Raw genomic sequence first — 144,179 nt, 5'->3', positions numbered from 1 at the left:
TAAACTGCTCTCACTGAAATGTGTAATGTAACATAATCTGTTCGTCTTCTTTTCATACGCGAAACTGTTCGCACTGAATGGAGTACGGCAGCTCAGCGCTTGTCTCTAACGAGTGAGGTTCCTGCTTCAATCCACAACGAAGTAAGTTCATGTTTCCTCCTATCATTTTTCATCATCGTTTCAAGGGGACGTTAAACTCAACATTTCCTGAAACTAATACAAAAAATCGAACTCGGAACCATTACATAGTAATCAACAAACTGAACTTCTCAATGGAGTATGGTAACTCAGCTCTTATATCTGATGTTTGAGGTCTCTGCTTCAAGCCGCAAGCAAGTAAGTTTATGATGTTTTCTCATTTCTCATCATCGTTTCAAGTGGGACGTTAAATTTTTCTAACACTAGCACCAAGAATCAAACTCGGGACCATTGCATAGTAATCAACACACGTGTACGGTCGCTTAGCGATTGTCTCTACTGTATGAGGTCCCTGCTTCAATCCTCAGTCAAGGAAGTTCATGTTTTCCCTGTTTCGGTCTATCACCATCGTTTTCGCGGAAACATTAAATTAACTTCAACATTTCCAAGAATCGAACTCGGGACGATTGCAAGGTATCCATGTTCACCCCTGAAGCGGAACAAAATGGATCACAAAGTGCTTATCAAATTTAATGGAATAATTTTAAATATGGCTCCATATAACGTAATAATGCTCCAAAGGGAACGATAACTCCCAAAAAGTAAATCATTGTACTCTATTATACAACGAAAATGTCTCGTGAAAGATAATAGGATAAGTTAAAAACGTCCAAATTTTAATATTTTTATACTCATCAAAGAGTACGAGGTGCGATACTCTCCTCCCTCCCCCAACTCCTGATGTAAATCAATGTGATCTTATGTGTCCTGAGTGATCCCTGCCCCTGAGTTAACCTAAGCAAAACTTTCAATAGGTAATGCAATCCCGGGCCAAAACATCTCTAATTCATTCGCTATGGTCCATGTGGGGGGTCCTAAAAGTGAAATAGGGTCACCCCGACGTCAAACAATCACATTACCTCAATCCAAATACCTCTACTTCATTCGCACCAGTAAGGAAGGTGGTGGCTCAATGGTAGAGCGTTCACCTCTGCTGTATGTGATCCATGGTTCAAACACGGCGAAAGTAATTTGTGGTGGATAACATTATGCTCCAGTTTCCTCCCACACTTTCATTCCTTTCTCATCGTCACCGTCTCCTTTAGCCTAATCGTGGGACGTAAAACTAAAGATTTTTCATTTGCACCAGTGTTAGTCCATCTCATCAAAGGGATAACAATCCGAACCGCATGAGCTCCTTCCGGGAATCGAACCCTGGTCTCTCACGTTAAAGGCGCATATGCTAACCGGTTAGCCACAAAGGAACTCCAAAGTTTTCGAGTTTCATATTAATACTAATTTATACTATTACTGGGGTCTACTAATTCATAATGTAATAGGTCATCAAGAAAGAAAATCAAACCTTGTTTTGGTAATTTTATACCCATAAAAGGGAACGAAACAAGCCATCATAAGCTCCAAGCTAAAAATCACAGTTCAGTGACGTCAAACGAACATATTAGCTCAAACCAACTACCTCTAATTCATTCATACCAGTAGAGGTGCGGTGGCTCAGTGGTAGAACGTTCACTTCTGCTGTATGGGCCTTTAGCCTAACAGGCATAATCGTGGGACGTAAAACTAAAGATTTCATTTGCACCCGTGTTAGTCCATCTCATCAAAGATATAACAATCTCCAAATTTTATGCCATAAAAGGGAACGAAAGCATTCGTAAACCTGTATTATTTCATAACGTAATGAATCATCAAGATCATATTTTTAGTAATTTAAAGAATCATCATGACCTCTGATCCAATACTCCCAATTCAATGACGTCATAGCCTGGCCAAGGTACCTCTGATTCATTCGTACCGTCGTGCATGGCCCCTGAATAAGCATAAGCAAAATTTCAATAGGTGACGTAATCCCGGGCCAAAGCATCCCTAATTCATTCACTATGGTGCATGGGGACCCAAATTGGATTATTAAGAGTTAGGCAGAGTGCCGCGATTACTACTATGGGTCACAGTGTATGGACATCAAACACGTGCGAAAGTGGGTGAGAGATTTCAAGGACGGAGGTACAGACATCCACGATGAACAGATTTCTGGTCGGCCTTCGGTTACGGCCGAAACAATTGCAAAATTGGAATAAGCAGTTCTTGAAAGATTTGCACGTGGCAGTGCGCGAGTTGTGCGAACTGATCCCTGAAGTCAGTAAGAATACGATGTAAGAATACGATTCACGTGATTTTGACCGAACATTTGCATTATCACAATGTGTGTGAGAAGTTGGTCCCCAAAGCACTCACCGAAGACCATAAAGGCAACGTATTGAAGCGGCCCGCGGATTCCTGGAGCGCTATGCAGAAAAGGGCGAGGAATTTTTGGAGTCAATTGTCACGGGCGACGAAAACTGGGTGCACTACCCGACACCTGAAACGAAGGAAAACTCGCGTTAGTGGCGGCATTTGAATTCGCCGAAGCGGCGAAAGTTTAAACAAACGGTGTCTGTCGGCAAAGTGATTGTCAGTGTGTTCTGGGACAGAAAAGTGTTTTGTTGTAAGAGTTTATGCCTACCGGCACAGCAATAAACCCTGATCGCTACTATGAGACTTTAAAGAAAACGGCATCATGCAATTCAAGTAGGGGGAATGCTGACTAGGGGAGTGTGTTTTCATCACGACAATGCTCGTCGCCACACTACCCTCCTCCTATCCATGCAACAGCCGTTCTCCTGGCCCAATTCGGATGGGACATCCTCCCTCATCCCCCTAAAGCCCAGACTTAGCACCTACTGATTTTCATCTGTTTCCTGAGTTCAAGGTACACCTGGGTGGAATGCATTTACAAATCGACGAGGAGTTGAAAAACAAGGTCCAGTGCTACCTGGGCAAAGTGGTGGGAGAGTTCTATGACAATAATATATAAAAAATGTCACAGCGCATGCAAAATGCATCGATCGCAACGGTGATTACGTCGAAAAATAGCTGAAAGTCCAGGAGACGCCTTGGATATATATATAATTTTATTGTCATGTTTAGGGTTGCCGTCGAGAAAGCATTTGGGCTTTTATGTTCCGAAAAAGTGTCGTGTCTTGTCGCAGAGAGTGTATCTGTTTCTATTGAAAGGGTCTTATGTGTCATACCGTACTTCGTCACGAATTTTTTTCTTGTCTTGCCTCGTAGGCAAGTCTAGCCATGCTATTTTCCTTATTTGTTTGTGCAATACAATATAATGCTCCTTTCCAACTATGTGGTTGAATGAGATGTCGACCAACAGTTTAACGTGGGATTCGAACCTCATGAGTTCCTACCAAATACCAAACTTGGGTCCATCAGATCAAAGATGGAAGCAGTAAGAGTTTAGTCGTGATGTCATCTACAGATTGACGCAGGAAATGATATGTCCTATTAATTATTGCCCACGAGAAGAGACAGACTCAAGTCTTGTCTCGATACGCAACTCTAATCCTATTTGTTTCTTGATAACAAAGTATTTTTAAACCTAAAGGGCAATAGAGTGGCTGAAAGGACATTACTTGGTTCTAATTTGTTCTGGTGCAGTGCATTACCTAGACAGAGCTTCCTTGTAGACGCGTAAGTTCTGTGAAATGAACATTCAAGTTATCAGTTGTTCTAATGAGTAGGGAGGGATGTGATGCTACAGGAGACACGTATTGGGTCTCCACTCGAAAACAAGTGGAGACACTCTATGATGTATTCGAGATGAAACGAGATAAATCTCGTCTCAAATGCCTCAAAAAACCTGAATCAAAGCCTAATTTTTAAAATTATTGAGAAAAAAAAGTATTCGCTCAGAAAGAGCTATCTATCTTAAAACCAAGTATTATTAATTATACTACGTACAGATAGTGACGTACAGACATGTTTTATAGGGATGCGCTCGAGTCGAGACATGTCTCGAATCTCGACTCGACTCGACTCGAATTCGAGTCGAGATTCGAGTCGAGACACACTTTGTAAAATTCGAGACGAGTCGAGACAAACGTATTTCTCGACTCGAATTTTCGAGTCGAGACACGAGTCGAGTCGAGACGGCTCTTAAAAATCTCGACTCGACTCGAATGTCTCGAAAATCTTTCTATAATTTTTAATATTATTTTGAAGAAAGTATTCACTCAGAAACAGCCTTGAAAAAAAAAATTCCGGCTTTTATTCCTTCAGAAAGGTACAGAACGCATAAAATTAATAGTTAATCTTTAAAGATCAAGATTTAATTTTCAGCTCAATTCAGTTAATTAGAACTAGTAGTTAATGTCCTTGTATTTGGTTGTACTGCAAATATAATGATAATAATAATAATAATTGATTATCTAGTTTGTATAAAACCATTATCCGTAGTTTAAATCTAGTTTGTATAAAACTATTGCGATAAATGAGCAGTTGGTTGTCTATAGTAATTTAGCATAGTTATAATTATTGTGTTTTCGTTCCCATGAATGCAATAGGGTTACGTAACTTCTGGATTATTCGCTTGCCCAATTATTCTGAGGCTTTAATATGTTGCAGCATATCACGAGCTACGGATAACACTGGTATACAAATTTTGATCAAGGTTGTGCTTATGTTGGTCTTTCGTCGGTTTCTTAATGATTTGAACCCGCTGAACACGAGTATGACAGTTACTTTCCCGTAATGTCAAAATTTGTAATGCTATAAGCATATTAGATTTTACTCAAACAGTAATATATTATACAATTGTGTCTTATAGGAACATGGAATTACAAACATAACACATTTTGGACATCAACTTTCTGGGTAACAAAAATCTACATAACAATACATAAATACTAAAATATATGAATATTACATTTCTTATAAAAATTATATGCAAAAGTTCTTGAGGTTGGAGGAAAGTGTTCATCAAGTACTGGAATTCCGTAGTCAAAAGTGAAAGTTAGTGGTTCTTTTTCTTTTGTGGGAAACGTTCACTTCGTCATTTACTAACCCCCAAATATAATCACCCATCATTGCACAGTCCCACCCTTCTTGGTATCTGCTTTCCATTACCTCAATGCCCTTATGGAAACGTTCCCCTGCTCTTCGCTAACATCTCCTTAATTATCCCTAAAGAAATCCAAGTACGAATGTAGCATATGTAATTTTAAAGACATTCTACATCCCAATGCTCGATATTGATCAATGAGTGTCTTAACTTGGTGTTCAAACGCTTCACTTCGGTTATGCACAAGAAATCCCGTCACCAATTTATGAAAGGCCCCACAAGCGTTTCTTTCCAACTCCGTCATTTTTTGTTTAAGTGGACCACTATTAAGCATGACATGAATCTGAGGCCCTGTGAAAATGCCAGCCAGAACTTTTGCCTCTGATAAAGCTGGAAACATTTGTTTGATACATTGTAGGGCAGGTGAATTGCGACCAGAGCTTTCACAAATTGTTTTGCCAATCCCAGCTTAATATGTAATGTTGGCATGAGAATCTTCTCCCTGGGCACTAATGCTTCATTTATCACATTATGTGTTCCTGGAATAAGCTCCGTTCTTTCAGGCCACGTGGTTTGATCATAATGCTGGTTAGTTGTCCGACTGTCCCACAGACATAGAAAGCAGGAATATTTAGTATAACCACTTTGCAACCCAAGAAGAAAACCAATAATTTCGAAATCCCCACACACGTCCCATTGATGTTCCTTATATTTTGTTTTCTCCAAAATCAGCTTCACACTTGAATAACTGTATTTAATCAATTTACAATTCTGCTATGTATCTTTAGGATCTATATTCTCTGTTTCGTACTCCGAACAATTATCTTTAATAACAAATGCGATACCACCTAGCGAGTATCGAAGTAAAAGGACGCAAATTACTCTGCATAAATCAGTATACGAGAAAAATAAAACATGCTTATATCATTGAAAATATTGACACTACATAAAAATAAGTGCCAGATTCGTGTTCAGAGGGTCAAAATACATAAAAATTCATCAAGAAATAATAATAAGCAAAATTTTGTATACCAGTGTAATATATAATGTAACATTTGTTGTAAATCACATATTATGATACGAGACTATTTTACATAGTATATCTTATCTAATATAAATAAAATAAAGAGTTTGCTTGTGTGTTTGTCTGTCTGTCTGTGTGCGACCTGGGGACCAGACGAGTGGACCGAGAGTTCCCAAAATTTGGTCACGGGTACCTTAGTCCAGGCCCCAGTTCAAGACGAAGCGTTTTTTTAAATTTCGAACCAGGGGGGTCTCGGGGGGGGCGTTTACTGGGACTGACCTGGGGACCAGACAAGTTGACCGAGAGTTACCAAATTTTGGTCACGGATACCTTGGTCCAGGTCCCAGTCTAAGGCGAAGCGTTTTTTCAAAATTGGAACCAGGGGGTCTCAGGGGGGCGTTTAGCGAGACATGTAGTAAAAGTAATCCAAATTGATCGACATTAGTGTCAAATCCATAGTTTTCACGGTCGCTGAGATCAATGGTGACACTTCCATCAGCGATGACTTGCAAATTCAGCTACTACTGTATGCGGGCCGGGTGTCAGCGGGTGAGGAGCCCATATTGATTGATACTAGTGTCAAATCCATAGTTTTCGCGGTCACTGAAATGAATGGTGATACTTCCACAGGTGTTGACTTCCAAATACAGCCCCCATGCGAAGAATGGGTATATTAAGCTAGTATTACAATAAATGGACTGCTTGGATGCCAAGAACTAGTACAGATAAGTACCATTCACTTCTATGAATAGGTATTTTTTAAAAGGATTTTTGTAAACACTAAGTTATAAAACAATGAACTACATACAGTAGTTATGGTTTTGGTTCCCAACATAAAAGAAATATGGATTGTTCATGAGATATTGAACTTCAACTTTCACTCCTGGAAAATTTCAATTTTGAAGTTAGGCCACTTGGCATCAAAGCAGTTCACTGTAAGATAAATACATTCCGCACATTAGTAACATAGATGTTCAGGGGCCTTCGATTTCCATCCTCTCAAATGAAAGCTGAACGATTGCTTGATACATGCTGACTATATAGGAGAAATAGTGTATTAAGTTTTCGAGCTTTGGTGTGTATCCGTATTTACACTCTGATATAACTTTAAGTTCACACTCAAATCGAGCTAATTGTTTAATGCATTTCGAAAGCTTTTGTTTTTATGCAGCTCATTAAGGAAAATCTATTTCATAATCGTAACATTTATGTACTAAGAAACTATGAACGTAAAGTGGACTCGACCTAGCCCCGTGGCCGCTGTGACTCAGTGGCACAGCTCTCACCCTTGGTGTGTGAGGACTCTAATTCTGTGTGTATGTGTGTGAACTCCGCGGCTAGTGTACGCGTCTTTGCCGTGGAAGACTCGGGTTTAATTCCCGGCGCGAGCTCATGTAGTTCGGATTCCACGTTAATCAGTAGGTCTACATTTCATATATCCTCGCTGCTGAAAGAGACGGTAAAGTCAAAATTAACTCAACAATATATATGTGTGTGTGCTTATGTGAATTTCCTCGTGGCTGTATGGTTAACACATACGCCTTGATCGCGGGAGACTCTGGTTCGATTTACGGTGGAAGCTCATGAAGTTGTTTCCGGTATCCCACTTTAAACTGTAGATCCATGCCTCATATAACCATAGATATAATATATATGCCTTTGATACACTTATTTTCCGACTTGGAAGCCATCGAAAATTTCCGGACACAGAGTCCCGTAGACCGAAAATGAGAAACATGGGTACAGAGTAAAACAGCCATAGAAATTTAAGCTTTTTAGGCTAACTTAATCCTTACATATAATGCAACTAGCTTGGCCAAGTTATAATGGAGGAAATGCTATCATTGCAACACTCTGAGAATAGAAAATGTTCGTCATGTATTACTATTCCCCCCTCTCCTGCAGAATGAAAACCCTGACTAAAACTCAATATATATATATAAAACTATTTTGTGTAATGTAACAAACAGTGGCGGATAGTATTCATGTTTCCTTGCAGAGGTCCTTACGAGGGTTCACTTCCATCTTCCTCTCCCCAAGAACTAAAATAAATTAAAAAATTGCTATTACTTGTTAATCTTGTACAAAGGACGCAATTAAAGTCCCAGTGTAACACCCCTTCACATTTAGATTTTTCCCCTGGAAGAAAACCAGTTATTATTGTTTCTTGATTTCTCAGTCTCACCTACATAAACCTACGAATAGAATTACAGGATAGGACATGTTTAGAGTGCTTGCACGTGACATCTAACTATATTTCTCATCAAATGTGTCACAGATGAAAATTTCCGTTTGTACTGCCTCTATTTTCTGGTACATATGTTTCATTTGTGTTACGTTGCTAAAATTCGTTAGGAAACAAGTACAGACTGCGCCTGTGTGCCTGACAAAACCTAAATGTACTGGATAATTATTTCTTCACTTTCTTCCAGAAAAAAAAGTAACCCATCTCATGTCGGCTAACAAAAGGAGGTAGCGGACCAAAGATAGCCGTTGTTTACCTAAGGTCGTTACACAGCAGGGGTTTCATTCAGTCAGAGGGAAAAAAGAAAATAATTTAAGGTTTCTACATTTGTTTTGAACTGCAATATACTTCTTCCTTTTATTTAAGAACCATTTCCTTCTCATTTGTCTGCATCAGAAAAAAAATGCAAAAAAATCACTAGAATGTGCCTATTTACCCAAAGTACGTACTAGATCACTAGTTCAATAGTAAAATCACTAAATCTAGTACGAAATCATAAATGTGGCATCCCTCGGTTGGAGCGAAAGTAATGGTTGGAGTAAAAACTAGTCCGTATTTCTACTGTGTTCTGTTGTTGAATTCACAGAAATGTTCAAAAATAAATTCAAGAAGTAAAACACGATTCTACAAAAGACTGTTTACTTGCTCACTGGTTTTCGTATTGTGAACTGAAACTCAAGTGCGCAGTCATGTTGAATACTTCTGTCCCTTTCTACTTTACAACTTGAGGTGGGATGAGGGTCAGGATAGATCTAGTGATATACCGCTAAAGGAAGTGCTTCAGTACAGAGTCGGAAGCTGTATGTATTGTTTATACTACTTACAACGTTACCCCCCACATAAAATATAAATTCACCCTTTCTCCCTTCCCTTTTTCGAATACAATGAACCGACTCTTTTGCTGAAGAACGATGCTAAAAGAAAATTGAAACATCTGTGTCTAAACTTTCTTTGAAGCGCAGTCTTTTGTATTTGTAAGGTTTTGCGAGTGTTTTCGAGATAGCCAAATCTTTTACCATGGACTCCTGCTGCGAACTGACCGTGAGTAAACACCCGATCTCGCTGTGCTCAATTTCTCTCGCACACGTGAAATGTGTTTGTTGTTTCCAAAACAAATAGGAAGTTACCTTGTGCTTTTGCATTTCTGTACGCACACAGGTACCATTGTTGTTTTAATGATCAGAAGAAATATCAAAATCATCCGATATATATGATACGAAACAGCTAACAGAGGGAGGCAAAGATAAAAGTAGGCCTATACCAAGTTTTCCGCGTGGTACCATTATGGAGAATAAATATTTGATAAAGTCACGTAGATGCGCTTAAACCTATTCCATCTGTCCTTATAACTTTTCTGGTCTCATCAATTTCTCAGGAGAATACGTACAACATATGTCCAAATTCCATATATTCTCTTTCTAAACTAATGAGTAAACTCATTAAGAACACCAACTGATATCAATAAACAGGAAAGAAAACAATACTTTATACTTCTATCATTTGGTACACATCTCTATGAAGCACAGCTTGTTTCTTTTCGAAATAGCTCCTTCGTGTCACAGCTGTGGTTAGTTTTGTTTTATGTTAGGATGAAAGAGAGAAATGCAACATTTGCTTCGCGGTGAAGTTATATATATTATTAAGATGAGCGGTGATAAGCGAGGTTTAACAAAGAGTGCCTTTTGGATGCACAATTTAACGGGTAGTTGCAGTCCGTGTTGAAAATCGAACCAAAGCTATGTAAGACATGTTATGACAAATCCAAAAGGTGTGTGGTATTGGTGCAGTACCAGTTTTTCACGTTTTTCAAAATGTTCCAAAACCCAAAGAATAATCTTTAATTTCTGATGTTTTAGTCGTCACAAATTACAATTTTATAATGTAGTCAATGTTTATAATTACTGGGCAGTTGGGCGTTTAAACTAATGACATCATAATAAAGTCAAAACCATAATTTTGAGTTGAATTGATTCTGAGTTTAACGTCCCGTTCAGCAGCGAGGCTATGTGAGACGTGGACCTACTGATTAACGTGGAATCTGAACCACATGAACTCCCACCGGGAATCAAGCCCAGGTTTCCCACGCTAAAGGCAAGTATGCTAACCGTTAGCCACGAAGGAGCTCCACCATAATTTTACTGGGCGATAAGAAATATGTCGCCAATGCTTTTACAATAAATAAAATTTTATAAGTATTAAAGAATAGTGGTAAGAGATTTTATAATAGCTCTTTTATTTATGAAATATGAGTATTTTGAAAAAAAAAACAACTAAAGAATATGTTGGCGGAGCCACAAAAGACTCGTAAAAAAACTTTTTTATAAATACATACGCATCTTACTCACCTTTTATAATTGCCATGCTTACGTTCTCCATAAAAACAGAAATTCTCTTTTAGTGATACTTTACACAAGATCATGAAGTGGGTTCAAATTTAATTAAAGGCAAAATACAATACAATAATCCACAAATATTGCCTCAAGTGAGTTTAAAGATTTCTAAACACTAGTGCGAAACCGGGCTCTGCCGTTGCGATCGATTTACAGGTCTTGAGACGAAAGTAAGAAGGGACTTACGCACACAGTAAGTGAAAACAATTAATATGCCTGTAACTTTCCCCCAAATGGGTGTATCTTAAAACTAACCTCACCATTATTTTTCTAATTAAATTCTAGCCCGAAATTATGTATCATATTACCCTATTCCCATTTGGAAAACTTGACCTTAATTCAAAATGGTGGATTTCAAGATGGCTGCCATCAAGGTCATATCTACCATACGACTTCCCCCCAGGACTTATATGTATCCACATGGTTTTTCTTCACTTTTCTTCATTAACGCTCCGTTTACAAAGGGTAGTAAGGTACATCTGTAGTAATCTCTAATAACCACATCACAACTCTTAAAAGTTATTAAAAAAAAATAGAAAACATGCACCATGGCAAAAATTTGTCATCACAAGTAATGATGCATACATGCCTTCTATCAGCAAAAATAGTTTCATTGAAATTGGAGCCGGACATTTGAGTGATGTCCCTTGTGGGATGTGATTGAACGTGATGTCAGAGCACATCGTCCCCCTTCCCGGAATTTACGGGAATTAGGTGACCTCAGTGAGCACATATGGTGCCAGCTCTCTCCAGCGACCTATCAAGGATCATTGCGTGTATGCCAAGACGTGTCGCCGTTTTTATCCATGCCAAAAGTCGACATACTGACAATTAGGTAGGTAGTCATGATGGTCTGGCTGATGTGTGCGTATATTTTACCTCGTACATTTTGTCTCGACTCGAATTTCGAGACGTCTCGACTCGAATTCGAGTCGAGTCGAGACAGAGACTGTCGAGTCGAGACACGAGTCGAGACAGAAACATATTTTCGAGTCGAGACACGAGTCGAGACAACATTTTCTCGAGACGAGTCGAGACAGGGTTAAATCTCGACTCGACTCGACTCGAATGCATCCCTAATGTTTTATGAGATACATGTATTATGATACACGTTTAACTATTATTATTATTATTATTATTATTATTATTATTATTATCATCGGTATGAAGTTGAGTATGTGAACACACCTGTGAAGAAATTTTGTGTACGCTGCTGGTGTACCTTATAATATGCACGTACATAGACAACAAACTTCGCTTTCAGGAGATACTGAAGCGTCGAGATCTATTAGTTGGTTGGTTTGGAGTTTAATGCCCCTTTTAGCAAAAACGTTATATGAGGTTGATGTTTGGACCTACAGCTTAACGAAGAATCCAAGCCACATGAGCTTTCACCGTGAATCTAATCCGGGGTGTATTCTAACCATATAGCCATGATCGTAGCTCTGTGTCGACACATAGAGTGTACTATATCCTATACATCAAGTGTATTGATTGTGTAAGATAATGACAAGTACTTGCGATATTATAAAAAGCTAAGTTCCATCGAATTAATTTCTATAAAATAATTTGAAATTAGCTTCTTTGTAGCAACTCAACTTGTGTATTCGAACCTTGGGTGCTTATCAGCCCCTTTTCAGTTTTTAATAGTTCAGAAATGAAAGAATGATATTATAATTTTTTGTGTAATTTTCTAGAGGACACAAAATACTACATACAAGGGAAATTATCCAACTCCTCTACGAGTATCGCATTGAAACGCGCACAAGTGGAATGGCATGTTGAAAGATGAAACTCTGATTATTCCGGCAATTCGCAACGTCATCGAACAGGAAATATAATGATTTTACCCCATAGCCCCTCCAAGTTATGTACTCCGGTCATACATGCCTTGGGTGGGATATGAATCTGATATACTGGAACTTGTTTACGAACGAAGACAAATGTTGCAAACTCAAGATGATAACAGTCGATTGTGATTGTGATCTCTGGTATGTGATTGATGCGAATCGATGCCAAACGGAACACGATACGCGATCGTAAGTTCCAAACGAAAACGTTTACCCGGAGGAGAAAACGGACACACAATTTGTGAATTTTACACCCTTAATAGCAGTGTTAGAGGACAATCAACAAGGACCAAAGTCCTTCGTTACTGAACGGGCTGAACAATATATTTGTTGTATTCTTCCTCTTCTCATTATTATTATTATTATTACTCATCATACAACTAATATTAATAATACTATTCATACTACTGCTATTACTACTACTTCTATTTAAATAATAATAATAATAATAATAATAATAATAATAATAATAATAATAATAATAATAATAATAATAATAATAATAATAATAATAATAATAGGAAGCCAATTTTGCTTTGTGGTTTCAGCGCGTCCGTTTTCTCCACCGGGTAAACGTGTTCGTTTACAACTTACGATCTTGTATCGTGTTCAATTTGACATCGATTCGCATCAATGACGTACTAGAGATCCCAATCACCACCGACTGTTATCATCTTGAGTTTGTAACATTTGTCTTTGTTCGAAAACAAGTTCCACTGTATCAGATTTATATCCCATCCAGAGTACATAACTTGCAGGGGCTATGGGGAAAAATCATTATATTTCCTGTTCGATGACGTTGCGAATCGAATCGTCCGAGTAATCATGTTTTCATCTTTCAACGTCCTTCCACCTGTTACTATTTTAATGTGATACTCATCGAGGAGTTGGATAGCTTGCCTTGTTAGTAAAATAACCCACTGAGAAAAAAAACGTAAGTTGCATGCGTAAATCCTCTGGTTTTTGGACTTAATGTACAACCTTGTGTAACAGCCTGCAGAAAACATATAACTGAAAAGGTATATTTTATACGTACTTCCTTGTACAGTCACGAACATTAATAAATGGAGGTTGGAGCCATAAGAAATAATGGTTTCAGCCTCCATTTATTAATGTTCGTGACTGTACAAGTGATGCGAATAAACGTACGAAAGAAAGAACTGTACATAGGCGATCAGGATGTAACACACACATGAACGTATATAACATACAGCTGAATTACGTTACAAACGTATAGGTATGTAATATACGGAAGACTGTTAGAATCAAAAGGGCAGTATATAAGTAGCATATGGATAACCTATGCTCCGTAAATATTTCGTATACAGTATTTGTACGATATACCGCTGTTCGGATAACGGATTTTTCTCAATGCAGTATTTTCAGATGGTCTTCGTACTTGTTTAATTCGTCATCTAAACCAATGAAATCATAGTTAAATTGAATACTTATTTTATAAATTTATTTTTTATTTGTTTACTATTTAAAATGAGAAATATATCAACAACATTAAGTGACATTTTCTAAGTAGGCTACTAAATAATTACGTAGATAACTTTTAGGATTCATTTCTTACTTTTGCAATATTTTGAAAAGTTCGGTTGCAACCGATGAGGACCCAAATATCACAAGTTTCGAGCCATGAAAAAAATGTTGACCTCAAATTTGGACAGTCCAAAAGGGCGAGAAAATGTGTCGTCAACTGCCCGTTCATCATCATTGTCTTGTCCAACTGACAGATGTCTTCGTCAAAACTTATTATATTCCCTTCATGTTGATAAAAACGTTCCAAATTTCCCATTAAAAAAAAATGTCTCGATTTAAGCGAATTTCGAGATGGAACTCCTCGAAACGGGAGTTTTTTTTTTTTTTTTTGAGACTAAACAACATTTTCTAAAGATGAGACGAGACATGGAAAATTATGAACATTCGTTATCTCACTCATTGTGTATACAATGAAGCCTCCGAGTATCATTACATCCCTTGGTTTCCAAGATTGGAAGTGTAAATTAGAAAATTAATACTGACCCACGTAGAAGGGTAAATGCGTCTAACAGAATCATGGAAGTGCATCAATCAAACAAATGAAACAGTTCCCTAAATCTACTATCGAAAAAGAAGTGAAAAACTTAACTTGGCATACTTCTAATGATCATGGATTATTTTTACATCAATGAATAGAAAAAACCTTAAGTTCACTTAGATTAGTGTTTCACTAAAGTCACAAATATATTTTAAATTAATATGTCTTACAAAGAAAGAGGAGAAAAAGAAAAATATATAAATAAGTAAATAGAGATTACTTTATTGCCTTTTGTACATTATACAATTTTTATATTTTTTTTCTTTTACTGTCAATTCAGCTTCGTGATTCTGTGTTGTTGAAGCTCTGTTGGTCTAATGGCTAGCGTACATGCCTTTGATGCACTTGGTCCAGTATTTGATTTCCAATTTGAAAACATTGAAACTTGAACGCATTACAATGGCTCGGGGATCCGCATCTCATATAGCCCCGATGATGACAGGTGACGCTAAACTTCAACAAACAAACAAACAAACCTATCTTGTTGAAATACTACTATTTATTTTTTTAACTTATTTTTCATATAGTATTATATGTTAATCGCTTCTTGTAAAATTTCACTTAAGCAACACAAACTCTTACATAACACGATTACGGTAAAGAAAAAATAAACGTCTGAATCTCCAAGGAAGATAAGGTTGCAGTAGGCGATATGACTTCGCAGGGACGGGAAAAATTCCCACGCGACGCGACAACTTTCGCTTCTGTAACAGTAAAGATAATGTTAAGAAACAGGTTTATTACATTTTTTTTTTTCTTTCTTCAGTTACGTGAATTACCTTTTTTTTTAAAAAAAAAAATTCATTTTAAAAATCTTTAAATAAAAAAAATGTCAGGATAATAGTGGGATGGATATAAAGGGACCAACATAGTCTACGACTTATGACATGGTAATGTTCTAAATTACTAAGAAAGTAAATGAGACACCACACGGAAACATTACAGCATCATTTAATCTTTCCTGCAATTTTTCTATGTCCAAGTTGGGTCATAAATGAGTCTTAACAAAGTGAATTGATATTACTTAAATGATACATTGCACTAAACATGAAGAAAAATTTTGAGTTATTAATTTTATAGAATCAAATATAACTGTGTAATTAAATAATAGACCATAATAATAATAATAATAATAATAATAATAATAATAATAATAATAATAATAATAATAATAATAATAATAATAATAATAATAATAATAATAATAAAATTCTATATACTGTAAAAGAGAAGTCCTGACTAACTGATCAACGCCCTGGCCAAACTAGAGACTTAAAATTCGGATATTGCTACTAAGTAAAGATTTTTAGAAATTCGACGAGGAAGGTGGAAAATAGCAGTGTTAATCATTATATTAAAATGTTTCTATCTCGGAATCTCTGAAAGTTAGAGATATGAAATCTGATATGTCTGCTTTTCATTTAAAATAATAAGGCGCGTGTTTCAGCGATTTTGTCTTACGTTTGACTCACAAGTAACACTTCCCAAGTATAACGCTCCCATTTTGATAAAATTTGGCAAGTAGAAACTACAAATGAAATAAACGAACACGTGTTTTTTTTTTTTTTTATTATTTTCCACGGGAAAACGATTTTAGGGGGCAAAAATCCCTACCCAAAATTTCGAAAGTTGACGCTCGAAAGGCAAAAACAAGTGAACCGAAGTCAACGAAATTGTACATACATATTGTAGACGTAAAATGAGGGAGTACATGTTTTGTATTTACCTGGAAAAAACGGCTACGTGGTGCACGGACCACCCCAAAACTATGATCACGAAATATCAAAAGTGCTAATAACAGTATGTCAGATGTGTGTAAAGGATATGAAGAATTGCAACAAACCATTGTGTAGGCACAATAGGCAAAAAATAACGAATATGTTTTTTTTTTATTTTCTGCGGAAAAACGGTTTTAGGGGGCAAAAGCCCCCACCAAGTATTTTGGAATTTGACGCCCGAAAGACAAAAACAAGTGGACAAAATTGAACGAAATTGTGCACAGATATTGTAGAGCCAAAATGAGGGAATATGTTTTTCTTGTTTTTCTGAAAAAAAAAAAAAACGGTTAGATGGGGCACGGACTCTTTCCAAACCTGTAATGACGAAATATCAAAAGTGCTGGTAACAGTATGTCAGATGTGTGTAAAGGATATGAAGAATTGCAACGAAACTCCCATATTAAGTTGAGGGCTTTCCCATATCTCCCATATTAAGTTAGGAGCCAATGAGAGGGCAGATAGGGAGATGAATTGTGTATATATACTTGAGTAGTTTTTTGCACACCCTAATCCTATACTACTATACGATTTTTTTGGTTTTGGCAATCTCCTAAATTTAAGGGGGTGGTCCTAGGTACTCCTGCCAAAATTTAGGTGGTGGACTAAGGTACTCCTGCCAAAATATAGAGGGTACCCCTAGGTCATTTACCCCGAACAGGGACCTTGACCTTTGACCTCTCAAATTTTTTTGCTGACTCGGCGAGATATAAACCATCCCATACTACTATGGGTCCCATACACTAATATATTGAAAGATGCTAACTAGACTAGCGTATAACATTTTATGGTTACGTCGGAAAAGTTCAGTAACGTATGCTTGCCTTTAGACGTAAAGTTAAAATGGTGTACGAAAATTGCTTTAACTTCAAGCTTATTATTATTATTATTATTATTATTATTATTATTATTATTATTATTATTATTATTATTATTATTATTATTATTATTATTATTATTATTATTATTGAAAAATTGAAATATTACAAGTAGCAGTGTGCTCATAAGAGGTGTTTCGTGGTTTAACTCCCTACCTTGAGCAAGACATTATGGAAAAATAATAAATTTACTACATAAATATATATAGGCCTATGTAAAAATTACGCATGTTCTGAAAGAATATGAAATTGAGTGATTGAACCCCCCTTCACGAAATTCTGTGTACGCTACTGACAAACAGTATGGTGTTACTGTTATGAGTAGCGTGTCACCGTTAGAAGTGAATAAATAATATGTTGCTAGACTATAAAAACTATCATAATATTATTATTAGAAATAAATGACGCGCTGTTTAAGACAATAAAAATTAGTTTTCTCAAAAATTAAGCATGATGATTTACCTTAACCCTTAAGAGATCCGGGGTTTTTGGGCTATTTTTTAGACTTTCAGTCAAGCAGCTACTGCATCATCACTATTTATCCTAGGATCATGGTTCATACCTCATTCTCTTCAGAATAGAACTGCCTTTCAGGCGGTATGACTCACGTGTCTCCATCATGTATCTAAGGCGGGAAAATGAGGAAAAACGGTTTTTTTTGGGTCTAAATGTCCTTTTTTCAACTTTTAGCCCCCCTGGACCCCCTGTTTTAACGCAGAGATCTGAAAAAAAATCTGGTAAATAGTACTCTGTGAGCTGAATGTTTATGCACAATTCCAATTTTCCAGGTGCAAAAGTAAGCCCGCCAAAAAAAATATACCGACAATGTCCCATATTCCCGTATACAGAGGGAAATTTTTAAACATTCTCTGAGACATCTCTAATTACCCTAGGGTCATGTTTCGCCCATCATTCTCTTCAGAATAGAACTGCCTTTCAGGCGGTACCATTCACTTGTCCCCATTATGTATCTAAGGCGGGAAAATCCCGTGAAAGGAATTTGTTGGTAAAAATTTCCCTTTTTCAACGTTTAGCCCCTCTGTACCCCCCTGTTTTAACGCAGAAATCTGAAAAAAAAATCTGGTAAATACTACTCGGTGGACTGAAAGTTTGTGCACAATTTCAATCTTCTAGGTGCAAAAATAAGCCAGCACAAATATAGTACCGAAAATGTCCAAAATTCCCCTATACAGAAGTATATTTTGATAAAAATTCCCTGACACTTCCCTAATTACCCTAATGTCATGTGTCGCACATCATTCTCTTCAGAATAGAACTGCCTTTCAGGCGGTACCATTCACTTGTCTCCATCATGTATCTAAGGCGGGAAAATGAGGAAAAACGGGATTTTTGGGTAAAAATATCTCTTGTTTCAACTTTTTGACCCTCTGGATCCCCCCCCCCCCTGTTTTAACGCAGAAATCTGAAGAAAAAATCTGGTAAATACTACTCGGTGGACTGCATGTTTGTGCAAAATTTCAATCTTCTACGTGGAAAAATAAGCCCGTCAAAAATACTTTACATAAACCCCCCCCCCCGAAAAGTATTACACGAAAATATAAATTTTAGACTTATGACGTCATCACCTCCTATGTCTCGACACAGGAAGGTGTGAAACCATCCGTAATGTTTTCTGCAATGCCTCTGGACTTGAAAAACAAAAAAAAAAAAAAAAAAAAAACGGACGGAAAAGCTCAAATAGGAGAGTTATAACGCAATGTACCATGAAACACCCCGTATGGTACAAATTGTACCATGAGATCCCCAAAGGTTTAAACACGTATTTTTGTTTAGTCTGATGTGATCTATCATTTGATGTATGTCATATCTTTAGGCATTTTAATCAAACAAATTAAAGTTTAAAAAGAGTCCATCAAAAATTTTAGGCTACATCTCATCGACCATTTGGTATTGAGTAATTGAAAATCTTGACGACAGCACACTTCTGTATTTTCACTCTGAGCAGCAGCAACTTTCAGATTTAAAAAAAAAAAAGTCTTTTCAAATGAGGATTTACATCCAATACATAACTATGTATAATTTCGTTCGGTTTAATGCCATCTATAGATTAGTGCATGCCTCATCTTTGGATATTTTAATTTTGGTTAAATTTAGTATTATTGTAGAATTTATGACAGCGAAAGTTCTTTAATGAAAAAGTAAAATAAGAAAACTGTGCTCATATTGTGTTGTATGTACCCAAAAATGTTAGGAATACGATCGAAATTAAAAGTAATGATCAAACAAATCTGTATTGTCATCATGGTATTGTAGATCAATAAACGCATTATAACTGCAGGTGAAGAATGACTCACAGCAAACAGACGCTTCCTTTGTTGTTTGTTATTTCTCAAACCCCCTTCCTCTTCTATGATAACCTGCTCGGTCTCCCGAGTAGGCACGCAAACAAAAAGGGTGGTAGAACCAGATGACCTTGACGCCAATGTTTTGCTCTGATCTTATCCACCTGGGAAGAAAATAAAAAAATCATAATCGTGTATAAATACGTATAACCTGTGTGCACTGTCTCTGTAGTTTGTACTCTTCAGAGAGTTACCGCGCTCAAGCGGTAAATACGTGCAACTTTCGAAGATCCTGAGTTATGACTTCAAGGACTTACGAAATAGAAGTTTTATTTATTTATTTAACACATAATGAGAGTGGATTGTAATTCTACACCACTCTCCGTTATTTGTTTATTTTTTTTTTTTCCTGTTTTAAATGAGTTCCTTGCAGCATTTGTAGGTTCACTACTAATTTATTCTGCATTCCTTCTATTTTTACGAAGTACCTTAAATGATGTTAATGATCGCGCAAAAGGCAAAGGAAAAAGAAAGAGCATGATCAGTGAGAAAAAAAATATGGTTTTTGACCTCATGATTAAATCTATCACGTTTTTTAGAACAGTAATTTTTATTGGATTTGTGCTTCATTATACAATCCTTTATGGATGCATATTTTGAAACCTTGTAATAGACCCAATGTTCAATATACCACTACTATTTTGTCCACACCCTTAAAAAAAATTGGTTGAAATTAAACACAAATAAAAGCAGTAAAAACACACACACACAATACTTGAATTCATTACCGAATATTTCTGAATGTAACACGAGTTGTTTTTATTTCATACCCAAAAATACAGGTTGATCTTGCTTTCGTGACGTATGATGTGGTTGTTTTCTTTACTAAATAGAATCAAGAGCTTAGGGTACATATTTAACTTTACCCTTTTTCTTACCTACTCCTTTAGCATTGAACGTCTGCAGTTGCAGAGTCTGTGACAAAGACTAAGGGAAGTCAGTATCTGGTTCGATTCTTAGTGTAGTTTTCTTTAGAAAATTCTGAAAATATAACCAGTATGTACTGTAGATGTAATTTACACCAGTTATTTATTTATAATTTATTGTAATCCTTTGATAAAAAAAAAAAAAAAAATGGAGACCGCCTTGGATTCGGAGTCGTCATTTCGGATTCAGAAATATAATACGGTAGTCTACTCCTAGACGAGGAAACTAAGAACTGTGTTTCTAAAAGCATATTTTACGAAAGTTATTTATTTATTTATTTATTTTTGTTTCTGAAAGAAATAGTTGAACATTTTTTTTTTTTTTCCATTGGCGCATCTATTTAGTTTCATTTTACTTGATGGGTATGGGCAACCCGCACAGTATACATATATTGTTCCCCATCACAGTATATCGTCTTCAAGAAAGTCTTGTCAGTGATAGTTCAACACTTTCATGAAACAATAAAAATAAGTACTAAAAAAAAAAAAAAAAATCATTTTTAAAATGCACTTCAAAACGAAGAGAAATTTATTTATATCTCAATATGCATGATAAAGAAAAAATCATAGTCCTTATCCCTTATTGATAAAATGTCACGCTGAAAATATTTATTTGTTAAAAGGTGGAATATTGCCATTCGAAATCTCTGCTGATACACTTGTAGATGTACAGTAGATTTGCTTGGAGAGGAGGGGAAAATCTTCGATGTAAGTACAGTTTGATTTTTTTTTATTAGTATGTTATTATAGTCTTGGTTGAAATATGTACGAGGTGCTACCCAAAATATCCAAAATTATTTTACGGGTTAAAGCAGTAGTGTACGACAATCCACCGCTAGATGTCTCGAGGTACATATATTAGCTACTGCACCACAAAGTTGCGTCATCTTTGGTGAATTTCGTGAGTTGTAGTTGTGTGTGTAAGGACATGTTTCAATGCTTTCGGGATGAGTCAAATGGATGACGTTAAGGAGCAACAGATTTGCATCAAGTTCTGAGTCAAGTTGAAGAAAATTGCAGCCGAAACCCAATGCATGCTGAAAGAGGCATTTGGTGAGAGTGCACTGAGTCAAGCAAGAATGTATGAGTGTTTCAACCGTGTCAAAGAAGGCCGTGAGAAGTGATAATGAAAGTGTGTGATGTGATTCACGAAGACAAAAGAGAGACAATTTACGATGTTTGTAACAGACCTCGACTGTCGTGCGGTACATATCAACGAATTCTATCCGATAAACTGAGTATGAGGCGAATTGCAGCGGTGTTTGTCCCTCGCCTTTTCAGCATCGACCAAAAAAAAAAAAAGATTCAGACGTGCACTGAACTGCAACAAATAGTTCGAGAGTGTCCAAACTTCTCATTCAGAGTCATTACAGGTCTTGGGTCTATGGTTATGACCCGGACACAAAAAAGACACCATCGTCTCCAAGGCCGGAACAAGCTCGACAAGTTCGTAGCAACATCAAGTCGATGCTGGTCATTTTTTTTCGGCATTCGAGGAATTATGCATAAGGAGTTTGTTCTACGTGGTCAGAATGTCAACGGGAAGTTGTACTGTGAGGTTTTGAAGAGACCGAGGGAAGATTTTCAGAGAGCTGTGGCAAACGGTCAGAGCTGTAGCAAACGAAGACTGGTTGCTGCACCATGACAATGCGCCCAGGCACACCTCGCTCATTGTGAGGAAATTCCTGCCCCAAAACAAAATGCCTCACAATGAGCGAGGCATTCTCATCTCACAATCTCTAATTTCACAATAGCTTCATATGAATTAACATAATTGCATTTTGTTTTTAATGCAATTCTTAATATTCTTTCTGTTATATAATGTTTTATATTTTCGTTATGCTATGCGACTAAAGAACCAGTTTTTATGTACTTAAGAAATGTATATGGAATAATTCAGGTTGGGTCAAGGATAGGAAAAGTTGCAAAATGTCAGTTATAATAACAACAGTACATATGTTAACTTACGAAGCTTAAAGCTGAACTTATGTACTTACCTCTTTTGCTAATTTTAACTCGTTATAATTCTAAAGCGTTTGTAACGCTTGGATCGTGTCTAACTGCACTTTTCGTACTAATTTGATGACAGCTAGTCCAACGGAATTGTTTTGAAACATATCCGTTTATGGGGTTATGAGATAATAGACCTCAAAATTGGGATCTTTGAACTGCCGCTTATGCCAACATCTCTCATTATGGCTTTTAACCAATTTGAGAACTAAATCCAATGCGACTACATTGAAACATATTTGTCCATATATCAGAAGAAAAATTACCACAAAGTTACATTTTTTGATTTCAAATAATTTCTGATTAACGATAATTTTACTAAACCCTCTCTCACCTAAAACAACAGTCACTAGTAGGGTAATGAATATACTGAGTGCAATGCAAGGATCAGGAAGCACAAATTGTAATTTCAATTTATAAATTTCATTGAACTCAAGAAATGAAGATCCTTTATTTTCTATTGACTTGATCAGATCCAGAAAACTAGCCGTACACCCTGATTATACATTAGTTCTTCTTTGATATTATCAGTCAGATCTTCAGAATACGTTGTAACTAATTTCTTGATTGCATCATTGCCATCCAACGTGTTTATTCTGAGAATGGCTTCAAAAGTTACACCAATATTTCCAATTTCTTCATCCGAAAATTCATCGGAGATACGATCTTGTGTATAATTGCATCAAAAATCCAGCGCCCGAATCTTCCATAAAACAAAGTTTTCCCTCCCTTTAGTGTCTTTTTAAGTAACATTTAAATTATTCTAAAATTTGGATTTTGTAAGGAAACATAAGTCCAAAATTCTGCCTTACTCCGAGCAAGTTCCATATCATCCGCTCTGCAAAAATGCAACGCCGTTCAGGTTAACATTCAATTGCAGTCGGTGGTGAGAGGGATGCTTTCTTCCGAATGAAATCGAACAAACACGAACATAGCGAGGAAATAGAAGTAGCTGTGCGTTTGGTTTGTTCCTATCAGTGTATTGGGCATAGTAGAATTTAGCACATCATACAGTTCATTTTGTATATGTAATTTTAATTTACTAAGGAATGAACGAATGTGTTCATCCTTTTATATAACGTTGCATGTAATATTGTATCACTTAAAAAAAACTCGGGAAGACAGGTTTCCATACTGCTAGTTAAACAGGTGGAAATAAGACGACAACGGCTCATGTGAGTGATATCTGTTCTAGGTTTACAAATTCAGAACTTTCATTTCGCACAGAAATGAACCAAACAGTGTATGATAGATCAAATGAAATTGTGTCCTTTAGGTTTACTGAATTTTATGATTATGTAGGATTATTTTAAATGGCAGACTTACCCCTCACCTTACAGAATTTAAAACGACAATAAAATCATACCTTAGGCATTTTCAAAGTAGTCACCGTAATTCTACGAAATGGCTAACTGGGTGTTCATTAAGTGACGAATTGCCATATTAGTCATATTTATTTTGTTACTGAAAAGGCGTTTGAAATGTCTTAGAATTCAGTGATCATTTTCTACGTGAATTGTGGGTATCATGATTATATCACTCCAAAAAATATCGATCTGTATTATCTGTATAAGTACTGCGTATAGACATTCGATTACACAAGGTTTGCCTGTCAAGTACATTATCAATATAAAAGCAAAGAAAGATAATATCTCATTAGTGTTAGAGGTTTTCTTTATCAATCCAGAAATAAACATAGAGGACATAGAGAGGGTGGCAAGTCAATGAAGAAGAGCAACTACATTCAACTGCTTAATTTGATTGTAAGATATAATTAGAAAGTAACAAACCATCTTGTGAAAGTAACTACGTTTGCCAGAACTCCCAGTAGATTTTAAAATGACCTAAGCAGCTATGTAGCACAGGAAATGATTAACGAAATTAGGCATGAATTTTTCAGTTCTTTGTTGCAACATTACTTCACAAACTAACAGGTGTAGCAACTTTGAACAGTGTTACAGGTGGAAAAAAAAAATGATTTCCATGATTCATAGATGTTACTGGAAATCGATCAGCCTCACTATGGGCCGAGCATGTAGAAAAATGAAATGAAGTCTTTTCTCAAATATTTAGACCATAAACCTCTTACATGATGTTCATTTTACAATAGTACGCAAGGAGTTCTTTTGACTGCAGATTTCAACTCCTTACATTTATATGGTCTCCAAACATTCAAGAAAATCAATGGTTCAAACTTGGAAAAATAATTAATCAGCCTGTTTACTTCTGCTATCCTATCATAAGACAAACTGCATTGACTTTGTGTATTTTGTAGAGCTTTCATTACTTCAGGTAGTTTTTTTTTCTGCTAAAGGCTTCATTGTCTCAATTTGTATACACATACTCCATTCTATTTCAGAACTGCAATGAAAATTAACCTTGATATGATTTTGAGTTTAGCGTCCCTTTCAGCAGTGAGGCTATATGTGACATGGACCTACAGCTTAACGTAGAATCCGAACCACATGAGCTCCCGCCGGGAATTGAACTCAGGTCTCCCACGTCAAATGCCCGGTGCTCAGAAAATGTATGAAGAGATAGTCCACCAGTGTATTTCAATAATCTCTGTGAGCTTGATGATAATCAAGTAAAAATACAAAAGTCATTAAATTCTTATTTTATTATAAATGCACTAAACTATTCTTGTTACCAAAGTATGTTTAAAAGATCGATAAATTCATATATTTAAATCTAATTTCGTTTAATTATGAAAAATTAAAAGAAAAGATAATTTTTATCACGTCTCTCTTCAAAACTTCTGGATCTCCGACGTTGGGATTTTTCTCTCCCCCCTTTTAGGTGATCTGCACACAAATGACTACCTCGAGTACTATAAAGGTAACCAAGAAAGTTCTCTGTCTTTTTGTAGAGGCCTATGTTCAATTGGCCCTCACACCGTGAGTTGAATGCGAATAGAGATAAGGTAAAAGTCAGGTGGTACAAACGTACTAACTGGTTGTGACAGATCAATTACACCGTGAACTTGCGCAAGGACAGAGTGAAGATAGGACCTCCACAGAACGTTATAAGGGCGTATGTTCTGTACGAGTTCAAACTGGAGTCAAACGCCGCTGCAGCGGGGCGGAAGATATGCCAAGTCTTTGGTGAGGGTGTTGTGACTACGCGGACAGTGTAGCGGTGGTTTAACAAGTTTAAGAATGATGACGAAACTTTCGAAGACGCACCACGTACCGGAAGACCAATACACGTACAAAATGAAGATCTTCAGGCAGCGATTGAGGCGAACAATGGCCAGACATGTGAGGAACTAGGACTACAATTCAGTGTGAGTAAAGAAACCATTCGGGATCACCTCCATCAACTTGGGAAGCACTACAAGTTGGGTCAATGGATCCCACACGATTTGACTCCGGGCCAGATGGCAACGCGAATAGACACCTGTGTTTCTTTGCTGTCTCGTCTGAGGAAGGAGCCATTTCTGGACAGGGTGTTGACATGTGATGAGAAGTGGGTCCTGTACGAAGCTCCACGGCGCCATCATCATTGGTTAGCATCCCATGAACCGGTTCCAAAATAGCCGAAACTAGCACTGCATCAGGAGAAAGTCCTCCTGTGCGTTTGGTGGACTGCTCGCGGCATGGTGCATCGGAAACTGCTATCAGCTGGTCGTAGCATCAATGCAACTGTGTACTGTCAGCAGATGAGCCATGTTCAAGAAAAACTCAAAACTCTGGAGCCAGTACTTCTAAATCTCAAAGGGGTCCTCCTGTTACAGAACAACGCTAAACCCCACGTGGTTATAATGACCCGGACACAATTCTACGCCTTGGATGGGAAACACTATTGCATCCGCCATACTTCCTGGACATTGCACGTTAGATTATCACCTATTCCATTCCTTGGACAATCACGTTAGAGGACGCCAGTGCAAATACCTGGTAGAGGTGCAATCTGCACTTGATACCTTTTTCGCTTCAGGGTTCAACAAATTCTATGGAACCCATGGCCTTCCAGAACGTTGGCAGAAGGTCGTCGATGCTGATGGGAACTATTTTTAATCTTCCAGGTACGTCTTAAGTGACATATTGATGTCCGAGGATTGAAGGTGAAAAAGCGACAGAACTTTCTTGGTTACCTTTATAGAATTCAATTGAACACACTAACGTGGCGTCAACAGCCGATAGATCATTAAACCGATTACGTTCTTGGCATCGTCTGTATGTATTCCATTAATAAATGTAGTGGATTTGATTGTTATAATATAGTATCTGGTAAGCCTTAGCTTATCAGTCAATTTCTCGTCAATCTTCACGATTACAAGATAAGATAAATCAGCAATAGAAATACCCTTACAAGCAACACCAAAATTGAGTTGTGGCAAAGGTCACCTTGGCCAACTTCACATAATCGAATGATCTCTAGTGTGGCCATTGTTTCAGCACGATTAGTCATTATCTCAGAATCATAGCCTAACAGACATTTTTAAAAATTGACAATCAACATGTTGAATATAATTCTGAAACCAAACTTCTGAAGATACTTAAAGAAATTGGGGTCAGCTAGAGAGACTATATAGAATGGAAACAGTCGGAAGCTATATAGAATGGAAATCAACATCGAAAAATCGAATGTCATGAAAATATCCAGTGAAAACGTGCCCTTGTGGGTCAGAGTGGGATAAAGAGAACTTGAAAGATTAAGGAAGAAATAGGTCAAGTGCTATATATATATATATATATATATATATATATATATATATATATATATATATATATATATGGAGCATTGGACTGTCTGATTAAGGGACTTGAACATTACTGAAGTTAGAGAAGAAATATTTAGAGTGCTTCGTAATGTGGTGTTGGAGGAAGATAGAGACCATAAAATGGACAGAGATTAACACACGAAGGTGTTTACAACGATAGGAGATAAGAGGACGGTTTTAACCAGAATCCTTCGTAGGAAGACCAATTGGGTTGGACACATCTTACGAAAAAAAAAGTCTTCTTCATACCACCATAGAAGCAGGCTGGTTTAACCCATATGGAGGCCCAGGGTTAAAAAAAAATGTGACTCCTGTTGACTTCGCCTAATACATTTCTGTGAAAGTAGAGTAGGAAAGTTAAGGAAATATATGTTTAATATTTTTGGTCATTATTAAACCCCAAAGTTAAGTATACACAAAATACACTTAAATTCTTCCTTGAACCTTTATTCTTTACCTGTACCTTTCAGTACTCTGTTCTTTATACAATATTTATCTACAACTATATCAATGCTTTCGTATTTCCTCAAACCATATCTTAAATTAATATCTTCATAACCTAAATCTTCATAATCTCGTTTTACTCTATATCTTGTTTATATTCACATGCTATAAACTACTCTCTCAAATAAAAATATCAGTATGTGCCTCATTTACAAGCACTTTGCGCCTTGTTCAAATATCTAACAATTCTCCCCCCTTTACAAAATCAGAACCTGCACTTTCGATAACCTTTTTTTTCTTCTTTTCCCTTCTACTCATGTCAACCGTACGCTGAATATCATCGTGTATCTTCAACCATGTGAGCAGAGTCCCAATTCTATTCCTTGGCCGCAAGCAATTGCTATCTGAAGTTAACCGCTCCTGAACCTTGGTGCTCCTTGCCATTCCCAAATCACTGTCTCTATTTGCATGAAACATTTTGCAGCTGTCCATGAAATTTTTCGTGCGTTCAACAGATGATTGCGATTTTCTGATCGTTCGCTGAAACGCTTCGAAATCATCAGAATTGTGCTTCTTTTCTTCCATGTCTCTCATCACTTCCTTCTCCTCTTGTTGCACTTTGTTCTCCACCTTCTTCATCTTCTTTAAAGCCGTTGCAGATAAACTTTGCTTTTTCGTATTATGAGGAAGAGATTGGCTCTTGACTTCATAAGGCATGCTCTTGTTGAAGTATTGACATTCTTTCGCAACATCTGATGGCTTGTTGAAGGATTGACATTCTTTCGCAACATCTGATGGCAACTTAGTTACGTTAGGTGAAGTTTTCTTCTTAACTAGTTTTCCATCCAACATCATAGGAGTATTACTTTCTTCTTGGGATATCCCAGTCGCAAACACATCAGTCTTATTATTTGTTTGTTTCAATTGAAACAAGGGATTTAACTTCTTTGAAAAACAAGCTCTTGCGTAATGTCCAATAAACAGACATCGGAAACACCTCCTAGTTTTTGCAGGGCAAACCATATCTATATGTGCTCTACGACATCTTTGACATGATCGGGGAAGTTCACCAATACTCGATTCGTTTGAAGTTTTGATGTTATTATTTCGTCCTAGTGTCATAATTGGCTGATTAAACTGATTCCGGTGTTTTAGGAGAGAAATTTCTTCTTTCAACAACACAATTTGCTTATCGCGCTGTTCTAATTCCAATAAAATCCATCTTTTAATATCTGCATTCACCAAGTGCTGCAATTGTTCCCACCACGATGAGAGCGTAGATTTGCTTGAAATCGACTGCGCCATTATTAAACCCCAAAGTTAAGTATACACAAAATACACTTAAATTCTTCCTTGAACCATTATTCTTTACCTGTACCTTTCAGTACTCTGTTCTTTATACAATATTTATCTACAACTATATCAATGCTTTCGTATTTCCTCAAACCATATCTTAAATTAATATCTTCATAACCTAAATCTTCATAATCTCGTTTTACTCTATATCTTGTTTATATTCACATGCTATAAACTACTCTCTCAAATAAAAATATCAGTATGTGCCTCATTTACAAGCACTTTGCGCCTTGTTCAAATATCTAACAGTCATATTTTATTTTATGACGATGATTGTATCTTCATGATTCCTTTTAGATAGCCAGTTGAGATTTTGATAACACTAGAGGCTTCTGTCCACCTGGAGGCCCGGAGCTATACCCCCTAAGCCCCTCCTTAATCCGGCCTGCATAGAAGGGAAGATGGGAGGAAACTGACGAATAGGGAGAAGAACACAACTGATCGATGATTTGAAAAAATAGAAGAAAGTAAGGAAGTTAAAAGAGGAAACTAAAGATCGAGAAACATGGAAGTCACATTTCTAGGTCCAAACCTAAAATTAAATAAATAAATAAATAAATCATCTCATTAGTCCCAGGATCTTCCAAAAGGCAGAATACATAATAATAATAATAATAATAATAATAATAATAATAATAATAATAATAATAATAATAATAATAATAATAATAATAATAATAATAATAACGCCTTAAAGGTAAGTTAATGGGATTAATTATTGTTTCCTTCATATAGTGGTTTTGCTTGCTTGATTTAGGTATATAAAAGTGCACGTTTTTGGATATTTCGAAGATTGGATAAAAATTCGAGATCTTTTCGTGTCCACTTGGACTTCCAACTAAGAAAGAGTTCGTTGTATAAGAATTTCCATACTCACGTACCGCATATTACCTACTTGTTTGCAGTAATTTATGTTAATCTAATGTAACTATTTTTTTTTTTTTTTTGACAACACACCTTTAATTTGACACAATCAGGTCTTATATTTTCCTATTAGATACATAATCTATTATAACTATTAATAAATAATTGAATTACTACCACAACAACAACAAAAAGTGAAATTGTCATTGAACGAAAGGTCAATCATCTACTTTCTCTGATAAAAAGAAAGTAAAAAAAAAAAAAAAAAAAAAAACCCGCAGTGTCTTGTAATCGATGACTGAATGCGGATGTTTCTAAACTGTCATGCGAACAAATTTATTGTGTGTTCATTCCATTGTCTGACGAAAGAGATATCATTACCACTACTAATACAGATGCGTGCCGTAATTAAATCATCGTCTAAACGCTTTTCAGCTTTACTTTCGCTCGCTATCGCTTGTCATCTACGTATAAGCTTAGCTGTAGAGAGTGGCCACTGGACTGAGTATTTACAGCTACATGAAAGAACTTCTACTGTTGTTAGTTAATTATAAAATATATATGGAAGCAGCGACGACGTTAGCTTCAATTTCTTGGGTGGACGGGCAGAAAATGTTTTGGGAAGATGGTATTTTGAAATGCTTTTTTTTTAATTTATAGTGCTTCAACCATGTCCTCGAATCTTACATTATTATTATTATTATTATTATTATTATTATTATTATTATTATTATTATTATTATTATTATTATTATTATTATTATTTAATTTATTGTATCTCATTTCGCGATGTCATATAATGATGAAAACTTGCACAGCGACGTACTGTAAGTCAGGTGACAATACAATATTCCATTGTTACTTTTATAATTTCTGTTGTCTACGAACTACATATCCTTTTCAGTTATGCAGTAAGAGTGCTCTGGAGTTGGTATGTATAGTATAACATCCAGGGATCTTTGTAAATTAGTTTTGAAATTGTGAAGGTACTATAGATTGAATGTACGCACATATTATAACAGAAAGTTAATAATAATAATAATAATAATAATAATAATAATAATAATAATAATAATAATAATAATAATAATAATAATAATAATAATAATAATAGGCGTAAATATAATTACCGTATTTACTCGCATAATTTTCGCACTTTTTTAGACGAAAAAAGTTGTTTTGAAACAAGATTGCGTAAATTATGCGGAAAAAAAAATTAGCCACATCAGTGAACATCACCTAATTTTTTCCCCAGTCAAAATAACACGAAAATATCGGTACACATTTTCTTTGTAGCAAGAATTGACAACAAACAACTAATTATAAATTTGTAGAAAAATAACATTTAAAAATTGATTAAGAAGTCGTGTGGCTTCTTACCTTAGAAATCACTGTCAAATCCTCACGTGCGCAAATTACGCGAGGAAAATAAAATATACAGGAAATGCCCTTCAAAATTGGGATGCGAAAATTATGCGAGGGCGAAAATTACGCGCGTATTTACGGTAATATGTACGTACAAAAAGGATATTTTTGTGGGTACAATGATAAAATGGGTTTAAGACCACAAAACTACGGACGTGATTGTTATAATGGGTTATAGCAAATCACTTAAAGCTCCTACTGCTCTTTTAGTATAAGGCTGGTTGCACATTGACCAGAAGAAAGTCAGCCAAGCCAAGGTAGAGGGAAGCATGAGATGTAGAGAAAGGCCTAAGTGTATTTGACAATGTGTCTCAATCACAATGCTGAATATGTCTTTGTGTAATCAGCTCGAGTGAATATATCGTAAAACAGATCTAATTTGTAATTTCTAAAAGGAAAACAAAATAAATCAGAAAAGAGTAAAAAGGAAATAATCAAGAAACGCGATTATTCTAAATTTAATTTTCCATTGCATAGAAACATTTACTTTTCGTGTCTCATGCAATTAGCTTTCAATCGTTCAACATTAGCCGGAAGCAAACATGCAGATAGAGCAGAAAATAGAAAAAAAAAAAAAAACATACAATGAAACTGCAGACATAAGATGGAAATACACTGAAGAGAACGTTCTCATCACAAGCAATTGATTTGCTGAGATAGGGACGCCAGATCCTTCGAACAACGCCAAGCGAAGTTACAAATAGAAGCAACAACTTGTAACACTAATCTTTTTATCACGAAAAATCAACCGCGCAACATCTCTGTGTGCGAGATACTCCGATTTGGCTTACTTTGTTACTAAAGCATATACGAATATGAAGAAGAAAATACCCAAAATGAGAAAAGGACTGTCATAGACTTTTAGGGTATTTTAGAACCTTAGGAGACACCCTCGTGGTCCTCCCAAAAGAGGGAAAATTGCCGAAAACTTCGCCCATACAGAAAAGAAGGAAGAGATGGTTGCCTTGCAGTCAACGATGCTGGAGTCCAGATTCCTAATTGGTCGTCGCCCAGAGTTGATCTCCAAGCAATTTAGATGCTTAATGGACTAAAGACCTTCCCACCTCAATTTTCGGACTAAGACAAGTGACACTTAACAACCTTCAGGAACTGTGTATTAGTGAAGTGCTAGTGTGAGTGTTAATACAGACTACAACAAACTGGAATGGATGGCACTAAATCCGTAAGTAGTACTCATTTATTGGCAAATCCGAGTCAGTTGCAGTTTCTATTACATATACTCTCCATTCTGCTCTCATATCTGAATGTTTCCTTTTAGGCTGTGTTGTTTCCAATCCAACACCAACCCAAAATTTTATCGGGAATTAAATTTCAAATTAGACTCGTTTTAAGAAACAAAGGCACTCGCATTAAAGCCTCACACATTGCCTTTGCTGTGAATGAATGTTTCCTTTATATTCGCACATTTCCTCCTCGAAAACTGTGTACCTTTCATCAGGGGTGCCCACAAGGGGGGGCTATGACGCAAACTGCGTCATTGAAATATTTGGGGGGGGGGTTAAAATCTATATAAATATGGTTGATGAGGGGGGTAAAATTAATCGAAAAGAAGATTTTTTCATGGGAGAACACCTACGGATAGACAATTGGGGGGGGTGCGTCATAGACATAAGGGGGGGGTGGGCACCACTGCCTTTCATTCACCCAAAATGCTCTCCCTAATAATATAAAAATGAAGATACGTTCTAGGTTGCAGGTACGGAAACCTCATCTAGACAAGAACGTTCAATGTGCGCTGTGCCCTGAGACGAGGTAAGACTCAGGAGCATATGCACACAACGATATTGTACAAGGTTTTGTTTAGATATGGGCAAAACCGGTTTTTATAAAAACCGGAAACCAGTTTTTAGAAAAACCGGCATTGGTTTCGGTTTTCTGAATAGTGAGAGATACAGACACTAACTTTAATCAAGCATCCCATTAAAATAAATACAAAAAGGAGTTTCAAATCGGTCTGCAACATTCTCGCAGTACCTCTACCAACTATAATTGTTCTTGCCTAACTGCAGAGCATTTCAACCTGTTTTAGTTTGATGTTTAGGTACTTAGTTTTCATTATATTCGGAATCGAATCGATTATGTCCAGTGATGCTAATTTTAGCCTATTTTTGGCTAAATCTAGCCTATTTGGAGAGGCATGTAGCCATACAAATCTGCAAAATGCTTATAGCCTTAAATGTAGTTTATTTTATGAAACTTTTGCCACTTTTGGCTTTTTTATTAGCCATTAATTCTAAAAATATTTTTTTCTTTGAAAATAAAGTGTAATTTTTAAAAATTAGCCTATTTATGTTTATATGTTATCGTATTAATTGATTTCTCTAGACAGAGGGTGTTTTATTACGCCAGAAACACTTGTTTTTCATTCTTCTCTCTCCCAACCCACAGATATACAATTACGTAACAGTACTTATCGACTCAGAAAGAATTTTAATGTCGCTCCCGTAACAGCCCCGTTTGCTACTTTTTAATTATTCTAATTGTGGTATTTCATTGCAAGAATGAAACTTTTCTAACACAAATGTGCTAAACTCTTTCCAGCTTTAGAACAAAGTAGACATAATCAAAGCGAAATGTATTACTCCGCGGCTCACACGTGCTTCGGCAGTCAGAGACGTGAACAGCAAGATCGTCTGCTAGCTTACTGTCGTCGCATAATTTCCACAATGTTAAGGCTATAGTTGGTTGGTAAATAATTAACGCACTGATACTATATTGGAAATATGTATTTTCTTAAATCCTTATATAAACGAGCTTACCGCTGTTCCTGTGTCCTCTTTTGTGTTTTATAACACGAGACGAAAATGGATTATTGTCACATATCGTCGCCACGAAACTCTGCATTCTGCTATAATTTTAAATGAGTGGGGTAGACGCGCGAACGCATAAGCGCGCCATAGACGCACGCACTTGCATTACCAACATGTATGAAAGGTTTCTTTCATCAAGCATCTTGAAAGAATTTTTTGCCCACACACGTACCAACGTGCTGTCCAACATACTGAAAGTAGTTGGAGAAATGTGGAGGACGAGGAAACGCGTGCTTTTTCTTTCTGCAACTGCACGACCTTGGCATGCGACGGAGGAGAGACTCACGTGATTTCTTCCGCTGTCGTGATTGGCGGACCAAAATATAAAACAGCCACCTTGCATGAACGAGCCCATACACGGTAAACATGCACGCAGAACGGCTAAAACATCAAACATGTTTTCAGAAGATTTTGAAAACTTTTAACATGAATGAACGAGGCCATACACGATCAACTTGCCTGTGGTTTTATCATTTTTCATACAAGTCGGGCTGTTTCTTCAGGCATGTGTTTACGTGTATGGGCTGCTATACGCATGCGCAGTAAATACTATATGTCCAAATACGCGTGAGGTTGAAATAAAGCTACATCTGTTGTTAAATATTATATATATTGCGTTTATTATCACAAAATGCAGGATAAATTCAGATATATTTATTTGAAATTATTATTTTAGTAGGGATTATATTGTGGTAGGATACTAGTGCAGTGAGTCCAACAACCAATCACTGGTCATCGACCCACTGGTAGTCAGGTGGGTTTGTTTACATCTACTTTTTTCTAAGGTTGGAAAGAGTATAGTAAACTGTTCGGTTTTTCAAGCCACAAAGATTGTTTTTGTTTATTGAAGGAAACAAATAGGATATCTAATTAGCTTCAAAACTCTGAATGCAATCATGATAATTCATGTGTGTGTACTGAGAAATAAGAAGTGTTTGTAAGGACTATGACCTGCCGAAAGAAGTAGACTACTACTTAAAATTGGGACAATGGCAGTCTACAAAAACGCAACCAATCCACAATCCAATGATGGTGCAACCAGTTCCAAGCGCCTCGGCTAGCTGCGACGTCATCGATGATGACCTATTTCAATTCAACTGACACTATGGCTGTTGACTTTCACGAACCAGATAAGTTGTTGATGGACTTTATTGTAATTTAAAGTCATGTATGTTCCTTGTTAGTGTTCAGCGAATGAAGTTCAACATTTCAAACTCACTTATAATCCTACACACAAAAAAGGGGTTTAAAATTTACATTGTAGGTTATAGGTTAGCACTTAAAAATGTAGCAACTTTTTTGCGTAAAAAAGCTTATTTCTGAAGGCATCTAGCCTATTTTCGGGTCAGAGGTTGTTGGCAACACTGATTATGTCGATGATATATTCAATAATATATGTATTTAAAAGCAGCAGGTATTATAAAATCAAACTATATTGCAAAAACTGTCTTTCATATTACGAATATACTTTTTTCCCAATTTCCCTCCAAAACCCGGTTTTCCCGTTTCCCCCGGGAATTTTCTCACGCTTCAAAATTCCGGAGAAGCTTACAATACTATCCATTACCTTGCCCAGTATGTCCTCAGGAATGCTGACACACGCGTCAATAATCCTGTGTTGAATTACCATCCCTGACCTTGGTTGGTAGCATTAGCATATACAACGAATTTTACGTAGCCCCTCAGAAGAAATCCAATGGAATGAGGTTTGAGGAAAGCGGTGGCTATTCCACAGTTCCTCGCCGGCCTATCCATCTCTGTGGGAATTCTCATCGAGGTACTCACGAGCAGATAATACAAAATGAGCTGGTGCCGCGTCATGTTGACAGAACAAAGGGAAAGAGCCATTCTCTAATGTGACGCCCGGCAAGATCTCCTCCTCAAGCATGTTACGGTTGGTAATTGCATTTAAATTGCCCTCTATGAAGAATGGGTCCACCACATGGATACCCTACACACCGCACCGCATCATCACTTTGTCAGAGCCAACGACAAAAGAATCACCGTACCAGTGTGGATTGTTGTCACACCAATATCGGTGATTTTGCTTGTTCACCTCGCCCCCCCCCCCCACACACATACAAAAGCCTCGTTCGAGAACAGTACGTCATATGAGAATCGAGGATTCTGTATGATTTGTTCCGCAACCCACTCACAGAATTCGACTCGGCGGTCTGGATCATCCTCGGTTAGATGTTGGAATAGCTGTATCTTATATGGGTGCCACTTATGCACAGGTACGATTCGCAGGATGGACGTAGGGATACACCACATTCTTGGGCTAGGCGACAGGTACTGCGGGTGGGACTTTTCGGGAATGATGCCAACACAGCAGTGGATATAAGTTCATTCGTCTCTTTGTGAGGCCTGTCTGATTTTGGTTTGTTTTCCACCGACCGGTTTCATTAAATTTCGCTATAACTTTTCACCCTGCACTATGGAAAATGGGCTTCTGTTCTCGGTGACGAGCGTTGAAATCGTCTGCAATCTGTCTGCTACTGCGCTCTCCCGAGATCAACACGATCTCTATCTGCTCATCCCTTGTTAGTTCCATTCCATGTTACGCCACCTGAAACAAAAGAAAATCGATTACAACTTTGCAACAGTTGGTCGTAGAGCCAGAAACATTTTACTACTGGATTCCTGAAAAAAAAAAGTCAGTCTTATTTGATGTATCACACGATAAGGTTCCTATTTTAAAAAGTTCCCGCCATTTTAAGATGGAGTCCGATGGTGCCATGTCTCAAAAGATTTCCTCCTCATCTGTTACCATCACTTTCCCCCCTTTTTTCCAATTCTGAATGGTTTGGATTTTATTTGGGCGTTTCCACACTTTAGGACCACCCTATATATCTGTTTGTGCTAATTGCAATAACTAACTAACTCTATGGTTTATGGAACGCGGAGGTTCAATGCCGCGTTCACAAAAGCTCTCCACTGACTTCTATCCTTAGCCAACTAGAACAGTTTCTACTTTGTATTCCTATCTCTGCTAGATCCATCTTATTATTGTCCTCCCAACTGCGCCTAGGTCTTCCTAATGGTCGTTTTCCGATAGGTCTTCCAGACTTTGAAAGCGTTTCTAATTTCTTCCATTCTAGCTACATGACCTGCCCACCTAAGCCTCCTAGACTTGATGATCCTAACAATGTTTGGTAAACCGTATAAATTACGTAGTTTCTCGTTATTAAGTTTCCGCCATTCCCCATTCCCGTTCCCCTTGGGTCCGAATATTCGTCTCAGGATCTTGTTCTCAAATACTTTCAGTCTATGTTCTTCTCTCAGAGTAAACGACCATGTTTCACAACCATATAGAACAACAGGCATGATTATCGTTTTATATATTTTAAGCTTCAAATTCCTCGACAGAATTCGCAACAACAAGAGATTTTGAACTGAATAATAACATGAATTCCCCGCTTTTAGTCAACATTTAATTTCTTCGTGAATATGATTTTCATCTGTTAATATTGATCCTAGATATTTCAAAGTATCCACTTTATCAAAAGTATTATTTAATATTTTAACGCATCTATACTTTGCTGTATTACGGTCCCGACCCACTTCCATGTATTTAGTTTTCTCTGCATTTACTTCTAAACCCATGTCCCTGCAAGCGTTTAATAAGATCTCTGCATTTCCTTCTATTGTTCTCTGTTATCCCCTATTAAATTTACATCAGCATATGCGATAACCTGGCGAATACCGTTCAATTCTAGGCCCTGAATGCTATCTTTGATTTTCCTTATAGCATATTCCAGAACGAAGTTGAATAATAATGGCGACAACGCATCTCCTTGTTTCAGGCCATTTTCGACGTGAAAGCTCGTGGACAAAAATTTTCCTAGCCAGACTTTACTTTGGGATTCATTTAAACATATCTTAATTAATCTAATTAGCTTTCTCGGTATTCCAAGCAGAGATGGAGTGGGTCAAGTGGCTCGTGGGTCAACAGTATGTGACCCACTGTGACCCACCACCCTCCATGACCCACTGTGACCCACCACCCACCGTGACCCACTGCGACCCACCACCCACCATGACCCACTGCGACCCACCGACTCAGTATGATCTGCCGACCCACTCTGCTCACTGCATTGTAGACAGTATCTTCTGAGGACTGGTAAATTTGTCTTCGTTTTACTTTCAAGACCTTCATTTCCCTTCCTTTTCCATTTGTTTCTGTTTACTTACCTGAGGTGAGTATATCTAACCAAGTGAAAAAATGAACTTCAGGCACTTTTGGATATTGATATTTTTAATTGTAATAATAGCAATAGGACTTATACTATCTTTGAGTTTTATGTCCCACGGTTATGCCGGTTAGGCTAAAGGAGACGGTGATTATGAGAAATGAATGAAAATGGTGGAATGAAGAGTGGGAGGAAACGGGAGAACCCCGAGGAAACCCACACACACGGTGTTTGTCCACCACAAAGTTCACTTGGCGGGGGCTGGGATCGAACCCGGAACCCCACGCACCAGAACTTATACTACTACTTGGCTTTCGAGATCTGTGAGTTTTTAGAGGAGCTAACTACTGGAAATTTTCCTTTATGAGGGGGAGGGTGCACTTTCTATATATGGAAAATTGGTAGTGAGTTGGTTTGTAAAAATGATCGTAAACGATCGATGTTATTTAAGAAAAAAAATCAGAAACAAAAAATACAGTGCTTGGCTTCATATATCCATTGCTTTCTACTATAATAATCGCTGAAGCTTATGTTTATTATATGGAGCGCTTACAGCACAGGACAATCAACCCATAAAGTTGTGACAAAAATAGCCATAAAATGTGTACTGTGAGCTTAATTACACAGAAATTTTAAGTTTGGATTGTACGCATAATTATATGGAAAATTTTACACTTTTTCGCCTTTACGTTGGTTTACTTACCTTGATTTGGAACTTTCAAATTTCATCCTTTTTTCTACTGAAAAGTATCGATAATTCAACAAGGAAATAATTATACTATGATAATTTAATTGAAATTCCTCGTAATTTGGCACATGGCAAACAACAGTGCGGTAATTGAAGGGGAAGAAGGAGGGAAATTCCCATTCACCTCTGAACACTTTCTAGAACCTCATTCCCTTTCGCTTTCTAGAGAGGGGAGGGAACTTGGTAATGGCATCAAACCTTCATGTGCAATTACAAAAATTAAATTTATAAACAAATAAGAAATCATCAGTTTATCAGGCTTTAATTGGTAATTTATTTACAAGATTCCCTATCGAAGGCGTGGTGGATGAAGTTTCTGTTCTCCATGAGTCGACATTGCCAACTGACATGATCGATGTGGAAAAGATGTTGTATTGATGGAGAGATGATACTTCTTGCTGAGTATTTCAAAACTAACCAAGAAAAATCGTTATCAGACTTAAGTCTAACAAGCAGAATGTCGATGAGGAATTGCAGAAATCGGGTAGAAGTATCATCAATTTCCATGACAGAGTACGAACGGGGATTTCCCCTTATGAATTTACAGACGACTGATATTAGAAATAGACTAAGTGCTCAAACATTGTCTAACTTGTTGTTCATCAATGTTAATGGCCCACCGCTAGACAAGCTCAAAGTAGACGAGCTAGTTATTTCTTGGCTGAAGGATGGACATTACTCCGCTGCGGATGATTTACCACGAAAAAGTTCTGGAGGCCAACAGGAAATATACCCTATTTCAGATTTGTTTTAAGGTGGAAAATTACGAGTTATGGAAAATGTATACTTGTATTACTAATGGCTTATTTGTGATATTCAATTTTGTACCTAATTTTTAATAAGTCTCTTCTTTGCTTTAGGTAAACTATTTTGAATAAATATTCATAATAATTGCAATTATGCATATTTGTAACTTAAATTTAACGTGGTGTTTTAGTGATTACATAAATTACAATTATGAACATACTTTATGGAGATGCTCTCACATAGGGTACCCGAGCACCTTTATACACTATGAAAAACTTATTTTTCAAGTCTTTTGTGAGAAAAATACTGTGAACTGAGAAACCATAACCTTTTCCATATTGTACAGGGGTATTTTCCTGCGAATAAAAGTTTCTTTTGGAATGCGTTCAGAAATTAACACTTGCAAGAATACTCTCTCGTAAGATATACTTGTACTAAGAGAGTATTCTTGCAAGTGTTAATTTCTGAACGCATTCCAAAAGAAACGGAAAAGGTTATGGTTTCTCAGTTCACAGTATTTTTCTCACAAAAGTCTTGAAAAATCAGTTTTTCATAGTGTATAAAGGTGCTCGGGCACCCTATGTGAGAGCATCTCCATAAAGTATGTTCATAATTGTAATTTGTGTAATCACTAAAACACAACGTTAAATTTAAGTTACAAATATGCATAATTGCAATTATTATGAATATTTATTCAAAGTAGCTTACCTAAAGCAAAGAAGAGACTTATTAAAAATTAGGTACAAAATTGAAAAATGAGGCACAAACTAATTTCCTCCCACCTTGGACTGTTTCAATTTCCTCACTGACAAACATTTTACCATATTATATCGTAAAGATCAGATCTACCGTTATTGTAACTGAGTGGTGCTTGAGCGACTGACTAGAGATTCAAACTCCGATTAGTGACAATTTCACAGTCTTGTATTATTACAAGTGTAAACGTTTTAGTCAGTACAGAAGAGGCCATGATGGATTTTGGTGAGTCAGAGTAGGTCACAGTGGATAAGAAAGGTTCGTGGTGGGTCAAGTTTTCATTGACCCACGCCAACTCTGAAACGTTGTATAATGTTTCTCTCCTAACCGAGTCGTAAGCTTTTCTAAAATCAATAAATAGTTGAAGTATCGGGGTATTGTATTCCCACTTCTTTTCGAGTATTTGGCGAATGGTAAATATTTGGTCGATAGTTGATCGATTTCGTCTAAATCCGCACTGATAATCTCCAATAATTTCATCTGCGTATGGGGTCAGTCTTGTTAATAGAATATTTGAAAGAATTTTATAGGATGTTGACAAAAGAGAAATGCCTCGATAATTATTACAGTCAGTTTTGTCGCCTTTCTTGTGAATTGGAACAATGCTAATTGCAATAGAGGAATAAAATCAAAGATAGTTTCTGTTCTTCATACGTTGAATCCACATCAAAAAGCCGTTACTCATTTTGCTCTATGGGAATTAATATTAAAACCGGAAATGATTGATGTTTATTACTTCTAATTGCAACAAAAAGGATAAAGTCAAAGTTGAAACATATTCTTGGTACTAACTCTACATAAAAAAAAAAAAAAATCTGCTTGTTGCTATTTCCGTTTTATCCATTATGTGATCAGTAGAGAAACCCACATTATGCTTTTTTTTTTTGTTTAATTATATATATTTTTTTTCAAATTATGCTTTATTATGCTTTATTGTTAATTTCAATCATTGTTTTACATTAATCGTGTGTAATGTATAATATTTCCTGTACATTAAATATTCTAAATATCTTGATCTATTTATTAATATTTTATGCAACCAGTTTCTTTCATATTTAATGAACTTTCTACTTAATGCACTGTAAAGAGATATGCTTTACTCGAGTCACTTTTTTCTATCACCTGTGTGCAACTTAGAGGTGCATATACACAGAAAGGGTAAGTAAAACATGCCGCCAAAAAGTACAGAAAGTGCTCAAGTTTAAGAGGAATACAAATACATCACAATACACCGTGGAGTTCTTGTGTACTGTTCATTGTTGGCGGAAAGTTTTCTTTGCCTTTTCCTTTTTTTCCCCCTCCAAGTCAAAGTATTACACCGAAAAGTTTACAGATGCTTTTCATTGTTGCATTGTTATGTTCTCAATGATTTTGCATTGTAAATATTGTTTTTTAAAAATATTAATACAGTAAAACTTGCAGTTAACGAGAATTTTCCAAGAATTATACTATATATTTTAAATTATGCTTTATGCTTTATTTTCTAAAATTATGCTTTATTATGCTTTTAAAATTAGTTTCTTCTGAACACTTAGACAACCACAACCGTGTTCAAGGTACCAACCATATGTGTAAATTGCTGTTATGCTTTCTATGCTTTTGGGTTGCCCTAGTGATCAGTGTTGTAATCGAATAAACGTAAATTTTCACCACTTCCAGTTTCCACAGATAGATAAAAATTGAGACAAATCTCATACTTGGAGCACTGAATTTGTATCAAAAACAGTTAAAAAAAAAAAAAAAACTCAAAAACAGTTTCTTGGTATCTCTTACAGTTTTTACTCTATGGAAATAAGCACTGAAAGCGGAATTACTAGCAAATTCCAAGCATTTTCGGTTTTGGAATAGTGTTATAGATGGTGATATTATGTTCCCTTGAGATACTGAAATTCGCTTGTCATTGTCTATTAGGGCTACCGTTTATATATATAACGATCAGCCTTAAGGGGGGATGTCTGTGCTTTAGCTGCTTACGAGAAATTTGCCAATCAACACCTTGCTATTGCTAGCAGAAGTTTATTTTTTGGTCCGTAGATGTGTATAGTAGTTCTGTATTAATTCCCCCCCCCCCTGAATCTTGCCTTTTACGCATATGGCATGGGCTCATATTTTAAACACAGTTCTAAAAATGTTTGTACCTTTTTCTTGGAAACTATTGAAGGGATTCGCTTAATTTTTATACCACGCACCCTACACTAGCTAGTAATGCTATCGAACTAGGATTAGTTTTCTAGGTTATACAAAGCTAATAATTGTTTTAAAAAATGGAAGAATTTTATTAATGTGATTTTTTTTTATATTCACCAAACAATAATTGGGAGAAATAAATGAACTATGCTACAATTCTAGTCAGTAAATAGAGGTACATACATATGAGTAAGATTTGTGCAAAATTGGGCTACTTTAGCATTAATAGTTTGTGAGAAAATGGTACATGAATGTCCAAAAGTGCAATTTTGAGACATTAAAAGTTTAAAATTTACAATGGATTTTCATCAATAAGGCAGATCACAACATTCAGAAAGCACTATAACCATATTCTTCGTCTCCGACTGTGTCTTCTTCATCCTTCCTACACCTTCTTTTCCTCATTCTTGATTCCTTGGTAAGCTTCAGGATTGCCAACTCAGGTTTCGTTATACGCTTTCTAACCATATCTCGCAGTAGTTGAAGGTGTATTCACCGCTTAAAATTTCCATCTTTTCCAGAGCACCAGTTCTTGCTTCACGGCCACTATTGAAACACAGAACAGCATCATATACTGCAATTTGTACGATTTTTAAGCCCGCAAATGTAGTTTTTGGGCATCGTTGCTTTATCAGTGCATTGAAACTTTCATTGGGGTTCTGTGTTTCTCCATGGAAACATTTTCCCAAAAGGGCGGGATCTACAAGAGCTCTGCAGATAGGTTTGATAGCATCCATCACTGCAGCATGCAAAGAATGCTTATGTTCATAATGTTCTTCAGTTGCTTGAGATCTCTTATACCCACACCAAAATTTTCCCCTTTGGGACAAAGCATATGCGTTGGTTTCTCGTCAGTTGAATATTTATGAAAGTAAGTTGCCCACATTGTTCTCTTCATCTCCTGTAGGTTGCCAACTTCTTTCCTGATTGCTTTCCCATAATATACACTAGTCCTGGCACACAGGGGTGCCCATCCCCCCCAAAGCTGATGGCGCACTCCCCCCAAAACTAATAATCTCTTCCCTCCTCAAAACTCAAGTCCTCTAAAAACAATTGCCCAGTGTAGCAGTAGTTTTTATAGTACTAGTAATTGTTATTTTTGTTGTTTTTATTTCCTGTAGTAATATTATAGAATGCTTGTAGTAGTAGTAGGGGCAGTAGTAATTATAAAAATGGCATTACTTTTATTAGTAGTCTTGGTAGTGTACAATACTAAATATGTTCTATAAGGATATTGAAGGGTATAAAAACTTCTACACACTGTGTATGGCACAGGTATTCTTTTTTTACAATTAGTAGTATTATTTTTTTCTTTACAAAATATTGATATAATTCCCTTGTACATGAAAAGTAAGACGCAAGTTACAAGTTATTGGAGTTTGATACCAAAAGAAAATGTTATCCTCGAAATTAGCCTACAAAAAGAAGTGATATCCAACAAAAAACATTCCTGTAAAAAAGCCAAGTACGAGTGGCCTTAAAAAGAATTGAAATCACAAAAATAGGCGCCAAGTTCTGGTGGACAACAGTTACAAACACTCACTGGCTCATTTCAAATTTAGATTTGAAACTTGGCTGTTGTCTGTATGGTTACCACTAGCTCACAATTATGTCAAACTACTTTATAATTTTCAACAGACAACATAGGCAAGTTTCAAATCTAAATTTGAAAGTGATTCCTTGAGTGTTTGTAACTGTTGTTCACCAGAACTTGGCGCTCATTTTTGTGATTTCACTTCTTTTTAAGGCCGCTCATACTTATTATTATTATTATTATTATTATTATTATTATTATTATTATTATTATTATTATTATTATTATTATTATTATTATTATTATTATTATTATTATTATTATTATTATTTTACAGGAATGATTTTGTTGGATTAAATTATTACTGGTCGTGGTGGTGACATTAACCTACCCTTGATGTTCTTTATAGAGTAATATTTTTTTTTCTTTGCTCACTCGACAAAGCAAATTTGTCTATAATATCGCTGTTGGGAATGCATTCTAGAATGTCTTTTTCGGAAGAAAGGACAAGCATATCGGAGAGCCATACATCTCCCATGCTGCTTCTTAGTCTATTTTTTACAATCTTTACTTTACTCATAATCCTCTCTGCTGAGCAACTCGTTGCTGGTAATGACAGAAGTATCTGGTATAATACTGTTAGGTATGGAAAACCAGACATATTCAACAAACACCTGTAAGGCCTAATGAATCCTTTCTTCACCCACTGATCCAGACTGATCCAGATATATCCACAAAGCGATAAACAGACCAGCCCATCCTTTCATATAGCAACTTGCGCGGTACTTCATTCATAGAGTTTCTAAGCAGGGGGTAGGGGGATTCATTCTCGAGATTAAAAAAAAAAAAAAAAAAATCGCATCGTGTTCCAATGTTATTCTGACGACAGCAAAATTACTTATTCGACATTAGAGTAAAATTCTTCCCCAATTTTTTTATTCCCCCCAATTTTTTTCTCGATGGCACAACTTGCGCCATTCATTCCTCCTGTGGGCAGCCCTTCTCTGTTAAAACGAACCAACCTTTCCTTTCATACGGCTACTTGCGCGGTACTTCATTCATCGAGTATCGAAGCAGGGAGTACGAGGGTTCACCCCGGAAAATTTTTGAAAATTAGCTTCTCAAAATCGTGTTTTAATGCTATTCCGACAGTAAAATTGCTAGTTCGAAAGTAGAGTAAAATCTCCCCCAAAATTTTTCTCAATGGCGCAGCTTGCGCCATACATCCCCCCTGTGGGCGGCCCTGCTAGCACATATGGTTGACGGATTATTGATTGTCTGACTTTTATGTGATTTATTTATTTATCGTGTTTTTCTTTATTTTGAAAACATACGGGATATAGTGTACTGTACTTAAATCGAAGAATATAATTTTAAAACATAGAGGATATACTTTATTAAATCCAAATATACATTAATTTTCAAAGAAAACTTAGTTCTTGAGTCGTATCAAAAATGAAATGAAATGAAATCTTTGAGTTTTACGTCCCACAGTTATGCCGGTTAGGCTAAAGGAGACGGTGATTATGAGAATTGAATGAAATGGTGGAATGAAGAAAGTGGGAGGAAACGGGAGAACCCCGAGAAAACCCACGCACACGGTGTTTGTCCACGACAAAGTTCACTTGGCGGGAGCAGGGTTGAGTAGTATCACTCACTATGAAACTAATTTTTAACTGTCGCAATGATGATACGCGACGGTGGCATGCTTTATCACGCAACCGAACCTAATCACACAACCGAATCTGCATCCTAATCATCTGGATGATGAATGGTTTTCCCTGGAGGAGCCTGGATATACTGGAGTCAGCCAACAACTGAAACTCAATCCTGTTAGACTGCTAGGGGCGTCGAGTTCTCTCTTTACGGTACATCTTCTACGATGTTCTTCTTCACCTTCATTCCACTACTCAGATGTCAAGCTCAAATGTGTCTGTGGCAATGAACCAACAGAATGGTATTCTCAAGACATGAAGTCAGTCGTACTCCAATAGTGCTATATGCTTACCTCCGACAATCCCTCACCTTCCTAAACTTCGTGGCGAATACCCCTTATCGATGTATCCTCCGTGGTTTTGTTTAATCAAAAAACGATGAGTCTGATGTTCAGTAAACCAGGAAATGTCAAGCTGGGCGGAAAAGAACGCGAAAAGACAAGAAGGAAACTAGTCTCGTTTATTAACAATTTCAAAAGCGAGAATTAACAAATACTTGATTATACAAACTGTTTGGCAATGTACAACATTAATAAAAGTTTTTATTCCGTTGAATTTTTAAAGAGTTCATGATTCTGTTGTGGATAAATGTAATTTAATAAAATAATTGAATTTGGCGAATTAAGTTAAGAGTTTATACAGTCATCTCACAGTCACATCACTGTTACTTCACAGATACTTCACAATAGCATACTTTGGAAGTCTAAAAAGATGACTAGTTTCGCTTATGCCTTTCACAATACTTGCTCGCACACACACACACACACACACACACACACACACACACACACACACACACACACACACACACACACACACACACACACACACACACACAATAATAATAATAATAATAATAATAATAATAATAATAATAATAATAATAATAATAATAATAATAATAATAATAAAATAACGTGTGCCATGTGAATGCAGAACATGGAATATGATAATTTAAATTAAACCAATTTAAAAGTAATCGAAAGTAAATCAAAAGGAAATCAATTTACACTTTATTTCAATAAACTAATATTTCCAACATTTTTGCTACGCTATACCTTGTAACAATCACACTTTGACTCTCGGAACTACTTGTGATTTCATAATCGTTATACAATTCGTTTCACGTCGCTGCGAATATACCCACTACATTAATTGTAACACAAACAGTATAAATACTTACAGTATATTATGGGAGTATGAACAGAGATTTCAATGATGATTAGTCATGTATGTTATTTTACGAAAATTGCCTGCTAACACGACCATTTCTTCGGGGGATTTGAAGACCTTTGTAGTTAATAGATTATGCTTGTTAAAATGGCATATACGTAATAGTACTTCGTAGCCCACTTACATAGCATTTTCGTACGAATGTCAGACACAATAATTAAGGACCTTGAGAAAGAGCAAAGCACTTGACCTCAGTGACTCATCCCATTCGTTGTTTCATTCAACATCCGAGGCTCCACCCAGCTGCCGACTGTTCCATACAGAAACACAAGATCATCTTCGGTCATCAATGTAATACTATAATATTCATACGTTTGCGAATGGAAAATCAATCTTAACAAGGCTATTTTTCAACATTTTAACTAATTGATTTAACTGAACTTTAAAATTAAGGACAAAATTCCTTTCTCTGTGATCAAAATATTTTTTTTTCTTTCTTTCCTCTTTCTGTCTTCTTAATTTACCGGTTTATTGAACTTTATTTGATATTGTTGATTCATACAATCAGAACATTTAGTTTCGACATGTATATTATAGTTCCTCGCACGTAAATTTTTGGAGAAAATATTTCGCGTCTCGACGTGGCTCTCCCGAGACTTTAAAATGTCTCTACTTTTATATTAATTGAGGAAATTATTATTATTATTATTATTATTATTAATAATAATAATAATAATAATAATAATAATAATAATAATAATAATAATAATAATAATAATAATAATAATAATAATAATAATAATAATAATAATAATAATGGAACTTAATTTCTACATTGTTATACAGAGCCTTCAAAATAAAAGGTGCCTCACAACAGCGGCAGGCAGGTAGTAGGCCCCTAATGTGACTGAAAGCACAAAGCAGAAAGTCTAAGCTCGCTTTCTAATTGGTGAAGATCGACTTCTCAAGGTAGCAACAAGTAACCAGAAATCAGCAGGTGGAGAAAAAAAAAACGCACACGCACAATGAAAATTTTATTAAAGTATTCAGACAGTTAACAATTTCTACTTTTTTTTCACTTTGCGTGTATTTAAGTATGTAAAGTATAGGCCTATACATAGGATACATAGTATTCAAGTTGGCTATTTTTGTTTTATATTATGTATTTTATTTTATCTGGATGATTTAAATTGCCTCAGTTTCCTTTTATCAGTTAGGTATGATTCGTTTTTCACTATTGAAAGACTTACATTATTAGAAAAAGAAATCCTGGTACATCCTCACCATCTGAATATCTACATGAAGTGTTCCTACATTTTGCTTTGGAAAGGTGGCAGCCTTAGTTATAAAGACATAATAAATGAAATTCATACAGACCAAAGAATATCCTGAATAAATAATCAACCTTGATCATTTGGAATAAACGAAAAATAAATAAAATAGAACGTATGTAAATGGATAATGAAGGATATCTAGAAATAAATGTATAATAAACCAGTAAATTGGGCATTTTGAAACTCCAGGAGGACACTGACTTATTAAAAACATAATTTGATATACACCTATGTTTAATGTACATTTGTGTATAAAATTTCACTTGACGCACTTTGTGTTATATCCATATAATATGAACAGTAATAAACCAACGGACTTTACAAAGTACTAGAATGGCCTAAAAGAGCCGAATTTTAGTAGTACTGTATATCTGCATGGTAGTTCTTGCCAATATCTCATTACTATATAGCCCTGCTAATATATGTTGAGATGTTCGTAATAAGAACAAGAATATTACGAGTGATCCAAAAAAATGGATCAAAAGATAGAGATCTTGGCCAAGAATTTTAGGAATAATCCCAAAAATACGTAAAAAAAATTGCAGAAAATTGTTGAACGTCTTTCTTTCTCTCTCTCTCTCTTTATATATATATATATATACGGAATAAGGACATTATACTGAGTTAAGTGGTAGTTTGGGTTTGGCTACACTATATGTAGTTCTCCAGATATCAGGCCTACAAGAAATTTTTTTACTGAAATATAATAGATCTTTTGATCCAAAACTGAGAATGCTAATATGAAAAATTAGTTTTTATTTGACTTAGTTTAGATCTTACAGTGAAGCTATGTAAGCTAATGGAGACTATCATGGTAACAGGAATCGAACGAATATCGAAGAAAAAATAACATGCTCACCATTCTATTGCTCAAAATGAACGTATTGTTTTGCGTATTAGTGAATGTATTGTTTTGCGTTTCTGCAATGAGCAAAGCACAAAAATTTCTGACCATATTTACACACAAGGACCTTATGCAGAGTCGTTTTGACGTGTGAATAGCGTCATACTAAAGGCCTGACTACTGCAGGAAACATATGTTAGTCGAACTCTTTAATATGACACTAGTCACGCGTCAGAATGTGTCTGCATAAGGCCCAATGTTTCTTAAATTGCACGCAATAATTCAATAGACGCAATATTTTTTTTTTACAAATATATTGTATCAAGTTGTTTGCGTAAGTGGTAACTACGTGGAAGCATATATTGGGTTTTTTTGTTTTCTACCTCTTTTTAAAAAAAATGTGACGTGAGAGAAGGAAAGAACATCTCAATTTAAAAAAGAAAGAAAATGTGCTGTTTTCTTCTTTTTAAACACTACACAGAAATAAATGTTTGAAAATAACGCATTTATCTGCAAGAAATGAAAAAAAAAAAAATGAACTAGGAATTTATCAGAAAACATATGACAATGCTTTAAAATTACCATGACAATTTGCAGTGTCAAACGATTAGTGCATTACAAGTAGATGTTTCAGTTGATCGATTAGTCAACTGAATTTAATTTAAAAATCAATTTCAGAATGATATTTATTGTTTTCTGTTCAAATATTTCAAATCAACCGTATCAAAAAACCAAATGCAAAATGTTCATCGTATACCTCTACAGGGAAGTAGCTATAATTGACAGTAATGCATTCATTAGTTATCTATTTCATTACTTCTATACTCGTAAAATTACATTGTTAAAATTTGAATAATTTCATATCTTAATATTCGATAAATCAACTACCACTATACTGTACATATACTTTGCCGATAAATTAATCCATTGGAGGTGAAACAATAATTATTCCAATAAACATATATTGGAATATCTTTTTGACTAACGAAAATGCTAATAATTACTCTAAATACTTTAACAATACTTGCATATTACAATATGTAAATATCTTTACATATTTGTCTTTCGATTTTTCCGTCTATCACAGAGAAATTGATTTATCTATGTTTGTAGTCATAGAGTTCATTTAAGTGTTAGTGATAAACCCTAGATTTCCTCTGAGAACAAAATAAGTTAGTAAGTGAACAAAATAAAAAGAAAATTTCAACATTATTTGATGTCTTTTTCTAGATATTAGAAGAAGTCTCGTATATTAGTATATTGTAGAACCCTATTTAGTCATATTTAGTTTTAACATATAGATTTTAATTCTTTATATGATAAATTGATCAGATCTTGATGGCTTTGAGATCTACGTACTTATAGAAATGACTAAGCTGTGACCTTGTATGGAACCCTTCTTTACTCATGATATGAAGTGTATACATACAATAGTTTTTAAAATATCTATTTAACAATGATGGATGGTAGTAGCGTAGGAAACATTCTATTGTTAGAACAACTAGGTACAAGTATTCGATTTCGAAATTACATTGTGTTACGATCAAAAATTACTCATACGTTCACGGTTTAAGATGCTCATAATTTGTGTTTGTTTACAAATTATCAGATATGGTTCATTCACAACATATTGATACTGCTAATCTTTTTGATCATTATCTGAAGGTATGACCATTTTATTTCATTTTTTTTAAAGATAAACCTATTGATTGTAATTTTATTGTGGTAATTTATTTGTTGTAAAATAGAAAAAAAGCATTTTATGTATAAAATACTTGCTGTGTGAAGGTAATGTGTATTTTATTACTATGCGATTAATACGGATGCAGTCAATGTAATATGAAATAACTAACGTAATCAAGCGTAAATACAGCTCAGGTTTGGTGGGGCCCTAAGCTACTGAAGGTAATGGGGCTCTATATGTGTCCAGATGAACGTAGGCACCCTATATACGGAAACGAAGAAACTAGTGATATCTTAGGAAGCAGGATAGCAGAAGGGGTCCCATTACTTACATCATAGGAGCCTACGCACGAAGCACTGTTCCTATATGTAGATTTTATTTTATTTATTGTTTTTATTATATTTTGAAATGACATCCAATTTTTCCTTTAATGTTTTGGGGCCCCCAAGAGCGTAGGACCCTAAGCTATAGCTTGTTTAGCTTATACGTAAATCTGGCCCTGATAATGAGAGACTCTCAACCAAAGAAAGATTGTAATATAATAGACAGATGGTACAGAACATGTAAAACCGTGTATATAAATTGACATAATAGAAAAATAGAAACACAGACACACACCACTTTCCAAGCACCTACAGAAACATAACTTTAACTTTTCAAATCAATGTAAAAATAATGGTCGAGATTATTAGTGTTAATTACGATTAATGGGGTATTTATTTATCTATACATTGTGAGTGCTGTTTCTACGACCCGTTTTACTCCTAAGGATACGTGCTATTTATATATGAGAATATATTACACATACACGCATACTCGCACTCTAATCTCCCCTTCCCTTCTCTCAGTCTTAGTAGCTACACAGAAAAAATTGATGGTGTTAAAACAACTCAATTTCTCCATTAGTGCTAGCGTATCATTCAACATATAGGTAGGCCATCGCTTTTCTAGGGTACCATAAATATCTAGTAACTGACGATGAGAATGTGCATCAGTTATTATTATCGTCATTATTATTAATGCTGTTACCAAAGCTGTATGCAGTATATTTGACAATTATACCAAGTATTGAATAACGTATGATATTTCCTGTAATCCTTCACGAAAATAGCTTTGTGAGCGTATCAATTTTCTGACAGGATTGAAATGAGCAAGTCCTGCCATCTGTTCTTTTGTTTGAATATATATATATATATAGTGGAGGATCCAAAGGGGGGCTATAGTCCCCCCTTGACACTCAGGTATATACTGGATAAAATGGGCTTCAATCCTGCTTTACACTGGATAAAACGGCAAATTATAGTTTAGCCCCTCCCTGTCCTGGCAAAAATATATGTTCTCTTACGTAACAAAACCCTCCCATTTACGGACACTCTCACCGTCAGATATGGACGCGGACAGTCCCTTTTCCCCCAAACGTTTCAATAATCTCTTCATAACGGACATGAATTATTCTCGATTCTGCGATATATTATAATAGACAGAAAAGCCTTTTCCCCACAAGTGTATCTATCATGAGTCTAGACCTGGTGAACTATCAAACAGAACAGCTTTAAGCTGAACTTGAAATTCTTTTTTTCTGCCCGCAATACTGCTTTCTGGTGGAAATCCTAGAAAATTTTCAATAAACAATAACACTCATGCAGAGTCGGTCGAGTGGCCAAGAATTCGTCTTAGCCAAATGGTCTTTCCTTCCCTAACAAATTTAGTCCTTTTCGTTTGGGCCATGTATCTTTGCCGACAATTTTCTAGATAAAATAAACATGGTTTGTTTTACAATAAAATTTTCAATGAGCAATGTTTCCTTTCTTACTTTTTTGGAAAAGCAACATTTTTCTTTTACTTATGATACTGGAACAAGTCTGAGTTAAAGTTTTCCCGGCTTCTCTTTTTACTTTCTCTAACAAGGGAACCTATCCAAGTGTAACTCTGACTTCGAGTCGAGACTATGGCCGTTGGATACCTTGTCCCAAAAGAACATAACACGAAAAGGTATACATCCTCGATCGCAACCGTTGCAAAGATATAAGCGTGAAAAGTTAGAAATTGAACTCCATACTATACATTACAAAGTCAGATTCCGGGTCAGATTTTTCGGAAACGGTCGGGTAAGGAAAGTCAGCGAATACATATCAAATTTGTCTGAGGAGCCCAGCACCTTTTGAATGAAAAATTTGTTCCCGGGGCACTCTCGGGGTCCCAGGTGGGGTCCAACTCAAAATTTGCAAATGGAACCGGGGGTCAAGTAGCATATTGTATGAAAGCTATTGCTAAATAAAAAAAGGTAGAACAAATCTCAACTCTATACGATAACCCTGTGCAAACGGGCAACTGGTCAAAATATCAATACAAAAAATGAAATGAAATGAAATCTTTGAGTTTTACGTCCAACGGTTATGCCAGTTAGGCTAAAGGAGACGGTGATGATGAGTAATGAATTAAATGGTGGAAAGAAGAAAGTGGGAGGAAACAGAAGAACCCCGAGGAAACCCACGGTTTGTCCACCACTAAGTTTACTTGGCGGTGGCTGGGATCGAACCTAGGACCCCAAGCCCCAGAGGTGAACGCTCTACAACTGAGCCACCGCGGCCCCCAAAATGTCAATCAGAAAATCTATGGCCACGCTTTTAAATCCGTTAAGTTGCGACAATAACAAAACAGAAAAACACGTTTGCTTGCTTTTGAGTTTCTTGCTTCATTACAAATTATAGTGAAATATTCTTCTGAATTGAAGCCAGTTGCTAACATTCATCAAGTGTTCAAATTGATATTTTTTTCTGTTCAAGATCACTTGAAACAGTTAGTGAACAATTCCAAGATCACAGAAAGCGTATTCGACATCTTCAGCAATTTATTGAATGTTCTTTTAAATATTTCGAGTGAACTAAACACGAACTGACTGTACAGCAAAAAAGTATCCGAAAATGCGTCGATTTAACTGTCCATGAGATTTGGAGGAACAATTAAGATATTCATTATTCATTTTCTATTTAAATTCTCTAATTGTATCATTGCAAAGTCACTTTTCTCCTTGCAATAAGAAATCACTTTCTGTGAACGATGCTTCATCCTTAAATCTTTGAAAATATTATTAGAGAAGATCAAACATGGTATGTAATGTGGAGAAACAACGACGTTACAAATTACAAATACGTAGAACAAATACACTGATTTCTTCCAAGTTCTATCTTGATTCCTGTAGTGCATTTCGCAATTTTAATTGGTCTAACACTCCTTGTTACGACATGCACTTAGAATGGTCATTCAGCAATCTGAATTGGTAACTATTAAAATAAACGACTAAAGGGCCTGTCTCCTGATCGTTCACTGTGAACGAGTAAACACTAGGAAAAACTTTTTCTAGGTAAAGTCTTGTAACAAATTCGTTTTTCAATTGTACCGCCTTCAGTTCGAGTTCAAAACAGTAGAAGAGGAAAAGTAATGGAGAAAGTAATATAATGGAAATACAATGCCTTATACAGAGTCGTTTTGAAGTCTGATTAACGTCATACTACTGGGTTGACTAAAGGATAGTTATCAAAATTGTATTCAGAGTCTCTGATTAGGACGTATTATTTGCAGCGGCGTAGCGTAAGGGAACGCCTGTATGCCCGGCATCCCCTGTTAATAAGAAAAAAGTACGTATTTCATTATATTTATAAATTGTTTGCTTATAATTATCACGATTATTTCCACTGCAATCTTGTGGATACGCTCTCTCGCTTTACTTTGGCAAGCAGAACCTACGTATGCGCATCACTCAGATGCACATTTTCTGTCTTTCCTCTTGTTGTACGCTACGTTCCTTGGGCATCCGGCCTACTGCAAGCATCGGGGTTTTCGTCTGCTTTCTGTCGAATGCGCATGCCCAACTACTCCCCGCCATCCCTTTGCAACCCAACATTTGCTTTAGATGTAAGCTGGCGTATGCTGAAGTAGGGCCTACTGCCAACTCAATATATTTTGAACTAAGCTGTGGTTTCTGTACAGAACGTACGACCGCTGTCAAGGAAATAGAACAAAACATAAATAGTTAGTTCAACGCCATTATGAAGCATGTCGCTTATGCAAGTGATAGTATAAAAATAGTTATGCTTTAATCGTAATTAAATGCATCGTAATTGTAATAGTAATTAAAGGCAAACTAATAATCTACATCATAAATACATATCATGTCCCAGAATGTAGCCAGATATTCTTTGAGAGGAGGGCCGCGGTGGCTCAGTGGTAGAGCGTTCACCTCTGGTGCTTGGGGTCTCGGGTTCAAACCCTGCTCCCGCCAAGTGAACTTTGTGGTGGGCAAACACCGTGTGCGTGGGTTTTCTCGGGGTTCTCCCGTTTCCTCCCACTTTCTTCATTCCACCATTTCATTCATTACTCATCATCACCATCTCCTTTAGCCTAACCGGCATAACCGTGGGACGTAAAACTCAAAATTTCATTTCATTTCTTTGAGAGGACTCACATACACAAGCATAACTATAATGCATTCTGTAGTAGAATCACGGTCACCGATCCGGTAGGCCACCCTCTGCCTTTCACAAAGTTTATTTGTGCTCTTCCGTATCTGGGTATCTGACAATGAAGTAGATACACAGAAATAGGCCCCCAGAGTTGCTTTAAGTGCTTTCTATTTGTGTCTTCAAATGATATAAACACTCAGACCCATATTCACGAGCGGGCATCTGAGGTCCGGACCCAAGATGACAAATTTCTAGGGGTGACATTAAAAAAAAAAAAAAAAAAAAAGAGAGAGAGAGAGAGAGAGAGATTGAAGTATGGTGTGCGGAGAAAGAACCTGCTCACGAGAAAGAAATAAAGGGAATTATACTGAAAACAATATTTATACAAAAGTGGAGCCAGTTTTTCTCGTCACAATGCTAGTAGCAGAAAAGAAGCTGAGACAATTGCTTATTGGCGTCTAACGTAATCTACGCATTTGCTACTGTATGCCCCACCAGGCGTGCAATTAAGGGAGCCTGGGCCCCTAAATGTTTTGGCCTCCTAATTATTAAGAGTAGTTATTGATAAAAGACAGCCAGAATTGTGACGATTGGACCCCCTAGCATATTTGTGCCTCTCTCCTAAACTTTAATGGCTGGTTGCGGGCCCTAATGAGCAGACTCAGCCTGTTAATCTTCTATTTGTGTTGTGTAATCGTATGGGATGGTTGAAAATTATGCCGTGCTAAATATAAAGCTTCTGCAAGTTGTTTAATGAACATGGCTTTACACTCCTTTCTTGGGATAAATTATTGGCTCACCTCTCCCTGGCTATGCCCTTGCGTTCTGTACTAGATTTATGCTTTTGATTACAACATTGATCGTTGGTGGTCAAGCAAAATTGGCGGTATATATATATATATATATATATATATATATATATATATATATATATATATATATATTGCGTTGTGATTTGAAATAAATATTTGTTTTATTTTTTTACTGTAGTATGAAGAAAATTACATTTGTAACTAAGAGATAAAGCTGTGGAAAGTGTTCGGCTGCTACAAGGTATAGTACCTTACTAACTTTTAGCAAATGATGACTACGATAACAGTACCAGACACAAATTTAATTTATTTTTTGTTAACAACTAACCATATCTCGGTTGACTTAAGAGCAGCGCTGCTCTCTGGAAGGGATATTACCTACCCCAAAGCTTTCCATAAAAACGACAACTAGCAATCAGTCGCAAATATTTCAGTCTTCGTGGTATGATGATAGGTTTTCTTGGCTTTCTGGGTGTTCTGTAGGGAATAAAATGTTCTGTTTCGTCTGCATTATGTTTGGGGCAAAGGAGTCGGAGTGGTGTTCAAACGGTATTTCTGATTTGGGTAATTTCATGAAGAAAGCTCTAAAACACAGTCATCGAAACAACATTTGCTGCATAGTGAATCTTTTCACTTGTTAAGGAAAATACACATTGAACATGCATTGCATTGTATTGTATTATATCAGACAAGTGACTAACTTTGGCATCCCCATTTCGGAATACCACGCTACGCTACTGATTATTTGACGAAGTTAATCACATGTGACTAATTAATCTAGAGCAGAGGCTAATCTTTTAACCACGGTTTAGCGTGCAACACAACATTTCGTATTTTGTATTTCATATATTTTCATTTTTACAGACTACGCGTCTACTCTACTTTTCCGTAGTTGCCACATTTTTTTCTCACCCGATGCATTGGGTTCATATACGTAAATACGTTAATCATCCTCAAAACATAATTTTAGTTGTACTCAAAGTAGACTCTGAATAGGACTGTTCCGATAAGCGAGTAATCGATAACAATTCGATAAAATTTCAAAACCGTTTCATCGATAAAAAATTTTAATTTTATCGAATTATCGAACTTTCGAGACTCCCGAAATGTTTGAGACTCTCGAAATGTTCGAGACTCCCGAAATGTTCGAGACTCTCGAAATGATCGAGACTCCCGAAATGTTCGGGACTCTCGAAGTGTTCGAGGCACTCGAAATGTAAGAAACATTAGACAACTTCGAGACACTCGAACTGTTCGAGAATCTCGAATTGTTTGAAAGCAGCAAATACAGAAATATATCAATATGATCGCATTGGTCGAGTCGCTTGAATATTTAGAAAAGTTCGGTATTATCGGAGTGTTCGAAAGAAACGATGTATTCGAGGTTATCATAGTTATATATAATATGCATTACATATATGCAGAATGTTCATTTTAAAACTTCATTTTAAAACTCAATGTAGTGAAGGAAAAGTTTTTTCCCCACAGATCTATACAAGGTTTAAGCAGTCTGTCAGAAGAGAGAAAGAGGAAGAGAAAACATGCATCACCCGAATGGAATTGGAATCCAAGACAACATTAGTCTACTAATAGTCACTTTGCCGATTGCGCCAATAACGGGGTAGGCACAAAAATAATTTTACATATGATTTCGACAAATACAACTTTGCAATAACTTATCAGATGAAAAAAAGTTGTTTGACTAGTTTGACTGCAAGAAGAAATCATTGGAGAGGTGAAGGAACCGAACTGTTCAACACTTCTTTTGATAATACCCGAAACTTCGATAATACTCGAAATGTCGATAATACCCGAAACTTCCATAATACTCGTCGAAATTTCGATAATACCCGAAACTTGATAATACTCGAAATTTTGGTAATACCCAAAACTTCGATAATACTCGAAATTTCGATAATACCCGAAACTTCGATAATTTCAAATACTCGAACGGTTTCGAGTAACCGATGACAACTCGATAAATTTTCACTCCCGAAGTTCGATAGGTCTTCAGCCTTATCGAACACCCCTAACTCTGAATACCATAACGTGCACCTTCCTTAGTAAAGAGTTAGTGCGCTTACTAACTAGTCTGAGACTAACCCTCGATTAACGAATTCTCTCTGAATACAGCCCACTATGTTAATGTTCACACGATAAAATACTAATTTCTATTTGAGGTTGGATAATAGCATTGAGAATTTAATATATTGCGATTATTTAATACCACAAAAGTATTAATTTGTAAGAAATAGATCTGATTATTTTCGGCATACACAAATCACATATATACAATGATAATTAAGTTTGGAATTACCTGATTTAGCACACGTAATAGCCTAAATAATAAATGCATAACGGTAGTCGAAATTGAAATGACCAGACTTCGCCCTCCCTTAAAAAATTCCTGGCGACGACTGCGCTGGTTTAATGCATAGAGCTAAAATAAATTCAATAGATAAAACAGCAAGTTCTGTACAAAGAAGAATATTTTTCAGATATTGTTTAGTTTTCAGTCAGGAAAGGCTTCCTCACAGCGTGTAATCTAGCATTTGTTGATAAATGGTCAACCTACTTCTATGTCAGAAAGTCGATAGAGCATTTGATATTCTTGACCTGTTTTCCGTCTTAAATTCAAAAGGAACAGCAATTCCAAGAAAATACTGCAGCAGCCTCAAAAGTCTCATTAACATAACCATGTCTTTATCATGTATTGCAGAGAACTTCTTGCAATGATTCATGTAAAGATATTCATAGTTCATTGACTGTCTTTGTTATTTTAATCCTAAGCTGAAATTTTGTTTCATCTACTTCTTTTTCTTAAAATTGTGTAGCTATTTGAGTTGAATATGGGAGAAGTGAAATTAAATTAAGTTTCTAGTCTGTCGTCCCATAGGAGGTGGTGATGAGGCAAATAAAAGAAATGGTGAAATGAAGAAAGTAGAAGGAAACGGGAGAACTCCGAGAAAACCTACTCATATGGTGTTAGCTGAATATGAAAGACTCTAGTTTTCTTTTATACATCTTGTATTCAACCATTGTTAATATGATGTATTAACTGTTCTCCACAATCACCAATTTTGCCTAATTCTTTTGCAATGAAACTTTCAGTGCTTCTTGATATTGTCACACCAAGGGCACCGATTTCTCTGTAAGTTTGGGAGAGGGGCATTCAGATGCAGAAGGCATATATGAGGATTTTAAGACAAATTGAATTCAAATTATGCCAAATATTGTATATTCATAAATAAAGTGCAGGGGCCCACATGAGCTTTGGGGGGGGGGGGCGGACCACCTCGGTCCACCTAGGATCGGCGCCCTTGTATCACACTACCTTGTATGAGGATTTCCAAGGTTATTTCCTGTCTCTTATAACCCAGCCAACAATTGTTTTCGTTCATCAATCATTATTACTTTTTGTAATCCAACCCTCTGCCACTTCAGCACATTTTATTTTTGATAGCCTACGTCATTCTGTCATCTGCCTGATCCACATGACTTTCTGCCTGTCTTTGCGAATGATTCCTAGCATGTCTTCCATACTTTGTGTAGCGTGCAGAAGCGAATATCTGATTTTGTTATCTCAGATACATATGCTATGCAGTGCAGGAAGAAGAGTTTGCATTTTTTTTTTTTTTTTTGCCACTTTGAATTTTTTTCCTTTAACAGAAGACAATTCCAGGCAATGCTAAGTTTGTCAAGGTTCAGGCTTCTTCACACCAATGATAGAAGAGGCCACGAAGTTCATGACCTGTAAGCCGAAAGCAGTCAGACCCGTAATCTACCAGACTCGGAGGAAATGAAACATCATCCTACACATGTAGATTATACAGTATATGAAGCTGCTAATGTAACTGTAACAAGGTTCTCTCCTGGTGCCATGGTAACTTAGTGGTAGAGCGTTCGTACCTAGTGAACACGGTCCCTGATTTAATCATAGACTACGCCAAGTAAGCTTAATTGTGGACAGTGTGCGTCTTTTTTTTTTTTTTTTTTTTTTTTGGTAATCGACTCGTTTACTCTCTCTTTCGTCATTCCACTATTATCGTCTATCTCAGCGTTTCCCAACCTTTTTCAACTTGCGGCACACTAGTGGTGTAACTTGAATTTTCGCGGCACACTTATAGATATTATTATTTGTAAATATAAAATACCGTGGTATTTTTTTCTGTGATTATTGATCTCCTCACAGAGAACAAAACTCGATCACTGGTTTTCCTCTGTGGTAATCATTATGCTTATTTTTCATTGTAATTTAAAAATAGAAAACAATTCCAATGAAATATTGAACTCAGGTTTTCAAATATACGCTTTCTTTTTCGAAAACTGAATCCAACCTTTCACTAAGAGGGAAGATCACTAAATAACGAACGAACAAACTTCTTTTACTTTTGAAACACAAATGCAGGTAAATTTTATGCATGTTTGCTTTGTCGAAAGAATTGAATGATATTTTAAATTTTCAAGATACGAAATAGTCTGCAACAATAAAGGTGCAATAATGGTCATCACAATGATAGCAAATACATTTTTCAACATTAAAAATGTACAGAAAAGTAACACAGTATGAAACTTAAAATTATAGATTCATGGTAGAGGTTCATAGTAATGTGAAATCCTACACATTTTCCCCTACGTTTTGCAATTTGACTGCTTTAGACTTAATCACTTTGTTCCGATTTGCTCGCGGCACACCAGCTGTCCATTCACGGCACACCGATTGGGAAACGTTGGTCTATCTCATCATTACCATCTCCTTTTGCCTTGGTGCATAATCGTTGGCAGACCACTGGAGAATTGTCATGTTTTTCCTATCGTCTCAAATTTGAAAAATTAATTCTCGACTCTCCGAGACAAGAAATGTATCGTCTCATGGGCAACACTACATATAATGCAATTGCCAAGGATCTTATAAAATAGAGGATCTGCCCATATGTATCTTCATCCTATTAAATAAATGAAGCCAAAAAACAACCGAGCATCGGCATGTCTGATTGGCTACTCTCGTTTTCGCCATCGTCTCATTGGCTACTTTCGTTTCCGCCATGTTTGTTGGCTTAAAACCTTGCGATCCTATTGGGCGGAGTGGGCAGAGTAGGAGTGGCGAAACTGTGACGTATGGCTTCAAGATTTTGTTGTAAGGGCAGATCCTCTATTTTATAACATCCTTGGCAATTGCAAACCCATTATGGGAAAAGCAAAGGATATTTAAAACTAGACTTGAAGAAGAAATCTGTAAAAGCACATAATTAAAATTCGAGTTCTGTTCAAAGAGAACAGAAAAATAGTACCCCCCTATATTAATCAGTGGGTTAAATAATAAAGTTTGCCGTGGGTTCTCAACACCAAAGGAAGTATATGTTCAAGGTACTTTGAAAATAGTGCAATAGTATCACACAAATGTATATGATCTTTCTTTTTTTCACATATGTAGTGATCTTTTCGATGGAATATAGTCACTATTTTCCAACTCTTAATCATCAAATCGATTTTCTCTATTAATTCACTGAATGTCTTTCTCGAAGTTAGAAAATAGCTTAGGTCCTCTGTGTTAAAGATCGTATTTCCCCAACCTACGTAGAATATTTTTAATACTTTGGTCTGATTAATAAAGATTCAAATTGTCTATAGGCCTAAACATTTGCATTTATTTAATTCCATCTGTAGATACCAATATCCCTTTTCAAATAGAGGAGGATAACCAGTTCTTTTAAAAAGAATAATGTTCATGACATTAATTTATGCTCATTATACTAGCTCAGCTCTTGAATCAGATGTATCTGACAAGAGTGCAAAAAAGATTTCCCCCGATCTTTATTCTGTGATGACAATAATAATACGAATATTGTAACCCTTATCCGCTGAAGCGTTAGTATACATATCCTTTCTTCCATAAAACAGCACCAAAGGAAACCACACCTCCCATCATACCTTGTCACGCAATCGCACGCAATAGTCTTGTTCTACAGACGCTAACAAACACCTGCGTCCCTCCACAGAGCAGCCAGCCATAGGAAACCTTGCAGTGAGAGATCTCATCTCAAAGAAATGTGGCAAATATTTGTTAACAATTTCAGTTTACTGTTCTTAATTAAGAGTCAAAGTTCTTTGTAGATAATTAAAATATTTATATTGTGAAACTTCGAAAATAACAGAAACTCTCTTATAATTATTGCCCGAGTAACTAACAGGTGTTATACTTAATTCTTTTCTTACAAAAACTATATAATCTTTAGCTTGCACTCAGTGGATCGGAGAACCATTTTCTATGAATACACAAAACTATAAAACTATTATTATTGATAACAAGTAGCATACTACTAGTTAGTCTGTCCATGATAACCTATTAGTTAGATAGCATATTACTGATAACAATCTTCATATATATAAAACTAGCAGCGTTCACCCCGCTTCGCTGCGGTCACCCCGGAACGCAATAAACTTTGTTACTTAGATAATTTTTACTTTTTCGCTTTCAAGTGATATGATAAAAACCATAGTAGATTGCAGTAAATGTTAACATTATATCGCCTGTCATTTATGTTAACCCGCCGAGTGACACGGTCATGCGGGTTGCATATAAATACGTTTATTTTTACCTATGATGAACTAACAAAGGATTTGTACGTTATGGACACTTGAATGGTCAATTATCTCAAGACACTGGTAATTAAAAATTAAAGTGATATGATAAAAACCATCTAGGGTCCAAATCCTAATAACCCCCCAAAAATGAAAGAAATTGGTTCAGCCGTATTAGCGTGATGAGGGAACAAAGGATTTGTGCGTTCTCTTTTATATATAAGACTAGCAGCGTTCACCCCGCTTCGCTGCGGTCACCCCGGAACGCAATAAACTTTGTTACTTAGATAATTTTTACTTTTTCGCTTTCAAGTGATATGATAAAAACCATAGAAGATTGCAGTAAATCTTAACATTATATCGCCTGTCATTTATGTTAACCCGCCCCGCTTCGCTGCGGTCATCCCGGAAGTTTTCGCTTTCAAGTGATATGATAAAAACCATAGTAGATTGCAGTAAATGTTAACATTATATCGCCTGTCATTTATGTTAACCCGCCGAGTGACACGGTCATGCGGGTTGCATATAAATACGTTTATTTTTACCTATGATGAACTAACAAAGGATTTGTACGTTATGGGCACTTGAATGGTCAATTATCTCAAGACACTGGTAATTAAAAATTAGTGATATGATAAAAACCATCTAGGGTCCAAATCCTAATAACCCGCCAAAAATAAAAGAAATTGGTTCAGCCGTATTAGCGTGATGAGGGAACAAAGGATTTGTGCGTTCTCTTTTATATATAAGATTGTATGTGTGTATGTTCCAGCATAACTCTATAACGCTTGGAGTATTTTTACGAAATTTGGTACAGATATTACTTACAGTCTGTAAAACAGTTCCGAAGGTGAGTAAGACTCCTTTAGCACATTTAGGGAGGAATGGAAGGGGATATCATACTAGAAAAGTGATCAAGAATGACTGATATTAGTCATGGTCGAATTCACAGTTTTCGTGGTCACTGAGATGAACAGTGACATACCCGACACCGTTTAAGTCCAAGTTCAGCCCCCATTAGCATCTCTGAGGAAAGAATGGTAACATGCAAAACTAATCGGAAACGATAGATATTAGTGCCGAATTCATAGTTTTCGGTGTTCCTAAGTTGATTGATGACAGTTCCGATGCCTTGTAAGAGCGACTTCATCCTTCAGTTGAAGTAACCTCTTAGCACAACTAGAAGGGTAAAAACGATCGAAACCAACCGATATTAGTGTCGACTCCATAGTTTTCATACTCGCTGAGATGAACAGTGACACTTCCGATAGGTTTAAGTCCAAATTCAGTTCTCATTAGCACCATTGAGGGAGAAATTGTAATACGTCAAAATAATAAAAAATGACCGATATTACTGTCGAATCCATAATTTTCGGTGTTCCTAAGTTGATTAGTGACAGATCCGACGCCCTTCAACTCCAAGTTCAGTCTCTTTTTAAACCAAGACTCCTAGCATCCTTAGGAGGGAGTGGGAAGTAAGGAACGTGAAAAATATGACTATTTTAAAAATTATATTAGTATTGAAACCATAGTTTCTGGTATCTTTGAGACGAATAATGACAGTATCGATGCCGTTTAAGTCCACATTTAGCCCCATTAGCACCCATAGGACGTGGGAAAGGGTAACATAAAAATAATCGTAAATGACCGATATTAGTGTCTAAACCAGCGTTTCCCAACCGGTGTGCCGCGAGGAAATCGAAACAAAATTATTAATTCTATAGCAACCAAATTGCAAGACATAGGGAAAAATGTATGTTTTTGTATTTCACATTACTATGAATTTCTACCATGGAAAAAATTACTGTAATTGTAATATATTATTCTACATCTATTACTGTGTAGCAGACAGTATTTTGGCTCATACACATTTCCACGGTTAGCTGCTATATTACGCTTCGATTGTCATACTAACACCGAGAAATGGAAGCACTTGTACGGTACGCGTCAAGTGGACGTTCGTAGAACACTCATTCGCATCGCACATGAATGACAGGGGTTAAATAGTTTGCGGCTTTATCCAGTGTATACCTGAGCGTCCGGAGGGGGGGGGGCATAGCCCCTATAGCTTCTTGGACCCGCCTCTATATACAGGATAGGTTGTTTCAAAACCTACACATTTGGGAAGTGATTTCCGACACTAAGATAAGACAAAAAATACAGACCAACCTGGGTGCAGAAATCCGTCATTTCGAAGTTATAGGCTGCCGAAAACATGAAAAAATTAACTTTAAAGGTTCATAGCTCCAAAACTATGGGACTTATCGTAGTCGGGTCAGGACTTCACTTAGGAACTAATATGTGCTCTATCCAAAAATACATGTTTCAGAATCCTAAGGTATTCACGCATCAATTTTTATAGAGGGTGTTTGGCTGTGGGCATATAATTTGAAGTGCTCACCAACTACCTCTGTAAAAATTTTGCGGAAGTACCGCAGGATTCTGAAACTTGGATATTTGGATAGGACACATATTAATTCCTAAGTGAAGTCTTGACCCGACTACGATATACCCTATATATATATATATACTGTCTGTGTGTATGCATGTGTATGTATTTATGTATATTATAACATAACTCCGGAACGCCTGGAGCAGTTTCGAAGAAGCTTGGTACACGTATGGTATACATTTCAAAGAAAATTGGACATACAGTATAATCTGAAAAAGACAACAACACACAATTGGAGTAAGAATCTCCAAGGGGTGGGGGTCAGAAGGAGTGAAACGTGAAAATAATCCAAAACAACCGCTATTAGTGATTATTGTGCAATCCATAGCCTTCGGAGTCGCTGAAATGAATAATTAAGCTCACAATGCCGTTTAAGTCCAAGCCTCCATCAGCATAGAGGGAGAAGGGCTAAAAGCATATAGTGTCAAAAATTACTTACGTTAGATTAGGTCGAATTCGTAGCTTTTGGGATCGGGAAAACGGCTCACACCTTTGAAATGACTTATGGAACGTAGTAACCACCTCAAGCTAAGTTAAAAAAAAATTATATCACTTTGATCAGAGGGCATCTAATGCAAACGTAGGATGTTTCAAAGTTTATGCCAAAGTAGAGTATCTTCTATAATACATATCCTAACAGGGAAATTATTCAAATATTTTTCATAAACTTATTCTTCCCGTGCGAGGAACCGGCATTTCAGTTAGGATATTGATTATGTAAAATGAACACAATTTGTGGCTGGCAATACATGTTGTTTATTTCCTTCTATTTCCAATATCTATGGGCAAACTACGGCTCGCGAGCCAGATGCGGCTTCTCTGGCCCGTGACATAATACCTAATCTAACGAATGAAGCCACTGGCTACCAATATTGTTTATAATTGACTTGAAAAAAGGAGGTTCTCGATTTGATCTCTAAGCATGTATGTACACTCATGTCCAAAATTATTGTCGCATATCTATAGGATATGTTGTTGTAGGAGTATAATTTGATAACGAATTCGTCCGGCATTTCTTATGATCTCAGTATCTGTATAATCGCCAAAGACATGTATGTGGTAAATTTCATGTCAAAAGAAACAGTAAATAAGAACAATAAAACGAAAATAAAACTTTTTCGTCCATTTAGCAACATTTTGTTTTACTCATTCTAATTTTCGTATTTATAATTCTTTCCCTATGAAATTTACCACAAATATACATTTCCCGGTTATACACATAGGCCCAGTATCAGTATTAAAAGTACCCTGCAAAATCATTATCAAATTATATTCTTACAGAAAGACAGTTATAGATATGCGACAATCATTTTGGACATGAGTGTACCTAAGTGTTCACAATTATATCGAGAACCAGGTCAAATTTTGTTGTACCTTTCACTATTCGAATAAGGTTCTTGCGTACAAAATATTTGAAAAATTTTCATAATTTATTAATTATTTTTTAAAAAATCAAATAATTCCTGCAGCGCCAGAGGGAAAAACTTGTCCTGCTATAACCAAGAGGTTAAGAACATTTTATCATTGTAGAGTTGTTTTCCATTATAGTAGGCTTATATACATACGAAAAACAAAACAAATATTAGCAATGCAATTTAATCTCGGGAACCATTCGTCATATTTCGAATTTCGATGCGGTTTTCACTGATGGAATGAGCTATTCCGAAGGAGGATCTTCCATATAATAAAAGATTATTTGTAATTTCATTATATTCCATTAATTTTGACAATTATTACAAAAAATATTAAATAATTCCTCAAACAGCTGATAAAACACTGAAATCACAGAATATCGGTTAATGACAATTCAAACAGTAATAATTGTATGGCGTAAATTGCATAGGTACAGGGTAGCTCACGAAAAACGGCCTCTCATGAGGTCGAATGAGTGATTTTGTAAAACGAAATAAATACTATCTGATGGTACAGAAAAACATACACACACATGTCATTAATCGAAAGATCTGTACTCATCAAAATTGCGGAAAATTACAGAAGGTGCTGAAAATATTCTCCTCGTGCATCAGTGCACTTCTGTACACGCCTTAACATGTTATACACTCTATGCATCTCTGCTATATTAATTTTTCGAATTTCACTACGGATATTGTTCTTCAAGTCTTCTAATTTTTTAAAGATCTATTTGAGTACACTTTACCCTTCAAACTGTCCTAAAGATAAAAATCACAAGTAGATAGATCTGGTGATAATGGCAGCCACAATTCTTTACTGTATGTCCTTTCCTATGTAAATTTCTCGTGAATTAGTGAGAATGACGCATAGGAAGTGAGACGGGTTGCTCTATTCTGTTTAAAAAAAAATCACACTTGCGTTCGAAGGGTGTCAATTGTTCATAAAATTCTTCAAAAATGTCAATATACACCTCAATAATTCCTGTTCACTCCAAAAATATGGTGCCACAATCCTACCGGCAGACACAACACACCAGACTCCGATCTTTTCGTCACGGAGAGGCTGTTGATGAATCATGTGAGGATTTTTCACGGACCAATATCTGGTACAAAGAAAACCATGTTTCATCATCATGAAAAACAGCATCCATCAACCCACTCGCAATTTTTTGTAGAAGCCGCGTACTGTAATCGACTGTTTGGCCTTGTCTCCCTCTTTGTGTTCTTGGACGCATGTCATTTTATACTGCTTCATTTGTAGACTGCAAAACACGTTAAAACGTACTGCGCGGAATGTCCACTTCCTGTGATAACTTAAGTGTTGACTTCAGAGGTCTTCTTGACATCCGTATTTCGATATCATTCACCGTACCAGATGTACAAACGGACGTGGTTCGATTCTTTTGGGCGTTTTCAACTTATCCTGTTGTTCGCCACTTTTTCTTCAAACCTTGAATACTGTTCTTTGCAGGAACACCTACACCAGGAAACTTGTCTGCAAAAAAATTCCTGCGTTTCCATAAAGGAACCGGTGAACACAAACGCCTCAAGTATTGCTATCCTCTCTGAAGGGAATACATCTTGCAATCTTCACACACTCGTCAGCACCTATCTTCACGGCTTTATACTGTCGTGGGTTGCAGCAACAATGAGGCCCCTTCCTACCTAATTGCCGCAACACCTGTGGGTCACCACTTTTCGTAAGTCACCCGTTACTTCCTAATCCCGTAAAAAGGAAGTAAAATTTCTGAATCTCTCAATTTCGGCCAAAAGTCTGGAATCTTGCGGGCCGTTAAATAACTTATTTTGAAAAAGTATTGACCGTATTTTTGAAACGCGCTAAAAAGCAGAAAATAAAATCTTTTATAAAATATAGCAATCGAACGTAAAAAGTAGAAAATAATATAAAAAGTGCTAATAAGTAGAAAATTACTTTTAAAAGCGCTAAAATATTATTATTATTATTATCAATAAAAGTTTTTGAAGTCTGTGCAAAGCCAAGGAAATCAATACTTAATAAAATTACTATTAAAAATATATTTTTAAGTAGAAAAAGGTGATAAAATGATACGAATTTAAAAGACAAATAATCAACTTCAGAAACGCACTGAAACGCAAAAAATGGAAACATTTTTTTTAAAGTAACCAATTTCAAAAATGCTCTAAAAAGTAAAAAAAATAATAGAAAACGCAGAAAATAATTAAAAGTGCTAAAAGCTGAAAATTTTATAGATATTATAATATCTATAAAGACAAAGCTTCAAAAAGTTGAATAGATGATAGGATTAATCTGTTCTCTACTTATAAGCGCCCTTTATTATTTTCTGCTTTTAGCTTTCTTTTTGAAGTTTTTATTAATAAATTATATTGGCTCATTTAAAGTATTTTCTTTTTGCTTTAATTCCTTTCTTAAAAGTTTGCCCATCGGTGGTCTAGATCGTTGTCTTTTATTAAAACACAAAGTAAGAAGAAAAAGATTGTAAAAAAGATCTTTATTATTATTATTATTATTATTATTATTATTATTATTATTATTATTATTATTATTATTATTATTATTATTATTATTATTATTATTGCCTAAGTATAACCAGAAAATGAGGATCAAAATAGATCACCTGATGATAGAAATGCAGGTATTCTGTTACGAAAGAAAATAACTAAGGAATAGATACAAATAGAACATAAAGTGCAGATTAGAATAGCTCAAGTGAAAAGACATTCAAAGGGAAAAGTTTCTGATCGCGCCATAGAACTCAAAAAAAGTCTTACATGTATATGGGAAAAGTGTGGCGTTGAATCTAAGAGGAGTGTATACTTTAGGAGAAGAAAATCGAAGAATGGAATCGAAATTTAGCGCTATAGAAGAACGATAAAAAATTAGATAGGTGAATAAGATGTCGAATGGAAGAGTGTTGGAAATGGTAGAAGAAAAAGAGAAGAATACTGAAGACGATTTCGAAAATATATGAATGGATGGTGCGATGATCGGACACTATAAGACAAGGAGGAATAATGTTATTGGTTTGGAGGGAATTACAGAAAAAAAGTACCTAGAGGAAGAACAAGACTGAGATGTACGGATCAAATAATAAATGACATAGAGAATAGAAAACTGCAAGGAAATAAACATTTAGGCTAAGGATAGAGAAGTATGGCGAGCTATGTCGAAACACTAAAGAGATTGGTGACCTAAGAAGAAAATATACTATCATCATCTCCAAAATCTCTACGAAATTCGTCAGACTTAAATCTAACTTCTAACAGGAACCAGCAAATTCTATTGCCGTAAAGTAATGATAATAGTGTTATTAAAAAAAAAAAAAAAACATATCTCTACTACTTTATTGGGAGACCCGGGTTCGATTACCGGCGGGAGCTCATGTGGTTCGGATTCCACGTTAATCAGCAGGCCTCGCTCCTTAACGGGACGTTAAACATAAAATCAACTCAATCTCCTTTATAACTCTATTGCTTTATAAAATAGGATCGAATTTCAGAGAGAGAGAGAAAAAAAGAAAAATACCTAGGTATACTCAAGAAAGGTATTTGGTGTCAGAAATTCTCTTTCTACAAAATCTTAGGTTCACTATAGTAGTGTACTCAGCAAGTTGTAGAGGGAAGCATAGCTTTTTCAGGGAGTCAGGGTTTTCAAATACTAAAAACCTCATAACAGGCAAATCACATTTGAGGGGACCAGGCTTTCATTTGCCCATGCCCCTCTGTTTATACTACATAAAATCTCATTTTAATACGTTTTACATCTCTATAATAAGTCACTGTATTGTACGTTTAGACAAAGACCACTCATGACTTTTATTTTGGGTAGACTCTGCCATACATATTACTATTATGACTTTTACTCTGGTAATAATGTTAAAATGCATTATATGCATTTTATGTATATATGTATTGAGTTCAGTCATTTTCTTTTTCTTTATACGACGAATAATTCTTTAAACTTTGATTTTATAGCACTATGAGTAGCATGGACCATATTTTATAGTACTATGAGTTGCTCTTGTTTCAAAAAATGTTAGAATCTCAGGTAGTGATGGACATTTAAGTGAATTCCATCTGATTGAGCAATTAAGAATTCATACCTGAGAGACCACGACCTCAGTTCGTGCTTTGAATTTTTAACTGTCCAGATGGCATTGATTCGTCCTTGAAGGAATTGATTCTTGTTTCCGCGTTCATATATTTATATTGTGCACGGACAACTATCAACAGATAGAAACTTGTCTGACTACCGATGTTAGAATTTTTCTACTTCACCTGTCTTTACTAGAAACAGCACCATCATTCACTCCTACCTTTATCAGAAGTCACACCTGAGTGATCATTCATTATATTAGGTAATAACAATTGTATACCAATTCTTGAAGTATTATGAGATAGAATGAAAGTTATCTCTTTACAATTTCTTTACAAAGTTATCTTTGAGAACTTAAAGTTTACCATGTTTTTGCTGAAAAATAATGTAGGGCTAACGAAATTTAGAGAGGTTATTTCTTTTATATCAAACGAAAGAAAGAGATTTTCATCAGAATGCAAAATAATCATAACAAAAGTGTGGGGTGAATGGGAGGAGGAGGCAGGAATGTTTTAAAAAGCCCAACACCAGTTAATACAAAACATGACTACTTTGCCGTTATGTTTCATTTTCTTTACAAAGCTGCGATATTTTAATTAATTCTAGCTGTTTTCTGTGTCTTGCAATACCGCTAGTTCAATCATTTATTCATAAGAAATGACTTATGCTATATAAGGAGAGATCCAAAAGAAATAGGACGGAAATCGCGCGGCCGTTCCTAAGTGTAGTAGAGAGTTCTCCCGCTACGTGGCTCTAGTAGAGATTTTCCCTAATCAGTTACCCAAGTGGTGTCTGCGTCTGCGTATGAGGTTAACGTACGATCGTAGTGTTGTTTCTCTCAACTATTCTCTATGGCCAATTTTAAATTTTGAAATTTTCCTTCCTGCTTGAAAAACTGGCAACGAAAGCTTCAACAGGCTTTTAGAAAGGATGCTATGAGCCATATACAAGCATTTCGAGTGGTTTGGGTGCTTTAAACGTGGTGAGATAAGTGTTGAAGATCATGCTCCTTCTGTGCGCCTATTATCCTGAAATGACGAAAACATTGAAAAAAAAATCGCTATAAAATCAACGTGGACCGTCGTTTCACGATCGACGAAATTTCAGAACAGACAGGAGTGAGTTGGAGCTCGTGGCAGTGGATTTTGACTGATGATTTGTAAATGATACGTGTTGCTACTAAGTTTGTTCTTTGCCTTCTCACATGAAAAAAAAATCCTCTGAATTTCAGCCAGGACTTGAAAAATCACATTCAAAGTGACCTAAACTTTTTGACTAAGGTCATTACAAGTGATGAGCATTGGTGTTACGGGTGTGACTCCGAAATCAAGCAAGGCTCTAGCCAGTGGAATACTCTTATTTGGAAGTTTTAAGACGTTTGCAGGAGGCTGTACGGTGGAAACACCCAGAATTCTGGCGATCAGATGAATGGTTCATTCACAGCCTTGTCTGTGAACTGCTATTTGGGTGAGCTATCGTTTTCCATCCTCCGTATTCGTCAGATCCAGCTCCTTGCGACTTTCTTCTGTTTACGAGAATGAAAACAATCGAAAAGGGAAGCGTTTTGACGATGTGGAGTCTATATAAGGAGTTTCACAGAAGGCACTGGACGATATTAAAGTTGAAGGGTTCCAAAAGTGCTATTTAAGAGATCCAATATATTTCAAGCAAATTTTCTTGTAGGCCTTATATCTGGAGAACTACATATAGTGTAGCCAAACCCAAATTATCACTTAACTCAGTATGAGGTGCTTATTCCGTTAAAAAAAAAAAAAAAACTCGATTTAGGGGCCGTTCAAAAATATTGTGGCACTTGATCCAAAAATACATCAAAAGCTCCAATATATTTCAATCAAAAATTTTCTTGTACGTTTTATATCTGGAGAACTGCATATAGACTCTAATGTATCTAAACACAAGCTATCACTTAACTCAGTATGAAGTGCTTCTTCCGTAAAAAATACGAAAACTCGATGTAGGGTCCTTTCAAAAGTTTTGTGGCCCCTGATCCCAAAACTAGTTATCAGCCAAGATCGCAATCTTTTGATCCATTTTTTTATCATTCCTAAAATTCTTGTTTCTTTATGTGTTTTCTCCAGGTTTCTTGTGTTTGGTATTGTGACGTCTGTCAGATGTACTCCCATGCGCAAAAAATATTGCGCGTATACTGTAACTCACAATTTTTCGCAATTATTCCATTTTCCATATGTTCATTGGTAAAATTCAGTTATTAGTACGTGGAGATAATAGAAAGCAATCCATCTAAGGAGATATTTCCAAAAAATATAATAAAATAATAAAAATGTAAGCAAAAAACAAAATTATGTTCGGTTTTGTGTATACTGGCAATAATGTTTTCGAGGGAATTTTTGGAGTAGCACAGCACGATTGCAGAGGGAATAACAAGATTAGTAGGAGAACAGCTGAATCAAGGAACTGGAAGTTGGAGCAACATATTGCATTTATTGGCTTAAATCTAGGGTGTAAATTGTCTGCCAAATATAAATTAGCTTCTGTAAGCAAGATGTTATACGGAAAATATAAACAAAGAGAAAAACTGTTGTCTTAAGTTTGGAAGTGACTTGCTCTATAGCCATGAGCATTTATTTCTTAAGAAAAAGATAAGCAACAAAAGAAAATTTGTGTGGTCAAGTGGGTAGAGTGACGAACTAGTAATTTTTATACTGTTTTGACACCAGATCGAATCCCATTCGGTCCTTTTCAATTTTTTTTCTTTACAAAACATTGTAGAAAGTGTATAATTTTTAAGTTAATAAGAAACGAAATAATATAATAATGAAATAACTTTTTGTTTTCCTGATGACGTATTTATTCAGAATTAGCTTACTATTTATTACTAATAGCGATTGTTTTTAGTTTATGGTATGGTATGCTTAACCGTTCCCTCTCCGTTTTTACACAGCTTCAACTCACTGCGAGTGTCTGTGAGTCAGGAACAGGAAAAAACAAAACAAGAGCAATCTGCAGCTTTACACACAGCGTGAGGAACACAGCCACAGCGATAGCTCGTTGTCATGAAGAAAAAAACTGTTCTAGTGTTTCTGTGTGTGTGTTTCTTTTTAAAGTATTGACTCTCTCTCTCTCTCCTTTTGTTTCATATCCACAAGTGCAAGAAATGCAAGTCTGTGTGAAGAAAAAAAATCAAGAGTGCTTTCTTTAAACAAAACTAAATTTTACAGCTCTCTTTGTGAGGAACGCGAATGCTTCCAAAAGATGCCATGAATATTACCTATAATCGTACCGAATTATACAGTAGCGTGAAAAACTGATAATAAAATTATGTAACATGCATAAGCTTTTTTTTTATATATAGAGTAACCACACATTAAACATAACAAATTAAATTTTTGGGATTACGAATTATCACATTACGTGTCGGTGTAGGCCTATTCGTTTTCACATTCGAGCGACGAAAAAAGAAAGTGTGGTGATAGTTATAAAAACCGAATACCAGATTTCAATAAATTCAAGTTACATGGCTCCTACATAGCGAAAAAAATGATTTTTCGATGTCTGTCCATCTATTTGTCTCTCGGTTCGTCACGCTTTTACACGCACTCAAATAGAGGCCATACTGTTCAACGTATCTGCACCGAATTCTAGACATAACGTTTTAGTAACATAATATCTTTCGAATTTTATGTCCTTCGACACTTAAAAGCAAGGGTAATTTACTGAAGGATTAAAATTTAAAATAATTCTATTTTCTGAAATAAAAAAAAAAAAAGCTGTGACGATTTTATTTACTTTTGATAAATATATATTTTACTAGCAGCGTTCACCCCGCTTCGCTGCGGTCACCCCGGAACGCAATAAACTTTGTTACTTAGATAATTTTTACTTTTTCGCTTTCAAGTGATATGATAAAAACCATAGAAGATTGCAGTAAATCTTAACATTATATCGCCTGTCATTTATGTTAACCCGCCCCGCTTCGCTGCGGTCATCCCGGTGCTGGCATATTGTAAAAGTGTCTGTAAAAATAAGCAAATCAATTTAAAAATTTTAAACAGAAGATTCAAGCTATTTTCCGCTGTATATCGCCTGTCATTTATGTTAACCCGCCGAGTGACACGGTCATGCGGGTTGCATATAAATACGTTTATTTTTACCTATGATGAACTAATAACAAAGGATTTGTACGTTATGGACACTTGAATGGTCAATTATCTCAAGACACTGGTAATTAAAAATTAAAGTGATATGATAAAAACCATCTAGGGTCCAAATCCTAATAACCCCCCAAAAATGAAAGAAATTGGTTCAGCCGTATTAGCGTGATGAGCGGACAAAGGATTTTGTACGTTCTCTTTTATATATATAGATTAACAAATCTCCACCACATATGAATAATTTTTCTGAAAAAAAAATATATGGTGTAATTTACTGTATGGTATGCGTTCTTTTTGCACAATTTTCTCAACCACATTTCATAAATAAACGTATCATTAATTACCTAACAATATGTCAACTCGTTGGAAGGAGTAGCTTAATCTTAGGGTGAGCTTTCCCCCGATGGTTTTCCCATTAACGCCTCAGGCAATTTTGTTCATATTTCGTAAAAAAATATTTCATTAATAAACTAACATAGAGCATAAATAGTTTATTCCGATAACATACAGAAGAAGTGGTTTTCTCAAGGGTTGATTTTTTTTGGACAATTGTCTCAGTTATTACTGAAATTTGTATTTTTACTGAAATTTGTTCTAATTTCAGTAAAAATATTTTCTGTAACAATCTTACAATATGGTATAACTCGCTTGTTCCGAAAAGAAAAATCCAAAAGAGATAGTTTACTTTGATAGTGAAATTTTTCCCGACGATTTGCTTAAAAATTACTTGATATACTGTCAAAATTACAGATAGAAGAGTTTACCTTTGGGGGTAAGCTTTTCCCGATGACCTTCCTAAAAACAACTCAGGAGATGTTTGTTGTTCATATTTTATAAATACGTATTACATAAATAACCTAGCTATATGGTATAATTCCCTCATCCGGAAAATCTAGAAATGGTATATTACTTTTGACAGTAAGTTTTACCCTGCGATTTTCTCAAGAACGACTCAGGTGATTGTGTTCGTATTTCATAAATAAATGTTTTATGAAAACACTAACAATATAGCATAGCTCGTTTATACTGAAAAGATCCACAAGGGATAATTTATTCTTGGGGGTGACTTTTTGCATAATTTTCTCAGAAATTACTCAGACGCTTTTGCTTATAGTTCACATACAATTATATCCTTTATAATTCTAATATATGGATCAAGTTATTTCTAACGGAAATATGACCAATGGGTACTTTACTTTTGGGCCTGAAGTTTCTTCTAGCAAAGTTTTCCAAAACATTATTGTATTTGCAATTTCCCAAATAAATGTATCAATAACAGTTGCAGCCTAACATAAGTCAGTGTAAAATATTCGAGCGAGAAAGTACAGTGCGTTTACTCCGTACCCTTTCTTAAATATATTTTTAAATGTTACACCTAATCACAATTTTCCGAACAAAATCGAAACTTCTTTTTAAATGTGCCTTGTTGTGATCAAATGGTTCAAGTGCATTGGTTCTGGATTAGATTTCCAGTGAGAGCTAGTGTATCTTCATCCAAGAGATGTGACACGTCGGTGCAAAGAAGAAAGTGTTTAAATAAGCCTAACCAAGCTAATCAACAAAAGAAATAATACAATGTTACGAAATTATCGTAGAAACGTTGTTAATATTAGGTAGGTTCGACTGGAATGCCCAAACAATTGTCAATTCCAAAGGTCTTTGTTTTCGTCCGGCGGGAGCTCATGTGGTTCGGATTTCACGTTAATCAGTAGGTCCACGTCTCATATAGCCTTGCTGCTGAAAGGGACGATAAACTCAAAATCACATCACACATCTTTGTTTTCGCCTTTGTTTTAGCTCATAAATGTCTCTGTTCATAAGCTCCTTAGTGGTTAGCGTACGCGCATTTGGTGTGGAAGACCCGGCTTCGATTCCCGGCGAGAGCTCACGTGGTTCGGAGTCCACGTTAATCAGTAGGCCGACGTCTCATATAGCTTCGTTGCTGAACGAGACGTTAAACTCAAACTCAATGTCTTTATTCATAAATGTCTTTGTGTATGGTTTTTCATATACGTGGCATGGACATTAAATTTTGATTTCTACGCCATATGTATCTAATTACATACACACCTATAGAACGAACACAACAAACTTGGAATATCTACATTGTTTGCGTATGGAAAATAATCACGCTCTACTGTACAGGACAGCCGTGTGTATGGAATTCCATACACATGGCAATCAACGTATTAAGAAATGTATAATAATAAGAATTATTATTATTATTATTATTATTAATAATAATAATAATAATAATAATAATAATAATAATAATAATAATAATAATAATAATAATAATAATAATAATAATAATAATAAACAGAAAACGATACGATCACTTACATAATTTATAAATATAAGTTAACATTTAATAAGCATATAACTGCAATGGAATTAAGTTGTTTTCCTCTCTCCCTGAACGCTACAGCCCTTATTGTTCTAAGGCGTAGAAGAGAACTTGTGGCACCCACGATTTGGGGCGGTGTGGTCACAACTTGGTATCCCTTTGTTGTTAGTCCTAGCTTTCTAGACGGATGCAGTTATTACCGGTAGAATATACAAGCAAATAGACTTTTGTATTACTATTAAAGTAAATAATTACACTCATTCCTTCAATGTGATACTTGTGGTTGCTTAACCGTATACAGACAGCTGATCCATTGAAAAATCGTTAATAATAATAATAATAATAATAATAATAATAATAATAATAATAATAATAATAATAATAATAATAATAATAATAATAATAATAAATAACAGGAACTCGACAAATATTCTTGCAAATAATAGGAAAAAGTTTGCGTCACACTGTTCACTTTGCTGGACACACCAGTGTGGCGCGTTATACCGATTGTGGCACACTGGAATATAGGGTATGTTTTTTTTTTTTCAACTATTCCAACTGCTTCAATTGAAATGGGTCTATAATAATAAGAGAATGCATTTAGTCTTCTTACCCTTCAATTTAGAAATAAGGTTCGCGAGAATTTCATAAAAGAATAATATACTCAGAATTGTATATAGTAGTTTGTTTTATTCGAAATTACATACTTCCTGCAACTGTTTTTTGATTGAAATGATTTGAAATGAAATTTTTAAGTTTTACGTCCCACGATTATGCCGGATAGGCTAAAGGAGACAGTGATGATAAGAAATAAATGAAATGGTGGAATGAAAAAAGTGGGATAAAACGGGAGAACCTCGAGAAAACCCACACACACAGTGTTTGTCCAGCACAAGGTTCACTTGGCGCGAGCATAGATTGAACCAAAGACTCCATGCACCAAAGGTGAACGCTCTACCACTGAAACACCGTGGTCTCTGAAATTACTTATGGAACTACCGAGAACTATGCTGTAATATTTGAATGTACTTCAAGTTTACAATAATTAGTTTAGTTAAATTCATTATTAACAATTAAATAATTTCATTCATTATTAACAGGTAAATGCTGCTGATGCAAAGACTTAAATCTAGCGATACCGCGAGCGTAAGTATTAAACAGAGGGATTTTAAAGGGCCCCCTGAGCTGGGGGCCCTGGGCTCCATTGGCTCCGCCCTTAATCCGCTAATGCCTATAGATTATAAATTAAAGGGGACGGGCCGGGTCCGTTCTAAAAATTCCGGCCCGTGCAGACCTCTAGCTCCTGTGTATATGCTATCTGAAAATACAGTAGAGTTTCGCTTATCCGACATAAAACAGGCAGGCAGAACGCCGGATAATATGGATGTGTTAAGGAAAGACCTATAAAAAGTCAAACTATGATATAATTTTACACATTACGCATCTAATTATCATCTTTGCAAGAAACAAATATAATGCATTGACTCAGTGACGTATCCAGCGTGAGGTCCTGGAAGCTGTCCCTTACCAAACCTCAAGCACTTTTTAATAAACCTACTTTTTCCCTTTTGAGTTTTTTTTTATTTATGTCAGATTACTTTGAGTCAGTGTCCAAACTGTGGACAATGCGTTGTTGTTATAATTCTAACAAGTAACACTTCCCAAGTGTAACACTCCGATTTTGATAAAATTTGGCAGGTAGATACTATACATAAAATAAACAAATAAGTGCTTTTTTATTTTTTTTGCTGAAAAAAGGGTTTTAGGGGGCAAAAGCCCTCACCCAAAATTTGAAAGTTGACGCTCGAAAGGCAAAAACAAGTGGACCAAAGTGAACGAAATCGTGAACAGATATTGCGGACATAAAATTAGAGAATACGTGTTTTGTATTTTCCTGGAAAAAATGGTTAGGTGGGGCACAGATCCCTCCAAACCTTTGATCATGAAATATCAAAAGTGCTAATAACAGTATGTCAGAAGTGCCTAAATTTACATGAAGAATTGGAACAAAACTTTGTGTTAGGACAATATGCAAAAAATAAACAAATTCGGCTTTTTTATTTCCTGCGAAAAAACGGTTTTAGAGGACAAAAGGTCCTCCCCCGCATGAATTTTGAAATTTGACGCAAGAAAGGGAAGAAAAAATGTACCGAACTGAATGAAATTGTTCACAAATGTTGTAGAGGTAAGATGAGGAAATACGTGCTTCGTATTTTCCTGAAAAGAGAAAAAAACCTTTTGAGTGGACCGAGGCGTTGAGTGTCGGAAGGATTGGACCGAAGCGAATGAAATTGTCTGTAGATATTGGATATGAAAAATAAAGCCTCTCGTGTTTCACAAGTGTCTCCATCAGATTTCTTCAAATTTGGCAGATCAACAACAAGCACAAACAGTATAGCGTATTTTGTAGTATTTTACGAGGCAACTTTAACCCTTACAATGTTTTTCCGCATAAACAAAAACACGTGCCGATTAATTTCCTGTTTGCTGTTGATGTGCCAAAATTGATAGGGACATCTTTAAAACACGAAAGTCCTTATTTTACATACAGTCTATACAATATCTACACACAATTTCATTTGCTTCGGTCCACTCCTTCCTGCACTTTTACGGTAATATTAACTTTTTTTGGAGGGGCTCTAGGCCCCAACACTGTTTTTTCATACAAATTAAAATGCATTCCATTTATTGTTTTGCAAATTGTCCCTATACGAAGTTTCGTTGCAATTCTCCATACTCTTTAGGAACTTCTGACGTATACATACTTATTTGCACTTTTGATATTTCCTAATCAACAGCTTAGAAGGTCCGTGCCCCACTCAATCGCTTTTTTTCAGGAAAATACGAAACACAATTACCTCAATTTACGTCTAGAATATCTGTGCACGATTTCAAAATTTTGGGTGGGGAATTCTGCCCCCTAAAACCAATTTTTCGCAGAAAATAAACCCGTATTCTTTTTTTTTTTTTTTTTTTTTTTTTTTTTTTTTTTTTTTTTTTTTTTGCGTATTGTCCCTACACAATGTGTCGTTCCAATTCTTCATGTCCTTTAAGCACTTCTTACATACTGTTATTAGCACTTTTGATATTTCACGATCAAAGTTTTGGAGGGGTCTGTGTCCCACCGAAACGTTTTTTTTTTTTTTTTTTTTTTCAGGAAAATACGGAACCCATATTCCCTCATTTTTCGTCTACAATATCTGTGCACAATTTCATTCATTTCGGTTCACTTCTTCTTGCCTTTCGGGCGTCAACTTTCATCATTTTGGATGGGGGATTTTGTCCCTTAAAACAGGCATTCGTTTAGTTTTTGCGTATTGTCCATACACAAAGTGTCATCGGAATTCTTCGTCCTTTACATACATCAGACATATTGTTACTAGCACTTTTGATATTTCATGATCAAAGGTTTGGAGGGGTCTGCGTCCCACCTAACCGTTTTTTCCAGGAAAATACAAAACACGTATTCCTTCATTTTACGTCTGCCATATCTGTGCACAATTTCGTACACTTTGGTCCACTTGTTTTTGTCTTTCGGGCGTCAACTTTCAAAATTTTGGGTGAGTGCTTTTGCCCCCGTAAAACAGTTTTTCCGCAGAAAATAAAAAAAAACACGTATTCGTTTCTTTTATGTGTAGTATCTGCCTGTCGAATTTTATCAAAATCGGAGTGTTACACTTGGGAAGTGTTACTTGTAAGAATATACCGTAATGCCATTGATACCAGGTGGAATTAAAGAACACTTTTAAATGGGATTACAATTTCGTTTCCGGTCTGTTTATAACATTACTGTATTAGAACGATACACTCATTGCCATTTGCTATTTTTTTTTAAGTGATATACGTAGCAAACAGTTTTCCTTACATGTCTCTAGAAAATATTTTTTGATTTCGTGTGAGTTAGAATTAAGTTTGACCGGTTCATAAATGACAAGTAAGATACGTTTAAGAGAAATACAGAACTGTTGCATTATTATTATTATTATTATTATTATTATTATTATTATTATTATTATTATTATTATTATTATTATTATTATTATTATTATTATTATTATTATTATTGATATTTTGGAAACATTAGAATTACGTGCTTACGAGGATTCGTGTCGGGTCCCCTCCGAAAAGAAAAGCTGGATATGTGCCTGCACTGAATGATAGACGTATGAGTCAAGGTATAGACGAGCGTGCTAGGCGATCGAGTCCGGAGCATCAGAAACAGACTAAGACCACAACTTGCAGTTCTTCTTGCCGATTGATGCTGCTTTTTACCTGCTATGATATGTCGGATAATAATGTGAAATAAACGAAGGTCAAGACCATGGCGTATTGGTGTTTCATGCACCTAAACCTGTAAAATATTTGTGCCGAAAACATCTTTCACTCACTAGCTAAATTTGAGGGTATGATCGCTCATCTTGCCTTATAAAGTATAGTCTTATAAAGAATATATATAGCATAATAAAAACCTAAAGACCAAATTCAATGATTATCTATAGTTTTATTTTTTAATAACGGGAAACTTGTTTATTTCATCACGATAAATCATGTTTGATACTAAGATATATATTTTTCATACTTTATTGGAGAAATTTTTTTTTCAAGAAAAGAGGATGATAAAGGAAGCTATACAACACCATAAACTGAAAGCAATCGGTATTACTAATAGTACACTAATTCTAAATAAATACGTCATCAGAGGAAACAAAAAGTTATTTCCTAATTGTATTGCTTCAGTTCTGTAACATAAAAATTATACACTTTCTACAATGTTTTGTAAAGAAAAAAAATTGAACAGGACCGAATGGGATTCGATCTGGTGTCAAAACAGTATAAGAATTACTAGTCCGTTACTCTACCCACTTGACCACACAAATTTTCTTTTGTTGCTTATCTTTTTCTTAAGAAATAAATGCTCATGGCTATAGAGCATGTCACTTCCAAACTTAAGACAACAGTTTTTCTCTTTGTTTATATTTTCCGTATAACATCTTGCTTACAGAAGCTAATTTATATTTGGCAGACAATTTACACCCTAGATTTAAGCCAATAAATGCAATATGTTGCTCCAATTTCCAGTTCCTTGATTCAGCTGTTCTCCTACTAATCTTGTTATTCCCTCTGCAATCGTGCTGTGCTACTCCAAAAATTCCCTCGAAAACATTATTGCCAGTATACACAAAACCGAACATAATTTTGTTTTTTGCTTATATTTTTATTATTTTATTATATTTTTTGGAAATATCTCCTTAGATGGATTGCTTTCTATTATCTCCACGTACCAATAACTGAATTTTACCAATAAACATATGGAAAATGGAATAATTGCGAAAAATTGTGAGTTACAGTATACGCGCAATATTTTTTGCGCATGGGAGTACCTCTCTCTTCTCTTTGCTTACTACTGTGATGTCCAGCCTGTTATGATGTACTTCTTTATCGGTTAGTATTGTTCTGTCCCAGTAAAGTTTGTGTTTTTGTGTTGCTAGTATTGCTTCCGGTTGGTATTTGTAATTCGATACTTCTTCTGGTATTATTTTCTGTGTCATTGCTATTTCTTGATGTATTCAGGTACGTAGCCAAGGGTACGTACCCCCCCTTCGGAACCAAAAATGTAAAAAAATTAAGGAAGGACAAAAAACGAGAAGAAAAGAAGAATCAGCGTTAAAAATATAGCCTCTTCAGTCCCAAGCTGTTAGTTGGAATCGCAGAGATAGGACTTTTATATATTATAAAATTGGGGTGCTGTGAAGCACATAAATGACAGTTTCGTTGGGGTAGGGTTGATGGGATGGGGTGGGGGGCCTGTTCAGCCGGCTGAACATTTGTAACAAGGCACTATATTTCAGTCCATAATCGGATACTTACTTTTGGAAGAACAGTGAGACTAACGTTTTTAAATTTTGAGTACATTTATTCCTATATTTATCGTACATTCAGTTATGTATGTTGACTATGTTAAACTAATACAGCATGTGTACAATATTTATGATGTGTTTATATTGATAATTTGTGAACTTGTGTTCTTTCCAATTCCTTTCCCTTTCTGCATTCAATTATCCGGTTCACTTTCCATAGAAATCATAGGAGCAGTTTCTGCTTTCCTGAATGCAGAAGAATATTGCACTAGATACATTTGGAACCTGTTGATTTTGAGCACCCTGGTTTATTGTTTATGTGTCCACTCGCTCTTCTCTGGTGAAACAATTAGAAACAGTTCTTTACCTGGACATTCGACTAGTTACTGGCGCGCTTAGTAGTCCTGTTGCCAGCCTTTGTGTTGAGGCCAACGAACGTTCATTAATATTGTAGGAGCCTTCTCCTAAATTATTCAGCACACGTGCTCTGTATTTCTAATCACCTCTGTATATTTTTTGTGTGATGGCCGGGTTTACGACCTCTATGCTGTACGTCGTCGCTACACACATACATGGTACATTCATATCTGTGAATGTCTCCTTTCTGGCGAATTTATGTAGCCTTCTCTTTCGTTGCTTCAATTTTTTGTTGTCCCGCCAAGGCTGCTTCGATCACCACGGTTTCAATTACTCTCGTCTTCACACCCCAAGCAGCATACTAATTCCCAGATGTACCAGCAACAGTTTGTCGCACTCTTAGAACAGTACCCTAATTTTAATGTGTTCTATACGGATGGTTTAAAGAGGAAAGTTCTGTTGGCTGTGCCTTTGTCATTCATGAGAGCAACTCAGAATATAGCTTACATCGCCTTTGTTCCGTATATACTGCTGAATTTGCTGCCATTACGATTGGTCTGGAAGATCCTCTCACGCTCTCGTTCCGCCGTGTGCTGGTTTGTATCGATGCTCAGAGCGTAATTAGGGGCCTCCAGAAGTCTTGACTAAGCCCGCCCTCGTTGAAGAAATTCTTCTGAGATCCAGCCATGGGCTCTAACACCAGGACTGTGTCATCGTTGTCTGTCGGGTGCCAGATCATGTTGGTATCAGAGGAAACGAACGTGCTGCCACCATCGCCAAGAATGCCGCCTTGGCTGAAGTTGTATTGGAGCATACTCTTCCTTTACTCATTTTTCCACCTTGATACGCACTCATTGGCAAGTAGTTTGGGACTTGCCTAATGAAAATGAACGCAGCTAAGCCGCTCCTCGGAAAGTAACATACATCTTCTCCCTCTAGTCATCTAGATGAAGTGTCTTCTGACGCGTTTTCGTATCGGACACTCTCACCTGACACATGAGTATTTGCTGAGTGGTTTGGGCCGTCCATATTGTGAGGATTGTATTGTGCCTCTGAGTATTCAGCACATTCTTGTGGAATGTCCTGAATATTCACATCTCAAAGAACGTCACGGATTGCCTTGTACCTTTACCCGGGCTTTGGTGGATGATATGGTATTGTTAGTTCGGTACTTCAGTTTCTTCATGCTTCTGAGGTTGCTCACATTCTCTGTGCTTTCTTGTCTCTTTATTCTTTAATTGCTGCTACGCTTTTAGCTATTGTTCTATATTTTTATTCTTTTATCCATATTGTTCTTGTTATCTATTTTTATACCACATATTTATTCTTTTATCATTATTTTTTGTTTTTAATTTTGCAGCATTTTATGTTTTTGATATATTCGGTTCAGCTTTTCCTTGCTCTTCTATTGATGCAGTACTTGTGCGAGCAGCCGTGTCGGTCGTGACACGGACACTTGGCCTCAATGCTGACGTCCCCATTCGCCCCCCCCCCAACTCAGTCATACATAAGAAATATTAGAAAGCTGGGTACACTGATGCCCTCAATGAATGCAGCCTATATTCAAAAAATAAAAAAAAAAAATGTGGAGCAACATTATCATCTGAGCTTAATACTTGAATACTGTTTTGCTTTCATAGGCGTCAATATCGCTTTCCTCAATCATTTGAAGTACATCATCCTGGTCAAGGCCTCGACCTGAAATGGAAATCGAAACAAGTTTCCTCTTTAATTAACCAGAATTGTCAAAGTTCTAGAGAAAAATTAGCTAAAAAACACCAAATTAACATTTAAAATAATTCATACAATTAAATAAATACAGCAACAATTCCAGCTAGTTAAGCATCCAACCCTGGCTACAAGCCTAAACAATTATACAAACAATTGTTCAATATTTCTAGGAAGTAATAATAAAAATCAAACACGATGCAGTAGTACAAGGGTTAGCCAGAATTTTATCAGTTGCGTACGATTGTTCAGCCGGCTGAACACGCCAACAATGTCGTCTTATATTTACAGACTTTAGTTCATATCAATGAAATTTCTTACTGATAATACATACCAGACATTTCTTAATAAGAAAGAAGCGAAATATATTCCCTAAAATAAGTTTTATAATGAATAGACGTACCTTTGTGAAAGGACGTTGCAGCTTCCCGCTTCTCTGGACGTTCAGCCATACTTCCGAACACAAAACAAACAAAAGAAAAGCGGCACTCGCACTACTCACACATAGAGATAAAGTACAATGTCCAACGAGATCGATGAGGGAACTTGAGTGCATTTGTCCCGTTTGCAATAATACAACGTGACCTTGAAATTTGTTCAGCGGGCTCGACAAGGGGACTGAAGAGGATAGTTACAGCAAGCGTTTGATTACTCTTTCTTATGAGGAGCTTTGTGTGGAGGAGGGTGGGGGCGCGGTGGCTCAGTGGTAGAGCGTTCACCTCCGGTGCTTGGGGTCCCTGGTTCGATCCCAGCTCGCGCCGTGTGGACTTTGTGGTGGACAAACACCGTGCTCGTGGGTTTTCTCGGGGTCCTCCCGTTTCCTCCCACTTTCTTCATTCCACCATTTCACTCATTTCTCATTATCACCGTCTCCTTTAGCCTAAACGGCATAACCGTGGAACGTTAAACTTAAAGATTTCATTTCATTTTTTGTGTGGAGGAAACTGGGGGGACGGTTAAGTTGAAATTGAATATTATTATAACGGAGCATTCCGAATTTCATCTAGCTCCATGGTCATCCTATGGACTACAAATGACGATCGATAAATCGATTCTATCAGGTAGTCTCTCAGGAGAACTTAAGAAGATTGAAAGAATATATTTTTTTCAATACTTTTTATATGCTTTACTCGAGATTCTTCATAGTTCTTTATTAAAATACTTACTAACATATCCTAATTTAATAGTCCTAACAAACCAATATGGGTATGTTGCCAGTAAAATAGTTTAGATTGATCGAGCCCCTGGTGTGTAACCAGACTATTCCATGTCATGCCCTCCCCCATTACGAAATCCTGGCTAAACGAACCAATATATCTTTGCAGTAAAATAGTTTAGAATGATTGAACCCCTGGTGTGATAACCGCAGTAATTTGTCACGGACCCCCATATTACGAAATTCTGGCTACGTGCCTGATGTATTATTATTATTATTATTATTATTATTATTATTATTATTATTATTATTATTATTATTATGTAACAAATTATGATGGAATTAGGATTTCTTTCTGAATCATAAAGAAACCGAGAAGGGAACAAAAGAAAAGAAAGAAAAAATATGTATACGTCTTTGCGTAGATTGAAGGGACATTGCCTACAAAATAGAATGTGGTAAAAACATGTATATGCATGGAAATCCTAATGAGGGGCGAGGGGGCAATTGCCCTCTCTGGGTTTACGAAAGGGGTTCGGTTCTTCAAAATAAACGTCAAAATATATTAAATTTGCTTGTTCATCCACTACAGTTAATAAATTTATGCAATATACGTCAATCATAAATGTTTTACATAAGATGTTATGTGCGTCAAGGAGTTATTCTGTATATTCCTGTCTTTGCTTCGATCTTTTACCCCTCTTGAAAAAAAAAAAGAAAGAAAACTGTGAGCGTTCCTGTGTATGTAATAAGTTACTAAATATTTTTTTTTTTGGGGGGGGGGGTATTGCTTTTGCTTTAAAGGTATGAAAGTTTTTCAACATGTTTGCAGACTCATTGAAAATTTCTGATTAAAAAAAAAGGAAGTTACACTTATAGTTGAATTTAACGTCCCTTTCAGTAACTAGGCTATATGAGACGGGACCTACTCATTAACGTGGAAATTCGGACCACATGAGCTGCCGCCTGGAATCGAATCCGGGCCTCCCACGCCAAAGGCGCGTACGTTAACCGTTTAACCACGAAGGAGCTCACTTATGTTTGGTACTTCTATTTTTTCTACATCTACCATTATAGTAAGCTTGTCATCTTTCCCAAGCAAAATGTAGGGAACTTCATGTACGTACCTAATGCATTCGGATGAGGTGGAGATAGGGAATGTATCAGTGGTCCTTTTTTTCTGTAATAATGTAATATTTTACTCTTCCTAATGAAGAATAAATCATATTTATCTAACCGATAAAAAAAAAACGAGATAATTTAAAATCATATAGGCCTTATATAATATAGTAGGATGACCAATATATTGTAAATACAGTTTATATTTATAGGCTTATATGTTACGTACATGGCTGCCTGCCGCAGTTATGACGCTTCCTCTTATTTTCAAGGCTTTGTATAATAAGGTAAAAACTAAATTCAATTAATAATAATAATAATGATAATAATAATAATAATAATAATAATAATAATAATAATAATAATAATAATAATAATAATAATAATAATAATAATAATACAATGGAAATCGAGGCATTTTCAAGTCCTGACAGAGCCACATCGGGACACAAGGCATATGATACATTTAAAAAAAAATCCTAAGAAGATGCATATTTACCAATCAATATAGACAAAAACTGTGTACTGGGTTTTTTCAGGCTCTCCCGTTTTCTTCCACTTTCTTCATTCTACCTTTTCATTCATTCTCATCATCATCTCCTTTAGCCTACTCGGCATAACTCTTGGACCAGGTGCGTACCCAGAAATTTTTGTTGGGAGGGGTCCAAAATTTGCGACGCGTCCAATACTACATGACATTATGTCTATGTTATTCTGCACCCTAAAATACAGTAAGTAATTGTTAAGTACTGCCACCAACTCTCTGAGAAGAAAATAATAGAGCTAGATTTGCTTTTATAAGAAAATAAAGGGCAGAGGGTGAAATAGTGTAAGACTAAATCTTTAGGCTACATCAATTATTTCTCTTCTAAATAAGTAGGGCCATATTCAAAGTTGTTTTAGCGTCGTATTAAGAGTCTGACTAATGAGACGCTAACTCCTGTATTTTGAAACACTTCAATGACGTTATTAAGGTGGATCACCACCCGGAAGTCAGAACATAATTTAGCCCATTGCAATGAAATGTTACATATTATAAATATTGTACTATAAGATAGAGTAATGTTTCAACCACAGCACAAGACACTGATTCATTTGGTTGTGTCTTATGATATCGAAAAATGTAACAAATAAAAGAAAATTTTTGATTCGTTTTATAATGAACACACAAGATGGCACTTGCTGTTAGATTTTACTACGTTCCGTTTTATGAAATGATTATTTATATGTGTAAAGTATTTTAATGTAACGATCTTCGCACAAAATATATAGCCTATATTGTTTGACCGTTTTTCGTGTTATGTTTCATATTTTACTTAAATATTAATTTACATTTAAGGAAAGAGACTTTGAGACGAAACTTGTTCAGAACGCCATAATGCATTGTTGCCAAATTTGTACGTTTACTGTAGTAGTCACAATCAGAAAATTCCTGGATTCTAGCGTTGCAGTTCGAGAAGCAGAATTGCGATAAGGGTCGAAAACTAATTTCTCTAGTAGGAATCCAAGCAGAATTCCATGATTACTCTCTTTATTATCTGGCATCAGTAAACACTCGACACTGTCTGGCAACGCCACACTATTCAAGGAGCGTTTACCATAGCACTGGGAACACCTAGTGATCTGCCTTAACAGGGCTGGCCCTAGACAATTTGCTGGCCTGTGCAATGTCATCATTTGCCACTCCTTCCTTTCTCCAGAAAGATGAAATCTTAAAAGCCAGGATTTTAAGTGTGCTACTCATCATGAGTTGAGTTGAGTTGAGTTTAAGTTTAACGTAACGTTCAGCAGCGAGGCTACAGCGAAGGAAAGGGAAGGGACATTCGCACACAGAAAGGCCTAAACACTACAAATATAATCTCGTTGTGGCTGTTTTTTTTTTTTAATATACTATGTTAGTGAAAGATAAAGTAAACACACATGCAGAGGAAAGATGGTATTCCTTTTTATAGAGTTCAATATCGAGCTTCAATCCCAGTAGGTCTATATGTTTGCAATCTTAGTGCAACTAGCTCTTTTTGAAATGAAATCTTTAAGTTTTACGTCCCACGGTTATGCCGGTTAGGCTAAAGGAGACGGTGATGATGAGAGATGAGTGAAATGTTGAAGTGGGAGGAAACGGGAGAATCCCGAGAAAACCCACGAGCACGGTGTTTGTTCACCACAAAGTCCACATGGCGCGAGCTGGGATAGAACCAGGGACCCCAAGCACCGGAGGTGAACGCTCTACCACTGAGCCACCGCGCCCCCCTAACTAACTATTTTATCTTTATTTCTGGATTTTCCTTGTACATCTGTCAAAAAAAATCTTGTTTCCACCTTCAATGATAAGTAACTTGTTTGGACTACGACAAGATTAGTTTTCATATCAAAACTGTGATAACTAAATGAATCAGGTGTTCGCTACTGTTCAAGAATCGAATTCTTGTATTTGACAACCATCAAGCAATTCGTGCTGGGATTTGTTTAACTATTTGCTTTATCACTGTTCATGTGACTTAAACTAATGCCACCTAAACATGATTTATGAATGTAGTATTCAAATACAAGGCCAGCTTAGTAAATTTAACTACCATCATCATGAAGTCTGTTTCCAACAAGAAATATTTATTTTAGATAATATAGTTATGACTTTGCCGCCCCATGCAAATGCACGTGTTGCACATATGATAGAGCCGGCCCTGGCTAGCAACGATTTATATCGAAAAAGGACGTCTTTTCTGCAGGGTTGTCCAAAGACATTAAGGGAAATCAACGTAAGAGAGAGTAATGACTGATAGTTTTTAGATTACCTGGCCAGGGCCGCTCTCTAGCTACTATTCTATCTAATATCAGAACATGCGTTATATCCAGTTTTGCACAAGCATTTCTCAGAGGATAACTGAAAGCCTATAACAGAGTTTCTCAAACTGGGGGTCGCGAAGATAAGCGGAAGAGAGAAATATAATTAAGATCTAGGGATGCATTCGAGTCGAGTCGAGTCGAGATTTAAGCCTGTCTCGACTCGTCTCGAGAAAATGTTGTCTCGACTCGTGTCTCGACTCGAAAATATGTTTCTGTCTCGACTCGTGTCTCGACTCGACAGTCTCTGTCTCGACTCGACTCGAATTCGAGTCGAGACGTCTCGAAATTCGAGTCGAGACAAAATGTACGAGTTAAAATATACGCACACATCAGCCAGACCATTATGACTACCTACCTAATTGTCAGTATGTCGACTTATGGCATGGATAAAAACGACGACACGTCTTGGCATACACGCAATGATCCTTGATAGGTCGCTGGAGAGAGCTGGCACCACATGTGCTCACTCAGGTCACCTAATTCCCATAAATTCCGGGAAGGGGGCGATGTGCTCTGACATCACGTTCAATCACATCCCACAAGGGACATCACTCAAATGTCCGGCTCCAATTTCAATGAAACTTTTTTTGCTGATAGAAGGCATGTATGCATCATTACTTGTGATGACAAATTTTTGCCATGGTGCATGTTTTCTATTTTCATTTTAATAACTTTTAAGAGTTGTGATGTGGTTATTAGAGATTACTACAGAAGTCCCTTACTACCCTTTGTAAACGGAGCGTTAATGAAGAAAAGTGAAGAAAATCCATGTGGATACATATAAATCCTGGGGGGAAGTCGTATGGTAGATATGACCTTGATGGCAGCCATCTTGAAATCCAACATTTTGAATTAAGGTCAAGTTTTCAAAATGGGAATAGGGTAATATGATACATAATTTCGGGCTAGAATTTAATTAGAAAAATAATGGTGAGGTTAGTTTTAACATACACCCATTTGGGGGAAAGTTACAGGCATATTAATTGTTTTTACTTACTGTGTGCGTAAGTCCCTTCTTACTTTCGTCTCAAGACCTGTAAATCGATCGCAACGGCAGAGCCCGGTTTCGCACTAGTGTTTAGAAATCTTTAAACTCACTTGAGGCAATATTTGTGGATTATTGTATTGTATTTTGCCTTTAATTAAATTTGAACCCACTTCATGATCTTGTGTAAAGTATCACTAAAAGAGAATTTCTGTTTTTATGGAGAACGTAAGCATGGCAATTATAAAAGGTGAGTAAGGTGCGTACGTATTTATAAGAAAGTCTTTTGTGGTTCCGACAACCTATTCTTTAGTTGTTGTTTTTTTTTTCAAAATACTCATATCTCATAAATAAAAGCGCTATTATAAAATCTCTAACCACTATTCTTTAATACTTATAAAATTTTATTTATTGTAAAAGCACTGGCGAGATATTTCTTAACGCCCACTAAAATTATGGTGGAGCTCCTTCGTGGCTAACGGTTAGCATACTTGCCTTTGGCGTGGGAAACTTGGGCTTGATTCCCGGTGGAAGTTCATGTGGTTCGGATTCCACGTTAATCAGTAGGTCCACGTCTCACATAGCCTCGCTGCTGAACGGGACGTTAAACTCACAAGGGAACCTTCCGAAAATGATAGTTGCAGTGAAAGATGTGACCTATACCAATTGAAAGAGCTGTAACAGAGATGAGCATTCCCAAAAAAATTAGCTGCCCATAGCAATAGGTTCAGGAAATATAAGGGGTGGAAGTTCGGGAAACAGCAAGATTGGACAAGGGGGAAAAGTGCAAATTCCAAAAAAAAAGGGGGCCACGGGAAAATACAATGGTGACAAGTGATGTATAGAAAGATATTTGCCACAATAGGGAACAAATGAAGGCCACCAGTGGGGTTAACATTGTTGCTAACTGCAATGAAAAGTACATGTTTTGCAAAGAGCACTATATGAAGTGAGTGCAATATTCAGTGTCAACCTGTCATCTAGAACTTAAGATATGACGTGTATAATCAGTGGTACAATCTAACAAAAGAAAATAGAAAAACAGAAGTACGAAATATACGGAAAAGACGGTGTTGGCCATAATGCACCACATTTGATCACGAGCTGTGCATATTAGAATGAAAAAAACAAGAAGCACCGAATATGCAGGAAACCGATGTACCTAGAGTCGAAAAGAAAAACGAGTTCCATAGTTGGCAACACTGGCCATGAACATCCAGACAAGTCTAATATAGTTAAGCCACTCGCTTCACAAAAAGAAAATTCCGGCAACAGGCATCACTCGGAATGCATCAATGCTAGAGTGATTGAGGCAATGTCAAGTCGGGGAACATGAAATGGTTGGGTTGAGCCAACAACCGTTAATAAAAGTAGTGAACATTATGTCATGATTGGGTCGTATGTGGTAATATACAGGGTTTCCCATCAAACTTTGTGACCTGAAAGATTTGCGAAACGAACAAAAATGTGACGGATCCAGTTGTGCAGGAATGTACCAATGTCAGGGGGTGATAAAAGTCTGTGAGAAGCAAGTGTCCCCAGGATCCCCATCATAGGGCCCCAGGAGCCAACTTCAAATTTTCAAATGGCAACAGGAACCGAGTGTTACCTCTCTCTCGATAGATCATGGAATGTGAAACAACATCTATAGGAAACATTTGCTATATGAAGCATGTTTTTCAAAATGGCCGCCACATATATATGTTGTGTCTTAACATGGCATCGAACATTGTGATCTCAAATTGCTGCGAAGCGAAAAGAGATGTTGCAAATCCATTTGCACAGGAATATACTCATGTCAAGGGCCAAGAAAACTTTGTAAGAAGCAAGTCCCCCCAGGGCCCCCATCATAAGGTTCGAGGGGTCAACCGCAACATTTCAAATGGGAACAGGGGGCGGATGATATTTCTCTGGATAGATACAACACCGCCTATAAGAAACATTTGCTATATGAAGCACGGGTTTCAAAATGGCCGCCAAAATGGACGTTGTTCTTGTCACCGAACAGATATTATTGGCGGCCATTTTGAAATCCCATATAGTAAATATTTCTGATATGCGTTGTTGCATATTCGCAGAGTAGCAAAGTTAGGTGGGATACTCTGGATATATCATATAGGCGGTGATAGTACTGCAGACATCAGATCAAGCCTTTGATTATGTTTACTTTCTACAGGTGTGGATATGTGATAGAAAGACCACCAAAGGTTCCGACACCTCTAGAGTACTGTTTCGAGACATTCACAGGCGATCATTGTACATGTGTGAGGGATTGGTAGTATTCCGCTGTGCTCACTGCTAATGTATCTTCTGTTTGGACCATTGTCTCATCGAACAATTGCACGTACAATGTGGACGAGCATGTACAAATGATGCGAAGGCTAATGCCTCTTGCTAGAATTCTCTTTTTGTGAAGCGAGTGGCCTAACTATATTAGAATTGTCTGGATTTTCACTTCCAGTGTTGCCAACTTTGGAACTAGTTTTTCTTTTCGACTCTAGGTACGTCGGTTTCCTGCATAGTTGGTGCTTTTTTGTTTTGTTCATTCTAATATGCACAGCTCGTGGTCAAATGTGGAGCATTATGGCCAACTTCGTCTTTTCTGTATTTTTCGTACTTCTGTTTTTTTCTATTCTCTTTTGTTAGATTGTACCACTGATTAGACACGTCATATCTTATGTTCTAGATGACAGATTGACACTGAATATTGCACTCACTTCATATAGTGCTCTTTGCAAAACATGTACTTTCATTGCAGTTGGCAACACTGTTAACCCCACTGGTGGCCTTCATTTGTTCCTATTGTGGCTACTCTCTTTCTATACATCACTTGTCACCAATGTCTTTTGCCGTGGCCTTTTTTTTCGGAATTTGCACTTTTCCACCCTTGTCGAACCTTGCTGTTTCCCGAACTTCCACCCCTTATATTTCTTGAACCTATTGCTATGGGCAGCTAATTTTTTGGGAATGAACATCTCTGTTACAGCTCTTTCAATTGGCATAGGTCACATCTTTCACTGCAACTATCATTTTCGGAAGGTTCCCTTGTCAGAATCAATTCAACTCAAAATTATGGTTTTGACTTTATTATGATGTCATTAGTTTAAGCACCCAATTGCCCAGTAATTATAAACATTGACTACATTATAAAATTGTAATTTGTAACGACTAAAATATCAGAAATTAAAGATTATTCTTTGGGTTTTGGAACATTTTCAAAAACGTGAAAAACTGGTACTGCACCGATACAACACACCTTTTGGATTTGTCATAACATGTCTTACATAGCTTTGGTTCGATTCTCAACACGGACTGCAACTACCCGTTAAATTGTGCATCCGAAAGCCACTCTTTGTCAAACCTCGCTTATCACCGCTCATCTTAATAACATATATAACTTCACCGCGAAGCAAATGTTGCATTTCTCTCTTTCATCCTAACACAAAACAAAACTAACCACAGCTGTGACACGAAGGAGCTATTTCGAAAAGAAACAAGCTGTGCTTCATAGAGATGTGTACCAAATGATAGAAGTATAAAGTATTGTGTTCTTTCCTGTTTATTGATATCAGTTGGTGTTCTTAATGAATTTACTCATTAGTTTAGAAAGAGTATATATGGAATTTGGACATATGTTGTACGTATTCTCCTGAGAAATTGATGAGACCAGAAAAGTTATAAGGACAGATGGAATAGGTTTAAGCGCATCTACGTGACTTTATCAAATATTTATTCTCCGTAATGGTACCACGCGAAAAACTTGGTATAGGCCTACTTTTATCTTTGCCTCCCTCTGTTAGCTGTTTCGTATCACATATATCGGATGGTTTTGATATTTCTTCTGATCATTAAAACAACAATGGTACCTGTGTGCGTGCAGAAATGCAAAAGCACAAGGTAACTTCCTATTTGTTTTGGAAACAACAAACCCATTTCACGTGTGCGAGAGAAATTGAGCACAGCGAGATCGGGTGTTTACTCACGGTCAGTTCGCAGCAGGAGTCCATGGTAAAAGATTTGGCTATCTCGAAAACACTCGCAAAACCTTATAAATACAAAAGACTGCGCTTCAAAGAAAGTTTAGACACAGATGTTTCAATTTTCTTTTAGCATCTTTCTTCAGCAAAAGAGTCGGTTCATTGTATTCGAAAAAGGGAAGCGAGAAAGGGTGAATTTATATTTTATGTGGGGGGTAACGTTGTAAGTAGTATAAAAAATACATACCGCTTCCGACTCTGTACTGAAGCACTTCCTTTAGCGGTATATCACTAGATCTATCCTGACCCTCATCCTACCTCAAGTTGTAAAGTAGAAAGGGACAGATGTATTCAATATGACTGCGCACTTGAGTTTCAGTTCACAATACGAAAACCAGTGAGCAAGTAAACAGTCTTTTGTAGGATCGTGTTTTACTTCTTGAATTTGTTTTTGAACATTTCTGTGAATTCAACAACAGAACGCAGTAGAAATACGGACTAGTTCTTACTCCAACCATTACTTTCGCTCCAACCTAGGGATGCCACATTTATGATTTCGTACCAGATTTAGTGATTTTACTATTGAACTAGTGATCTAGTACGTACTTTGGGTAAATAGGCACATTCTAGTGATTTTTTTGCATTTTTTTCTGATGCAGACAAATGAGAAGGAAATGGTTCTTAAAATAAAAGGAAGAAGTATATTGCAGTTCAAAACAAATGTAGAAACCTTAAATTATTTTTTTCTTTTCTCTCTGACTGAATGAAACCCCTGCTGTGTAACGACCTTAGGTAAACAACGGCTATCTTTGGTCCGCTACCTCCTTTTGTTAGCCGACATGAGATGGGTTACTTTTTTTTTCTGGAAGAAAGTGAAGAAATAATTATCCAGTACATTTACGTTTTGTCAGGCACACAGGCGCAGTCTGTACTTGTTTCCTAACGAATTTTAGCAACATAACATAAATGAAACATATGTACCAGAAAATCGAGGCAGTACAAACGGAAATTTTCATCTGTGACACATTTGATGAGAAATATAGTTAGATGTCACGTGCAAGCAATCTAAACATGTCCTATCCTGTAATTCTATTCGTATGTTTATGTAGGTGAGACTGAGAAATCAAGAAACAATAATAACTGGTTTTCTTCTAGGGGAAAAATCTAAATGTGAAGGGGTGTTACACTGGGACTTTAATTGCGTCCTTTGTACAAGATTAACAAGTAATAGCAATTTTTTAATTTATTTTAGTTCTTGGGGAGAGGAAGATGGAAGCGAACCCTCGTAAGGACCTCTGCAAGGAAACATGAATACTATCCGCCACTGTTTGTTACATTACACAAAATAGTTATATATATATATATATATATATATATATATATATATATATATATTGAGTTTTAGTCAGGGTTTTCATTCTGCAGGAGAGGGGGGGGGATAGTAATACCTGACGAACATTTTCTATTCTCAGAGTGTTGGAATGATAGCATTTCCTCCATTATAACTTGGCCAAGCTAGTTGCATTATATGTAAGGATTAACTTAGCCTAAAAAGCTTAAATTTCTATGGCTGTTTTACTCTGTACCCATGTTTCTCATTTTCGGTCTACGGGACTCTGTGTCCGGAAATTTTCGATGGCTTCCAAGTCGGAAAATAAGTGTATCAAAGGCATATATATTATATCTATGGTTATATGAGGCATGGATCTACAGTTTAAAGTGGGATACCGGTAACAACTTCATGAGCTTCCACCGTAAATCGAACCAGAGTCTTCCGCGATCAAGGCGTATGTGTTAACCATACAGCCACGAGGAAATTCACATAAGCACACACACATATATATTGTTGGGTTGATTTTGACTTTACCGTCTCTTTCAGCAGCGAGGATATATGAAATGTAGACTTACTTATTAACGTGGAATCCGAACTACATGAGCTCGCGCCGGGAATTGAACCCGAGTCTTCCACGGCAAAGACGCGTACACTAGCCGCGGAGTTCACACACACACAGAGAATCAGAGTCCTCACACACCAAGAGCTGTGCCACTGAGTCACAGCGGCCACGGGGCTAGGTCGAGTCCACTTCATAGTTTCTTAGTACATAAATGTTAGGATTATGAAATAGATTTTCCTTAATGAGCTGCATAAAAACAAAAGCTTTCGAAATGCATTAAACAATTAGCTCGATTTGAGTGTGAACTTAAAGTTATATCAGAGTGTAAATACGGATACGCACCAAAGCTCGGAAACTTAATACACTATTTCTCCTATATAGTCAGCATGTATCAAGCAATCGTTCAGCTTTCATTTGAGAGGATGGAAATCGAAGGCCCCTGAACAACTATGTTACTAATGTGCGGAATGTATTTATCTTACAGTGAACTGCTTTGATGCCAAGTGGCCTAACTCCAAAATTGAAATTTTCCAGGAGTGAAAGTTGAAGTTCAATATCTCATGAACAATCCATATTTCTTTTATGTTGGGAACCAAAACCATAACTACTGTATGTAGTTCATTGTTTTATAACTTAGTGTTTACAAAAATCCTTTTAAAAAATACCTATTCATAGAAGTGAATGGTACTTATCTGTACTAGTTCTTGGCATTCAAGTAGTCCATTTATTGCAATACTAGCTTAATATACCCATTCTTCGCATGGGGGCTGTATTTGCAAGTCAACACCTGTGGAAGTATCACCATTCATTCATAGCGAAAACTATGGATTTGACACTAGTATCAATCAATATGGGCTATTTATACATGTCTCGGTATTCCTCACCCGCTGACACCCGGCCCGCATACAGTAGTAGCTGAATTTGCAAGTCATCGCTGATGGAAGTGTCACCATTGATCTCAGCGACCGTGAAAACTATGGATTTGACACTAATGTCGATCAATTTGGATTACTTTTACTACATGTCTCGCTAAACGTCCCCCTGAGACCCCCTGGTTCCAATTTTGACAAAAACGCTTCGCCTTAGACTGGGACCTGGACCAAGGTAAACGTGACCAAAATTTGGAAACTCTCGGTCAACTTGTCTGGTCCCCAGGTCGGTCCCAGTAAACGTCCTCTCTGCGACACCCCTGGTTCGAAATTAAAAAAAAAAAAACGCTTCGTCTTGATCTGGGGCCTGGACTAAGGTACCCGTGACCAAATTTTGGGAACTCCCGGTCCACTCGTCTTGTCCCCAGGTCGCTCACAGACAGACAGACAAACACACAAACAAACTCTTTATTTTATTTATATTAGATAAGATATACTATGTAAAATAGTCTCGTATCATAATATGTGATTTACAACAAATGTTACATTATATATTATCCGTAGCTCGTGATATGCTGGAACATATTAAAGCCTCAGAATAGTTGGGCAAGCGAATAATCCAGAAGTTACGTAACCCTATTGCGTTCATGGGAACGAAAACACAATAATTATAACTATGCTAAATTACTATAGTCTACCAACTGCTCATTCAGAGAATTTATGAACTTCACTTTATCGCAATAGTTTTATACAAACTAGATTTAGACTACGGATAATAGTTTTATACAAACTAGATAATCAATTATTATTATTATTATCATTATATTTGCAGTACAACCAAATACAACGACATTAACTATTAGTTCTAATTAACTGAATTGAGCTGAAAATTAAATCTTGATCTTTAAAGATTAACTATTAATTTTATGCGTTCTGTACCTTTCTGAAGGTATAAAAGCTGGAATTGGTTTCAAGGCTGTTTCCGAGTGAATACTTTCTTCAAAATAATATTAAAAATTATAGAAAGATTTTCGAGACATTCGAGTCGAGTCGAGATTTTTAAGAGCCGTCTCGACTCGACTCGTGTCTCGACTCGAAAATTCGAGTCGAGGAATACGTTTGTCTCGACTCGTCTCGAATTTTACAAAGTGTGTCTCGACTCGAATCTCGACTCGAATTCGAGTCGAGTCGAGTCGAGATTCGAGACATGTCTCGACTCGAGCGCATCCCTATTAAGATCTAATATCGAAAAATATTTTAAATATTATTTTGAACTTTGTTCTGATGGGCATATCTTTATTTGTATACATACTATTAATAAAATAAAAAAATACAGTAGGTCCACTAAACATTTTCAACAGGTACAGAGTTGTTTAAAAGTCAAATTAAATGAAAGAGGTACGATATGAAACTAATGAGCACTGTATATTGAAATACTTTAAAAATACAAATGAAACAAAAAAAATATTGAAATACAATTAAAATGGAAAGCTAATGAGATACCTGAGCATGGTGTGATTTCACTAGTGCGGCTATGTCCGGTTCAATCTTCATGACGCACATTGTCAATTCATTTAAAATCTGTTCAATTCATTTAACAACTGTATAAGTTTTTTAAAACCAAAATTAGAAATTACTTTATTTTTTATTATATGACCCAAAATTAAGGGAGTTATGAAGTATCTATAAGAATTTTCAAACGGCCTCCATTTTGAAACAGTATGACAGATCGGATTCTATATTTATAATATGAATGAACTGACCAAATTTTATTTTAATCCGTTTGCTTTTAAGGAAATTACTGCATCCACTATATAGCCTGCAATAAATTAATTCTACTATTATAGAAATAGATGGATATCGTGAGAGATCTCCGCAATAGATATATTAAAAATCCCACACGAGCTTATTACAAACCAAAAATTATAAGGGGGTCGCTGGCAGGAGGATGTGATAAAATAGAGGTCATGATAGGAATTAGGTTGAGAACCACTGGTCTATCTTAAAGGATCATTGAACAAGAGTACGTTAAAAAGAATAGAAAACAATAAACAAACATATTCAGTGTATTCAGGCCTGTAGCCAGCCCGAAAATGTAGGAGGGACCCGGTGAAAGTTAGGGGGGGCCGATCAAAAAATATTATAGTTCATCACCAAGTTCATTTGCAAGCCTACTGTGAAAATTTTAGATGGGGGCAGTAAAAAATTAGGGGGCCCGGCCCCCTAGACCCCCTGGATACGGGCCTGAGTGTATTGCTTCCAAAAATGCTGTAATTTTACATCATTACTTTTATTTATTATGGATGAACCGGACTCAGTAACCCTGTCGTAGCTATTCTCTACCGCCTGAGGCTACAAGCCGTCTGCTACGCTGCAGAATGCAATGTTATCAAGGATGTATGTTATGGACCGAAATTCCGCGAGCGTATCACATCGGCCCCACTCGTTAGCTAGCGTCTTGCAACACAGTGCTGACATCTACATGAACTTCGATGCATTTTTTTCACAGCTGTAAACAAAACAAAGCAACGTAGTGAAGCTATATTTTAAGTGGACGGTGTACACCGTCGTTTTATATTATGTAAGTATTTATTATATTTATTTTCCTATTATTATTTGAGTACATATATCTAGTATCATTTAAAAGTCAAGTTATGCTAAAATATTGTGCTGGAAAAGAGTAAATATTCAAGATACGAACTCCAGGAACTGTGTTGCCATTGTAAGCTGCGTATAGGATGGCTATTTTTTTATACAGTGAAAGTATTTATTTTAAATATTATCACAATTATTTTCTTTTCATAGACGTAGCATATTTTTCTACATGAGCATACGTAAACAAGGCATTAATTTCTGAAACTTTAATGTGCACGATCCAAATATTTTATTGCTTATGTTTGGATTCTGCTTTGTGCTATTGTTACAATCAGCTGATTGAGGTGAAAGTAAAAGCGCAGGTCAAATAACAGCGAGAACAAAGCGACGTGCTCCGAATGTTACATGCATATAATTATAATTACATAGTGCAATATTGTATCCTTCCCATGTTTTATATTTACAGATATATGAAATGCCCTCACTTTTAGAAGCAATAGATAGGAAATATGGGAAAGATGATCATCACTGTACTGATTTGCCAATTGCAATTTACGTCCCCAGGAAGGGACCTCGGAATTGCATTCCTTCACTTTTAGTATTAAATGACTGTGATATTGAATCAGCTGGAGATGATCAAGAGCTGGAAAGAAAGTGCCATGCAGTGGAGGAACTTGATCTTGCTCAGAATAAATTGTCACAATGGAGTGAGGTAAGATTTCTTCTTACTTATTTGTTTATATTGCGCAACTCGTATTGTTTGTCAGAATATAGTGTTGTACAATCTCTGTATTAAGTTATTTTTAATGTGTCACTACATATATAATAGAACTATCTATGCGACAAAGGAAAGAAAGAACATTTAGAAAAAAAGCTGGGCTCTAGTTATAGGGCTAATATGGAATTCTCGATTTAAAGGAAAAGCGCAAATCTCGTTGGACATGAATGGTCTAGTTCTATTTCATGTTTCGAAACCGTCAGGAACAGGAGCGTTATTTCAGATTTTCCGAGGGGGGGGGGAGAGACAAGACTATGTATAATTTTATGTTTCAGTTGTGTGATTAATAATTATATATAACAAACTCAGGGGCGGTAAAATTGCTCCTTTGCCTTCCCAAACACTCCTGCTCAGAAATTTTGCAGCATATTTATTTGTGACATGTATTTAATTTCTTTTCTTTTTACTTTGCTGGAAAATGAATTCTGGGTATGACCTTCTAGGCAATAATGTAATGTTATAATCTCCCAAAGTACTGTGAAAATATACTGCGGATTTTCTGTTAATTGGAGTGTAATGGTCGTTCTTAAGAACTACAGCTATGTTGCCGCGAAACAAGCATACTAAATTCCAAATCTAACATCCTGTGGAACTGTAATTAATTTCGTTTAAATCATGAATTAGGCTACATTTAAATTTAGAAATTTGCAACGTAATTCTTAATCTAGGTTCGTTTTTGCTTGGTTATACGTATGAGATTATCATTAACATGTATGTTTCATTTACATTAAACGTAGGCCCTGTTGAACTTCTTTTCTTGCACATTTGAATTTATATTTGGTCTTTTATGTTCCATGATAGTTGATACTCAAGGTGACCAGACGTCCCGTTTTAGCCTGGACAGTCCTTTATTTTCAACCTTTGTCCCGGTTTTTTTATTCTCAAACGGGACGCTTAAATGTCCCGTTTTTAAGCAAGCATGACTTAGGTGTCCCATAATTATTATTCAAAATATAAATGGTCAATATAAATTCTACACATTTCCGTACCAACAATCATTGAGATGGTTCAGCCGTGCCTAGAACTTCTGAATATTTAAATGAGAATTGAGTGTTCAATGGTTCAAGTGGGAATCGAGTGGTAATTTTGAATGTTGAAGTAGTTAAAAGTATTTTTGGGTAGTAGTTAAGTTAGAAACGCTGTGTTATCATTCTTACTTGTGTATTTTGTAAATTGAAAACACTGCTGAGTCCCAAAATGCAATGTGGAAGTCACCCCCCCCCCCCCATCGCCGAATCGTATGCGTCCCGTTTTTAAAAGTAAAAGTTCTGGTCACCTTGTTGATACTACACATAGATCACTGATTTAATTCCTTATGTGTATTTCGGTAAATGAAATGAAAAAGTGCGGTAATTATTAGTGATATTTGAAAACCATACTAATTATATATTTGTCTGAATACTTCGTAATGTGTAAATTTAGATGGATTAGGAGTAACTTCTACTTGTGTATTTATATACTTAACATGTATCACCCAACGTATTTTTACGGAAGTCCTGTATGCTATAATTTTATTCAAATTAATAAGTGATTAAATACTAACGAAATAACTTTTCCTATATATATATATATATATATATATATATATATATATATATATATATATATATATATATACTCGTAAAAATAAATATAAAACGAAATCTGACGTAGGATCACCATTCTGTATTGTTTTTATATTTGATAAAATCAATACAGAATGGTGATCCTACGTCAGATTTCGTTTTATATTTATTTTTACGAGTATATATATATATATATATATATATATATATATATATATATATATATATATATATATATAGGGTTCACTCGAGCAGACAGTTCTACCAAATAGAAAATTTATAGGTAAAATACGATGTGGAACATTTTTTGTGAAGAAATGAGTGTGTGAATGAATATAAGTAATTACTGTCAGTGCACAGCACATTGAAATGAATTTTGAGTGATAGTGGAAAGTATTGTATGTGAAAGTGTGGTCTTCCACTATCCTCGTTTATTCGTATAGCCCCCGTCGCTGACGTGCCTGCTCCCTACGGACGCACTCCCTCGCTACCGCTCGGGCCCCCCTGTTGCGCTCCTAGTCTGACTCGGTTAGCTAGCATTCGTGCTTTTTAGTGACCACCTAGCACAAGTTGGTTCGTGTTTTATGCACTGTAGTTTTCATGGCATACGTCCTCTGTATTTACACTGAGTCGTCCTGAAGTTAAACTACAAGTAGTATTGAAGCTCCTCATTTAATGCATGCTCCGTTAAAAGAAATGCAAAGCTCTAACCTACCCTGAAAATGTAAGAAATGTGTCAAAATTAGAATCGTCTGCTCAAGTAACAAGACTGACAACGTTTGGGAGGTGATTCCTGGCACTAAGATAAGACAAAAAGTATAGAGCAACCTGGGTGCACAAATGCTTCCTTTCCGGGTTACAGGCTGCCGAAAACGTGAAGAAATGAATTTTCAAGTTCCATAGATCCAAAACTATGGGACCTACCGTAGTCGGGTCAAGACTTCACTTAGGGACTAGTATGTGCCCTATCCAAATATTCATGTTTCAGAATCCTAAGGTACTTTCGCAACAATTTTTATACAGGTAGTTGGTAAGTACTTCCGTAGTAACTACTTATATGCCCGTATCCAAACCCCCTGTATAAAAATTGTTAGTACTTTAAGTGAGTACTTTAAGATTCTGAAACAAGTATTTTTGGATAGGTCACATATTAGTTCTTAAGCGAAGTTTTAACCCGACTACGGTAGGTCCCATAGTTTTGGAGCTATTGACCTTTGAAGTTCATTTTTTCATGTTTTTGGCAGCCTATAACTTTGAAATAAACACTTTTGCACCCAAGTTGGTCTGTATTTTTTGTCTTATCTTGGTGTCACGAATCACCTTTTGAAACACTCTATATAGTTACTTATGAGTTATTAATATTGATGTCTACGAACGACATATCCTTTTCCGTTATGCACTAAAAATACTCCCTGGAGTTGACATGTACAGTATAACATCGAGGGGATCTTCGTAAATTAGTTTTCAAATATATACCACTCGATAATCAAACATGTATTCATTTGTTTCTAAGTGTACAACGATATTGTATATCTATTTTGTAATTTCTTCTATTTTTATATCTTTATTTTGGGCAACGGTGCATAAAAATACACAATCTGTCGTGTAGAAGGAGAAAAAAAAGAATATATATGTTGTTGATTCTAAATAGAAAGAAATGAGATTTAATATCAATAGTTAAAGTATATGTTGGTTTTATAGGTGTAATCTGCATTTATAGTTATCATAACAGCAAATAGTTGCTTGTTTAAGACGTTGCTATGACAACCGAAAAAGGAAAAGTATAATTAATGGAGTTTGGAGAATAAAGGTAATAGTGATATAATTTGTCGTGCCTGATTTAATATGATTGGATAATTTTCACATTTTTTAAAATTTACACGGACTGTGGGTTGAAATGTAACGTAAAATATATATGTATAATATAAATTGATCGTTATATTTTAAATGTTGGTTCCTATATACGTTACATTTTAGATGGTGTTATCTCACCCAGGACGTTACAAGTGTGATAAACAGGTGCAGTCCTCTATTCACAAGAAGTTCTGAGGGGATTTGGTCATCATCTTTATTGCGCTTTATATCGAAGGGTCTATGGTTTGATCCCAGACCAAATGTGTTTGTGTTCGACAGTATCGCGTCTATGGGGTTTCTCAGGGTTCTTCCTTTTTCCTCACAGATTCCACCCATTCATAATCATCCACTTTCATTTCATTCGTGTTCTGTAGGCTAAATATCATAACCATAGGACATAAAACTAGAAATTCCATTTCATTTCCAAATGAAATACTCCGAGGTATCCAGCTGTTACTGTATATGATATGTGGGTCCCTGATTTTATTCCAGCTACCGCCTCTTGGGCTTTTGTGGTGGACAAATACCCTATGTGTACGTTTTCTTGGTATTCTCCACTTTTGCTTTCGCTTTGTTCGTTTTGCCATTTCGTTCACTATCATCATCATCATCATCACTGTCTCTTGAACCATAACGTGAGACATTAAACTTTTTTTTTTTTTTTTAATTAATACGTAGTGTAGTTTGAAAATTTTTATATAAGTACATACAAGTTGATTTTTTGGCTAAAGGTTCGGTATTTTCGGTAGTAATTTTGTTATTTATCTCTTTAAAACTTCTTGCGAGCATGGTCTAATATTTTAGAATTAAAGGCCTCTGTGGCGTAGTCAGTAAAATATTGGCTATCAACCTGAGAGCCCGGGTTCAATCCTCGATGGGGGCGGGATTTATTTTCGTTTTACTCTCTCTACTCTTGTCCAAATGAGGCGTAGATATTCTCACAGCTTCTGCCAATTGGTGCCTAGAGAAACTTGAGGTAAAGGAGTAGCCAGGTGCAGACAGACCACAGTATCACTTATATGTTCCGAGGTCCTGCACGCTTTTATCCTTACCTGCACCATCATGGCTCATACTGGTCCTCTGCCGAGGGTGTATCTTTGTTTTTCGTCATGTCTGGATCGAAGTTAAATTCTTGATATTTTGAACAGCTCGCTTGCCTGTTTCACTTGCTATGGAAGTGTGTATTGTGTTGTAAAACGTAGTATATATTAAAACGGGTATCTTGTTTACTTGTTAGATATTTAACGTCATATTTCAGCGTCGAAGATATCGTCGCTTCGCTTCGAAAAATCGCTATGTGACATTTTCGGCAAAAGAGTTATTACACTACAATATAAACAGAAAGTTAATGTTGCATCTTCCCTTATATTCGTATATGTAAATTCTTAGTAGTTTACTCGTAATAAGGAAACCAAAATTGCACTTGTTAATAATATACATGATGAGAAAGCAGGTTTTTTGCTTCTGAAAAGTTGCCAGTTCTGGACGTACAGTTTTTCGAGGCGCAGCTACGATATAAGGCTAGTGTCTCTTCCTTTAAGCTATGCAGTACAGTAACTTGAGACGGGTCTATGAACAAAAGAAAACGAAGTTAATTGTGGGCGAATATGACTCATTAATAGAGGGCTAAGCTTTGGTGTGTGAGATCTCTGGATCGATCACAGGACAAAATCATCAGAACTAACATCACTCTCTTTTTTTTTGGGGGGGGGGGAGGAAGGGGGTACTGAAGAGAAACGTTAACATGTAAATATTCACAATTAACCTCTCAGAGAAGAGATACACTTGGAGGTTGCTTTCATTATTCAGGTTACTTTAGCAGATTTTTAAAATAATCGTAGCGTGAAGAAGAAACCTAGTTTGTGTATGAGATACAAGCCAAGTGCAATGTAAACTAATAATCTCATATTAAAACAATTAACAGAATTATTCAGGATGTGTTTGAGTGTCTAACGAGAGAATCACTCTACAGCTGATTGCATAGCACTTACTGAGAGATGTAAAATGAAATGAAATCTTCAATTTAACATTCCACGGTTATGCCCTGTACGCTAAGGAGAAGGATGATTAATGAAAGTGAATGACCTTCGAAGAATTGGTAGAATAGGAATGTAGAAGGAAACTGGAGAATCTCAAGAAAATCCACGAACACGATGTTGTCCATCACAGACTCATATGGCATGAGATCGAGGGAATCGTCACACCTTCCCTTTACCAAGATACTGTGCCACTGCTACTGTGATATGTCTTGGGTTACTGGTGGCATGACTGGTGATCAGGACTGATGCTTTCCTTATAGGCACAGACTATAAAGTGGATAAAATAATTTTATGCACGAGTGACTTGATTGAATAGACACATGTTTCTGTGTATATCCAGCGTCTCCAGTGATTGATTGATTCTAACATGGGATTCTAATCACAACCACACATTTAGGATCAAGCCCGGGATCTCCCGACTTTACAGTGAGAAATTGGTTCCATTTTAATGCGGTAGATATTTTGATCATAAATTATCTCAACTTATGAATATTTCATGGTCAAAGTGAAATGATAAAAAATAATAATAAAATAAAATAAAAAAAGTTCTAGTCCAAGTATATGTCCAAAAATTCCTTTCAAATGTTTCAGCTGTTTTGTCGTGAAAAGGCAACATGTAACATCGATTTCATATATATATAGTGGCTTATCCAAGGATATGATCAAGGGAGGGGCTAAACCATAGTTTGTCACTTTATCCAGTGTAAAGCAGGATTGAAGCCCAATTTATCCAGTGTATACCTGAGCGTCAAGAGAGGGGGAAGGGCTATAGCCCTTATAGGCCCCTCCCCTTGGATCCGCGTCTGTAGTTATGTAAACTTCTGTCTACTTTTAACAAAAAATTGGCTATGCGCCCATGTAATTATTTTCTGTCTACTTTACCGAAAACAGTTGAATTATATAGGTTCATCTTTAATATCTACTTTTTTCGTTCGTTTTAATTAATTTAAGTATCTTTTTCAACACCCATGTTGTATGGGATGTATATCTACAGTTTAACTTATGTATTATTAATTTTTTCTTTCTTCCTTTTTTACAAATCAAATACTTTTCTAAGTTTATGTGTTTGTGTTTTTGTTTCAGGTGTTCAGCATTCTGAGACATATGCCTCGGGTGAGATTTGTAAATCTCAGCTTCAATAACTTGACTGAGAAATTGAACACGACTGAATTAAATTGTAGTTATTTTCGATATTTGAGAGATCTCATTCTGAATGCAACGTACATTGATTGGGAGAGTTTGGAAAATCTGCTGAAGATTTTACCAAAGTAAGTGCATCGTTCTTCGTATTTTAGAATGGTTATTCATATGGACAAAGCCTTCTATAAACCAGTGGTGGAACTAATAGCACAAAACCCTACAGTGGGTAGGGTTCAACCATCTAATTGGCATTCAACATACGTTGGATTAGTTATAAAAGTAACAAAGATCTAAAAGGGTTTTGGATTAGTGGCGTAGTATGTGAAGACAGATCTGTAATCGACAATCGCACTTGAAACTTAATGTATTCATTAAATTATTTTAGACTTTAAACATTTATTTGGATGAAAAATCTATTTGCGTGACATAACTTCAAGCTTTTCTTTTGTTTCGTAGCTACTTAACAGTTTAAACCGGATGATATTAGTTGTAATATTGGTCTCTTAGTTTTCTTTGGAACAGTCTGGTTTGTAAATAGATGAAACAGACATCAGTATTTAGGAAAGTGACTATGATTTGGTAAGAATATTGATTCGATAATATACTTTAATTTTTAGTTTTTTTGAGAACTTGCTAAGGTTTACAATTAGTTTTGCTTGTGTTTTGTAATTCTCTGAAACACTACTTTTCTGCTTTAATTCTAAAGGACTATGTTAGGAGTACAACCAGCCTAGAAAGGTTATCTGATTGTCTTGGCTTTCAACAAATACTAAGAAGACTAAAAAGAATGCATATACGACTTTTAATACAAGACTTTGCAAATGCGAAAGCACGAAGGAACAATTTAATTAATAGCAGGATATCAACAATAACTTCCTAGATTTCTAATAATTAGTATTATTTTATTTATATTTTGTTGCTTAAGATATTTTTATGCTGTTTTACTTTTCTTTGGTCATATGTACTCAAGGCTGTCCGATTTCGGGGCATAGGTCTTTTAAAAAAAATGTTTTTAAAATGTGTTGAAACTATAAATTGATCTTTGATTCAAGTTTAGCTCCCTTTTCAGGGAACGAGAACATATGAGACACATAGATCTACAATTCAGGGTAGAATCCGAACCACTGCAATGCGTTCAATCCTCTTCCACTGGGAATCGAAGTCTCAACACCTTGCACTAACAAAATGCACGGTAGAGACCAGGCTATAGGGAGTACTTGAAACTATAGAATACCTGTGATTATTTTGACGCTACGTTCTAATCTTCATGTCTTCCCCCTATTTCACTAAGTACGACAGCCTTTCCCACTGATCTAGCGGTTAACGCGCACCTTTGGTGCACGGGTTTCCCGATTCGATTCCTTTTAGGAGAGTCTTGAAATTTGAATACATTACTCAATATACGGTGGTTTGGATTCTACTCTATCTTTAGGTCCACATTTCTTATAGCCTTGGTGCTAAAATGGCTCTTAAACTTCAATCCAACTAAGCGAAGTCCGTTACTAAACTACTCTTGAGTACATTGTTAAAACTCAAAATCTTACCTTGCCCCTAATTTCCATTCTTGTTTAAGTCATTATCCTTACAATATTTCAATCCTTTGTGGAATCATCTTCCAGCGCAGACGTGATGCTAACAGGAGTCTATGTTTTGGTTACGTTTTTATATTATTTCAAAATCTGTAAACAGAGAAATCAGCATCAAATGTTTCGTGCTGTACGCTTCTGTAAATTCTGTTCCTGAACTCCTGAGTTTTTGTACAAACAAACCGTTGCCTTTACTTCTGTAGCTTCTTAATGTTCACCGTTCTTTTTGCTTAATCCTATTTACGGGTTTGCAAAATAATAGAGACTAAGTAATATTTATTCCACTATTTTGCAAGCCCGTAAACAAGTTTGAGCAACAAGAGTGGTTTGAACACTACGAAGTTACAGAAGGCAATAGTTTGTTTACACAAAAACTCAGGAGTGACAAATAGAATTCACAGAAGTGTACCGCGAAACACTTGGTGCTGATTTCTCTGTTTACAGGTTCTGAAATAATATAAAAATAATAATAAATTTTGGCTAGCATCATGTCTGCGCTTGAAGATAATTCCACAAAGGATCAAAATATTATGAGTATAATTACTTGAACACGAAAGGAAATTAGTAGTACAAGGTAAGATTTTAAGCTAAGTATTATGGCCTTGTGTATTTACCATATTACCCTTGTTTTAGTTATAACAAGGTAATTTTATATAAAATGGGGTACTATGAGTTTTACCTTGAAAGGGAAAGGGGGAAGAATGACTAGAGATCTTAGTTCCGCCACTGTTATAAAAAGTAACTAATAGACAAAAAAAAAAAAGTTCTATTCAATTGACCAAACTATTTCTACGGACAACCTCCATATCCATCGGTAGAAGAGCAAAAACTTTAACTGGAGAATACATCACATAATGAAATTGCCTCCAATTCATCAATAGTAATAACTATACACATATAAAATTATAGAAATCTTGAAATTGTTGAGTTGAAGATGAAAGTACCTTGTGATTAAAACTTTGACATATGAATAAGTATGCACTTCTGAAGGAAACAACAGCTGATTGTTGTGGTTTACTCCTCTCTCTAATTAATTTGACTCGTCTAGGGTCAGCCAATCAACATAAACCAAAACAAATATAAAAATATCATGAAAAAATAAAGCTTTGCGTTATTCTCAAATAAAACGTAAGGTCTGGTTAATGTACGGATAATATTTAGTCAAGAGTTTCTTAGAAAAAAAAAAATAATTCAACGAAATTCTATTACCCCTCCCCCCTAAATAAAATATCCGGAGCTCTTTTTCTTCGGAGCCCTATTCCTTATGTCTGCTGTTCATCATTCATCCCAGTAGACGCCTATAATCTCCTTCAGTCTGGACTCCACTGGTCCACCACTTTATTACAGTTTTGTCAGACACCTATTTCTATCTGGAAAGCCTGACTACAACTTTCCGTCAAGCGAAATATATATTCTATTCTATAAAAATAAAACATCTAAGAATATCTTTAAAAGAATTGCCTGCCTATATATATATAACGTCTTAAATGAAAAAAAAAATGTACTGTATATCCTATCTGGAAGAAATGGGAATCACTCATCCCAATAAGGCATCACTCAAGCTTATTCCTCGCTAAACTAAAATTTCAAATTCATTGCAAACTATCTTGGCCCTACTCTGACCCAAGGAAATTTATCTTTATATCTCTTGCTCTAGCCATCACTATGGCTCCAGAGAAATCATTTTGTTCTGTTTTCAATCATCACTAAGACCGATCCCTACAACGTAGGGAAAAAGGCGAGACGAACCATCAACATTCACCAAAGAGGCTCTGTGAATTCTAGCGTTCATCTAAAGGAAAAGAGCTGAGGCTTTCTTTTTATGTTGTCAGGGTCCCTTCTCTTTTCTAAACTTAGTGATTTTATTTTTTACTTAAAAATCAGCGAAAAAGTTTCTGAGGATAGATAACGTGTCCTAAGCCTTTGGACTTTTCCATCGAGTTACTATTAGCTATATAAAAGAAATTGAATGCTACATACGTTAAGAGAAGCTAAAAGGAAAGTAGAGAAACACACACTTAAACATACATATATACGTACATAAATGAAAGGAAATATTTAAAATAAAATACTTAACGCTAATTATATATATATATAATTTGTCTGGCCAGATTTACCATATTATTAAAAACCAATCATAACACAACAGTTCCTCTAATATTGAATTTATTTTATTTTATTTTTTATTTTTTTTAAACAAAGAAGAACAGTAAGGACTTGGACTCGTCCTTACAACTCGCCCGTGAAATTATTACATACATAGCTTCGAAATCGAATGAGTATATTTACTCGGGACGCTTTTATGTATAGTATCACTTTAATTAGACATAAATTTGCATATAAAAGGAAATAGACCTATAGTTACAATATTCTTAGGTAATTATCAGAATAGAACTGCAATAACATTGGTGGGAGTTTCGTATAGCACTGCAATAACATTGGTGGGAGTTTCATGAGTATACATTAAAACGTCGATTATGATTGGAATATTTTTTTTGTTTTGTTTTTTTGGAGGAAACGTATAATACCATTTCATGTATTTACTTCATAGCCTCCAGGAACTCCATTTGAGCATGAATGGATATGAGAGGATAAATCTACAGGAGATCCAGCATCATGGCGTCAAGAAGTTACACTTCGCTGGCAACCCTATCAGGATCTGGGGTGAAATCTGCAAACTAGGGATGGTGTTTCCTCATTTGGAGTCTCTTGTGTTGGCAGATTGCCCTCTTCAGTCCCTGGAACCCAATGGATATGATAACGCCCATTTTTGTTTTCCTAGCCTTCGATGTCTAAACGTAAATAACACTCACTTATCCCATTGGTCGGACGTAGATAGGCTGAGGAAGTTTCCTCTTCTTCATTGCCTACGGATCCAGTCATGTCCGCTGGTTGAGGTATGTAATAAAATAGATCTATAATCTTATTTAAAATACTTTAGGAGTCAGCAGTGAGCAGGCGGCATTGAACTTCAGTGTTTTTAATTGCTTCTCAATGTGGAATTTCCTGTGTGACATATTACACTTATGTTAGAGTTGATTGTTTCCTTTCTTAAGAAACAAAATGCAAATCCCGAAAGGCGAGTAAGAACCGGAACAATAAATTTTATGAGCAAAATTCTATAGCAGTTTGTTTGTGTATCAAAGTTCAAATCCTGCTGAGAATGCAATGCTTTGAGTATAAATCCGAGAAGTAGTCCGGATCACACTAGTAGATCATATTCTTCGTGTTTTTCATGACCTCACAAAGCCACAGAATAATCCATCCTGCTTCAGACTTTCAGAAAGGCACTATCAAATTACGTCACGACGCCAATCACAACTGTGAGAGTATTAGCGTTATTTCGTTTGTTGGACTGTACCAGGTGTGATAAAAAAATACGGAGCATCATTTTGTTACTAACAAAGTAATAAAATCTTCAAAGTACTCCCGTTGGCTTGCGATGCATTTATTCAATGTCGGAAATAATGTCAAAACATCTGATTTTTTTTTTTTTAAGCAAGGTTGTAGTTTTTGAGAAGAGACAGAAGTCGCATGGTGCTATATCCGGAAAGTACGGGGGATGTGAACAGACACTCGGATGTGGACAGAAACTCGCGGATCAAAAGCAAAAATCGGGGAACAAATTCCACATTCACTCTTCTCATTTGCAAACCGGTAGTTAACATGTTTTGCACCGACTCGTATGAGATGTCTAGTTCTTCGGAAAGATCCCGAATAGTCATTCGCCTGTTTGAACAAATCATTTGTGCCACTTGTTGCACATTTTTATGTATTTGTGATGTTTAAGGACGTCTCAACCATTGCTCGTCTTCAACCGACTCATTGCCACTTTTGAATCGCTCATACCACAGTCTTCAGTGTCATTACTTCACCACCATACACTGGTCTTAGCATTTCGTGAACTTTTTTGACCATTTTTTTAAAACAAAACTTAATGTTGATACGTTGCTCGAAATCCATGAGGCATTGACAGATACTCTTAACACGTTCTCACTGTTCTGCCTCAATAAGCCAACTGACATATCACAACTTGTTCAAACTCGATTTGTTTCCAAAGGTTCAGGCTATGAGGCTTAGTAGTTAAAATAGTAAAACGTCGATAGGTGACGCTGTGCAACTAAATTCACCGTATTTTTTTTTTATCATACCTCGTAGTTTTACGTCTCTCCGGTATTAAGATTGTGTATAAGAGCCACCTACAATCTTAAAGTTGGTTCCAACCACATCTATTCTCACAAGGAATTGAGCTTTGGATCTTCATTAGTTTATGTCAAAGTCAAATTTGTCTTATTTAATTTGTATTTCCTGCCTGAAATAACTTACCAGACTACATTTTGCTAGCTCTTTTATTCTTTTTTTCACAAAGGTTAAGTGATAAATTGCTTTAAGCCTATCCCACATACTGTTTAGTTAAGAACCGTACAATCGGGGTTTCCTATTGTTCCTACAATTTTGAAGTAATTTTCACTTACATCATTGAAGAAATCTGCACCGATGCAATTTTCTTTCCTTACAGTTTTCTGTAATTCGAAATAGCCGAGCAAGGGGAAGTGTTGTTCATATTCTTATAAATAATTGTAAAAATAAAAGAAAATAGTTTTGGGCGAGAATTTTCGAGATATGTATATGTTAACGGGAAAATACGCATATCTTAGTTGTAGCTCATGGGAACATTAATTACTCAGCATTACATATCAAGCCAAACTTGTATATTATTCGTGATGTTCGTTTTCATTCTCAAGACCATAAAAAAACATTTTAACGTTTTGAAATAGATTTTAATCTTCTTTTGATTATTAACTAAACATGTGAAGCAGATCGAGCATAATGTCCTATTTTGTGGTAATTAGGACACATAAAGTGACGCACAAATGCTAAAATATGTATGTATGTATTTACCAAGATAGACAAAGTGATAGAATCCCGATATATATCGGGTGTTCTAAAAAATGATGTCCACGAACAATGGAGCGCTATCGTGCAGGTAGGTCAAAATAAAGCGAAAATGCTATATAATGGTATACCTTCCGGGGCCTCCTTCAACCGCTGTGAGGAATCTAAAATTTCACTATGTGGTAACGTCGTAGGTTAACTTGGAACTGCTGTTCTAAGACTATCATAACTTGAGCCCTGACAGATCTAAAATTGTGTAAGCTGACGACAGTGTTGCGAACTGTCATAGCAACAAGAATCAAAGCGACCTCTTGACAACGATGAAGAAATCAAATTACTTTATCACTGATTGAATCGGATTATAAGTTTAAATATTTACAAACTAGATGTTTTAAAAATAATCATGCTTTACTTTATTTCTCAACGTTCCAGCACAACCTAGTTCCACTAGGCCTAACGTTATTGCCACAGTAATGGATATATATATATATTTTTCTTTTTCCTCTCACTATACATTCTGTCCTTGTGACAAGATTGCTACGGAAATAGAAGTGGGGTTACATGGAACAACAACCTTCTCCCCGTCGCCGCAGGGAATAGGGTTTTGTAGAATTGAAAGCCAGGAGGGTGGTGACTGTGTATATGGCTCTTCTATAGTTCAAGGACAGTGACCCTTGTTTTGGAATGTCAAACTGAAATTTGTAGAATTTCTAATGGTCTTTGTAGGAAATTTGTTGACCGGAAAAATATATAATGACTTATTTAGAAATTGAATAGTTGGAAAGTAACAAACATGATTCTTCTATGTTTGTCTTTTCGTAGCAGACCTTTTTTAAACCAATATGTGGAGGGAAGGATAGGTTTAGACCCACAAAAATACATTTGGAAACACTAGGTTGTCTCCATGGTAACAGTACACTGTTGTCGCATTTATATCTACTCATTACTGTAAGTTTTTCTGCTGTCAGGTTGTTTTGATTGTTTGTGCTTTCATCTCAGTGCATTGGTGTGAATATCGTGGTGTAATCGTTGTTATTTTTATTCATCAGTGGAACATAGTTTATATTCGTATTATTCATATAGACCCAACATATAAATTTAGTATATATATATATGTGTGTGTGTGTTCGTGTTTATAAACAATGACTGAAGTGCAGAGAGAGGGTGCCCTTGACAAGTCAGGCACGGAAGTTTGTATTTAATCTTTAATCAAAAAAAGAACGTGACAACGACGGTCCTTTATTGCCATTGAATAAAGTGATTGAAAGAGTAGATTCAGCTTTACACATTAGCCCTGCAGCTGTGAAAAGAATCACAAAAGAGAAGTGTCCGAAACAGCGCCGTAACTTAGATTTTTTTCTAGGGGGCAAGCATTAATATTTGTCCTTCCTAGAAAAAGTTGTTTGGACCCCCGCAGAATTCAAAAATAGCCCCTTCTTTCCATCTTTCGCTTATTTTGTGGGCTCCGGAGCTTGTGGGCATCCCTGCACGGCAAGGTCTGCGGGGTCGTTAGTTACGCCCCTGGGCCCGTTCCATACATGACAAATTAATTAAGTGGACAATGTTGATAAATCTCAAAGCCATGCGAATAAATATTATTTCTAGGGACCCTAATAATAGACATTTTACTGAAATGGGCCCATGACACATTTTTGTTTCATTTACCTATTGTGTGCTATTTTGTGTATGTAATGTAGTGAACCTGTTTGATGCTTCATTTATAATTCCATGTTCGTATTGTATATGGAGTAAGAAAATGTTGTCTTAAAGTAGACCGCCTTGAACGGCGGGGAGCTTCTCTGGAGGGCAGTTTTTCCCTCCCCAAACAAGTTACGACCCTGGTCCGAAAAATCTCGCTGAACCGACGGAAACTTTATATCTACCCAGGAAAACATAATAGTAGCTAATAAAGCGCAGGATTTCTACAGTAAACGGCATTAAACTGTCTACAATTGAAAGCCATTAGCTAATGTAAGTAGTTTTCAATTTTTAAAAAAAGATATAACATTATGGGCCTTATGCAGAGTCGTTCTGACGAGTGTTTTGTGCCATACTAAAGAGTTCGACTAACATATGTTTCCTGCAGTAGTCAGGCCTTTAGTATGACTCTATTCATACATCAAAATGACTCTGCATAAGGCCCTATGTGTTTAGAAATAACGATTGTTTTCTTTATGATTTTGTAAACAATATTAACGCACTACTTTCTGTTTCTTTCTTTTGACTGATACTTTCGTCAGGCATGATTTTAAATAATATTTTTATTGTAATGCATACGTGATTCTTTTCCCATAAAAAATGTCCCTTGTTCTATTTATACACATTTATACAGAATATAAATGTGGCAACGGCGCTAGATCGCACGTAAGAGTTGTCAGAGCTTATATATATATATATATATATATATATATATATATATATATATATATATATATATATATATATATATATATATATATATATATATATATAGATATATAGATATATATATAGCGCGGCCTCACTTTAGTATTGCTCTGCGAATCCATCCAGCATTTATATCAATAGTTACACTAATAAGTGGTGCTAATGTCAGCGTCTATCGACTTTTACTGTTGATCACTGTTTACAGCAGCAATTCACTGTGGAGAATTCCTTCTATGTCCCACCAAACACAAAACAACTTCTTGGTATGCAAATCTGTTTGGGATGTGGTGTATGTTTGGGATGACCCATTCGTTCCTCTGCTTAAACTTCACGAACAGACACCATTTCTCATCTTCCGTAACACTATGTGAGAAAAGAAAAGTGATATTGGCAATAGGATTCACAACGGCGGATAAACAAAGAACCACACATGGCAACACGCTAATGTTTGTTGTATGCACTGGGTGAATGAAGCACTTAACGAAACCAGTTTTTCAACCTTTCTCATACGTTGACGGTGTCGCACAACAGTTGTCTGTCCACTTCCCATCTCCGTAGCCAATTCCTGAATGCTTTGACGTGGTCACGGTCGATCAAGTCGTTCAAGTGATCCTCATTAAAGTAGGATGGGCGACCAGAACATGGGATCGCTCATGTCAAAATTTCTACTACAGAACCTGCAGTGCAACTCACTTCCGGGTGATATGATACTTTGAGCAATAGCATCCTTTCCATACGCCGCACAGATTTCAACAAAGGATTCATCTCAGCAAAACCACAAATAGTACTACACATTATTGAAAACCTAACAATAATTTGGTCTATTCTACAGCACTGTCATTATCAGTGATGTATGACAAAAAATTCCTGAAAATGAACGACACAAATTAATAAATCAACCCAATACTTTAGACTTTCCTGCTGTTTCTAAGTAATTTTGTAATCATGAGTTTGAGTCAATACAATATTGTTTGCAGTCAAGTTCATCACATCTTTTAATAAAATAATAATAATAATAATCATAAACCTCTCTCTTAAACATCCATTAAGCATTTTACACATCTATCTATTAGTGTACATCCAATAGTATCTGTTAGTAATCATTCGTTATATGTTTTATCTCTTTATTTTGATTACCAACAAGAACAAGCTCTGAAACAAAAAAAAAAAAAAAAAAAAAAAAAAAAAAAAAAAAAAAGAAATCTGGCTGCAAATAGTTTTTCTTTCTTTTTTTTTTATTGATATTATTACAGGGCGTTACTGGCGATTCATTTATTCCGTGTTTCTAAATAGATTTGGGTTTAGTTTTTGGTTATATATAATCAAGGTAATTTTTCTGTAAATCATTGAGACATCTCTTTTAATTAGTAAGTCGACTTTACATGTGATTGTAAACTGGTTATTTCACATTCATTAGAAAAGGCCGTGCATTCGCTTTAATAAGTAAATTTCAATATAGTGTCTCGTATATTTATTCTTTCAGAAATCTGTAAATAAACTGGCCAGTGGAAGTAAACTGCTTAGAGTGTTAAATTAGTTCTGTATTATGTGTAACTGCTATAAAGGGCACCAGTTATTTGCGAAAGATTGATTGTATGTTTAATGGGATATTGGGAAAGAAATTCACTTGGCAACTAAATGATTGTATGAATCATGCATTACCTATTGTAAGTACTTACCTTTGCTCACATCGTGCAGAATCGAATATTTAATTTCCTCTGCATTATAGGTTCTTTGGTGAGCCCACCCTCACTTTTTTTATTTATTTTTAAATTTGTGAATAACTTAAAAACAATGAAGAACATTAAAATGTTTCGGTCTGTCCAAAATGGCGAAAAAGCCAAATTTCAACAGGCCTTATTTCAAATTCCAGAAACTGTGGATGGTGGTCCTTATCAGCGTAAAGGAAGCCATGCATATACAATCCAAAAATGTATATTTCGTAATAATTCATTCATATATATACTTGGTATAATTCATTCATATATATATATACTCCCTCTCCCAAGTTGTGGGGCTGAATTTGGATTTAAAGGACATCGGAAGTGGTTGTTCATCTCAACGATCCCGAAAACTATGGATTCAACACTAATACCAGTCATTTTCTATATATTTCCTTCCTCTTTCAAGTTGCGGAGCTGAATTTGGATTTAAAGGGTATCGGGAGTGTTACTGTTCATCTGAGCGACCCGAAAACTATGGATTCGACAATAATATCGGCCATTTTCAATCATTTATATATATATATATATATATCTTCCTCTCTCCTTCCCCAAAGTTGCACCGTCAAAGTGAAATGGTGAAAATCATCCCAGGCCCGAACTTCATCTATGTTGAAAACTTGATCGACATGGGACAGGTGGTTCAAGAGTTATTAAGTCATAAACACAGTTACTTTCATTTTTATACATGTAGTTATTCTTTTCTTTCAAGCCTAAAACATTACAAACACGTAAGATTAAATGAATATAAATACAATGAATACAGTTTTTTTTTTTTTAGATTTATGTGGTGTTTATTTCTTTTGCAGACAATAGCATTGTATGTTTTAAGTAAATTATGTAAAACTGTGGGTAAATGCTGATTCCAATGCTGAAATGGAGACTGCTATATTTCAGGAATACACGGAGCACGAGCGTAGATTGCTTCTAATCGCACGACTTCCCAACGTAAAAACCTTAAATGGTGGTGGTGTTATTGATGGCGAAGAACGTGAAGATTCGGAAAGGGCTTTCATTAGGTTCTACATGGAAAAGCCAGAAGAAGAAAGGCCAGAAAGGTAAACAGATTTCCTTCTAGTTATGAATTTGGTATTAAAATAAGAATTTCAAGTAAATTATAGAACTCTTATATTATTTTTGATACTTCAATAGCTAAACTGAACAGAAAATTCATGCGCAGAAGGTAAGCTGAGTTTCTTTTACGTACTTATACAACACCAAGATTAATAGAACATGACCTATTATTGAAGGTAGGATTCGAATTATTACTTTGACTTATGTTCACAACGTTATACAGAAGATTGATCGGGTTATGTCCGACAGATTTTCAAAATGTACTTACTCTGAAAATTGTGTCACCACTACCAATTGTGTTCTGTCGGACCACCAGTATTATTGAGTATCGCCCGACATCGCAATTTTCACTACAGCAAACTGCGTTCGAAAACAGGCATAATAATTTCATTCAGTTGCTCCCTCAGGCTTTCCATAGGTCAGTGAAGGTACAGGGGTGGCGATACTGTACGTGCTGTTTTAACAGTTCAATGCACAGAAATTCGTTGGGACTGGCGTCAGAGCTTTTTACGGAAATGACATGAAAGTGAATGACACTATTTCCTGCCTCATGTCATGATAAAACCGGAGGGATTATATGGCGGTATGGCTGGATGCTGGCTCTTGTTGGCTTTGTATAAACGAAGGGCATCTATCCGATAAGTTGAAGTCGTGATAGATTCTTGGATGTAAACAATAGTCGCCTTCACGTTTGTGTTCACTTTACTTACCTCCACCATGCTCTCGTAACCGTATCTGGAAACAATAATTACGGTGTTTCGTATGTGATATTATTGGAATACGCAATTCGGGAATACAAATACCCATGCATCTTAATATTAATGATAATAATAATTTGTGAATTTGTTGGCGTCCAGAAGGTGATCATTTTTTAATATATCTGCACATTTGCAAGTGGTTGGAGATTGTCATATAAATTCTTTTCTTAATTGGCACAAATTTTACATGAGTTTCTGTTAAGTGACTTGTAAGATTTTCAATAATAATAATAAACTGAAAAATATTATCGCGCTTTACTTTACCCCCTTAAATTTCTGGTAATTTAGAGAATTAAACAATTATAGTTGCTTACTATATTACACTTTCAATTAAATCAGTCATTTGAGAAATTCGACTTACAAATATAGCTAACATCTCAGGATTTGCCCAAGTGGGCCCGGCCCGAAAAAAACCCACCGGGTTTTTCGGGTTGAATCCACCTGAAATAATCCACTTTAAAACCCACCTGGGTTTTTGTGCTTTTTGTTAGTATATTATTGGTACAACTAAAGTGATCACATTGAAAGTGATTTTTATCAGATTTAGGACTTTTCTTGGGCGAATTAGATGCTTTCCCGTTAATGTATACAACATTCAACATAAGACCTTTATAAAGTTACGAATTCACTGAATGAATGAAAAAAGCTTACTTTAGCTTGAGATAATTATAGAACAAATTAATGCATGGATTATGCTTACAAGCTATTTGAAGTAAAATATGCAAGTTTATGTTTTAGAATACTTTCCGTGAGTAGTGTGCTCGGCGACGCCGAGGGACGTTATCCCTCATACGTTTGACGGGTTTAAGGCAATACATGCTGGTACTATCAGCAAATATGTAAATGTATTAGTAAAACTATTAATATTATTTCTTACCTTTGACATTAACACAAGTATTCTTCAGTAAAATTTAGTTTTCCAACAACAATAGTTTAGTTCAGTCATTTGTTGCTATTCTTCAAATAAGCATTCTGTAGAATCAACACCAGCAATAGCATAAACATTCTTGTCAAATTTAAGAAGCTTAATGCTCGGAGTTCCGAAGTGCTGAAGTACTATTTCAAGTGCTGAATTCAAACTTCATTCTAGTGGGAGTTTCGATGCACAGTAAAGAAAGCTGCATTTTCGGGGGAAAACTGTTGCGAAAGAAGTGCTCGGGAAATTCCTGCAATTGAACGCACAGAACATCGAAAGTGAATACTTTAACAATAAACTATTTATTTTACGCTGTAAGATATTTAATTGGACATTTTGAAACATTTACTTTATAATATATGAATGATATCTGTGTTAATTGTTTTAAATTAATTTTCGGAAAGAACCGTGTTGCAACAAGTGCTTGGAAAATTCCCGTAATTGAACATACAAAGTATCGGAAGTGAACTTCAACAATAAAACCATTTATTTTACGCTAGAAAATATTTCATATAAGACATTTTAAAACATTTATTTTATAAAATATGAATTATATCTGTTTTAAATTAATGTATTTGTTATTCATATTTGGCGAACATCACTGAGGGCCCTGGGATGACTCGATCTACATTTGTTCATTTGTCTGCCTGTACTACACACACTACGGGGTACAACTTTCCGTTTTTCTAAGTTTAAATTTTCAGGGTACAACCACGAGACATTGTAAATTTCCTGTTGAGATTTTGGCGGCATACCAACGTAAAATTTCAAAATATAGTTTTTTTTTCTTTTTCTCCAAAATAGCGGGTATCCACGCTTTAGGGTGCCATTTTCGGACTTTTAAGTTGAAATTTTGAGGGTAGTAGCACGAGACATTCTAAATTTGCTGTATAATTTTTTTCGGCGATCCAATGTAAAATTTCAAATGGCGGCCGTTTTTTCAAAACACCAGTGAATAGAAAATTGTTGCAAGTTGTGACAATGACAATTTTGAAATATACCGTATTTCGTTGAATATAAGGCGCATTTTTTTTGTCAGCTTTTAGACGTCCAAAATTCAGATGCGCCTTAGATTCGATGGCGTCTTGGATTCGATGTATATACTGCATGGACGTAGGTTACAACATAGAATCTACTGCAGTATTTAATACTGGTAGTTACAAGTAATTTGCTTAAAATTGTTTGTATTACAACAATGACAGACTGCACAAAGATGGTAATCGCTCACGAACAATGAACATATCATTTTACTGGTAAGAAAATGCTTATCGAAATAGGAATGTATTTGTACACTATTTTTGCTCCTTAGATTCGAAGCTTTTTTAAAATGAGTTTAAATGAGGTGAAATTTCAGATGCGCCTTAGATTCGATGGCGCCTTATATTCGAAGAAATGCGGTAAATCACATTTTAACACTTATATTTCGAAGACATTGAAATATTTCGAAAATACACAATTAAGCCTGACAAAACCCGCTTAAACTCGAAAATACCCGAAAAACCCATATGGGTCCAGGCGGGTTGGGTTTTTTCAAACCCTGCAACATGTCGAACAACTATTCATTAAAAAAAAAAAGTACTTTACAAATGTATTAAATAACAAAATTTCTCATTTATTTCTTTTCTTATACTTACCAGGAATGCTTTCTAATTGTAAAATTGGTTTCGTATAATCTGATAACAAATTTAAATAGTCCCGCCATGGTATAACATATCACAAAGTTGTAGCTAATGGACATAAATAATGGAAGTGAAATATTTGAGAAAAGTGAACCAGACAGTGTAAAACTAAGATATTGTAAATTCAGATAGCTTCAAATATCAAGTTGTGTAAAAAGTATCGAACCTTCGCAAGTCGAAGTTGAAAATAATGTTATGAAATCACATATGCGCCATTTTGTTCGATGGCCTATCATTTTTCCGGCAATATGATAATCCCGTCGCTATAGAGCTTGTGTGATTTCTTGGCGAACATTGACACGTGGTTTGTACAAGCCTGCTTTGAAACACCATTCTAAGAGTTCTGTAGAAACCGAAATAACTTATAGTCTTACAGTGCCAGTTCGGGCTATACGGCGGATGCATTAAAACCTCCCAGCCAAGGTCTCTCAATTTTCTGATGGGGCATTAAAGATGTATGCGGTCTGGCGTTGCCAGCATGGCATGCGACACCCTTTCTGTTGACCAGTCCCGGTCATTTCTTTTGAATTGCTACATGCATGCACTACTTGTTGATATTATAGATCTGAGTCTATCATTCTGCCCGACTGCAGCATCTCGTGATGCACGATGCCCTTTCAATCCCACCAGACAAACAACATAACTTTCCTGGGCGTCAAGTGAGCTTTGCCATAGACTGTATAGCTTCTTGTTTCGACCACAATCTTTTCCACTTCGTTGTCGTAGGTTATCCACTGTTGATTCGTGATCAACCACTTCACAAATGGCGGAGTTCAGATCCTGTGACATCCAAACGTTGAGTGTCTTTCTATTGCCAGATTTCTCCAATTGGTTTAACACTGATGTTAGATGTTAGGTCATTGACAATGTCATGACTGCGTACATGCCGGTCTTGCTTGGCTTTTGCCAGATTGTCATCCACTTTTTCTGTGATTGGTTGGCTACTGCGAGGAGTATCTTGGACATTGAGATTTTCAAAAGGAAAGCGACTTAACCATCTTTTGGCTGCTGCTTTTGATAACATATCTTACCCATAAATAGCACACTGAGGTTCGGGACATTAACACCATCTCGTGCACAAAAGGCTCAATACTTTGTAGATTACTTGATGTAAAATTATTTACCAATAATTTTGTAAAGAATATTCCAAACGAAATAGTTTCTAAACTCTTACAACGCGTTTTTTCATATTAAAATATTTCAAATATACAAACTGTGTATTATCACAGTGAAGTAAACAAAATAATCATCAATAAGCAAGCATGGGTGAGAAAGTGCCATGAAAATGGCGAAAATGAGGTCTGTTTGACAGTTTTCTCAGTAGTCTTGTGGTTAGCGTACCAAATTCTCATGTGGCATATTAGGGTTCGAATATTTTCCGCCCCAACTATTTTTTTTCTTTTTATGTTTGTTTTTGTTATTTGGGAAAAACACTGAAGAACAGTAGAATACTTCATACGCATGTGAGATATCGCCAAATACTAACATCAAACAAATAATGTTAAATTAATGACTTTGCTACGTTGTTATGTGAGTAAAGATACAATGGATGGTTAAATTTTGAACAAACGGTACAAAATAAAACACTGTCTCACAGTAAAAAAACCCTACACATTAGAGTATTCAGATGACAGTGAATACTATCCAGAAACGATATGTAGTATATTGTTAGGTGTCAGTAATACAATAGTGAATCAATTCACCATTGTGAAATCTGGATTCTTAGAGTAAGTGCTGAAAAGCAGATGATGATTCGATGTAAACGAAATCAACAATTTTCTTTTACGTTGATATCTTTATATGGATTTTCTGTAATAGCAACATAGTCGTTAACGCGTTTCAAGATTTATGTAGGCCATCTACATTTCATATCGCATTAAAACCGACATGGTAGCAGTAGAACTTTCAAGTTTTTTTTAAGTAGGTTCTGTGCCCAAATGTTATTATTCCATTGTCCGGTCTATGAGTCAAGAAGGAGATCTTTTATTCCTTTCCTTAACATAGGAATGGGAGAATGCATTCCAATTCAAATACCAATCAATGCGTTGGTTAAATTTGCAGATGTGATAATAATAAGTTTTATGTCCCGAATTTGAGTTTCTAGTTCTTTCTTTCTTGTCTCTTTTTTAATTTTTTTTTTTATTTTTATTTTAACGATGTGTCCTAACCTCCAAATATTCCGGTTGGTTCCTTTCGATATACAAGAAGGACGACTAGATAATAATGAATAAGAATATATGGTATAATACGTAACAGTGTTGTAAACTTTAAGCGTAATTTGCAAGAAACGCATTGCTCCAGCCTTGCTCTCTGATCGGATCGGAATCCTTTTCAAAGTTACTGAAATATAATTTTATATTTAGACAACGCTGTTTTGTCAGCCTACGTATTTTCGCACTTGAAGTTGGGATAGTTAATCCTCTTTAAATCTACTTTAATCGGAGACTATATGGATCAAGGCTATATCACTGAAAAAATGAAAGCTTTAAGTTTTACATCCCACGGTTATGCCGGCTAGGCTAAAGGAGATGGTGATGATGAGGAATGAAAGGGTGGAATGAAGAAAGTAGGAGGAAACAGGAGAACTACGCGAAAAACCACGCACACGGTGTTTGTCCACCACAAAGTTTACTTGGTGCGACTAGGGATCTAACTAAGGACCCCATGCACCAGAGGTGAACGCTCTATCACTGAGCCACGGTGGCCCCGGCTATATCAATGAGTCTCCAGCGAAACTGTTACTTACATAACAAAGTAGCGAAACCATTACTTTGACACTATCTGTTTAATGTTAGTATTTGACAATATCTCACATACGTATGAAGTTTTGTACTGTTTTCCAATTTTTTTCCCGTATGGCAAAACCAAACATAAAAAAGAAGAAAAAAAATAGTTGCGATGTTTAAGATTCGAACTCTAATCTGCCGCTTGAGGTTCGGTACGCTAATCATAGAACTACGCAGAGAACTGACAAACAGATTCCACTTTCGTGATTTGCACAGCACTCTCTCTTCTTGGCCTGCCTCTTTCATGATTATTTTCTTTAATTCCCTGAGAGTTTTTGCTGTTTGTATGCTTGAAATATTCCAATATGAGGAACGTGTTGTAATCATTTGGGAACTATTCTGTTTGGAATATTCTTTAGAAAATTATTGATGACTACATTTATATTCTGATAACATTCTTGAGTCAGTGTCATTTTTGTACTTGAGGTTAGGATAGTTCTCTTTGGAACTACGTTTATAAGAAACCATTATTTTTGCTCATATATTTTGCAATCTCTGTGTCAAAGCTGTACCAATCTTATTAGATAAATCTTAAAAGTTTGCAACACTGTTACGTATTACGCATATTTTTGTACACCTTATGCAGTATTTTTATATACGTAATAAAATGACGTAGTGCCATTTGGAAAACAAACAAATAAATAAAAAGTACTGGCCACCGCAGTAAACTTTCTCGCTCCAACTCCGTAGACTAAATCATGTTTTGCTGCAGTTATTAATGAAACATTTTCTTGTGAAATACGAACAGACTTCTAAGGAGTTTTCGGAAAACGTCAGCAAAAGAAAACTCATTTCCAAAAGTAAACTACCTTTTGTAGATTTTTCCATAAGAATTAACTTATACCATATGCCATACGTTAGGGCTATTAATGAAATGTTTGGTTATAAAATAATAATAAAATTGCATGAGTGATATTTTACAAAACTATGAAAGAAAAACTCACCCCAAGAGTAAACTATCCCTTGTGGATATTCTCATAGTAGTGATTTATGCAACATTATAAGAATAATAATTTAATATTTATTTATGAAATACGACCAAAATCACCTGCGTCGTTTTTGAGAAAATAGTCTGAAAAGAAACTCATCCTCAAGATTAAACTTCTGCTTGTGATTCTTTTCGTAAGAATACTTTACACAGTATTATAGTTATTAATGAAATATAAACAAAATGGTGTGACTAGTTATTGAGAAAGTTGTCCATAAAAATCACACCAGGTTATTAATAATATATTTATTTATGAAATATGAACAAAATCGCTGAGTCGTTTTTAAGAAAATCATCCGAAAGAAAACTCACTCCCCTAAAATAAACTACCCTTTCTCGATTTTTCCCAGAAAAATGATTTATACCACATGAGGGGTTGTTTTCGGAAAAATGATTTTATAGCATATAAGTAAAATCGTAATGATCGTTTTTGAGAAAGTCGCAATTTTCTATTTTTATCTTGAAATAAGCTACTCTTATTTTTAGGGGTAGAAGAAAATTCGAAATCACCCCCCCCCCCCTGGAGGATCACATAAAAACCTTAAATTTAAAATTTGGTTGAGGTACTTTGAGTGGTATAGCCTCTAGGTGTATAAATATATATCAGGACAAACAGATAGATAGTTGTCGGGGAAAATCACTTTCTCAGTATCTATGGGGCATGAAATGTGTAAATCACGATTTTTTTTATTTATTTATTTATTTTTTTTTTTATAACGATCACCAAACTTTCTTCTCTCCTTTCGTCGGTCGAAAGTAAAAAGTGTAAACTAATTAAGCAACACTGCATTACTTAAAGCATTGATGATAATGCGTTTCGAAAGCTGCTATTGTATGTATGCTGTCACTAAATTTTCTCATAGATTGCTTACATATATTTGAAGTTACTTGAATTTTCTTAGCCTTCCTCACTGGTCTAGTGGCCAGCACGTATGCCTTTGATGCATGAGATCTCGAATTCAATTTGCGGTGGGAAAGCACAAAATCTTAATCATTCACTTGCATTAAGCATCCGTCTCCTTTAACCTGAAGACACATAATCGTGGGGCGTTAAATTAAAAAAATTCATTTCATTTTTTAAAAAAACTATTTTCAGATTTTACCATTGTCTGTGTTTACTCATGTCTAATCTTCTCTGTAGATGCTCATTAGTAGCTACAACTTCGGAATATGTTATACCCTCAGAGAAGCTATCTAAATCTGTTATCAAATTATCCATTTTACAATTGGGAAGCATTTCTGGTTAGTAGAAACGTCACAAAATATAGATATATATATTTATTTGATACGCCAAAAATATATCGCCGGAAATTTTATTTTTGGGATTTAACAATCCGCCGTTTAAATGAGCTCCATATTGAACTTTATGTAACATACATCCAGTGATTTTCTTGAGATTATGAAAGATCTACTAACACACAGTTCATCAAATTATATGAAGCAATTTAAGTTTTACGTGTGAATGAAAAGAATTAACTTCCTTTTATGTTCGATGTGTTCGGATAGAAACGAAAAGTTGTGCTTTTTTGCCATTTTAACGACGACTCCCTTCACATATCCTGCTACAGGGTGGTTTTATTTAAGAGAAATATTTCTAATAGAGCGATAGTTGAATGCTAATACGACGTAAGAATTTATTTCGGGCCCGATCAAGACTTTTCGTTACCGAATTTTTCTCCTCTATCTTCTGAGCACCGTGTTCTCTCCGAATGGGACTTTCACGATTAAGTAATACTAAAATTCTCCTGTTTGTTGGTGGGCAGCTATCCCGGTACCGCATCTTTCTCTTTATAACAATTTCGGTGCCCTGCGATTCTCTTGATAAAGTTTCATTTTGGAATAACCTGCACCTCTAAAACGAGAATTCTCATGTATTGTTTCTATCAATCTAATACACATCAGTAAGTGTATCTCAAACTGAAGTAGGCAGATCCTCTGGAGAATTCTGCTTACAAATCGTCTCATATTTAAATGATATTAAATACAATCAATAAACAGAAGTTATTTTACAAATAATAAATACTGTACAATACAGTAGATAGTACATATGAAACACAAACCAATGAAATTAATGAAGACTAATCAAATTGTATTTTAGTTCAGAAGAGTTGTGGCTGCCTTGACAGAAAGAATGGAAGAGTAAAAAGGGTTATTGTTTAGAAGGAATACGAGCTTTCGTCTTAAAACTTTTGTGTTTATTAGTCAAAAAATATCTTTTACTTTTAACTTGGATAACTCGCAAGATAGGGCACTTATAAGTCGGGGTACTACTGAAAATGGAAACTTTTAAGAGTAAGCTTTCGCTTTATTCCATTACAGACGTCGGGATTTATCCCAAAAGAAGGTTGGGTTATAGTATACTCACACGCGTATCTTCCGAGTGCCATGTCCTTTCAGAATGTTACTTTCATCATAGAGTATTACGAGAGTCATTCAAAATTTCTTGCACACGGCGCATGCGCGACTGTTTTATTGGTGTGATCAATTTTATATCAGCTGTGAGTCACAGTTTGGCTTGATGGTTGTGTCTGTGTTTACTGGTTAGCGTAGCTGTGTTCCCGACTCAGGTCGTATCACAAGTAGTGAACAACGTTTTTATTTGCAAATCGAAACTCTACGTGGAGAGAATCCAACTGAAATTTAGAATGCTTTGCGAAAGGTTTTTGGAAATAGTGTAGTGGATTGTAGCGCTGTATCACGGTGATAGCTCGTGTCCGTGAAGATAGTGTAAGCACTGCGAACAACCCAAGAAGTGAAAGGCCATCAAGTGCAAGAAACCACAACTCTGAGATTATTGTGAATGACATTTTGAGAGAGGATCGACGAAAAACATGTAAGAAAATTGCATATGAGGCCAGAATGTGTGTCACTTCAGTTTACAGAATCATTACTGAAAAGTTAATAATGAGAAAAATCGCGCTGCCAGATGTGTTCTTCATGATCTGAGTGAAGAGCAGAAATCATGTCGCAAAATAATTGCTTCAACGTTACAGAAAAGAAGGAGATGAGTTTCTACGAAGAATTGTTGCAATTAATGAAACCTGGATACGAGATCGTGAACCAGAACTGAGGTCTCAGTCGTAACAATGGAAAAGTTCCGACTCTCCACGCCCGAAGTTCCGCCGCCAACAATCAAGGGTTACACTCATGATGATCTTCGCGTATGACATGAATGGAGTGATAGCTATAAATAGAATGTCACAGGGGATGTCTGTAACAGGTGCATACTACGAGCTGTTTCTGCAAAATGTTTTGCGTGCAAAAATTCGTCAAAAGAAGGCCTGACATGCTTGCAGTTGGTGTCCTCATTTGGAATGATAATGCAGAACCATGTACTACCCTACACGTGAGGGAAACATTCGACAAGTATGGATGGGAAATACTTCCCCATTTACCATATAGTCCTAGTTTGAACCCACTAAACTTTGATTTGTTTCCCAAATAGAAAGAACCACTCCATGGGAAACGTTTCGATACAGTTGATGAAGCTTCCAGTGAGGTGACCCAAGTGATCATGCAGCTCAACAATGACGGTGCCCTATTCGGAATACAGAATTTACCAAAACTTTGGGAAGCTGTCATAAGCAAAAATGGAGGTTATATTGAAGGCTTGTAAAGATATTTTGTACTATAAATTATGTACTTCCATAGTATCTTTCAGTATGCAGAACTTTTGAAATGACCCTCGTACTTAAATAAAGCCTTCTATACTGATGAGATGAATATCCTATATTCTGTTTCCCCTGTTATTATAACAGATTCTCAGTTTTGAACATTGTATTTCAGAAACTAGAATCAGGTATTTAGTTTTAATCATTGTATGACACCCTAGGACTGTTCTCGAAGAAACGTAATCGGATTTCCTCAAAAGGGTTTCTCGCTCTAAAAGTTCCAGTTTTTAGTCTTTTCGCTATGTGTCTTGAATGGCTTAACATATCGTGGTGTGACTTTAATCATTGGTACTACTCGGTACTTAATCGATAACCCAGTGGAAATTAAGTAGCCAACTTTACATGAGGACGTACAAGAGGGAAAAGAAGTTCATAGTATTGTTATCTTAACCGCAGTGGGATTTTCATCATTAGTTAGTAATCAAAGCACCCGTACACCATGCATATATTGATGGGAGCGGATACCCGAAAGCAACAGCTTCCTTTTACGCAAATTTTTAATTTTAGGTCCCACTAGGTTTGAACACACTTCCTTAGTAAGGTGAAAACTAACTTCACTTTTTTTTTTTTAACAAACAAAAAAACGTTTAAGGTTTGATTTCCTTGAGATTAAACAGACTTTCAGCTGATATCCAGAGCGCATAACCTGCCCGCACACAGAAATTAAATCGGCAAGTTGCTACGATCTTCAGCTTACGAGGGAATAACAGTAGACAATAGAGTTACGTGTGTCTTCCTATGAAGTTAAACTTCTGGCAGTGCTGCTTTGTCAAATCCGTCTATTGTTTATCTTAAAGGAAATACTTATAAATGTAAGTTTTGAAGAAGTTTGTCAAATAATAAAGTGATGGACACATTTACTCACTGGTGTTTGTTATAAAGATCATGCGGTGTCAGGCATGTTCAAAACACATGAATCTATGCTTCGGTGATGGGGGATCTTTCACTAAGCCGCCTCGGCATCCTTTCCAGCTCGCGAAGACAGCAAAATATCGTAACTCGCTACGGTAAATTGTCTCAGTATTGCAGGAGTTCATATAAGAAAGTAATTATTTTGGTATCTCGTGTATAAAATTTAGATAATAAAGACTTCTATTTAGTTTGAGGAAATACTGATAACTTGCTCATACAAATAACTTATTAATACAAATTTATAGAAAACTGCAAACTTTACGACACAAAAATATACTAATACTAAAATGACTTTCTCTTTTGATAGGTATTACGAACTCGTTGCCATTCACGGAAAGCTTGATCCCCTAGTCAACGTGGATCTCAGCCCAGAGAAGAAAGTGAATGTTATTGTGTCATTTAATGACAAGCATGAACACCACAGTTTTTCAGTGTATCAAACTGTGCAAGAACTCAAACAAAAACTTGAAGTTATTACAGGAATTCCAGCGAACAAAATGCGTCTTTTTTATCTAGATCAAATTATGCGCCAAATACAGGGGCCTGAAGAAATGAAATTCCCACAGAAGCAGTTATACAGTTACAATATTTCAAGTGGAGACGAGCTTCTTGTTGATAGTAAAGTTTAGGAGTTCCTACTGTAACGTTTCAGTTAAGAAAGAAAGAAAGAAAAAATATAATGAAAAGTGAAAGTACCTTTATGAATCATGAATTCGATTAAAATATGTGTATAAAAAATAAGTCACACGACTACCTGGTCAGTTTATTTTGATCATATTAAAAGTAGAACATGACTAACTGGTTGTGGCAAAAAGAAACTTGTATAGAGTAGTAAGTAATCTTATGAATGTTACTTCCATTATTAGGTTTTATAAACCTTTTTAATTATAAAATTGAAATTTTTTTTAGAATTTATATTGACATACTAATTTTCTAGTCTGTTCAATCATTGAGTGATGTGACAGGACGGATGAATGTCTCTTGTTGTATTATAAGCGTTTCCATGTGAATAAGATCAAGAGAAAAGAACTAAAATCAGTTATATTATTCTGTTCTTTGGTTGATTATTATGTGCCCGCATGAATAATAGTAATAATAATATATTAATAAATGTATATTATAGAAAGTATTTATGGTCATTCTAAATGGCCGTGTTTGTATACTGTGCAATGCACGTTTAATGAAACGAAAAGAAAAATGCAATCAATCTCCTCAGCAAAAAGAAAAGACTGAAGCTTAAGTGAGTGCCACTGTGAGGCCTTTCCAAAATACATGGTTTTTTCATGTAAACAAACAAAGTGTTCCACAAATGCAACTTCTCTTTTTCTATTGAAAAGAGACAGTAATTGATTAAATATTATTTTAAACTTTTTAACAGATTCCATTCTCTTCTGATTGCATTGTTTTACTTGTTTCCATATATAATTTTTATAATTGTTGCTGATGTCAAATTTATTATATATATATAGAGTTGTTTGTTTTCTTTAGATGCAACTTTTATGTTATGCTTTTAGTTGTTTTCATTTTTTTTTTTTTCGTCACAAAAGATGCCTTTAATTTTAAACTATTCTGCGTCACAAAGTGCACAAGAAATAAAATTCAATTTTAATGTGAATTTGTACGTGATATTAAAATATACACTTTAAAATAGACCTTCTTTCTTTTATTGAATACAGATATTCTTGTTTTTATACGCGCAGCCCTCTATTTCTGTTCCCGTTTATCTTCGCTACTTGATGCACTGATGAACCGATTGACTGGCTCTGGCTTCCCTCAGTCCGTACATCAGAATCCGGAGTTGCAGTGTTTACGTTCTCAGAGTAAGTTAAATTGTTTTAAGAACATGAAAAAGAAGAAAGAAAAATGGTACACAGTTAGGAAGGTGATTGATTTCGAGTCAGCGTTCCTTTCAGCACCGAGTCTATCCGAGGACTGCTGGAAAAGTTTCTCCAAACTACTTTCTATGTTTAAATTACCTTTGTTTCGTTTATTTTTAACGACAGTTTGAAGGAGTACTTCAGAAAACACTTTTCGGAATGCGTCAACAGTTGCTTCAGGTGACACAAATCATTTACCACATCTTATTTTTCATGTATGGAAACAAAAACAAGATAAATCAGGTGAGTACCGACAAGAGCCATTAATTCGACGTTCCTATTGGACAAAAAATCAAGTTTGTTATGCTGAATAAGAATGATGGGATGATTTGGGTTTATGTTACGCAATTCATTGATGTTCTTTGGCAAACGAATTGCTTACCACCAGGGTGGATTGATTTAAATCAGTCTGATTTAAATCAAGATTTAAATCACTTGATTTTTTAAATAAAAATCGTTGATTTAAATCGAATTCCGAAATAAATTAATTTAAAGTGAAAATAAGTAAACTGTTATTTCGATTTGTTCCTGTTTTGTTATTTCGATTATGGAAATTAATAATCATAATACAATGAGACTCAAATGTACAGTATAGTATGAAAACAAATGTCATGCAGAGGATGATTAGGGAAAATCCCGTTTTGAACAGGTAAGGGAGCAATCCTGTTTTCTTCTTTTCGTAACATTGGGTTTGGGTTTTAAGATCATTAACTATTCCAACGGGGAAATCACTATCGATATTTAAGACGAAAATTCTTTTTTGTGCGTGTCTGTTTGTTTGTTCCTAGATAATAGGGTGTATTTAGAGGGGTCCTATCCTCTCTCCATTTTTGTTTTTTGTTTTATAACTTTAGGCGAAATTTATGTATTTCATGCTGCAAGCTAGTTCTGAGTTTTTAAAAATAGGCCCCTGGCAAATATAAGTAACTTTTGTGAAAAAGTGTCATTTTGATAAATGTTGCTGTACTTTTTCCTTAATGCTTAACCTTTTAAATTATATAATTAAATCATTCTATTTAAATTATATTATATTTTTAGGTGATAGGGTAGAATCTTCATTATTCGATTAAAAAAGTACCAATAAGGCTTTTTACTTCGTTTTCTTCAAGACTGGAGGCATTCTAGAACATGTTACATATGCTTTCACGCCTTTCTGCGTTGACGTCAAATTTAAAAAATGATTTTTTTGTTATGCGTATTATTATTATTATTATTTGGCATTTTGCGGGTTATATTTTGCATTCAGAAGACTGAAATTTTGCACACTCGTTCAGTGCACCCCTTAATAATTTTCAGATATTTTCAGATCTCTGTGGAAACAGCGGGGTCCAGAGAGGCAAAAATGTTAAAAAAAAAAAAATATTTTTAACAAAAACAGCTTTTTTCGTGATTTTCCCGTCTCAGATGGAAACATATGAATGGTACCGTTTCAAAGGTTTTTCTATTCTGAAGAAAATGATGTGCGTAGTATGCTCCTAGGATAAATAGGGATGTCGCAGGAAACTGTTATCTGAGATCCTGTTTTATCCGGGAATCTGGGGTATTTGAGGAATATTATTTTTCGCGGGCTTACTTTTGACCTACAAGATTGAAATTTTGCACATGTACTCAGTGCACCCCTCAGTATTTTTCAGATTTGTTTCAGATCTCTGCCTTAAAACAGGGGCAGGGGTCCACAGAGGTATTATTATTTTTTTTTTTTTTTTAAAAAAAGAGATATTTTTAACAGAAAATTCATTTTTTCGTGATTTACCCGCCCCAGATATATGATGGAGACATTTGAAGGGACACGTTTGAAAATTTGTTTTATTCTGAAGAGAATAATGTACAAATCATGATCCTAGGATAAATAGGGATGTCTGAGGAAATTTTTATATTACATCCGGGTCATCGTGGGAATGTTCTTAGCTCATTGTTAAATAATTTCCTCACCCTTACTACTCAAGATAGAAGCTTGAAATTTTGTACATACATTCAGTACACCCCTTAGTATTTCCCAGTTGATTTTGAGATCTGTGCGTTAACACAGGGGAATCCAGAGGGGATTAAAATTTTTTTAAAAAGAAAAGTAAAAAAAAAATGCCGATTACTCTCAAAATTTCCCGCTTCAGGGACATGATAGGGAAATGTGAATATTACCGTTTCAAAAACTGTTCTGTTCTAAAAAGAGTGATGTATGTACCATGATCCTAGGATAAATAGGGATGATGCTGTAGCTGCTTGACTGAAAGTCTATAATTTACGTTTAAAAAGAGCCATAATTTAAAAGGGTTAAGAAACATTGTTTGGGATTGATATAGGTTAACGATTGGGGATAATTCAAAATTCAACCCCAATACTTTCACTTAAATGGCATAATCAGCATTTAATACTAATTCTAATGCTTTTTCTTCAGTTCGCGACTTGCATTATACGAGGAGAAAGATTTGATTTAAATCAAAAAAATCGATTTAAATAAAAAAAATCAACAAAAATGATTTTTTTGAAAAAAATCATGATTTTTTTCCACCCTGCTTACCACTGAGCATTTCAATCCTTCGATGTTCTTATGCAACGATACACCATCTTCACACGTCCACTCTACCAAACACAGAAGAGGTTGGAATTTACTAGTATTTCCGGCTTCAATATTGACTTATATGGAGCAAAAACGGTATGAGTCATCGAGAAGAGATTTTTGCAATTGATTCAGTGTCCGAAGAATAGGATCTATCTCCTCCGTTTCCTGTAGAACAAGGAGACTTGAATTAGAAAGTAAACAATAATTGTAATTCTTAACAACTCGAACTTAAGTATGGTCATAATTGGATTTATATAATTACAGTCCTTAACTTAAGCTCTAATCTTGCTCCTAATCAATACTACTGTTCACAATAACGTCTATAATTAAAATCATTTTGAAAAAAAGTAGTATTGTTATACTTTTATGTGATTAGTTTCTTATCTTCAGTAACAATTTATTTCTAGAGCACCACTAACAGTAAGAAAATAGCTTTTTCACATAAGAAGTACAATACAACTAGTGAAGTTTGCAGGCTCATTCCTGGTTGAATTCTATTTCTCTGAGAGTTTAGCTGATTTTTACAATATTACGAAATGTTGAAATAATTTATGACAACTCTCGACAACGAAGAATTGATAATACAGATGGTCATCGGCTTATGACTAATCCAACTGACAATCATCCCCACTTACGAGGGTTGTACCTCCAAGTTACATTGTGTGATTATTATTATTATTAGTATTATTATTATTATTATTATTATTATTCGATGACAATAATAATAATAATATAATGACAAATAATAATAGTAGTAACACAATAATTATAATGGATATGTTACTAGTATAGAAAAACTACTGTTACTAAGATTACAAAAATGTAAACACTTTTGTATATGAAAAGACTGTGTAACGCAGCCTAAATCTTGGGCCAGCTATTAATCAAAATGGTTTATCATATTCCGTAATATAAATACATATAATAGATTTCCTTTCTCAAACTTCTGATTGAACTAAAAATACTAGAATTAATGTTGATACGGAATAGAAATGGGCATATACAACTTGCCATTAAGAAACAAAAGTATATACAAACATACGAATCGTAAGATGTAAATTGAGGCAGCCTTCCCGTAACAAAAGTAATAATAATAATATAATTCAGTAATTTCAATTAATAGTTGCAAAGAGTATCAATTAGTATATACAAATACAGTATTTCACACAGTGTATAATAAACTATCAAGAACTATCTTTGTTCCTCCATGTGTAAAGTGGACGTTTTGTAAGAGGTCTCCATCATGTACCTCCAATCGTCCATCCAGTCACAAATAGTATGCTTTAAAACACCAACCGTAAGCAGGCCCAAATCTTGTAAATGATGCAGGATATTGAAAAAAAATAATCGAGAAAATCTCTTCTTTATGGTACCCCTTGCCGATTTTTATCAAGACATCTTTCACTTGTGTCTATAAGGGACATGTACAGATGTTGTGAGGAATGACAAGGAGATTCATGTTCATATGTCAATGATGCGCTGTGTGGAGAGCGCAGGTTCAGCTAGTCTATACAGGGGTTGGACAAAAAAATCTAAAACGTTTGCAAAAGTGTGAAAATCATACTTAGTATGGTGCGGGGCCTCCTTTTGCGTCCAAAACAACTTCGATCCGACGTAGAATGGACGTATACAGTTCCTGAATCGTGGTGTGTGGAATTTTGTACTATTGTTCCTCCAAAATATCCTCCAGTTCCTTAAGGGATGCTGGTGGAGGGTAATGAGACCGAACACGCCTTTCTAACTCAGACTACAATGGCTCAATGATGTTCAGATCTGGTGATTGTGGGACCCAGGGGAGGTGTGGTAGCTCCTGGTCATGCTCCTCAAGCCATGATTTCACCGTTTTTGCAGCGTGACAGGGTGCCAAATCATCTTGGTAGATGCCATCACCATCAGGGAACAATATGTGGGCCATGGGTAGAACCTGGTCCCCCAAAATAGCCTCATACGCCTTAGCATTCATCATTCCATGCAGGACTATGATGGGACCTGCGGAAAACCACGATATCACTGCCCATACTGTAACAGAACCACCCCCATGCTTTACAGTTGGGAGCAGACAGTCTGTATCATAGGCTTGCGACGGTGTTCTCCATACGTAAACACGACCGGTTGTTGGAAACAGGTGAAGGTCGATTCGTCGGACCACATTATGTGTTTCTACTGCTTGTGAGTCCACGCCTTGTGGTCCTTGCATCACTGGATATGCCTCCTCGCATTTACTGCTGTAACCAGGGGTTTGGCGATAGCGGTCCTGCCATGAATTTTCATTTTATGAAATTCTCGTCGCACGTGTTTTCGATGAAACCGGGTTCTGTAGGCCGGAATTGAGTTCAGACGTAATTTTGATTGCAGTGGTCTTCTTTTTAGCTACTATAATCCGTTTTAATGCCCTCCGGTCCCTATCTGACAGGATTGTCTTTCTACCACTGTTATGCTTTGCAGACGTCGTTTGCCCATGAATTGTGTATGCCCTCGTGACATTGGACACGTGCCTTTCGATATCCCCACAATGTTCGCCACTGTTGCCAGTGAAGCTCCAACCAGACGGGCACCAACTATTATGCCTCTTTGGAAGTCGGATCGCCCATTTTACCGCACCACTTTCACACCACGACACTCACAGGTGAGCTGGTTACTGCTGACGGAAGGTCCTCATGACACATTAAAAGCAAAAAGCGATCGGCAACCGCAACACGCGTTGTACAGTGGAGGGCCAAACTTATGTGTCCTGTATGAAGTGTTTTTAGATTTTTTTTGTTTATCCCCTGTATATAAAATGTTAGGTTTATATGTTTGTCTCCAATCCTTTCGACAATGAGATCTTGAAAACCACAAGTGCTAGAAATGTGCCGTTTTCACTGCTCGAACCCAAATTTTGTGTCGATTGTCCAGTTCTAATTGAATATTTAAAAAGCATGGTCATTATTTCTTTATTACATTTTTTAGGGGTATACCGGAAGTGTTGAAATTTAAAAAAAGTAAAGCATCATATCCTACGAGTTATACATTCCATCGCCACATCATTGTATACAGGAGTAGTATATATATATATCTCAGGAGTTTGTTTCATGCTCAAATGACAATGAAGAACAAAAGATAACCATTTCTCCAGTCTAAGATGAATCTTTACTGTTTGGATTGTTTTGCCCAATGAACATATATCACTGACCTTATAATTAATTTTATGTGTAATGTATTAACTTATTACATACTACATGCAAGATAAAAGAAAACACTGATCATACATGAGTTAGAAACTCCAACCGGAAGTAGGCTCAAATCTTGCAAATGGCGAGATATTGAAGAAATAATCGAAAACCCTCCCCTTCATGGTACCCCTTGCCGATCTTTATCAAGACTTTCTTTACTTGTGTCTGTAAAGGGACATGTACAGATATTGTGAGGAGTGACAAAGAGGTTCGTGCTCAGATGTGAATGATGCACTGTGTAGAGAGCGCAGGTTCAGCTAGTCTATCTATTAAAATGCTACAGTAGCAATTAAGAGCGACTGAGCTCCAACCTATAACTTTAGCTTTCAAACCTTTGACTTACGGTTATTTGTGATTTAACGTTTATAACAGACAGATATTTTTAAAAAGGTGTACTTTAACTAAATTATTTAAAGAGATCTTTTTTACAAAGTTTATCCTTTTAAATTATTGTTCAAAGCCTTTGTATCTTAATAAGCCTTCTCCGAAATAAATGCAAATGAATTGTTCTGCCATCTCTGGAGTTTTTAAAACTATACGTTTGTGGACGTTTATATATTTGTGGCAAATCCTTTCGACAGTGAGATCTCGGAAACTACAGGCTCTATAAAAATTACGTTTTCACTGATCAATTGCAAATTTTGCGTAGATTGTCCAGTTCTAACTCAATATATATATATATATTTTTTTTTGAAAAAGACATGGCCATTATTTATTACATTTTTACGGATACACTGGAAGTGTTGAAATTTAAAAAAAAAAAGCATCATATCCTACCTATTATACATTCCAACACCATATAGTTGTATATAGGGGCTGCATATCTCTCAGGTGTTTGTTTCATGGCCAAATTATAATGAAAAACGAAGGATAACCATTTCTCCAGTCTAAGTTGAATATTTATTGTTTGGAGTGTTTTGCCGAATGAACACCATATATCACTGACATTATAATTGATTGTATGTGTAATGTGTTAGCTTATTTTAAAATGTATAAAACGATAATCATGCCTGTTGTTCTGTATGGTTGCGAAATATGGTCTCTTACTCGGAACGAAGAACAAAGATTGAAAGTATTTGAGAACAAGATTCTGAGACGAATATCGGACCCAAGAGAAACGGGAATAGGGAATGGCGGAATCTTCATAACAAGGAACTACATAATTTATACGGTTTGTTCAACATTGTTAGGGTCATCAAATCTAGGAGGCTCATGTGGGCAGGTTATGTAGCCAGGATGGAAGAAAGAACGAACGCTTTCAAAATCTTAACTGGAAGACTAGCTGGAAAACGACCATTAGGAAGACGTAGGCGCAGATGGGAGGACAATACTAAGATGGACCTCGCAGAAATAGGAATACGAAGTAGAAACTGGATCCAATTGGCTGATAGAAGTCAGTAGAGAGCTTTTGTGAACGCGGCATTGAACCTCCGGGTTCCATAGGTCATAGAGTTACTTAGTTATGTATTTGCTTATTACATACTGCATGCAAGAAGAAAGAAAACACAGATCATACATTAATTAAAAACTGCAACCGGAAATAGGCTCAAATCTTGCAATCGGTACGAGATATTGAAAAAGTAATCGAAAAAAATTCTCCCCTTTATGGTATCTCGTGCCGATTTTTACCAAGACTTCTTTCACTTGTGTCTGCAAAAGGACATGTATAGATGTGAGGAATAACAAGGAGATTCATGCTCATATATGAATGATGCGCTGTGTAAAGAGCGCAGATTCAGCTAGTCTGTATATTAAAATGCTAGGTTTATATGTTTGTCCCCAATCCTTTCGACAATGAGATCTCGAAAACCACAAGTGCTAGAAACGTGTCGTTTTCGTTAGTCGATTCCAAATTTTGAGCAGATTGTCCAGTTCTGATTGAATATTTAAAAAATGCGGCCGTTATTTCTTTATTACATTTTTAGGAGTACGCTGGAAATGTTGAAATTATAAAAGTAAAAAAAAATCTTATCCTGTGAGTTATGCATTCCAACATAATATAGTTGTATACAGGGTTTGCATATCTCTCAGATGTTTGTTTTATGGATAAATAATAATCGAAAACGAAGAATAACTACGTATCTCTCCAGGCTAAGATGAATCTTTCTTCTTTGGAATGTTTTGCCCAATGAACACCACATATCACTGGCATTATAATTAATTGTGTATGTAATGTATTTGCTTATTACATACTACATGCAAGAAGAAAGACAACACTGATCGTACATGAATAAGAAACTCCAACCGGAAGTAGGCTCAATCTTGCAAACGGTGCGTGGTATTGAAAATATAATCAAAATAATCTCCCCTTTATGGTACACCTTGCTTTTTTTTTTTTTTAATCAAGACGTCTTTCATTTGTGTATGTAAAGGAACATGTACAGATGTTGTGATGAATGATGAAGAGATTTATGCTCATATGTGAATGATGCGCTGCGTAGAGAGCGCAGGTTCAGCTAGTACTAATGAAAATGTCATTTTAATGAACATGAATAGAAACGTAAGTACATATTTAGGAAGGATCGCTTTTACCTCCCAGAAATTACTTAATTTAAAACCGCCACCATTTGCTAAAATTAATTGGAATATTTTCATTTGCACAGCAACAACCACTGTGTATTTTGTAAAGTTCTAAAGCAATTGGTAAAACTCAAATTGTGGGAACAACATTCATATATAAAAAAAAAAATAAATCAATTTGAATTTATTTCTTGACAAATCATATGGGAAAAGAAAGTTTGGGATTTTCTAACATTAATGAAGATGTGCAATTTTGATCAAACTGTATAAATAATTTAAACTGAAATCCCGAATATACTCTTAAAGAATTGGTAGAATGTTTTCACCTGTCTATTGTACGAGTATCTTAGTTAATGTATATCGAAGTAGGCATGCAGCTAGGAAGTCTACCATAGTACCCTTCATTTTCATATCCATCTATACAGAAGCAACTGTGATAGCAGCCTCCAGATTCGATATCGCGTTTCAAACACTCTGATACATTGTATCTTGCATTTAGTTTGTACTCTTGATTTTCTTCACGCAAACTAGAAAGAGAAATTCATAGAAATAAATTTAAATTAGAATTGAAAGAAGACTGAATAAGGTCTTATTGCTAATACAAATCAGGAAAAAAGTAATAGACATAGTAGGGGTATTCTAACTATTTACATCCTAGTTATTTGACTATTTATAGGAGTACTATTCAAATAATCAGCGTGTATCTTCAATTCGAGAAAAAAAATTTTTGAATGTCGCATTTCGAAGAACATTGAAATAACTTATTATGGGATCGAGACTATATTTTGAGTTTACTTTTTTTTATTTTGTTTGCTTAAAATTGTCTATTTTTGTGTGTCTTTACCTCAACTATTTTATTTAAAAGAAAACGGCGAATTTAAATCGAACTTAATGTATATACAGAACACTTTCTTCGTACGTTTGAAAATATAGGTGCTATGTGACCCTAGGGAAGCGCAAATGACGCGGTTAGTGTACCAGGCGCACAACCAGAAACTTTTCTTGAGATGGTTTCAAATTTTGAGGCAGAGTGTCCCATACTACAAGGAACTACGTACTTGAAGTATTAAACCAGTGTTATTCTACACTCGAAAGGTGATAAGTAGTTTTTAGTACTGCTACCTGTATTCTCAGAATAAATTATAAAGTTATATTATTTATTGAAAGAAAGAGTAAAGGTGTAATGTAAAATCTAATTTTTGGATCCAGAAATCATTTCTTTGATAATAAGTAGTTTTAGTAAGATAATGTACATACATATGTCAAATTTTGAAGTTTTCTGGATTGATTCGTATCAGGTGGACACCCATATGTTGCGTTCCTGGGTTGCAACGAATATTCCTACTATATATATATATTTTTTAAGTGAAAGCTATTGGCTTCAAAAACAATCACATGTATTGGAATTTGGCAATAAGTTAGATTTCATGATAAACATGAAATAAATAACTACCGGCCTATATCAATTTTACCTACTTTTGCAAAGATATTTGAACAAATCCTATACCGACCACATCCAAACCGTAATCTCACCATATCAACATGGCTTTATCCCACATAAATCAAGAACAACAAACCTTGCACTTATCACAGACTTTATAGCAAATTCGTTAGATGTAGGATGTCAGGTTGATGTAATATATATAGATTTTGAAAAGGCATTTGACAGAGTCAATCACAAGGTACTATTACATAAGCTAGGCGAATATAATTTCTCCTCTCCCTTGATCAAGTTCTTTTCATCATATTTAAATCATCAAAAACAAACTGTTATCTACAAGGAATATAAATCATCTGATTATATTGCATATTCTGGAATTCCCCAGGGCTCAAATCTAGGTCCGTTATTGTTCCTTTTATTCATTAACGATCTCCCTGATCATATATTATTAAGTAACAAATTGCTTTTTGCTGATGACCTCAAAATATATGGTAGGATAAAAACCATCCATGACTGTCTCGATTTACAACGTGACATGGAAAATATTGCTAATTGGTGTTCTCTTAACAAACTTAATGTAAACATAAACAAATGTAACATTTTATCGTTTACCAGAAACAAAAGTCAAATAGAGTTTGATTACTCAATGAATCAGATCTTACTAAATAGATTAAATTCAGTCAGAGATCTTGGAGTTATATTTGATACGAAACTGACATTTAATAACCATATAGAGAACATAGTTAACGAATCTTTCAAGATGTTAGGGTTCATAATTAGAATTGGAAAGGAATTTAACAATAGTACTACACTAACAAAAATGTATTATGCCTATGTGCGATCAAAACTGGAATATGCTGCTGTGATTTGGAACCCATCACAACAGCAATACAGACACCAACTGGAAAAGGTCCAATCTAAATTTATCAAATACTTAACGTACAAGACAACTGGAATCTATCCATATT

The 144,179-nt window shown here is 35.7% G+C and overlaps 1 protein-coding gene across 2 annotated transcripts; it reads left to right on the top strand.

Moving 5' to 3' along the window:
• Positions 1-50,988: 50,988 nt before the first annotated feature.
• Positions 50,989-133,254, top strand: mlt (tubulin folding cofactor E like protein mlt). 2 transcript variants are annotated; one of them, XM_081772058.1, is made up of 6 exons: positions 50,989-51,133; positions 101,299-101,544; positions 108,152-108,336; positions 112,346-112,691; positions 119,715-119,875; positions 131,909-133,254. In XM_081772058.1, exons 1-6 carry the CDS (start codon positions 51,080-51,082, stop codon positions 132,228-132,230), a joined length of 1,314 nt encoding a protein of 437 aa, XP_081628184.1. In that variant the 5' UTR covers positions 50,989-51,079; the 3' UTR covers positions 132,231-133,254. The 2 variants fall into 2 exon arrangements, with proteins under 2 accessions (XP_081628184.1, XP_081628185.1); XM_081772059.1 differs by lacking the exon at positions 50,989-51,133 and adding an exon at positions 100,666-100,818.
• The last annotated feature ends 10,925 nt before the right edge of the window (positions 133,255-144,179 follow it).

The sequence above is a fragment of the Thermobia domestica genome, chromosome 9 (genome assembly GCF_964235325.1).
Source record: "Thermobia domestica chromosome 9, izTheDome1.hap1.1, whole genome shotgun sequence".
Taxonomy (NCBI): Eukaryota; Metazoa; Arthropoda; class Insecta; order Zygentoma; family Lepismatidae; genus Thermobia; species Thermobia domestica.
Note: the sequence above shows the minus strand (reverse complement) of the source record. Positions and strands in the feature narration are given on the sequence as shown.

Bases quoted from the DNA above. Each gene is read 5' to 3' on its own strand.
- mlt (XM_081772058.1), top strand. From the start codon at position 51,080: ATGGTTCATTCACAACATATTGATACTGCTAATCTTTTTGATCATTAT. The intron at 101,545-108,151 runs GTAAGATTTCTT...TTTTTGTTTCAG, and splicing joins AATTGTCACAATGGAGTGAG to GTGTTCAGCATTCTGAGACA. The intron at 112,692-119,714 runs GTATGTAATAAA...GCTATATTTCAG, and splicing joins AGTCATGTCCGCTGGTTGAG to GAATACACGGAGCACGAGCG.